The sequence below is a fragment of the Neomonachus schauinslandi genome, chromosome 11 (genome assembly GCF_002201575.2).
Source record: "Neomonachus schauinslandi chromosome 11, ASM220157v2, whole genome shotgun sequence".
NCBI classification, from domain to species: domain Eukaryota; kingdom Metazoa; phylum Chordata; class Mammalia; order Carnivora; family Phocidae; genus Neomonachus; species Neomonachus schauinslandi.
In genome coordinates this window covers 12,780,340-12,909,278 of record NC_058413.1, presented here as the reverse complement: position 1 = coordinate 12,909,278, position 128,939 = coordinate 12,780,340, and the positions used below count along the sequence as shown (strand labels likewise).

The window sequence follows — 128,939 nt, the reverse complement described above, 5'->3', positions numbered from 1 at the left end:
CAGACTCAGATTAGTGAGATCTTTGTACAGCCCTGCCCACCCAGATGGGAGTTTCTGGAAAGCAGGAAGGTTCACTACTAGATGTGATGCTGGGACCCACCCAGCTGGGCGGGGCTCCCACAGGGCATGGCAGACAGGCCCCTGCTGGCCCCTCCTCGGGGCACGCCCCATGACCAGCCCTGAGGGCAGTAGGCCTGAGCAAATCTCACCACTCCCAGAATTTCCAGTGCTTTGGGACAGGAAGATGAGATGCTTTCGCTTTCCAGCGGGCCGAGGCTGGAGCAGGCGCCAGCATCTTTAAGTACTGATACAAAAGGCTCAACCGGGACAGTCAAGGCCTTTCCTGATCTGACTCAGCCCATCCCCAGCCCACCCTCCCACCCAGGCCCATTTCTGCATGTTCCGCAGTCCACTCCTGTTACCAGCTGAATTGTGTTCCCTGCCCAAATTCATATGTTGATGTCCTCACCTCTATACCTCAAATACAAATACCTATATTTGAAGATAGGGTCTTTAAAGAGGTAATTAAGTTAAAATGAGGTCCTATGGATGGGCCCTAACCCAATAAGACTGCTGTCTTTATAAAGAAGAGTTTAGGACACAGACTCTCACAGAGAGAAGACCACGTGAAGACACAGGGAGATGGCAGGACTGTCTGCAAGCCAAGGACAGAGGCCTCGGAGGAAAACCACCTGCCAGCGCCTTGATCTCAGTGTTCCAGCCCCCAGAACAGCGAGACGCAGTTTAAGCCACCCGGTCTGTCCTATTTTGCAAGGGCACCTGAGCAGACCAAGACAACGCTCATCATCGAGAGTATCCCGTGCTGACGCCGGCCTTTGCCCAGGCTGACTCCCCCGCCCCACCCGGGGTGCAGTTCCTTCCCTCTTCTTTCCACGCTCTGACAAACCCCACCTTCCAGGCCTAGCTAACTGCTCAGTGCGTCTCCCTTCAAGATCCCCCGAGTCAGCAAACTGCTCTGCACGGTCCAGCTCTGTCCACATGTCACTACTGTAATCTCTATGACACCATACTTGGGGTTACTGCCAGACTCTTACCCCGAGACAGGGGCTGTACCTGCCTTATCTCCATGTGCCCAGCGTGAATAACAGATGGCCCGATAAAACGTCTGTTGGATGGAGCTGAATCGAGGAGTTTGCTGAGGGCCTTAGCACAGCTCTGGCAGGGTCTCCAACCCTCAGACCTCATGGCTTCCCCTTCTGTGCCTCTGCCCTGCTCCCCGAACAAACTCTAAGAAAGGCTTTAAGGTCAGAAGAAATTAGCACTCCCTTAGAGATTGTTCATTCTAAAACAAAAGCTCCGGGGCGGGGGCGGGGGAGCAATGCTTAACCCCCAGATACGGGTTGTTAGTGATGAAGATATGGGCTACCAGGGGCTGCAAATTGCAGACTTTAGGGGAGAGAAGTCCTTTCCCACCTTCCAAGCACCCCAAAGCTTGAGTCTATGGTTCCTTCTCATGCTGGGTAAGACCAGCCCTAACCTGTATATGAATCTGAAGGAGAGTGAGTGAGTGAGTGAGTGTGTGTGTGTGTGTGTGTGTGTGTGTGTGTGTGTGAGAGAGAGAGAGAGAGAGAGATGGGGGTGGGGATGGTTATGTGTGGATCCTGGGGTGGAAAAGACCCCAAAGTCCCATGCGTGGTAAAGCAGGGATAGAGGTTTCTGGTAATCTGGAGAGAACAGTGTCTGAAGCTCAGCTGGGCCTGGGGCTTGACATCTTTGCTGATTCAGTGAGCCAAACATTTCGATGAGAGAACCCAGCAGAGCCGTTGACCCTTGCTGGGTGCCCGTCATCCACGGGGTGCTGCCCTTCTGATGTGTGTCTGGACCTAGTGCTGAGCCCGGAACACAGAAGGAATCCTGTTTGGGGCCAGACTGGCAGGGGTTAACAAAGAAAGGCAGGTTGCTTCTCGAGAACAAAGGGCTGGGTCAACAGATCTGCAGTGCAGCTGCAGCCTTGATCGATGAGGGCAAAGGCTCCAGGGCAGGTGCTGCCAGCCAGTGTCTCTGAAACCTCTGGAAAAGAGCAATTCAGGAAAGCCAAGCTGAGCCTTGAAAGGCCCTGTGTTATGTCTGTCCTGGGGCCAACATCCTCAGAGCCCAGGGCTCCCTCTCCCCACCCAGAGGACTCCTGGGGATCAGACTCACACTTGGCAGAGCTGGAAGGAACCCCAGGCATCCTGCACCTCAGTTCTTAATCTGGGGTCCATGGTTAACAATTCAGCCATCTGTGAACTTGGACTGAGGGGGAAAATGTTCACACGCCTGTAACTGAAACTTAGCATTTTTTTCCTATTGTGAACACAAGCATCAAACCACAGTAGAATACGGAGTACCTAAGGCTTTGTCACGAAGAATAATGACAGGTTTTTTCATAGCTCATTCGTCATTGCAGTATTCTCAAAACATTGTTAATATTACCACCTTAAAATTGTAGCAGTGATCGGACCTACCACCGGATCTTGTTTTATGTTACTAAATAAACACATATACCACAGATTTGTTTTTTAATATTTTGATAGCTTTATTTCAGTATAATTAGTTTCCTTTGTGATTCTGTGTATTTTATTTTACCGGCCTACTGGAAGGGTCCATGACACAAAAAGGGCTAAGAACTCCTACTCTGGTTCGACACCCACTATAGATGGGAAACGGGGGCCCAGAGCAGACAGTGCTTTTCCTGGATGGATGGATGGATGGATGGATGGATGGATGGATGGACGGATGGACAAATGAAAAAAATACCATAGTGATAACAATAATGATAACCCTCCCTGACTGCTTACCCTGAGCCAAGCATGTTTTTAGAGTAATTTAAGCTTCAGGGCACCTGGGTGGCTCAGTCAGTTGGGCGTCTGACTCTTGATTTCACTTCAGGTCATGATCTCAAGGGTCATGAGATCAAGCACCACGTTGGGCTCCACACTGGGCGGGGAGCCTGCTTAAGATTCTCTCTTTTCCTCTGCCCCTGCCACTTCCCACTGTTCATGCACTCACTCACACTCTCTCTCTCTCAAAAATAAATAAATCTTAAAAAAAAAAAAAATTAAGCCTCACAACAGCCCCATCTGGAAGATGTCATGTCCCCACTGCACAGATAGGAGAACTGAGGCATAAAGATGTGAAGTGACTTACCCAAGGCCACACTGCTAGTGAATGGAAGAGCCACAGTTGAAACCCGTGAGCCCACACTCTGAACCTCCCTGCTCTGTGGCTAACCAGGCCAGGTAAGCATGGTTTGGTGCTGAGCTCTGGAGTCACAGACCAAGGTCTCAATCCCAGCTCTACCACTTGCAAAGCTGCGTGACTCTGGGCAACTTCTGCAAATCAAAGTTTTCTCATCCGTAACATGAAGACGGTAACATCACCTCCATCACTGGGTCATCCGTGGATTCACAAGGCATGGAATGCACTTCACACAGGGACTGGCACATAGTAAGTACTCAACAGTTTGGTTTTCATGGACGAAACTAAGGCACAGACACATTTAAAAGGGTAATTGGTGCCTCCATGCTAAGAGCTCCAGAAATTATGAAAATAAAAGGGTCAAGGCTAGAACCCAGATCCCAGCTTCTGGCAAGATTCTTAACGGTCAGGAGTTAATAAGCGTCCGTTGGGACTTTGCTTTTGCTTTGGGGGTGAGGGGAAACGTTGAGACTGCAAGCATATCTGTGAATATTCCAGAGCTAGGGTCTTCCTTGCAAAGAGTACAATACAGAAGGGGGACAGAATAACTTGACAGCAGAGAATCCTGACAGACACTGCCTCGGCCAGTGCAGCATGGTTAAAATGAACAAATGATAGGGGAAAATGAACAAATGATAGGGGTGCCTGGGTGGCTCAGTTGGTGGAGCATCCGACCCTTGTTTTCTGCTCGGGTGGTGGGATCGGGCCCGCACGGGGCCAGGCTCCGCGCTCAGCAGGGAGTCTGCTTCTCTCTCTCTCCCCCTCTCTCTGCTCCTCCCCCTTCTCACTCTCTAATATAAATGGATAAATCTTTTTTAAAAAATGAACAAATGATAGGTCATACTGAGAGCATGTACCTTTGATAGAATGAAAATGGCACTTTACTTCTACCTCCCAGAAACCTATAATCCCTTTCTAATCACAGGAAAAACATCAGACTCTCTCACACTGAAGGACATGCTACAAATTACCAGACCAGGACTCCTCTACACCGTCAAGGTCACCAAATACAAAGAAGGTCTGAGAAACGGTCCCAGGCTAGGGGAGCCTAAGGAGACGTGACTACTAAATGTAATGGGGCGTCCGGGATGGGATCCTGGAACAGAAAAGGGGAGGCTAGGCAAAACCTAAGGACTGTGAATAAAGTGTGGACTTGAATAAATAATAATGCATCAATATTGCTCCATTAGTTGTAACAAATGTACCTTACGAATGTAAACTATTAGGGCAAATTGGGTGTGGGTTTAGAGGAACTCTGTACTATTTTCGCAACATGTCTATAAATCGAAATCTATCCTAAAATAAAAAGTATTCTTTTAAAAAAAATGGTGGTGGCATATCTGGGCGACGATGTTACAGGCAGATTTCTGAATCTTACTTCTCCATGTTTTCTAGGTGGTCCACCATGAATGTTCTGCTTTTGCCATCAGAAGAAAATTCAATAAACTTTGTTTCAAAAAAAATGAATGAATGGGTGTTTGGCCCTTTGGAGACAGAGCGCTATATAAATAAAAGTATAATTAGAGTCGTTTCTCCGGCAGCGATTAAAACCCACTTTATCACTCTGCGCCCAGGAGGCTCGAGCCACAAGGGCCTGGCTCGCTCCCCAGGGCAGGGTGGTGTGCCTCCGAGCCCTGCCAGCCTTTTTCCTGTCTGTGATCAATCAGCACTTGCTGGCAGAGGAAGGGAGGGAGGCAGGCAGCTGCTACAGAGGCCAAAGGGCTTGTCCCAGGTGAGCCGAGGCTTCTGGCTCAGTGAGAAGCTAGAGGCAGAGGGATACTGTCCACCAGCTTCAGCCTGCTCTGGGCCATCGGCCGAGGAATGACTGCTCCATCAGAACTGGCCTGCCTCCAACCCTCTCAGGACAGGCAGTGACCATGACAGATGGCTGGACCACATTTGGGGACAGGACACTGGAAGGAGGAAGAGCTAAGTGGGCAGCAACCCTTCAGAAGAGTCCCCCCCACCCAACACCCACCACTACCACCCAGATCCCTAGGGCACCATGGGCAAAGGCCAGCTTGTTCTCAGGCTCCGCCCGACCCCGAACACCAATTCCAGCTCCTAGATCGCAGGGAATGTGGGATCACTCCCTGAGCCCCACTCCTGCTCAGTTCCCAAAGTTCCCGTCATCTGGTATCTGATTCATATGTGGCCGGACTCATGGTGAGGGCCTCAGACGCAAGGAATAGGAGAGAGATGGTGTTGAGACATTCCTACTGGTAATTGGATTGGGACAAGGTTCTCCGAGAAGGGACAGCTCAGCTTTCTAACATCCAGGAAAAGGGTTGAAAAAGGCTTGATTCCTTTATAAGCACACTGACCCGTTGCCTTCAGCCCAAAAGGCTGCACATTTATTCTAGTGACTCTTCCAGAGCTCATTCAACTCTTTAGAAAATGCCTTCAGAGCCACCTTGGACCAAAATTGATCAGCTTCCTTGATTGCCCGGAGTATTCCCCAACGCAAGCCTCCAAGTGACTTTCGGCTGTTTCCAAAAATCCAAATCCAGGCAAAAGACCAACAATACCTGCCCCTCCAAGGCCACTTCCGAGAACCCCAGGCACAGCCCCGAGAAATGGCGGCACCACGAGAATGTTACTATCCCAGTTGTGGTATTTGTCACACACCTGCCTTTATGGTCAAAGCTTGAGTGGGTTGCCCTCTATCCTGGGCTCCCCTCTATCCTGGGCTCCCAACAAAGGCCCTGAACCAATCCCCAGGCGGCGGGTGAGTGTGGGACACCCCCACCCACACCCCAGATCTGGCTCTGCCTTCCCTGGGAGCGGGCCCATCTCTTCTCCCTCCCAGCAGAGCCCGGGCACCAGGACAGCCCAGGCTCCATTTGTCCCACTAATGAGTCTTAAGTGTTTGGCTTGGGCTCCTGCCAGTCCTACTCCTACAAGGAAAAGAGAATGGGAGAGAACAGGACAAAGCTCACGTCAGCTCCGTTCTGCTGGGCCCCGGGAGGGTTGGCACAGGACTTGCCCGGCACCGACCCACCAGGGGTGCAGCCACGAGGTGACTTGGGGCCCCCCACCTTTCTTTCCCCTCTACTTCAGGGGGCTTCTCAAAATGCAGATTCCTGGGCACAACTACAGGAGCGGAAGCCTGGAGGTGGGCCCAGCAATGTGCATTTCAGTAAGCACCCTGGGAGACTGTGATGACTGGTGAAGGTTAAGAACCACTAGCCTAGGAGGTCCGTGATGGGAATTCCAGGCTGCCGTGGTATGCACAGTTTTCTAGGGAGTCCACAGCTTTGGTCAAATTCTCAAATTAGGTCAACAGCCCCCATACCCCCTACAATAAAATAACAGAACATAACGTAACAACGTAACAAGCTAAGAAGCTCTGGCAAAGGGGATGATTTCCAAATTCAGGTGTAGCTCTGACCTCAGTGACTCAGCTCAGGCTCCACAAGGCGAGGCCCACGGGGGCCTCTCTTCTCAACAAGCCTCCGAGAAAGCGGTTGGCAGGTCTGGGGAACCGGCCGAGGAGGATGCCAGGGCCCGGTGGACATTCCAGAATGCATGGGCTAAAAGGGCCCTTAGGGTTCACAGAAGCCAAACTCCCTGGCAAGAAGGGCTGACTCTTCACCAACACCCAGTGCTCTCTGGCCACACAGCTAAACTATACTTCCCAATACAGTAGCCCCTGCAGTTGGCGGGGACCGGGAGTTGAATTCTGGCCAATGGAAGAGTCTCCCGTCCTGTGGTCCCTGTGGGAAGGGTCTCCCACTAGTCCTCAGGGGACTCCAAGGCCCCTGCAGATAGCCAAGCCACCACAGCGAAGAAGCTGGGTTCTAAATGACTGCGAGGCGCAGAGCGTCCCCACCATCAACCCACCCTAGACTGTGCCATGAATGGAAAATGACCCGTTGTGTGTTTAGTTACTGAGATTCGGGGGTTGTCCGAATCAGAACACAGCCTACTATCACCAATACGCCCTCCTCAGGGACACTGAGCCCACGGGTGCAGGGAAGGTGAGTGTTCAGGGTCACCGTGAGCTGCTGGCGGGCCAGGATGGCCCAGCGATGGCCTTGCACGGGGGTTGGGGCACCTCAACCACACACCACAACCTGGGCAGCACCAATTCCCAAAAAACTTTATTGTTGCAAGTGGCAAAATGTTCTTGGTCTCTGTGGGGCACCTGGCAGGATGGAGGGAGGCCTGGGCTGGGGCTGGGGCAGGGCTCCGCCCATTACAAAAATCAAAGGCTTTTATAAAAATGCTATAAACTGGTATCAAAAGAAAACCCAAGGGAGGCTGGAGGAGGAAGCAGAGAGGGAGGTGTAAAGAGAGCGAGGGAGGAGGGACCAAAACCTTCAACCACTAATGCCTGAATCTGGTCAGGAGGGAAGGAGGGGGGGATACAAAGTGCATAAATGTGCCTCCCCAGACGCTCCTCACGTGGAGGGGGACAGAGGCTGCAGCCTGGGACCTGGTGGGGCTCCAGCCATCTCCCCGCCGGGACCCCACAGGAATGGGCACTGCCTGAGACTGCCCGATGGGAAGGACCTGCAAGGGGGAGGGGAGGGAAGAGGTCAGGAGGGGACACGATGGGGGACACCGTGGCGGCCAGAGGAGCCCCTTCAGCTTCGGCTTCCACTCCCTGTGCCCAGCCCGGTTCCCCCAGCTGAGCCTAGTAGTGAGGAGCCCTTGAGCCTGGTAAGTGCCTCCAGCGGTCCCAGACCAGAAAGGCTGGCTGACCCCACTTGGGCCAGCCACAGGGCGGGGGGTCGCATGGGGACCGTCCTTGAGCCCAGGGAGGAAGGCAGGATGGAAGCCCTCCTCCTCGTCCATCCCAGGCAACACCCTGTTCTGTGGGCAAAACCTAAGGGAGCCAAGGGGCCCACCAGGTCCTAGAGCTGGGCTCCACTGGTCTTCCTCAGAGAGAAACGGGAAGAGAACGGCCCAAAAGAAGGTACAGGGCCTCCTGAACCCTCCAGGGCAGGCCCTGCTCACCCCTGAGCCCCAGACAGAGCCCAGCCCGGGAACCCACTCTCACCTCGAGGACTTCTCAGACCTTCTTCTTCTTCAGCTTCAGGGCTTGTAGCCAGTTGGGCGATGATCCTTCTGACCTAGAATGGCACAGGGAAAAGGTCATAAGGCAAACCTTAGGAAAGGTGAACAAAGTGAGGAAATGGTAGGGAGGGAAACCCGCCCTCCAACCGGAGGAGGGAGGCTGAGGCTTCACCGCGGCGCCAGGAACTGGAGCGCCAACTTCACAGAGTTAATTCGGGCCAACCCAGTGAGGCCAATTGAGGTCACCTACCCTGAGGATTTCTCTGGCTTGGGAGGTAATGCAAGGGGCTTCCCCAGCCCCGGGACCTTGCAGGATTTGGAACGCTGCACGGCGGACTCCTTCTGGCTCAGCTTGTTCTCCGCAGGCTCCCCCTCCTCAGCTGAGCGGTTCCGGGGGCGCAGCTTGGCCTAGGAGATGAGCCCAAGTGCAGGGACACATCAGATGAATAAGCGGGAGGATTCCCAGAGGGCAAGGCCTTCTCCCAAGGGTATGCTGTCCCCAGAATCAGGCACAGACCCCTCTGCAGTCCTTTTGCCCAGATGGATGGGAAGTCGCTTAAAGATAACCCTCCAAGAGCTGAGCCGTGCCCTGCACAGAGTAGGTGCTCAAGAAGATCCTGCTACACTGAATTCAGACTAACTGGGCTGGACAAAGCCAGTGGTGACTTCCCAGCCCTGTGTCTTTGTTCATTCTGTTCCCTCTGCCTGGAACAACTCCCCGTCATCACCCCACCCTCCAGAGCCAACTCCTACATATGCCTCAAAGCCAAGATCAAATACTTACGTGAGACCTTCCTCAATATACCCTCCCATCCCGTACCGTATGACCATTAGGAAATAATCCCCCCACACACTCTGAACAGGCCTAGCCCTTATCTGTACCTCCCCAGTGACACCTAAACACCTCCCCCCCTTCACCAGAGCTAATCAGAGACATGGCTTGTGTCCCCAACCCACCCCCATGAAGTACTGGGACATGAACGCCTTGTTCTTCCTTCCATCCTACTTAGCACACAGCATGGGCCAGCAGGGCCCTCAGTGGAGAGCAAAATGACAGGAGAGATGGGAAGAAGGGCCCAGGGGATGGAGGGAGGGAGGGAGAGATGGACGGACAGAAGAAACGCTGCACGCAAGGTGGCTAGAGGCTGGATGTGTGGTTGAAGGATCAGACGGTACCTTCAGGGCTGATGGACTCAGGCCAGGAAAGAGGTTGACTTTCAGCCCCTTGGTGCCCAAGGACATCCGTGTCCGGCGGTTCTGAGGCTCCTCCACCACCTCGTCGTCTGAAGACGGCACCCGAGAAGCTCGTGGCTCTGCAAGGGCCCAGAGCGGGGGCTCAGCACAGACAGCAAGCGCAGACCAGCCCTCCCCTGCACAGCCCCCAGGCAGCAACACAGACGTCACCCAACAATACAGGGGCCCTACCCGTAGAGTCCTGGAACAGGCGTGCGTCCGAGTCCGCTGCCTCTGATAGGCCCAGGGTGCCCCCGGGCCGAATGGCCGGGGCCCGGTGCCCTCGCCTGCGCCCCAGGTTGGCACGGTTCCGATACATGGCACTGTCAAGGATCTCGGTGTCCTGCTCGGGACAACGGCAACACCACTGCCATTGCTGTCCCGTGGCCCTGCCCCATCCCCCAGGAGCCCTCAATAGCTCCAGCAGCCTAGAGCACCCTGTTCATAGGACTCACCCACTGCCCACTTCCTGCCCCCCGCCCCGGCCTGACGCAGCTCAAGGAGGCCCGAGGGCTGAGGCTCCGGCTGCATCACCCACATGCCCCCCAACACCCCAACCACTGCCCTGGGCTCACCCTGCACTGACCTCAATGAAGGAGAAGTCCTGACTGGGAGAGCGGGGAGGAGGGCCTTGGGAGGGCCGCCGAGGGGGCCGTGTGGGGCCCTCCTCGCCCTGCCCAACCCCTGAAGGGCTCCAGGTGCCGTCCACCTCTTCTGTCTGGCTGGCTTCACCATCTGGCTGTGGCCTCCAGGAAGGCAGAGGGTCCCTGCTAGGCTCCAGGGGCTCCCCCTGGTCAGTACCCGCTGTGGCTCCTTCCTCCTCCAACAGGCCCCTGAGGCCCGAGGCTGCGGACCCCCCATGGACTGCTGCCCTGGAGTTGTTGGTGGCCAGCATCCCCTCCAGCAGGCCCTGGGAGCCAGAGGGCGGGGGGCGGGCCGGGCACCCGCCAGGACTGCAAAGGAGACAGACCAGAGGACAGGGTCACCCATGAAGCCCCATCTCCCTCCCCCAAAGCCCACTCCACAATATCTGTGCCCCTCACTTCCCCCACCCTTTCCCTCTCCCGCCTTTGCAGGCTTTCCCAGACTCCTTCCGGAAGGATGCGATCAAGGCCTTGTATAGCACAGCACAGAGGGGACAAGGTGGGCAGCCTGGCAGGTTCAAATCCCAGGTCCACCACTTACTGAGGCTTTGGATGAGTCCCTCCACTACCAAAGCCTTAGGGTCCTCTAACTCCAGGGTCGCTGGGGAATGAAATGGGAACCAAAGTGCAAAGCCCAGTGCCTGGCCCCCAGCGTGTACCCCATCACTGACAGCAACGGGCCCCTCCTAGGGGCACCTGCGTGGGATGAGCCAGGCACTGACCCATCAGGCTGTACAACCTCTTCAGCCCTCAGCCCCCACATCATCCCTCCCCATGCCCCAGTCTCACGGAACAGCTAGGGACTCCCAGAACATGCTGGGCCTGGGCCCCTGGGTGGCTCAGTTGGTTAAGCGACTGCCTTTGGCTCAGGTCATGATCCTGGAGACCCAGGATCGAGTCCCACATCGGGCTCCCTGCTCAGCAGGGAGTCTGCTTCTCCCTCTGACCCTCCCCCCTCTCGTGCTCTCTCACTCTCTCTCTCTCTCAAAAAATAAATAAAATCTTTAAAAAAAAAAAAAAAGAACATGCAGGACCTTCGCAGACTGCAGTGTGTGTGGACGAGCTGTTCCCTCGCCTGGGAGGCTCCCCCCCCCCCCCCCCCCCGCCCTCTGCTCACTCTCCCTGCAGTTCAGTCCCTCTTCTGAAGCTGCCCTGCTCCCCTCCCTCAGCCTCCACCCCCCTCCGCAGCCCTGCACGCCCTGGGCTCCCACCTGGACCAGCCCCTGCCTCAGAGCCCGTCTGGGAGCAACTCAAGGGCAAAGATGGGTCCCTTTTGCCTCTGTGCCCCCAGCCCCTGAGCCCAGGGCCTGGCCAGGAGGGGCAGGACTAAGCAAATGTTTGCCCATTGACTGAGAGGCTGGGTCACCTTGCACCTCAATACAACCTCCGCATCTCCTGCCTGCCACTCCCTCAAAACACGACACAAACACATACGCTTGCTAACTCACATACCTTGCACCGCTAACTCACACACCTTGCACCTCGAGCCGGCGCACTGGCCACCTCCCCCTGAAATAGGGACACGCCCTGCACACACTCACCACACACCTCCCTCAAGGCACATCTAGGACCCTGCCTCCATACGCACAGCCGAGCCACAGCCCAACACACACACACACACACACACACACGCACACACACACAGGGCAGGGCCGTGCTGGAAGCCAAGCCTCAGAGAGTTGCCAAAGGGACTAGAAGGGGAGGGGAGTAGGGCAGGTGAGTCAGTAGCAGGCCGGAAGGAGGGAGGGCAAGAGAGAACATGTGTCAGTCTGTCCTTCCACAAGCTGCTGACAGATGGAAATTAAAGCGGTCTGGGGAGGGAGGGAGGGAGGAGGCGGCAGCAGAAGTGCAGCAGCCCTGGATGGGGGCCAAAGCCAGCTCACCCTGCAGCTTAAAATCAGAGAGGCCGGGAGAGAGGGGGCAGGGGTGGCACCCCCATCCAGCCTGAGGCCCTGCCCAAAGCCTCTCCCTGGGGTGGGGCAGACACAAGGCTGAGGGCAGGCCCGCGGAGTTTAAGGGGATGTGAAACAGCGGATGGGTGGATGGAAAGATCCACATCCAGAGCAAGACCTGGCTCCAAGCCACGTGGGCAGAGGGCAGCAGATGAGCTCTGTGGGCTCCGGGGGCGGCCACGAGGAGGGGACGGTGGGAAGAGCACCGGGGAATGCGGTGTGCATCATCCCTGCTGGCTTGGCTCCACCCCAGCTCGGGAGAAGCTTGCCTGCCTCTGAGCACCCAGATCACCTATCACCTGAGCTCCTCCCTGGCAGGGAATCAGGAGAGAAGCATGGTCGGGAACCTGCGCCAGGTGCCGCCACTGGCAGAGATGGGCCCCATCCCCTACTACACTTGCGGTACTTGTCCACTCTGAGTCTCAGCTTCTTCATCTGCAAAATGGGGACCATAAAAGACTGATACTTTGCTGGGTCTGTTGGCAACACACTGGAAACATGTGCCCAGCAAACCGTTAGCACCGTGCGCTAAACTTTGATAAATTTTTAGGATGATCGGGGCATCTGGGTGGCTCAGTCAGTTGAGCATCCGACTCTTGATTTCAGCTCAGGCCAGGATCTCGGGGGTCCTGGGATCAAGCCCCATGTCTGAGCCCCAGGTCCGTTTCCATGCTCAGTGGGGAGTCTGCTTGAGGATTTTCTCTCTCCCTCTGCCCCTCCCCCACTCATGCCTGCACATTCTTTCTCTAAATAAATAAATAAATCTTTTTTTTAAAAAATTGGGGGCGCCTGGGTTGCTCAGTCATTGGGTGCCTGCCTTCGGCTCAGGTCATGATCCCAGGGTCCTGGGATCGAGCCCCGCATTGGGCTCCCTGCTCCGTGGGAACCCTGCTTCTCTCTCTCTCCCACTCCCCCTGCTTGTGTTCCTTCTCTCACTGCGTCTTCCTCTGTCAAATAATAAAATCTTTAAAAAAATTGTTTCAGGATAATCACCATCCCTAACATAGGTTCCTGGCCTGAGAACTTGTCCCATCTTGCACCATCTATACCCTCGACCCCATCTGGACTTAGCGTCTCCTGAGGGTCAGAACTCAATCCAACCCCACCCCACCCCCCACAACCATTCCAGGCACAGAACTGGGGAAGGGTATGAAGCAGATGTGCACAAAATCAGCTTCCCAGTACTCAAGGCTCCAAGACCCAAAATGAGGGAGGCTCAGGCGTCCAGCTGGAATGATGTGCCTAAACGGGCAGCAGATGGCCTGGACCCAAGAGAGACAGGAAACGTGCCCGGAGAGATGATGACAAGGCTGGGGCCCGAGGGAACATGAAGGAGCCCATAATCACCAGCTGTGGACCTTGTGCGAGTCACACTGCTTCCCTGGGCCTCAGTTTCCCCACCCATGAAATGAGGGAGCTGGCCTCAATGATCTCTGAGGAGATTTCATGAAGACCCCAAAATGACTGAGAGGTGTCCACACCACTGGGCCCGGGGGAGGGGCAGGAGATGACCAGGAGGCCACAGAGAGGAGAGGGCAGTTCATGAGCTCTCGGGGGACCCAAGAGAGCCACTCCCACCAGGAAAAGGTGGCCCTAGACACAAAGAAGGAGCCTGAGCTCTCCCCGTGACCCACCCACCCCCATGCTGGCCTTGTCACAACTGTGCTGGACAGCACTCCAGCCAATGACCACCTGCCATCAGGGGTCATTGTCCCACACAGAGGCAATGACAAAAATGTCCCCGCAGGCCTCACTTTATGGACAGGTCAGATCCATCCAAATTGGCAAAACAGATACAAGTAGCAAGCATTTTTTTTCAGTCATCACCACGTGCCAGGCAGGTTTCTATCACTCTGTGTGTGTCCGCACCTCTTAACCCTGTGAGTAGGGAGAGTAAGTGCAAGAAATAGGAGGCCCTGAGAAAGAGAAGGAACTTGCCCAAAGTCACAGAGGTGGTGGCTGAATCAGGACCCAAACCTGGCAGATGGACCCAAACCCAGACTACTCTGGGCTATCCTCAAGGACTTCCCAGGGGAACCTCCAAAACTTCCCGCAAAGAGCAATTTTCCAGGGTGTAGAATTTCCCTAAGTCAGATGCCCAGAACACCAGCTCCTTGGATATTAGTCAAATAAGTCTGGGAAACCTTGCACTAGAGAGAGGTAAACAGGTTTCCTTATCCCTGTGCTTTCACCTGCTAGCACGTGCTCATGCACAAACACTCGAGGTCTCCTTCTGTGGCCACAGAGTACACAGTCTTCCCCAAACTTAGAACACAGACAGAAAACCAGAGCATCTTAAAGGCAGGCTAGAGACCGAAGCTCAGCCGGCTGAGTGCTGAGTCCTCCTTCTCCGCGCCTACCTTCCTCTTCCCCAACCCAGTCCTGCAGCCTCCTGGTGGCCCCCACCCCGGTCCTAAACAAAGGGAAAGATACTCCCACTTTCCCCTTCTCAAGAGCCACCCAAGCAGAGGGGAAAGGTGGAGGGCGTCACTCCTGCTCCCTAGTAGTCTGAGACTCTCAAGCACTGTGACCACACCTGACAGCATTTACGATGTCGAAGCCAGAAAGCGGTTCTGCTGACTGTGTGACCATAAGCAGGTCACACCCCTTGTCTACATGCAAACTGGAGATGGTAAAAATCCCTTTCCACGGCACAGGGCAGCTGTGAAGGTCAACGAGGTAAGGTAGGCAGCAGAGCACTGGGCCCTGCAGAGCAGGATCCTGGGCACTAGGAATGGGAAAGTTTCCTGAGGCTAACGTTACAGATGTCCCGGAACTCATCCAAGACCCCAGGAGCCTCTGGATTCCACGTCCTGTGAACCCATCCCTGCCCTGCAGCCTTCGGCACCTCCCCGCGCTCTGCCCACCTTCCTCTCTCTCCTCCTCCTTGGTTCCAGTGCCTCTCCCAACCCATTGGCTGACATCCCCACCATTCCCTCTAGACCATTCCCCGTCCCTCCCGCCCCCCTGCCACTACCCTCAGCCCCTTCCACTCACAACACGGCCCCCACCCAACGCCTCCCTTTCCCTTCTTCCCCAACTGCCCAGTGAGAAGCTTCAGCTTCTTCAGAAAGGTATAACCTTCTACCCAGTCAAGAGAATGAAACCAAATCTCAATGAACGGGAAATGTTAACAAAACAGAACCAACCCCTTTTTAGCCCCCTTTCCAGCTGTGAGATCACCTCAGCTGGTTCAGAACATAAAAATCCCTGGGACAGGCTCTGGTTGGCTCGTAAAACCACTAGTCTGTTCCTCTGGAAAGCTCCCTTTCAGTCACTCTGTGTGTGGAGGTCAAGATCAGGGGGTCAGGAGCCAGGTCCCTATGACCTTCAGGTTTTTAAACTGTTGCTCTTCTGGGCCTAAAAACAGGGCAGGCAAGAAGCACTAAGTTCCCAATCTCTGCAAGAAACAACAAGCACCACTATCTACTCCACTCCTAACCTGAAGTGTCCCAGGCCGAGTGGACACAGAGTCCAGTCCTCCTGCTGACACCCGTGAAAGCATCCGTGTTCCCTGGCCCGGGAAGCCCCGCGGCTTTGGGCCAAGAGACCTGGGGGACCCCAAAGATGGGACACACACCATTCCAGCACAGTCATGATACAGTCACCAAGGAGCCTAAAGCATGGGCAGCAAACACCTCAAACATCACCATCAAAACAAGAGTCCACCTGTATGTGTATCACGTGCCAATAAAAAAAAAAAAAGTAAAATTAGTAATTCACAGTCCAAACTATCTCAATTTTCCAAACCCTACAAGTTCTTGGGGGAAAGTGGTTTCTTCCCTCCTGAAAAGGGCTGCAATGTTTCAGAGAGCTGCCAAACCTTCCCTCCCACACAGGGATGGGGCTCCCTTACCTGGTTCCAAAGCCGGGGGCTTCTCCTGTCTCCATCCCAGGGTCTTCAGGGCAGGTCTCCAGGGAAGGTGTGGAGTGGTCTTCACTGTGGCTGAGAGGCCCCAGCTCTCTGGCCTCCAGGCCCGGGGACAAGGTGCTGTGGTCCCTGAGCCCTAGCTCCGGGCACTGGCTGACCTCTCCCACCCCATGCTCCCTGGCTTCACTCGGGGCCCCCGAGAGCTCCATGTCCCGGAGTCCCAAGTCCTGGGTCCAGTCCATCTGGCCCACTCCACATCCCCGTGGGTCCCGAGAACCTCCAGACTCTAGGTCACATGGCACTTCCAAATTCCTTAGGCCCAGACTGCTGCCCCAGTCCACCTGGCCCGCCCCAAGCTCTCTGGGGCTACAACCTGCCCCCGCCATGCTCCTCAACCCGAGGTCTGGTGTCCAGTCTGCCTGTCCCACCCCACGCTCCCTTGATTTAAGGAACTCTCCAGCCTCCACACCCGACCAGTCAGTCTGTCCCACGCCACTCTCTCTAGCCTGGCTGGGGCTCCCTACCTCCCCGACACCAGCCAGATCTCTGCTCCTCCCCCCGATGTTGGAGGTCCAGTCCTTCTTCTCCCCGACCCCAATTCCCCTGGGCTTCTCGGACCCTCCAGCCTCCAAACGGCCGGCCAGGTCCACATCTCTCAGGCCCAGCTTGTCTGACCAGCTCATGTGTCCCATAGCTTCCTCCCTGGTGCCCCTCGAGCCCCCAGAAGCCACACAGCTGGACACCTCCAAGTTCCTCAGGCCCAGCTGGTCAGTCCAGTCCACAGGTCCGGCCGGGGTCTTCTCTGGAGGCACGAAGGGGCCACCCGCCATCTGGCCAGAAGGGCTCAGAACAGCACTGCCCGCCCGGTCGTCACCGATGATGCCGAACTGATGGCCTCTCTCGGAGGCTTCTGCGCAGAAGTCGCCACTCCAATCTCGCTGCCCCGGGCTGAAGGTGGCCTCCGGCTGGGGGACAACACCGTGGCCGAAGTCGCCTGCCCAGCCTCGCCGGCCCACCTCCCTGTCTTCCTGGCCGGCATGGCCCGGGCTCTGGGCCCCTGCCTCCTGGCCGGCACCGCCACCATGCGAGCTGCTCTGGTCTCTCTGTCCCGGTGCCCCATCCTGGCCCTGGGGGGTGCTGGGGCCGAACAGGCCCCCCGATTCTCTCTCCTCAGGCTGGCTGGCCTCCCTGCTGCTCTCGCCTGGGCCATCTCCGCCACTCGGGACCTTCTTCTCAAACTCCTCGTCCTGCTGCTGGGCTTCCTCAGGGCTGAAGCCGGCGCGCAGGGCTCTCATCCCGAAGCCTCGGTCCTCAGGGCCCCCGGCTGTGGAACTGCCTCTGCTGCTGTAGTCCCTCATCCAGGCGCTCTTCCCAAAATCCTGATCCGGCGGCTCTGCACCCCGGCTGCTGAAGGTGCTGAGCGAAGACACGCTCTTGCCAAACTCCGGGTCCTGCCCATCTGCATCCTGGCTGCTGTACCTGCCACGGTGGTCCTTCTTCCCCAATTTCTGGCGCTGCTCGTCTATGTCCTGGCTGGCATAAGCACCCAGAGAGTCTCTCTTCCCAAATTCCCAGTCCTGAAGGCTTACATCCCGACTGCTGTAAGTACCCAGCGAGTCTCTCTTCCCAAATTCCTGGTCTTGGAGTTCTGCATCCCGGCTGAAGTAAGTGCCCTGGGAATCCCGCTTTCTGAACTCCCAGTCCGGAACATCTGCCTCCTGGCTCTGCTGAGCACCAAGCTGGGCTGGCTTTCCAATCATCCAGTCCTGGGCGGCAAGGCCCCCTGGGGCAGACACTCCACTCCCATCCCGGCTGGCGAGCTGGATGTCCTCCTGGCCAATGCCACACCTGCTGGCCCACTCCCTGGCACTCCCTTCCCCTGCTGCTTGCCCACACTTGCTGGTCCAGTCTCCCTCTCCAAGACCTGGGTCCCCTCCAGGGCTTGCACTCCCAAGGCCATAGTTCTGAGCAGTGTCCTGGGACCAGCTGGAAGGACTGAAACTGCTGGCAGGTGGGTCTGCTGCAATCCCAAATTCACTCTGCAGGTCTTTCTGGGCCCAGCCAAGGAGTCCCTAGGAATCAGAAAATAAAGACACAAAAAAACAATGCTTAGAGTCCATCAGAGTGGGAGTCCAGAATGAGACTCAGCACTGCCTAGTGTCTGAGAGCCCCACTTTGGCAACAGAAAGCCTGGGTTTAGATCCCAGCTGTGTGACCTTGAGCAAATCACTTAACCACTCTGGGCCTCAGGGTCCTCACCCTTAAATGGGAAGAATTCCTACTGCATGGGGTGGTTTCGGAGAATGAAACAAGATCATTTAAACCAAACCTCAGCATAGTGCCTGGCATGCAAGGGGCACTTGTTATGGACACTCAATCAATGATCCCATGGTCATGTTTACAGCCCTTGGGCAACACTTGGCTAACTGCCAAAATGAAAGGCAGCCTGGCAGAGTGGTCTTCACAGGGCTGTGAAAGGGGTCCACTTTCTATTAGGAGTGATCAAGACTCAAAGGCCCTCCACAACCTCCTTTCCAAGGGAATAGTCCGACCCTGCCCCTGGCCCTACTCACCCCTTCCTGAAGTTCCCAGCCCCTTCCTCTCTATGGAAAGCACCCTTCTGCCTAGCCCTTTGCAGGAAGACCTCATAGCCCTCGCCTCATCCCTGGAGAAGACAGGAGGGACAACCTCTGCCATGGAAAAAGAGCCAGCCCAGGGCTCCCTGCAGCCCCCCTACCCCCCCACCCCGACTCACTCCTTCAGGCGGGGGAGCCCTGGGTTCGGGGCTGCGGAGCCGGCCAGCCTCATCCCTCAGCGCCGCATTGGCTAACAGCCTCTCCAAGACAGACATTCTGGGTTCCCGGTCCCCAAGCCCGGCCATGGCCCCTGCCCCCAGCCCGCCCTGGGCTCCTGGGTGCGGCTGGGTGCAGGGACAGGGCTGGGCTGCTCCCCTCGCCCGGACCTGTCCAACGACTCTGGCTCGCGCTCGCCCTGGCCCCGCTCCCTCCACGGCAGCTGCAGCTCTGGTAGCCCCGCCCAGAAGCTAGTTGAGTCACCCAGAGCCCGGTACAGACACACCTACCGGGAGCCAGCCTGGTCTTAACTCCTTCCTGCTCCTCCTCCTCCGCCTCCACCTCTCCGCCCCCTACCCCTAGAGGCCGACTGGCTCCGCCTTCCTTCCAGCCCCACCCCTACCAGCCCAGGCTGGCCTTGAAAAAGACATTTCAAAAGCCACCTGGACCCCAGCCCTTAAATTCAGAGCAGCCTAGTAGGAGAAAGCGCACTGGCCAGGGAACTGGCACTCTGACCGTGGCCCAGCTGCCGACTTGCTGGGTAACCCTGCACAAGGTTCCGCCTCCTCTGGGCCTCAGCTTCCTGTCTACAAGGCAAGTCTTGAGCTCAAGGGTAAGGGCGTTCATGGGGCGCCTGGGTGGCTCAGTCGTTAAACGTCTGCCTTCGGCTCAGGTCATGATCCCAGGGTCCTGGGATGCTCCCTGCTCCGCAGGAAGCCTGCTTCTCCCTCTCCCACTCCCCCTGCTTGCGTTCCCTCTCTTCGCTGTGTCTGTCAAATAAACAAATAATCTTTAAAAAAAAAAAAAAAGGGTAAGAGCGTTCATAAAGCCAGCACTTCCTAAACACTCACGATGAACTACGTGCTATTCTTAGTGCTTTACGGCCTCTTTAGTCTCCGCCATGTGAGGGAGAGTTTATCGTCAGCCCCATTTTACAGACGCAGAAACCGAGGCACAGAACAGTAACTCATTCAAGCTCACATCTGGGCAAGGAGCAGAGAAGCCAGGCAGTCTGGTTCCAGAGCCCGCATGCTAAATGGCTGCGCTATGTTGCCTTCCACAACCCCGTCTGTAAAGCTGGACTAACACTCAGTATAGGTCAAGCACTGAGCACCTGGACATCTCGGTCTACCCGCAGTCCGACCCTAAGAAGCAAATGGCTCTTATCGTGAAAGGTCTCAGAAGCTAAGAGGTTAGCCAGACGGCTCGGCTGGCGGGAGCTGGAGCTGGATATGAGCTCACACCGGTCCCGTACCCTCAGCTCCATCAGCTCTGCCACACCGTATAGCTGCGAGGGACACAGCTCTAGGTGCCTGGCCCGGGGCCGTATCCCAAGCTCTTGACACATGAAATCCACACTGAGAAGGCCCACCCAAGCCCTGGCTTCCATCCGGAGGCCCACTACCCTCCCTGTGCCCCGGTCCTCACCTCGGAGCAGGCACCTGGGGTCTGCGCGTCTTTGAGCTCAGATCCAGCTCCCCGCCTAGCACTGCCCGCACTAGGTGGTGGTGAGGCCAGGAGCTCATCCAGCCAGCGGGAGCTGCCGTCAGGGCCTGCAGGCTCGGGCGACACACTACAGGGCTCTCGACCTTCCGTCCTGGATTGGGTGGCCTCAGCGTGGGCCAGGGTCATGGCCTCCTCCTCAGCAGGCAAGGCCTGCTGGGGGTCCGGGGTATCAGCAAAGAGGACACAGGGCTGGTCGGGGGGTGCTGACTGCTGCTGCCCTAGGACCGGCTCCAGGACGGGCAGAGTGGCCTCCCTGGTGGCCAGAGGGAGCAGGGACTCCTGTCCAGCCAGGAGCTCCCGCTCCTCACACCTCTCCTCTGCCTGCAGCAAGGCCACTCCAGGTGGGCCCCCTGGTGTTGAGAAGGGCTTGAGGGGAATTGGGGACTGGGGCTGACTCTCCCCATCCCCCTTCTGGGTTGGGGAGATGCCCGGGTCATCCGCCTGCACCCAGGACCCAGGCCTTCCTGGCCCCTCTGGAGCTGACTGGGCCCCTCGCCCCTGCTCAGACACTCCTTCCTCTCTGCTGGATGCAGCCCAATCACTAGCCTCGGCGGCCTCGGCGGCCTCAGTGGCTTCAGTGATGGGGGAGGGAGGTGGGGAGTCCAGCCGCCACACCCCCAGACCCGAAGGCCGAGTAGGGAAGGTCCATTCAAAGGACTGTGACAAGCTCCAGTTGGACTCTGTCCCACTCCCAAAGGGACGATCCAGGGCAGACTGGCTCCCCTGGGTTTGGGGCAGGGCAGCCAGAGAGCCCCCCAGCTCCTCCTGGTCCCGGCTAGGTGGCCGGAGCACACCTTCAGAAAATCGGCGCTGAGCCAGGCTGATGGGACGGTCTATGTCACCCTTGGCCACCACATCCCCAGATGGAAACGTCCGAGGAAGGTCCAGCAACTCACCCCCCTCCATCAGGGGCTGGGCAGAGGTAGCTAGGGGCTGCTCCAGGCTGCGGTGCCCCGAGACCTTCTCAAGGGCTGGGCTGCCAGGTGTGGGGGCCTCTGGGGCTTCCACAACAGGGAGCCCTGAGCTTGGGGGGCAGCAGGAGCTCTGACCCTCATCGGGCAGGGCTACAGTTGGAGATGCTGGGGTCATAGGGAGGCAGGGAGAAGGCCCAGAAACTGTAGGACTCTGGGTTTCTGGAAGCTGAGAATGGCGGGGAGAGCTCTCATCAGGTGAGTGAAGTCGGGGAGACCCCTCATCAAGTGAGTGAAGTTGGGAAGACCCGTCATCAGGTGAGTGAAGTCGGGGAGACCCATGGGCTAGGCCTGAGACTTCAGTGGGGAGGCCTGGGCTGGCGGAGCCTCCATTCTCTGAGGCGGGGCCTGGACTCGAGGGGTCCCAGCGCTTGGCGATCTGCAAGAGAAAGGTCAAGAGCCATCACACACCGCCCAGCTGGGGAGAAGGGCCCTGCCAACCCCACATAGACCCCAGATCAGCTGCTTCCTCACACTCTCACTCCACAGACAAGAGAAGGAGACAGGAGCTCAGAAGGGGGGCCTCTCAGGACAGCTAGGAGAGGTGCCAAAAGTGATTTACGGTATCTCATGCTTCTTAGGGTTCGCACAGACCCCACCCCAGGCCCTCTCCCGAGGATTCTGCGTATCCACAGGTCCCAGCACCATCCACTCCCCGAGGAAGCAGGCAGGCCTTGACTCGGGATTCAGGCAAAAGGCACCGAGAGACACGAAAGCACAGGGCTTGGAGTGACGGGCACTGCCCCTCCGAAGCCATACGCCCTCCCCATGACCATGGTGGTCGTTGGGATCTCAGAGTCTCAGCTCTCCCCTCCGTAAGCTAGGGCTACAACATCCATCTCAGAGAATTAGGTCAAAATTAAATAAGATCTGTGCACATGGCCTCTTGGGATAGGACTTACAGAAACAACGGATGCTACGGGACAGGGGCCCGGGGGGGAAGAGGAAGGGGCAGAGGGGGCACCAAGCACCCGGCTTCCTGGCATTCCACCACTCCACTTGGCCTGTCCCTAGACAGTGAAGGAAGCCCTGCTCCCTCTGACCTTTGCCCTCCCCACGGGTCACACTTCCCCTGCCACCCTCTCCAATGGGGTGCTTTCTCCCACCTCATCCCCTGCTCGGTCTGGGCAGGGGGAAATCCTGCTTGCTTCTCAAGGCCCCTTCCACTCCCTCCATCCTCCCTCCACTCTACAAAACTCCAGTTTTCGGGGCATCTGAGTGGCTCAGTAGGTTGAGTGCCTGACTCTTGATTTCGACTCAGGTCATGAGCTCAGGGTCCTGGGACTGAGCCCCCCATGGGGCTCTGCGCTCAGCGGGGAGTTTGCCTGCGGTTCTCTCTCCCTCTTCTTCTGCCCTGCCCTGCCATGCTCTCTCTCTCCTCTCTCTAAAATAAATAAATCTTAAAGGAAAAAAAGAAAAACACCTCCAGTGACCCCTCCTGCTAGTGCCCCCTGCAGAGCCCTCACTCCAGGATCACGGCACCCCTCCCCCCACCAGCCACCTGGCATAATCCCTAGTGATTTCAATGGCCACACAGGCGACACTTCTCGCATCCTGGCTCTCTGTTCCTTGACCTCTTCTCGACTCTGTGACCCACCTGTCCCAGGTCTCCACCTCCCTGCAGCCACACCTGGGGCTGGACGTGGCTGGAGAAAAGCAAGCAAACAGAATGCATGGTCTCACGACAGCCTGACCTGCACTCGGACCTCCAGGACCTCAGATGGGCCTCGAGTGCCCAGCGGTCCCCCTACACTTCCCCTCCCCTGCCCACACTCCCAGGCAACGCTTCTGCCATCCCCCGTCAGCTGCCAGCCCTCATACCCCGCCGCCGGCACGTGAACCCAAGCACTGTGCTCCTCCCTTCTATGCCTGTGAGCGTCCTCGCTCAGAGCTCTCCCTCCTGCATCGTGGACCTTTCCTTCTCTACCAGCTCATTTCCATCAGCACACAAACTGCTCTCATTTCTTCTGTCTTCAAAAACAAACACATCCTCTTAACCTCACCTCTCTCTGAGGCTACCACCCAGTTTCTTGAACACCTTGCCTACGTTCACTATCTATTGGGAGAGTTCCTCTCGCCCCATTCTCTCCCAAACCCACTCCCAACAGCCTTTTCCCTTCACCATGCCGGCTAATACTCTTGTCAAGGTCACCAGTGACCTCCCTGTAGCTAAATCCCATTCCCAGGGCTCACCTGCCTTGACCTGGCAGCAGCATCTGACCGTGGATATGCCCTCGTCCAGCCCCGAAGCTGGCTGCTGGCTCCATGTGGCCTCTAGGACTCCACCATCCCCGATCCCCCTCAGGGTGTCCCCTGCTAAGCCTGGGGCCAGGGCCTTCTGCCCTCCACCACCTCCCCTGTGCCTCTGGTGACCTTAACCCTCCTGGGGACCTCAGCCATCTTAACCGCCGCCTCTATGCCTACAACTCGCCAGCTGCCCCCCCATTTCCATTTGGGTATCTAAGAGGGATCGCAAACGCAACAAATCCAGAAGCAAACTCATTTCCCCTGATCCTGCTTCGGCCTTCCCAGTCCCCATCTCAGTGAATGGTAACCTCACCCCTCCGCTGCATAGGCCAAACGCCCTGCCGTCATCCGTGCCTCTGCACTGGCCCCCCTCTCCTAGCGGTCTACCTGCAAACCCTGCCCACTTCACGCCTCCCAACCGCACACAGAGTCGGCTGCCAGGGTCCAACCACCATCATCTCCTACCTGGATGATGCCCCAACTGGTCCGTGCTACCGCTCTTAGCTCCCTGCCACCAAGACGACCCTTTACAACTAAGCCAGCAACACGTCACTGCCCTCCCCCACACCCCTCAACGGCTTCTTCCTCTCTGGGAGCCCAAGTCCTTCTGGCGTCCTGTGAGGCTCCAAGCACCCTGACCCACCACCTGTCATACCTCCCCAGCATGCGACAACCCCCCTCGCTGCAATCCAGGCATCCTGGCTTCCTAGCCAGCAAGGTACCAAGTCCCTTGTACTTGCAGTTCCCTCTGCCCAACACGCTGCTCCCCAAACACCCATGCAGCTCACTCCCTTACCTTCACAGCAAGGCCTCCCCAATTACCCTCAGCCCAGAGCTCTCTGCCTCTCCAGGTCTCCCACACTTGTCTGACTCGCTACCGTCTGCAGGTTCACAGGGCGGCATGTGCTCATGTCTGCCTCCCCACACTAGAAGGTGAGCTCCCTGAGAGCAGGACAGTGTGAGCTTTGTTCTTTGCTGTGTCCCCAGCACCCAGCTCATGGTAGGTGCTCAGTAAACATTTGTTGGATGGACAAGGAAATGTGGTCAGGTCTCCACTGTCGGGGAGATGGGACAGCCTTCGGCTAGCAAGGGTTCTGTGAGCAAGAAGGAATATCAGTTACTTAGGAAAGCAAGCTGGGGGGCGCCTGGGTGGCTCAGTCAGTTAAGCGTCTGCCTTCGGCTCGGGTTGTGATCCCAAAGTCCTGGGATCAAGCCCCACATCTGGCTCCCTGCTCAGCAGAGAGTCTGTTTCTCCCTCTCCCTCTGCCCCTCCCCCACTCCTGTCCGATCTCTTCCTGCCCTGCACTCAAATAAATAAAATCTTTTAAAGAAAAGAAAAAAAAAAAGAAAAGCAGGCTGAGCCTGGCCACCCTCTGAGCACGCTGTGTGGAACAGTGGGAATGAAACAGGAAACCCTCCTCTTCTAAAGCCCAAGAAGGCAGCTCGGCCAGGGAGAACAGTGGAACCAGGCTTCAGCCCTTGCATACCTAACCTCTGTGAGCTGTGGCATTCACACGCCTCACATGGGACCAGGAGCATCCACTAGCCAGAGTTACCACAAGGACTAAGTTAGTCCCTGTTCCTGGGACATGCCCAGGTAGGTACCTGATCAGTGCTAGTTGTTATAGACACTGTAATTATTCTTCATAATGACCCGTCTCATGGCCTGAACCACACTTAACCGCCTCAGTGGTCGAGAACGCTGGCCTGGGAGTCCAGAAATCTGAGTCCTGGGGCCAGACCTGGGGCAAGCCACCTCCTCCACAGGCCTCAGTGTCCCCATCTGAACTACAAGGAGGTAACACAGATGATCTCAGGTGACCCTTCCAGCTCTAAAATACTAGGATTCTGATTCGTAATAGGAAGCTAACTCACATCAGCAGGTGGGTCCGAGCCGGCTGGCAGAGCCAGGTCCCCGTTGAAGGCCAGGTCCAAAGGGGCGGTGTTCCTGTGAAAGAACAAGACAGGAAATGGAGGCAAAGAATGGAGCAGCCCCTCACTGATGGAGAAAGGGAGAGTGGATCGAGCGTCTGCGTAAGGAACTTCACTAGCACCCAAAGTTAACCCCCCTCCACCCCAGGCCATCTATTCCTGAACCCCCCCCTGGAATCACTGAGGACAGAGATGCTGTACAGTTTCCATAAAGAAAGTGCCCAGGGAGAAGGTCCCCATTCCCTTCCTGCACATCAAGGGTTAAATGCCCCCCCCAACCCGCTCCTTCAGGAGAAGCACCCTGCGTGCCCAGACCCCTCAGTGGTTCCCCAAAAGATAAGTCTTCCTTCCCCTAGCCCCTAAGGGGTTAATGTTCTCCTCCAGCCAGGGAGAGTGCAGCTGGTCCCAGCTGCCCTGCCAATACTTCTTGAAGGACTGCAGGGGGAGGATGAGGGGAAAGAGTGATTTTCCAAAGTTGAAGTTGTTCTCTTAAGCTCTGCTTAGAGCAAGGAAGGGGAGGAAGCCAGAGAGCAGACCGGGGCAGGGTGTGACCTCCCAGAGGCTGGGAACAAAGACGGGTGAATTGGGGCCCCTACCCTCCAGGCAGGTTCAGGTGTGAGAACGGCAAGGCTGGAGGGCAGGGTAGGGTGGGGGGGGGGCCTTCAGTTTGGGGCTCAGCCCACACCACAGCAGCCCTGCAGAGCAGCAGGAGGGGGAGGGGAGCCTCTCCCTCCGACGCCCGTGCCCACCACCCCAAGGGGCACCTCCTGGCCAGCCTTCCATCTACACTGGCACCAACTCCAGGGAAGTGAAGCCTACGCGACAGTCCCAAACCTGGCCATAAGCCCCGTGCACTGACGCAAGCTGCCCGGACATCAAGGTGTGCTCATGTCTTACCTGTTCTATCGGACTCCTCCTCATGGGCACCCTACTCATCCTGCCCCCTGCTCCCCTCCACACACACACCAGCACCTGCACACTGTTCCACCCACAGTGCGAGCTACACTTAAGAGAACGTGCTTTGGCCTCAAAGAGACCTGAATTCAAATCCCAGTTCTGTCTCTTACGTGCTGAGGAGCCACAAAAAGTCACTTACGAGACTCAGTTTCCAGATCTCGAGAACAGGTCTAATATTCTCTTCACTAAACAGCATGGCTGTCAATTAAATGAGGCAAAATTCAACCCTCGATATAAAAAAACCTAAAAATAAACTTCCCTGTGGTACATTTGAACTCCACTGTGAACATCCATCCACTCTGTAAACAGCATTACAATTATAAAAAGAACACCGTTACGATGACGCTGTCTACAGGAAAAATGTTTTGTGACTTAGACAAGAGTCTGCCTGCGCTCACAGCACACTAAACTAAACTAACCTAAACGTGAAGGTCACGGTCCCAGATAAGGCCACCCATGTGTCCTCCAAGTTGCCTCCCACCCCTCACCTCTCCTTAGGGGTCTTGCTGTGCTCTTCCTGGCACTCGCTGGGAGACTTTGCTGGCCCCTCCTGGGACCATCCCCTGGAGAGGGTCCCACCGTCCTCATCCCTGGGACCTGTGGCCACACCATAGGTCCTGGGGCCATATCTCGAACTGCCATCATGGTTAAAGGTGAGGCGGGAGCCCCACAGGCGATCAGGGCTGGCAGGGACCTCCTTCCGAGGCTGCTCCATCTTGGCCAGGATCTCTTCCACCGTGGTGGCTGCAAAGCGCTCTGAGGCTGGACGGAAGGGGGCAGGGGCCTTCCGCACACCTCCTGGGGCAGCACATCGGGCTGGGGGTGTCAAAGGGGGTATCTCTTCTTTCCCAGCCTCCTCTTTCCCAGTTTCTCGAGGGGCTTCTCCTCCAGTAGAGGCCTCGGTCGTAGGCCTTGGTGCAAAGGGAAGGGGACGCTTGCTACCACCATAGGGCTGGGGGCCTGCCAGCATGTTCATCTTCCGGGCAGAAGGCAGCTCAGCCAGGGGACCCCGAGGGGGCCGAGGCCCAACAGGCACCAGCAGACTTGGCTTGGCAGGCAGGGCTGGCTTTGCAGGCATGGCCCGGGGTTTGGGCTTGACGGGAGGTTTGGCCCGAGGGTCACCTACCAAAAGGAAAGGATTGATTGGGGAACTGTCAGAAGAACCAGAAAACAGAACTTCATCGCCCACCCTAAAAACTCAGAATGTTCACATCCTTCTAGATCCAAGTCAAATGTCACCGCTTCCAGGAAGCCTTCCTTGATTTTCCATACACATCCCAGAAGCAGCTTCTCCCAACTCCAAATTTCAAAAATGTTAATCAACTCCCTCACAAGCTAAAGCCACTTAAGGGCCCAGCTGGCATCTTATTTCTCCTTGTACCCCATTTTGCACCCTAGCACACGTTCTTCTCAAATGAACAAACAAATGAATGAACAAGAGCCAATAAACAGATGCCGGCCTGCCCACATCAAGCAGCCAGGCCACCATGTCCCCAATCCAGTCCTTTCCTCCAACATGACACTATACTATGCCACCACCCACAGTAAACGTAGCTCAGCTTCCCCACTCTGTCTCCCCACTGCCCCCCCCACCCCACCCCCCCGAGTGCACACCCAAGCCACCTGGGTCATCTGGTGTGTGATCAGGAATGCAAACTTACTATTGACCTAAGCCAAACAGAAGTAAATCTGCTACAGGAAAAAAAACAAGACCAGAAACCTACCTTCTACATAAGGCATTCCAATGCCAAATAAAAGACTTGGAATTACTCATGGCCATGGCCCTTCCCATAGAATCCTGTATCACCCACTCATTGGGCTCAGCCCAAGAAAGGAGTCTAGACAGAGCCAGGAGGCCTGGATTCAAACCCTCCCCTAGGTGCATGCCGTTTCTCCCCTAGACCTCAGTGTCCTCCCCTGCAAAACACGCAGTTTAATCCGCTTGCCCTCGAGGGTCAGTTTGCTCTCATCTGCTGGGGATCTAGGGTCTCAAACGCTTCTGAAAGGTCTCAACAGGAGCGGACAGCCTTTAGAACTCACCCTGCATATCCCCATTATGCCTCCTGCCCTCACTGCCCCACCCCCTCCCAGGCAGAGCTGGGGTTCAGCTGCTGCCCCTCCCCCCTCCTCCCAGCCACCCTCCTCCACCCTGCACCCATAGGTACCTGGCTCAGAGCCAGCAGATACCAGCTCCTCCTCCATCTCCCGGGGCGGTGGGGAAGCCATGGGTGTGCCTTCCCTGAGAGCCGACACTTTCATCACATGCGGCAGAACCTGCGTGAGAATTGGGGGGCAGAGGGGCTGTGAGCTGGGTGGCTGGAGACCCAGGAAAAGAGAGAGAGAGAGACTGAGAAGGCAAAGGGGCTGGGCACTAGCAGTAGACTTAGCTGAGAGAAGTCTCCTACAACTAGCAGAGACAGAGTGTGGGACAGGAAGCAGGAACTTCAGAGGAGCTTGGAAGAGGTCAAGGGACGTCCCCAGCGGCTGTATCCTCCACTCTTCCCAGACTAGTCTCTAAACTCCAGGCTCCTAACCCCAAAGTCCTGGAGCTTCAGGGACCCGCCCGCTGCTCCCTCTGGCAAGCTCTCCAAAACACCCCACTTACCGTTCCCAAGGCACCCCTTGGGGCCAGCAGCCCTGCCCGAGATACCTACTCAGGGGCAGAGCAAGAGGGCCATGAAGTCTGAGGTCTCTCCGTGAATCACCTCATGGGAGACGGGAAAAACCCGCTCCTCCCCAACCTGGGGCTCCGCCCCAGCGCCTGCCTCCCCCTTCCCGCTCACCCTCCTTCCCCCCCTCCTGCAGCTGGGAGTGGTTCCCTCTCCCCCCCTTCCCCCTCCTCCTTCCACATCCCTGCCCCACTCCCGCCTCCCTCTGAGCTGTCTCATCCAAACACGGAAAAATAAGGAATAAAAAGTAAACATCTGGAATACATTTTTTTTTCTTTAATTTCTCAATTGCTTTGGCTTCAGCTTGGAATTTGATGAGGTAAAGCCAGGGCCTAGTCCTGTTGCCATAGCAATGGCCTCCCACTGGATTTCCAGAGCCTCGCCAAGAGGAAGGAGGAGCCGGCCCAGGCCTGGGCTGGGAGACTGGGACAGGACTTGAGAACATCCGGGGGGTGGGGTGGCTTGGGGGAAAAACTCCCTGGGGTTCCCCCTTCTAGGCAGTCAGGGTGGGATAGCCACAGCCTATGAAATGGGGATACTGGGCATCACTTGCCCCCAGGGTTGGCCTGAGGGATTTTGAGGGGGACAGAAGAAATTTTAAACCAAGCAACACAGCCCTATGGCAGGGACCAAGTGGTGCCCCTCCTCTAAACCTGTATGTAGCAGGAGTTTTGGGGTCTGAAATACCAGGATTCAAATGCTGAGTGGCTCTACCACTTTCCAGCTGTGTGACCTTAGGCACATTGCTTACTTCTCTAAGCCTATTTTCCTATGTGAAAAACGGTGTACCTGAGGCTGGTGGGAGACCTATGTGAGATGGTGCATGCAAACTTAGCACAACGCCCAACCCGTAAAAAGTAGCCAGTAAATGTCGGCCAGTATTCGTATGATTCCATTCAGTGTCACCAATGAGCTAAGACCTTGCTAACTAACTACCTCCTCCTCTCCACAGGCTGCTGGCATTCCAGACCATTCCTTCACTCCTGCGGGCCCCAGTCTTGTCACCTGCTCCTCAGATACTCCACCACCTCCTCAGTTCCCATTCTGGCTCCATCCCACCCACAAGACCCCCACCCCCCAGGCTCCAGAGCCCTGCCCCTCTCATTCGAAAGGCAGGAGGAGGTTTCCCAACACCTGGTATGCACACAGCCCTGACGACAACCCAACCCTCTCCCACCTGCAAGGGGCACTGTCTTCCTCAGCACCCACTCCAGCTGGCCTGGGGAGACAGCGCCAAATCCTGAGAAGGGACCCCTGGGGCCCAGCCTTTGGAAAACCCACACACCCCTCACATTTGACCCTGCCCCAGCTTGCTTCTAAAATGAGAGAAAACACCAAGAGGATAAAGAGAAACCCAGGACCGTCAATCCCTTGGTCAGCCAACTACAAGGGAGGACTGCATGCTGTGGGTGGGTGATAACTGTGCAGAGCCAGTCCGAGCGTGCATGGGGGAGGGGCACACGCCATGAAAAAAAATTTAAAAACACAGGATTACTTCCTTGTCCTTGAACATTTATTTCAAGGGACATGGTGTGGGTGGTTAGAAATGGGGACAAATTGGCCCAGGACCGTAAAACCCTTTCACCTGGGGGCCTGATGGGCATTGCAGTATGAGGGGCTGCAGCAATGAAGTGGGGGGCTCGGCTTCCCCAGTTGAGAGGGGCCACAGAAGCTCAGAGGCCCCAGCCGGGAAACCCAGGTGACCAAGGCCGTAGCCAAAAAGCGGTAGAATCGCAGCAGCATGGAGCACCCCTGACCCCCCAACAGTCAGGGAGAGACTAGCTGACCCCCGGGAGCAAAGGCCGCCAGAGGGGCTGGGGAGAGGCCGGGCAGCTGCAGCCCAGGGGGGCAGGGGCCCAAGCGCCATCGGCGCAAGCGGGGTCGCCCCTATGGACCCTGGGATCTCGGGCCGGATCCGGGGCCAGAGAGGTCGGCAGGGACAGCACGTAAACTGCTGGAGGAGGGAGGGCCAACGGGAAGACGGAACAGCCCGGGGCGAGGGACCGTCTGGAGGGGCCCAGTGGGGAGCTCTGGACACAAGAGGGGACGCCGGCAGCCGAAGAGGAGGAGAAGAGGGTGGAGGAGGAGGAGGAGGGGGCGGCGGCGGCAGAAGCGGAGGACCTGTGCGCTGGCTGTGAAGCAGCCGGCGAACAGACGAGGGACTGGGGACGCGGACCGGGTGGGGGCGGACTGGGGTGGCTGGGGGCGTGCCGAGGGAGCCGGGGGTGGGGGCGAGCGCGGGCCCGGGGAGGGGGAGGCGGGGGTCCCTCCAGCAGCTCCGCCCGCCCCCGGCCCCGCCCCAAGCCCTCGCCCCCTCCCCCCTTTCTTCTAGCTCGGCCAGCACGAGCTCCAGACCGTGCACCCTCCGCCCCCGCGCACAGGCGCCAGCTCCCCCGCGACCCCCGCTTCCTCCGCGCCCTGCAAACTTTCCTGGTGACCCCCTCTCCACCTCAACCCGAGGTCCCGGCAGGAAAGCGCCCACTCCTTCCATGCCTCTCCCCCGCCCCCATCCCGGACCCCGCCCCCTCCTTCGCCCGCCTGACCGCCCCCGCGCACTCACGCGCTCCCCCCGGGATCCGGCTCCGCTCGGCTCGGGCTCTGCGACCCGACGCCAGTCCCTGCCGCTGCCGCCGCCGTCACCGCGGGACCAAGCCAGTGCGAGCCCTGGCGGGGCCCCGCCCCTAACCCCGCCCAGGACCACGCCCCCAGAGCGCCTCATGAATATCCATGAGCCGGTGGAAACCGGGAGTGGGAAGCCCGGGCAGAACACGCCGAGTCGTATGCAAATAGGCGCAGCCCCGGTACTCAATTATTTATAAGTCTTGCAAATAAGGGGCCTGTCCCAGGCTCGGACCCCCGCGAAACTGACGCAACTCGGAGGCTAGGAACGTTCAGGCAAGATGGCCACCGAGACGACTGCCTAGAGAGGCTGCCTGAGGACGGCCCACTCGGGCCCGGCGGCCGGCACTGATTGCAGCACCATAGAATCACGGCGAGAAAGAAGGTCACCGTTGGCGGACTGGAGAGGCTTCCTGTGGGAAACACCTGAGAACGCACGCAACGTGGCCGCTCCACGTGTATCAATTCAGATGTGGATCCACCGTGAGGACGACTGGAAGCTCTGGTTTCCTAGCTGGTCCTCACTTATCTGCTCTTATGTCTCCTTCCCAGACGTAAATTCCTCCCAATCCCCCAAAACAAAAGCTTCATCCATACTCCACACCTTTCCTGCGCCCCTACCCACCCCCCACACCACTCGTCGTCCACATCTCTCCAGGCTCGGGTTTCCGTTGCCCCGCGCCGCGAGGAGGCTGGTCAATCCTGATTCCATTATCTAAACGCGTGGAAGACCCTTGACTCATAGGTGATTAAGGACTGAGCCAGAAGATGCCTCCCCTCAGCTTGGCTAATGGAGTGGAATTGTGAGAGTGACTTCCTAATCAGATCAGCTCTCATTTCTAGACTCTCAGGTGGCCCATCCCGGCAGAAGACTGTGAAAACCAATGCTTGTCCAACCGGGAACAGAACAGGATGTACCTGGAGGCTTGCTTCCCGGCTGGCCGGCAGGGCCCTGACCAGTCACAACAGTATGGTAAACACCACCCCCCAAAAATGGGTACAATACAACAGGGCTAGAGAGAAGGCATTAGGACATGGTTTTCAAAGTCAGTTCCCTTTATTAAATGTTGATTTTTCACAGACCAGAAATACAAAATAAAAGTAGAACTAGGCCCCCGTTAGGAGCTATAGGCCTCGACCTCACATGACCCCTGCTGCGGCAACCGTGAACAGAAGCCACAGCCCTAAGGTCGGGAGAGCAGGCCCAGGATTCCACCCTGCACTGCCCCGCCCCACCCAACCTCTCCCCAAACGATAAAGAGCCATCCTTGGGAAGCAGAGGGAGACGCCTCCCCTGCTGCCTCAGTGCAGTGCATTCCACCAGGAGAGCTTGTCAAGATGGCACAAAACCCAGGGACTACATTTCATATGAGAAAGTGGTACCAAAACATGGGTGGGGAGACCGCAGGTGTGACAGGGCAAGCCCAAGGAGAGAGAATTTTCCTCCTCTCTACTCATCAGATCCTGATGCCGAGTCTTCTGAGCTGCGGGGAGTACTGGCCAGCTCCTCTTCTTCAGAGTCCTGAAAATCAAAGGTCTCTTGAGAGGAAAGGTTTAGAGTCCTGGCTGCCCTCCCACAAGCTACTTTTCAGTGGTGAAGGACCCCTAATTCCATACCCACCCCCCCTCCAAATGTAGCACTGGCCTTCAGAACCTCTGATCTGCACCCTTCCATTCCACCTCATTACTCTTACAGACCTACCTACCACAACCGGACCCTAGACATTCACCCCTCCGCCTCAGGTGCCCCTCACCCCCAAACCCTTGCCGCACCTCACTCCGCCTTCTCTTCTTTTTGCTCTTGTTCTCTCCGGAAGAGCTCTCATCACTGGACACAAACTCTTTGCTCTTGAAGCTTTCACTTAGCTGCCTTGATGAGGACTTGGATGATGAGCCCCTCGAGGGTGTTGATTTCTTTTCCATCTTCACCTTTACTTTCTTCTTCTTCTTTGACTTGTCCCTACAGCAGCAAGAGGGAACAGGGCCTGGGCCTTCAGGTTCACCCATCAAAACCAATCCACCCCTAACTTTAACAGGGCTTTTCTCACTCCCGCCCACACTGCCCATCTCACTATAAATGCAAACAGCCAGCCAGGTGAGCCCCAGGTGCCCCAAGGGAAAGCCTCCTAAGTAAATAACCAGAAGAATCAGGGGCCATAGCTTGAAGCAGTCTCACATACAGAACTTGTTTGACATCTCTTGCTTTATTTATCTCTAAAAATTCGTGTGAATTATGTTCTGTCATAATTTTTTGTTAATTCCTTCACACCTTCAAATAAAACTAAATCTCTAGGAAAGGGCCCCATTTATCCAGTGACCCCAGGAATTCCCTAGCACATTACCCATACTTGGGCAATTGCCTACCCAGACTTAAAAAGCATTGCTCTACTGCAGTCAGAGCATATCTTTTATCTTTAACACCCCAATTCTCAATCTAGACCCACAAAAATAGATGCCGAAAAAGCACTTACTGGGCCATTTTTTTCCCAACACTCACCTCTTAGAAGACTCACCCCGGCCCCCTTCATATTCTTTCATGGCTTTTTCATATTCCCTCCTGGCATCCTCAGCCTTCCGATCCCACTCCTGTCTCACACACACACACACACACACACAAAAAAAAAAAGAGAGAGAAGAATGAGGCCTCTTCCCTGATGCAGGCAAAATCTGTACAGAAAAGGTGCACTGATGACCCATCCCTGCCCCCGCTATCAGTGACTAAGTCGCCACCCCTCATCTCTGCTGCCATTCACCTCTTTCTTCTCTTTGGACATTCCCTTCCAGATCTCGCCTGCCTTCTTGGAAAGATCCGTGATACTGATGCCGGGATGGTCTGACTTGATCTTCTCTCGGCTGGCATTGAGCCACAGCATGTAGGCAGACATCGGCCTCTTGGGGGCATTGGGGTCTTTGCCCTTCTTCACCTACATAAAAACCCAAATGCCTTCCAGCCATCTAGTTCTCATAGACCCCCAACTTCTCCAAAACAAATTATTTAGATCACGTGCTCGGGGGGAAAAAAATGAGAGGACTAAATAGGCATAGAGCTAGACTGAGAGCTCCCAAGGCCAGGAACCCTGTCTTCCTCCCCCTGCACCCACCACCTCACTCATTAGGGACCCCTTGCCTCAGGCTCCTGGGATAGAAGCTGGTCTCCTAATTCAGATCTCCCAGAAGCTAATTAGCCCAAAGGCCAGAGAGAAAAAATTTCCAAGAAGATACTCCTCAAGGCCATATTCACTGGCTACAAAAAGCAGCCCCTGAAGGACCACCTGACAGGCCCTACTGGTGGTGGACAGGAGAAGGTTAAGGGAATGGCTCCCCAACATTCTCCCATTCTGAGTGTGCACCTCCACAGGCTTCTTGCGGCTTTTGCGGTCCTTAGCCACCTTGGCCTTTTTAAGCTGCTTCCGTTTCTTTTCATCCCGGTCACTGTCACCCTCATTACTAGAGGAGCTGGCTGAGGCGTTGCTGTCAAACCTGCCAAGGAGAGGGGGGCTTAGACCCGGGAAGGAGAGCACCCCACGGCCTCAGGACAGGAGGGAAACAAGTCTAAAGCTACCTGCCCAAAAAGGGGGGAGGTGGGGCCACAGGACAGTCTCCTGCCCACCAGTCCCCACCCTGCTTCCTCCTCGCAGCTGAAGTGGCTTCAGCGGTCCCCTCCCCACACCCGGCCCTTTCTGAACACCCAGCCGTGGCATCAGTCAACCAATGAAACACAAAATAACGAGTGGGCTTCAGCTGCTGTCTTTGCTCATGGCCTGACCCACGTCCTACTCCATCCCCATACTCTTGGGGACAGACACTTGGTCTTATCTTGCCCAGAATACTCCATCCCCATACTCTTGGGGACAGACACTTCCCGGAACACGCCCCAAGCACTCTTCACCACTTCCTTTGAGTTAGTTGTCTTAATCCACCCTAGAATCTTTTATGATAAAGAGACAATTACTACAGAAAAGGGAACATTTTTTAAAGATAAATAAATATAACAAAATAAAATCTAGGGGCACCTGACCGGCAGTTGGAAGAGCATGCGGCTCTTGACCTCAGGGTTGAGTTCAAGCCTCACGTTGGGTAGAGAGATTACTTTAAAAATACATATATAAAAGGGGAAACTGACGTCTGTCCAAGTACGTCCATAACCATATAATTAAGTTCTATCCGATACACATGGAACTCCTCAGAAGACAGACACTACACCCGTGTGGTGCCGATTTTCAAGGGATTTCTGCAATCATCTGCTCACTGACCTTCATAAGTACGTGGCCAGCAGAACTAGCAGACTCTTATATACATATGCTATGTGTATACACACATACGTACATCTACGTATCTCTCTCTATATAATCTATTTGGGGTTGGGGGGGAGGTTGGGTTTTTTGGCTGCCCAACATTCATTTCCAATTTTTCTGGATAAAGAAATAAATTCTTCCTAATTTTCTGTGGGAACCACCTTGCCCCCATTCAGGAAGGGCTCGCTCCACCCCCAGGCTTTAAGGGTGGGTACATGCCTGCTTCTAGCACATCAGCACACATCCTGGTACCTCAGGAAGGGGCAGTGACCATGCTGTTCACTACTGCCCTGAGAGAAGAGGCACTTCTGGGTGTTAAACCAATTGGATTAAGCCTGCCCAGAGCTTCTGAGGGTCATGTGACACTGCATGGGCCAAACCTATCTAAAAATAAGAAAATCAGAAAAAATAAAACAGATTCCCCACAAATTTTTGAGCATCTGGATCCAGGTACCTGAAGCCAGTTATATCCCTGGACTCTCCATTACGTGAACTTATGAAACTCCCTTTTATGCTAAAATCAGTTTGAGTCACAGTACAGCACGGGGGGACCACCATGAGGTTCTAGGTGAGGATACAGAGATTCAACAACTCACCCCAAAAATCCCAGCAAGGAAGTGGGCAGGCGTTGGTTCTTATTCCTATTATCTCCTCACTGGTTTTTTTGGCTTTACCCTGTGCCTTGCCCTTGCAGAGCCCTCGACAATTTCCAAAGCACTTCCGTGCAATACCTCGGTGGAGGTCACTTTGCCACCCTGGGTCAGTAGCTAATGTGAAGACATGAGAAATGTCCAGGTACGTTCTGGTCCCTTAAGTTTATAGGCCTCCACCTCCCCCCTGGGAGTGGAACCAAAACTCACTCCTCTGCCACGTCTTCCTCCTCTTCACCTGGGTTGAATGACTCATCTGAAAAAGAGCACGATGCATCAGCTTTGCCCCAAATGGAGATCCTGCCCTCTTCCCCAGACGCCCGGCTCTGGCCCCAGGCAAGAGCCTAAGAGCCTGAGTGCCCTCATGCCCCGGCGCTGCTGAGGCTAGCCCACCGGTTTCTTCTCCTGAGTCATCGCTGCTGTCATTGGCATTCTCTTCCCGGATCTTGCCCTCCTCCTTCATCCGCTCCAAGTAAGCATCGTGCTGGTCCTCATCAGAGTCGGCGTATTCATCGTAGCTTGGGTTCATGCCCTAGCCAGGGAAGAGAGGTGAGTGAGGGCCAACTCACTCTGGTGCCAGAACCCTGCACACTCAAAAGCACGCCCCCCATGCCTGTGAGTAAGATCAGCTCCCAGAAGACCCTGGGGCTGGACTGTCCACACACAGCGACGTGCAGGGCCTGTGCCCGAGGACCTCCTGCCAACCGGGTTAGTCCAAGCCCCTCCCTCTCCCAGCCCCACTGGGGGCTCCTGAGGCAGCCGAGACTGATCTAAGGTCATGCTGAGGAAACCTGCACCGGGAAGGGGGGAGGGTCACACGCACCTCTTTTTTCTACAAGGGTAAGAAAAAAAGAGAGAGTGAAAAAGAAGGCAGAAGAATCCCTGCTCCCTCCACACCCCCAACAGATCAGAAGAGGGTCATCCTTCCCTCCCACACAGGTACCTCTTTTAGTCCTCGGTTTTTGATGTTGAGTTTTTTGGCATTGACAAAATCAAACAGCTTCCCATACTCCTCCCTGTGAGGTGAGATGCACCAGGTTACTAGACAGGTGAGGCCCATGCCCAGAGTGGGCTGCACGCTGTTCTGACACCCACAGGCCGGGACAGGCTGTGGGGTCTAGAGCTACTGACCACATTACCCAAGCTAACAGCTCGGAGAGCCCCAAAGGACGGTGGTAAGGAAGAGTCAGACACTAGTCGCGAAAGGAACCTGCAGAGTCTCAAGCGTCTGGGAAAGAAAAGGTGGGGATGGTGTGTACCTATTCACCAGACATGCCCAAAACAGGAGGAAAACGTCAGAGAAAGGGACATTTTCACCTTTGTGCTAGTCTGAAATTCGTACTTCACAGGACTGCCATGAGGATGAAGCGGGAAGATGTTTGGAAGACGTTTAGCCCACAGTGAGCACTCTAAATAAACATTAGCTGCTGTTTTCTCAGGCACAGAGCTCATTCCAGGAAAGGGAGAGATAGTATTTCCATCATGGGGGGAGTGGAGAAGGGCTAGTACTGAACACATAATATGGGAAACAATTTAAGTACAAAAAGAAAGCCAGGGAGAGGCTTTCAAAGGCTGAGCACTCCAAGAAGGACCAAATCCCAGGGAAGCAAAAGAAAAATTCTGCTCAAGGCTTGAAAAGTTGGGGAAGAGTCACAGGCCCAGAGAGGGCCCCATGCCATGCCAGGCTTCCCGGTAGAGGCTCGGTCCAGACCAGGATGCCCAGGAAGTGACTGGCAGAAGCTCTCACCTCTCAATGCTACTGAAGGTGTACTGGGTGCCCTGCTTGGTCTCAATTTCAAAGTCAAAGGAACGAGTGGTGGTGGTACCACGAGCAAAGTTGACAAAGGAGATCTCATCAAAGCGGATGTGCACAGGTGGCTTGTGGACATAGATGAAGCCCCGCTCCAGGGGGTAGAGCAGTCCTGAGCTCGCCTTGTAGGAGCAGGTGATGCACTGGGCCCCTGAGTGCCTGTGGAGGAGGCCGGGAGCCTAGTCAGTGCCTCCCTCAGGGGCAGGTGGCACAGAGCCGAAGGCACATCTCTCAGCAGCGACACACATGTGCTCAGGCCCTCGAGTGAGTAAACCCCACTACGCTGCTCTAATGGAGACAACTGACACCCATCATGCTCTGACCCAACCAGACCTCTAGGAGACTGCGTTCCCAGCCCAGGAGGGATTTACCAAGAAGACACAGCACAGTGCCCCCCCAGTCAGGCCAGGACCCCAGGCCAGCACTCTCACCCTTGGAAGTTGCCTGGCACTGTGATCTTGCGGTTGACCAGCGCTTTCATGACCCGGCTGACCATCTCGTACAGGGATCCCGACATGTTCTTAGTGAGTCGCCCCTCAAAGCGCTTCTCCACCTCTTCCCTACAGAGAGAGGAAGGCGAGGTCACAAGCATTGCTGCCTTCTAATGGCACAGTGAAAGGACAGGAGTTCAGGGACACACTCACTCATTCATGTTGAGAGTCAAGGAGATATCCTCATCCTTGGAGAAGAGGAGGATCAGGAAGTGGTAACGCGTTTGGCCCTGCTTGATGGGGGGATCTAGACTGATCTGGTAAGGAAGAGCCGACAAGGTTTCACACCAATCAGTGTTCCACAAGAACTGCTCATTAACTAAACACCAGCAAGACCGATCTACTGGGCAAAAACCAGGACAAGATCCAGCCCCCATGGTTTCTGCTTACCACAAAGAACATCTGGCGCTGGTCTTTGTGGGGCAGCAAAAAGAGACGCAGCACCGTGGTATAGGGGATCTTGTAGTCGAAGGTCTTGCCGTGAAGGTGCAGAAAGGTGGGGTAGATCCGAATGTCGTAACGGCCTCGGGGAGTCAGACACTGCAGCTCCCGGAAGATGCAGATGGCGTCTCCGGTGGCCTGGATCACATCCGCCTTAGACAGCACATTCTGGGCAAAGGCCTGCAAAGTACACACTGGTAGTCAGGCAGCGGGGATCAGGCTCCCAGGCCGGCCAGGGCCTGCTCAGCACCATCTGCTCTCCAGGCGACCAGGGGAGGCCTCACCTCAACTGGGTCCACGCCATCCTCCTGAGTGGGAGGCACATAGAAGCGCACCTCCATGAGGGACACCTCTGCGTCATCGTTCTGGTGGAATTCCAGTGTCACCTCATTCTTGCCGGTGGTACACTGGGACACATTGCTGAGGGGTATCTCAAAGACCGGCTGGTCGCCAATGTCGAAGGAAAGCAGCTGCCCTGCGGGGAAAGGGCTTATCAACCACAAGCTCCTCCCCTCAAGTCTGCATAAACGACGTTCCCACCAGACTGTCAATCCCAAGGACAGGGCACTGGGCTATTTGGTCACACTGTACCCGCAAGACCAGGCACAGTGCCTCATACACTACTGGTCCTCAATAAATTTATGATGAATTACAAACTGACAGGAAATCAGAAACTGTAGCAGAAAAAGAGCAAAACAAGGTAAAGGCTGAAACCCTTCATCCTACCTTCTCCTCCAAACCTCAGTCTTCCCTAGGACTCACCACCAAACTTCACTGTTCCCCAGTTCCAACCCTTCACACAGAGGTCCTTCTCCATGAGCTCAAGGCGATAGTGAGTTTTGAAGAAATCCGAGAGTTTCTCAAACTCCTGTGGGCAGAGCGGAGAGAGCGGTCCCTGTAAACCCTGGTGGCCTTAACACAAACATTCTGGGATTCTGAGAAACTGCCCCCATCTACCTTCTATCAGAAACCCAGAAGCTGTTGCCGGGGACTGGGTCTCAGAGTAGGAGAGGAGTAAAGTATGGAAATGACATTCCTGATCATGGGCCTCACAATGCTCTCTGACTTCGGATAGCAGTGCTTTGATGAAAGTGAAATTAAAATGCAATAAAGTCTTTAACTCAGTTCAAAACAGAAAAACAAACCTCAAACTAAAGCACTAAGACTCTGAATCTGGATAAAGGCAATGAGCAGAAACCACCAAAAAAATCACTATGGTAGGGGCGCCTGGGTGGCTCAGTTGGCTAAGCGACTGTCTTCGGCTCAGGTCATGATCTTGGAGTCCCAGGATCAAGTCCCACATCGGGCTCCCTGCTCAGCAGGGAGTCTGCTTCTCCCTCTGACCCTCCCCTCCTCATGCTCTCTCTCTATCTTATTCTCTCTCAAATAAATAAATAAAATCTTAAAAAAAAAAAAATCACTATGGTAGAAAATCTGGAGTCAAAGCACAAGACACCCAAAGCTGAACACTGCTTAATGGCCGCAATGGCCCTGCTCTGAGAAGCCAAAACTAGCAATTACATGGTTATCAAAGGAGCCCCAACTCTTTCTAGAAGATTAAAAATAAACAAGGTGGCCACAAGACACCTCACCGATTCTCGGAAGCCGTCATACTTGTAGACATGGCCATTCTTTGTAAGCAATTTAAGTCCATGGCCCAGGGCAACACGGCGCCAGATGCCTTCCGTCAACTCCCCAGCCTGGATGTTGTCCACTTTGCCCGTCTTACTATTCTTGAAGATGATACCCTGGCGGCTCAACCTCAGCCGACCATCATTCTGTTGGGAAAACAGGCCCAAACGCAAGGGTACAATACACACTGTGTACGGGGAACAGACAATCCCACCCAAAACCTGGGCTGGCCAGACACAGATGCTGGACCAACAGCTGCAGGGGTGAGGGTCAGAAAAAAGAGACAAGTAACCAGGAAATCTGGATCCTAAAACCAAACCCTGGCATCCAAATCCCCTGCAGGGCCTTAGTCTGCACTGGGATGGAGCAGCATGAACGGTCCCTTTCAAACTGTGACCCTAGAACTCCTATACAGACGCTTTTTGAATTACAATGGCTCAACTTAGAATTTTTCAACTTTATGATGGTGTGAAAATGATACGCATTGAACAGAAACCACAATTTGAATTTTGAATATGTTTTCCCAAGCTAGCAACAGGTGGTACAATCATCTCATGATGCTGGGCAGTGGCAGCTCCCAGCCAGCCACACTATCACCAGAGTTGATCACCAGGGTCAACAACCAATATGCATACAACCATTCTCTACCCGTTCTGTTTCACTTTCAGGACACAATTTAATAAATTACACGAGGTGTTCAAACTTTATTATAGAGTAGACTTTGTGTTTGATGGTTTTGCCCAACTGTACACCAATGAAAACATTCTGAACCTGTTTAAGGCTAAGCTAACCTACGATGCTCATCAGGTTAGATGTATTAAATGCATTTTCAACTTAAACAATATTTTCAATTCACAATGAGTTTCTGGCGATGTAACCCCATTGGAAGGGGAGGAAGATCTGTATGCATTGCCTTTTGTTGGGGAAACACCAACTACACATTATCCTCGGGCTCCTTTTCTAAAACAGCAACGTCATCAAAGTAAGCTCTTACTGATGGACAAAAAGTCTACTCCTCCTTCCCTCTCTCGGCCTATACTAAAAGCCCAGGTCCTTCTTACCATGGAGCCTTTCACCTCCTGATAGACGTCGTTGAACTCCAGTGTTTCCGCCATACTGATCTGCCCCTGTTGGCCTCAACTGGGAGCTGGGCCCCAACTCCTGGGTGGGTGTGCAGACACTCAGCAGGTTAGGAATCTGAATTCAAGAGGGAGCTAGACAAACATCAAAGGCAACACCTCACTCGGCCCATGGATGGAGCCAGGTGGCAACCCCTGGCTGAGCCTGGGAAGTCTCAGAATCTCCTCTGCCTGGGAACCTACAGCAGGCCCTGCAGACCTCAAGGAGTCAGGCCCAGCCGGGGCTGGACGACCCGGCCTGGAGTAGCGCTTACAGCCGCTACCCCGCTCGGGGCGCTCCACCGGGCGCCATGGCAACGAGCAGCAGAACCCCGGGACCTGCCCGGGGCCTGCACCTCAGCCGCGCCCCGACCTAGCTCCCAGTGCAAGGTTTCCCTCCCAGCGCTCCCACCGCGCCACGGCCCTGGACCCGTGGCTCCCCCGCCCCCTAAAATGGATTCGCCCGCTGCCCGTGGATTCGAACGCGGAACGGTCCATCTTGAGCGTCCCGCGGGGGGAAGCAGGGCCCGCACCCTCCCAGGGCACGGGGCCGGCGACCACCCACCTCCTCAAGCTGCAGCCTCGCGACGGCCCAGGTGCGGGCGGTGGGCGCGCTGGGGGACGCGGGAGGGGGGGGCGGGGACAAGGGGGAAGGGGGGGGACGCTGGGGAAGCTTTTCCCGCGTGCGCGGCCCCGCGTCCCGCCACCGGAAGCCGTGCATGGACCATAGAGAGTGTGCGCTGGCTAGAGAGACGCGAGCCCGGCCCGCCTACGAGGCGGCCTCCTAGAGCGTCAACCACTCTGGAGGACCTGCGGGAAGGGGAGCTGCGATTCAAGTCGCACCGCAGAAGGGAGGGTGTAGGGCTCCTTTAAAAATTACACCTCTTCAGTGGAGGACTAGGTTCTGGAGAGAAATTCTGTAGTTTTCTCTTGTCAGACTTCCCGCAGACGCGTGTGTGTGTCTTTCCGTCCGTCCTGCACAGGAGTGGCTTCTGTGAGGAGTAGAAAGGAGCCTGTGAGGCAAGAGACAAACATTTCGAGCTGCGGAGGGAAATGACCCGCCCGCACCCGGGGTGTCGGCGTCACGGTGACTGTCCTGCTCTCCCCGGTCACGTGATTTGAAAAGAGTTCTCAGTCCGCACCCAAAAACCTCACTTCTGAAACCGCGGTGTCGGGGAGGCCTGCAAGAGGCTCGCGAAGGGCGGCATCAAGTTCGAGCGCGCGGGTCGGTCACCTCAGAGCCGGGCCTGACTCGAAACCGCGTCAGCGCGGGATGGCAGAAGCCGTGCGCCGCTCCTGCCGCCGCGGGGAGGCCAGGCCTAGGAGAGATGTTCGAGTTTGTCCGCCCCAGCCTTCCTTTGCAGATGGGAAGGCCGAGGCCCAACGAGGATTTGCCCAGGGCCCCAAATCTCCTTACCCCCCTCTAGTTCCCCGCTACATCCAGAACGATTGATGGTACCTGTCCTGCATGAAGGCGCTAGGACAGAATTTTTTTTTTTAAGATTTTATTTATTTATTTATTTGACAGCGAGACCACAAGCAGGGGGAGCCTCCTGCAAGCGGAGGCAGAGGGGGAAGCAGGCTTCCCACAGAGCGGGGAGCCCTATGCAGGGCTCCATCCCAGGACCCTGGGATCATGACCCCAGCCAAAGGCAAATGCTTAACTGATACAGCCACCCAGGCGCCCCTAGGACAGAATATTTAAATTGAAGACTTCCCTGACAATCTTAGTTACGCCAGCTTGCTAACGCAGTCCTGGGATAAGAGACAGCAGGAATGCTCTGTGGCTCCCTGAACTCCTGACTTTAACTCTGGGAAATGGCTATTTCAGCACTGTCTAGCAACATACATTCAGCTGGATTCAGTAAATAGGGATTGAGCTCCCACTGAGTTCTAGGATTTGAGAAAACTAGTAAACAAGATGGAAACAGCCCCAGCCTTCCAGGAGCATGTTATCAAACAAAAGATTCAGATCAGTAAACTCAACAGTACAACAAAGCAAAATAAAACAGATCACCCCAATGGGATAATGCTGTGCTGCAGGTTGAGCTTCAGCCACTGCTGACTTGAGTTAGGGACGTGAACTATATGACCCGTTATGCACCCCCGCCCCCCGCCCCAGGAGATCAAGAGAAATATTCAAGAGACCCTTCCCCGTGACCCATATGCTATTGGAGGCAACTCAGGAAGGGAGCGGTCGGTAGCCGAATTGAGTGGCTTTGGGAAGGCATTCACGAATGAAGGGGGCACCCAGCCCTGGGAAGGCTATTAGGTGGCTGGGGCTGGGGCGTTGCAAGGGACTTTAAGGAGAGCATGAAGCAGCTGGTGAGCAGGGAAGAAGATGCAGTACGAGAGAACGGAACAGAAAGGGTAGACAGAGTGCAGATAAAACATTAGTCCCAGAGGGCCCTAGCCAGCTGCATCCCAAGCAATCAGGAGCCGGGGATTGGAGACCCCACCCCTGCCGTGACATCACAGGGGAGTGGGGTGGAGACGAACAAAAAGGGGGTCCCCCGCCCTGGCCTTGGACTCTTAGCAGCCCAGAGTGTTAAGGGCAGAGGGAGCCTGGGCACTGAGCTAGGGTTGCCTGACTCAAAGGAACAGGCTCCCCATTCCTCAAGCCCCTCCAAGCTGTCCCCTCCAGGCTTTGATCTCTTTCTCCCTGTCCCGAGGACCTCTCCCCCCTGAGGCCACCACTGGGTCCCTTCTGAGTGGCCCCTGAATGCTCTCTCAGCATGAACTGCGTGTCAGATTTCTTCACCTACGAGACCACCAAGTCGGTGGTTGTGAAGAGCTGGACCATTGGGGTCATCAACCGGGCAGTCCAGCTTTTGATCATCTCCTACTTCGTGGGGTGAGTCCTGTGGCCCTTCGGGTCATAGCAGGGGAGGGCTGCCTGGTGTCCCCTCAGTGTTGCTGTCCAGCTGCCTGACCTGCTCCTCTCTTGGAGGAAACAGTCTCTACTCTGGAGTCCAAGGACTGGACTCTGCCACCCCCATCAGGGATCTGGTCCCCAGATTAGTTCTTTTCCCCAGTGAATGCTCTGGAGTCAGAGAGTGCTTTCTAGGCACACACCCCAAGGAGTGGGGTTCTTGCCCTGGTGCCACCCTCCACCAGGAGAGGTCCCAAGTGACCATCTCCCCTCTCCCTTCTTTCCTGCTCCCACCAGAGAACACACCACCCTCACATCTTCCCATTCTCCTCAGCCAGTGCTTTGGGGTCTCACAAAGATGAGGGAGCACAGGAAAGGGGAAGGGACGGCACTGACATGAGGGAGACAGTGATGGGTTGATCAGGTCGATGGTGGGGTGGGAAGGAGAGAACTGGACCGCTTTGGAAGGAGGGATTCCCCTCCTGGCTTGAGGAGACGGTGAGAGAACAGGGTAAGGGGAGAAGCCCTTGTTCTTGGAGGGTAGGACAAAGCAGGGTGTCTGCGCCTTGGGGAGGGGGAGAGACACGGGCACAAATAACTCAATGGAAGAGTTGCTCAGGGGAAAGGTGGCTTTTCTGCACACGATCCAGGGGCCCTCCTCGTGAATCCGGAAACACACTGCTTTGCCAGAAAGCATAAATTCTCTAGTGCTACTGACTTTGTACCATATAACCCATCCCAGGAGTTGATTAAGAGCCAGTGATCCGAACACCCCCTCTCAGCTCCCACCTTTAGAAGCATCCACCACCACCCCCAACACACACACACATATGCACCAAGGGCCATGGAGCAGACAATGGTTCCGTCCTTCTTGTGGTCATTTGCACCCACTGGTGGGCACCAGAAATGACAGGCAGAAACCTCTAGAGTTTTCTTTCCTGGTGTGCGGGTCTCTGGTCTCATGCTGTTGCCTGAGACAATAGCTCTGTGTATGAGAAACGACAAGCCACGGACAACTGTCATGAGTTAATTCAAGTCAAAGAGACATCCAGTGTGCGTGTGGGCTGGAGCTGCATGTGCGTGGGCCTCCTTGCCTGAAAGGTCGGAATAGTGTGTGAGCGTGTGCGTGGAAAATTGGGCAGGCGTGGATTAAGGGATTTTTTTTTCCTTTGCATGCTTTGTGGGAGCCAGTAGGACTCATTTCTGTGGCTGCTGTAGGCAAGGCTGTACTTCCAGTACTCCTCTCAGGGATATCAGAGAAGGGATTCAAGCTTTGGGGTAGGAAAATGGCCTCGAAGCTTACTTCCAACTTCGAGGTTTTGTGAGGTATGGTGTTTGCAAATGTTCCGTGTCTGCACGTCCAGAGGCTGGCTCAAAGTTGGTTCTTTTTTTTTTTTTTTTTAAGATTTTATTTATTTGCGAGAGAGAGAATGAGAGACAGAGAGCGTGAGAGGGAGGAGGGTCAGAGGGAGAAGCAGACTCCCTGCTGAGCAGGGACCCCGATGCGGGACTCGATCCCGGGACTCCAGGATCATGACCTGAGCCGAAGGCAGTCGCTTAACCAACTGAGCCACCCAGGCGCCCTCAAAGTTGGTTCTTAAATGTTCCATGTTCACATGTCCATGCGATGCTCTCACTGTTTATACCCACGAAACGGTATGGCGGTCCAGGTGAGTCCAAAAGCTGCCTCAGCACATCCCTGGCTCTGTTGGCTCCAGGCGGGAGGTTGATGGAGGGCAGACAGTGGCTCCTGGACCAGCCTGCTCTGCTCTCCCGCTGCCCCTGTCTCTCCTTCATTGTGATATGATCTGATGCTCTGATCCTCAGTGCTGGAGCCCGGCCTGCAGAAACAAGCATGAGAGGCTCTTTGGCGTCTTGATATCCAACCCCATCCATCTCCCAGCCTGACAGCTCCCCACGGAGCTGCTCCTTCCATTTACATCTGTCTAGTCTGTAGCCCAGCCCCCTGGCCTGAGCCCCATCTCTGTGCACATGAGCCCAGGCACCATCAGGACTTCATGAATCCATTGTCTTTAATTTAGCAGGAATTTATCAAGCATTTCTTCATGCCAGGCATTGTGCACCAAGCATAGAACATGGGCAAAAGCAGACAGGGCCCTCACCCTCATGGAGGTTACGATGCAAGAGATGCACATTAATCAAACAATCTCCACAAACAAATGTAAAATTGCAACTGCGGCTCAAGATTTGAATAAGAGGTGTACAGTGCTAGGAGAGCTGCTAGTATGGAGGCATTTGACCTGGTCGGGGAGCTAAGAGAAGGTTTTCTGGAGATATGATGCCCAAGCCAAGATCTGAAGGATGAGTAAGAACAATCCAGGAGAAAAAAGGGAAGAAAGAGGGTTCGGGCAGAGAAACCCAGCTCTGCGAAGGGAAAGAGCCAGGCAAATGAGGAGAAGAAAAGAAGGTCTCTATGGCTAGAGCAGAGGGAGCAAAGGTGAGGGTGGTTGTAAGATGGGGGTGGGATCACACCCAGCCAGACCTCAGACACCCTCAGAGCTTTCGTTTTTTACACAGGGGCAATGGATGGGAATTCTATGTATGTGTGTGTGTGTGTCTGGGGGCAGGGGCGGGGGGAGACAGACAATGAGATCTGAGCTGGGAAGATCACTCTGGCTAATTCACCAAGGGATTGGAGTGGGTGGGAGTGGATGCAGTGATTGGAGAGGGCAGTGCAGTATATTGAGAGAGATGATGGTGGCCTAGACTCAGTAGAATTTGAAAGGATTTTTAACACTGTAATATTAACATCTAACTAGCACTTGAATCTCTTCCATAGTATCCCTGCGAGGTAGACCAGATGCAGGATCTTACTAGGACACATGTAACATGAGCCAACCGTTTCTCTTATGCATTTACTGCAGCATGCCAGCTAATTGTCTCCACATGTGCTCTCACCCCTGCTCCAGCCTCAGCTGCTTGTCTGGAGTTGACACCACTTCATCCCTGGTGTCCGTTACCCACCCAGGTGCATAAAGACACCAGTGGTGTTTCTCACATGGCTTTCCCAGGGCCCAGGTGGCAATCCCCAGTCTCCTCTGTGGGGTGGGACTTCCTAAGAGCCAATCTCTTTTGGGGATCCTATGGCTGCGGAAGACACAGGAGATCCCTGGGGACTGAGTTTCCAGAAGTGCTGGCTGTTCCACAGCCTGAGCTAATTTGCAGAGCCTCCTGGAAGGAAGCTACCTCCCTGCAAACCAGAAGAGGGGCACTCCCAGCCATCTGATGCTCCATCATCAGAAGGACCTGTGGTAGCTGGTGGTGCCTTGGACCCCTCACAGCCCTGCTCTCCCCATCCCTTCCTCCCCCTGCAAAGCCTGATCCACAGACTCACGATTTGCACAGGTGTCCCATTTGGTTCATAATATTCAGCCTCATTTTGAATCTTTTTTTAAAAGATCTTATTTATTTATTTACTTATTTATTTGAGAGTGAGAGGGAGAGAGAGAGCAGGGGGAGCAGCAGAGGGAGAGGGACAAGCAGACTCTACACTGAGCATGGAGCCTGATGTGGGGCTCAATCCCACGACCCTGAGATCATGACTTGAGCCAAAATCTAGAGTCGGGTGCCCAACCAAATGAGCCACCCAGGTGCCCCAAGCCTCACTTTGAATCTCATGAAGAAGCTCAATACATAAAGTGGTTAAACAGGGGAGCTGTTTTAGTTTAAAGAGAAGGGCCTGGAATTCCACCTTCTTGACCCACCACCCCATCATTTCAGCCTAGGATAGCACCCTGAGGCATCCCCCCTGAGTCTTCCTGTGGGACACTAGGTGACAAGTATGGTGGAAGACCTGTTGGAACCCACCTTACAGATGCAGAGAAGAGTGTCACTCTTGTCTCCCCCACCCCTCTCTGCAGCTCCATGATGGGGAGACCGTGGAACAAGAACCCCCTTGTTAGAAGCCTCACTGTGACACCAACTAGGAGTGGGGCTTGGACAGGTCACCTTACGTCTCTAAGTCTCAGTCCTAGTATCTGGGAAATGAGTTTAGGAATGCCTACCCCAGGGAATTACAGCAAGGAGAACTATCACGTCAAGTGCCTTGCCTGAAACGGGAGACCCACTAATAGAGGGCAACAATTGTCATTTCCTAGATCCCCCAACACACCTCCCCCTTCCCCGCCATCCAGCTCACACCTTCCTCAGAGACCCCTCTCCTCCTGGCGCACAGAGCACACACTCCCCACGCCCACTCCCCGGCCTCCTCCCTGACTCCTTGGGGGTGGACAGAAGGGTGCCGGGATCCTGCTCTAGCCTCCTTCCTGTACATCCCACCTGCCAAGGAGCTGCCACCCGCCTTCCACTCTATAAATAATAAACCAGGAACACGAGAAAAAAAAATAAGTCAGAGCAGCAGAGTAAATGCCAAGAATTGAAGGCTTAGTCCTGCCCCATCTCCTCAGCCCTGGCCTCTAGAGACAGACTCAGCCCCTCTGTTCTGGAAATGAAGCATCCCCTTATTTTGAGCTGCCCTGATGACGTCCTTGGGCCCCAAGGGGCCACTGAAATTCTTCCGCTTATTATTTAACTCAGAGAATTCTGATGTGGCCTCTCCAACCCACTGGGCACAAGAAGGAGCCTTGAAGGAGGAGAAAGGTGAGGAGAGAGATAGGTTAATTGTTCTTCCAAGCCCTAGGGCCCTTCCCCCTGAGACTTTCCCAAGGCTGCAGATGTTCCCCTAGTGACCGGCAGGACCAGCAGCACCGGGACCAGGATCCCGTTCAGGGTGTAAGTTGGTTCTGAGCAGTCTGCCCGGGTTGGAACCCACCTACCGGCTTGGCGAGTTAGCACAGCACTCTGTGCCTCTGTTTCCTTATCTGTAACATAAGGAGAGCAATAAAGGGTTCTCACAGGGTCATGGTAAGGACTCCATGCACCCTTACCACATAGAGCACTCAGCGGGCTGTGTTGGTTAGATAATAATAATCTGAACCCCGCTTCTCATCTGCAAATGTTCCTGGACTTTAAGAATAGGGTAGGGGGCCTTAGGAAACCATGTCATTAGATCACCACTCAGAGATGTGTCCATTCTGTGGCCGGGCACACTGAGGCTCTAGAGGGCGTATTGCAACTGTGGCTTCTACTCGGGACAGAGGTGCGCTCAGTTGGGAGCAGGGAGATCTGGGCCCTCGGCCTCACTCCCTCCACTGCGCGGGGCCCCCACCCATGAGCTGATAATACTCATTTGGACATAAGGTGGTGGATGACATTTCTGTGAGACCCATACTTCCTTATGAGACTTGATGAAACCCCTCCCCTTCCAAAAAAAAAAAAAAAGAGAGAGGTGCTAGGAAAGGAAAGCACATAGCACCACAAACGTCCACACAGGCCAGGTGTTCGTAAGAGCCTTCTACAAACCTGTGACCCCTCCTAACGGTGCCTTCCTCAGGACACCGCCTGCTATCCAGCAGCAACAATAAAACCAGGGACAGATTAGGAGCCGTCCACCAGCGCTCCACCCTTCCCGTCCCACTCGAGAGAGCATTCACATTTGGAATTCAAGTGCGTGAGGGAAGCCCCACGATGGGGATAACTCCCAGCCCCCTCCCTGAAAACTGAGCAAAGAGTCTCTTGCAAATGTCAGCCTGTGTGAGCACAAACCTGACGGGCAGGTGCCCATCCCACAGGTGACTATGACCCCCCAGCATGCCCCGGGAGCTGTTCCCCTCCATGGGGACCCCAGAGGTCATCCAATCCAACCACCCCCACCTGAACGCATCTCCTTAAGTCTTCCCAGGCATGTGGAACTCACCACCTCCCACAGCAGTCCACTCTTGGACAACTTTCTGGGGTTGGAAAGCTCCCAGGCTTGAAGTCCCAACTCCCGCCTTATAAAGTCGTCAGATCAGCTTCCCAGCCTAGCGCGCCCCCAGCTTTGTGTTCTCTGCACTACACCGTCTCCAGTCCCTTCCTCCCGCTCATCCTGTGTTAGCCTCCCTGGTTAGCCGGCAGAAAATGACCCTAATCCAGCATTTCCAAAAGCGCACTCCCCGATCTACAAGATGTCACCAGCGTTTCTCCAAAAATAAGAGTGTGTGCGGCATTTTCCAAATGCATTTGATGACCTTTTTTCATCCGTGCAATGGGGACAGTGATAGCATCTGCCTGCCAGTGTGCGGTGGGGCACAGATAGGGCGGGCCGCAGGCTGGAAGCCTGCTATTGAGGCGGAGAGTGGGTCGAGCCTTGAGGGCTGTGATGAGAAAGGCGGGCACCTCACAGAACTGCAGAGAGAAGAGTTGCCTGCAGCCTCTTCTTGCTGCTGGGGAAAGCTGCCAGAGTCCGGGGAGGGACGTCGGGGTGGAAGGAGAAGGGGGCCCTCCCTCATCCTGGCCGCGGGAAGAAGGCAGTACAGGTAAATGTCCACTGGGTGGCAGCACAATCCAAGGAATAAGATTTGCGGCCTCTCCCTGCTTAATCCAGCTCCTACCTGCCAGGGAAAGGCTCAGCTGCTGCCCCAACCTTCCTCCTCTGCCCTTCTCATCTGGCGCCTGCACAGATGGAGACTCCTCCAAGCACCCAGCTCCCAAATGTCTTCACTGACTTGTTTACTGAACACCTACTATGTGCCGGCACTTAGGATACACCCATGAGCAAAGCCTGGGATGCTCAGGGTCAGAGGCTTAGGATGCTTTGTCCCTCCTTTTTCCAGTTGCCTGTCAAAGAGGTGGTCTCCTGGTCAGCGGGAATGACTTCGCACTGGCAAAGGGGCGATGTCACCCTCAAGGGGGTGAAAATTTGTTCTTGAGGGATTAAAAAAAAATCTCACTCTTATGTGTAAAACACAAATATACATACAGCACATAAGTTAATATCTATACTTTTAAAATTTCATGATGGGGGGGCGGTTAGGGGGAAAAGTCTACAAATGGTCCTGAAGCGGGAAATGGGAAAGATGGGGAAAAAACCACTCTAAGCCAACCCAGGACGAGGTCCCTCCCCTCCAGCACAGGACTTCCCCTGACCGGACACTCCATGCGGTCTAGTGTTGGGGAAGGAAACTTCTCCCGGCCTCTCTCTGATGGGCCTAGACCCTCCTCTCTTGCTCTCCATCCCTGCTCTCCTGCCCAGGTGGGTTTTCTTGCACGAGAAGGCTTACCAGGTGCGGGACACAGCCATTGAGTCCTCGGTCGTCACCAAGGTGAAGGGCTTTGGACGCTATGCCAACAGAGTCATGGACGTGTCTGATTATGTGACCCCACCCCAGGTATGGTTCCCCTACCCCAGGGCCACGTATAGATGCCCAGATGCTGGGGCAAGGCAAGGAGGGTGCCAATGAGATCTGATCCCCAAACCAGGGTGTGTGGCATTAGTGATCAGAGAAACCCCTCCCCAGCGGTTGGGAGGTGCCAGGGAGGGGGTGGGGGTGCCCTCCAGAGTGCAGCACTAGGCATCAGGACAGTAGGGTAGGCTCTGCCACACTCATCCTGTGATCAACACAACACACGGAGGGAGCAAGAGAAGCTAGGTGGGTGGTTGGACTTGACTTGGACCCACCTCTGCCCTTTATTAGCCCTGTGACCTTGGCCAGATCTCTTAGCCCACATCTTAGTTTCCCCACCTGTAGAATGGGGATTGGTACTGGTGCATTTTTTTTTTCTCTCCCTTCTCCTGCCAAGGGCACCTCTGTCTTTGTCATCATCACCAAGATGATAGTCACTGAAAACCAGATGCAAGGATTCTGCCCAGAGGTGAGGGGAGGGAGGGAGGTTGTATGAAGCAGGTCAAGGAAGAAAACGTTGGGGGGTGGGGAGCGGTGGCAGGGAGGGGCGTGGGTATATGCAGAGGTTGAGCTCCAGCCTTGGAGCTATGTCTCAAGACCTCCGCCTTCCCAAGGCCCCTGGTTAGGGGGAAGCATTGGGAGCGCATTGGGAGCCAAAGGGCTCATCCAGGCCCAGCGCAGGGTCCTACACCCACCTGCAGACGTGTCTCCCCACAGAGCGAGGAGAAGTACCGCTGTGTATCAGACAGCCAGTGCGGGCCTCAGCGCTTCCCGGGTGGGGGTGAGTGCAGCCCTTCCCCACCCCCTTACAACCCCAGGGTGTTCTTGGGACCCTGGAAGACAGCACAGCCCCCATGGCGGAGAGAGTGGGCATTGGCCTGTTCCTCGCCATTCTGCCAGCACTTAAGATGCTGGCTGGTGTCAGACCTGGTGGGGGCCGCCCCCGGAGGAGCTTGAAGCCCAGGGAACAGGCCTGCATGAGGCAGCAAGTGCTGTCAAGGGGGGGCAGTGGGCGCTGTGGAAGGGAGAGGGATCCGTTCCAGGTAGGGGGCCCCCCATGGCTTCCTAGAGGCAGGGACATTTTATTTTTTATTTTTTATTTTTTTAAGATTTTATTTATTTATTTGAGAGAGAATGAGAGACAGAGAGCATGAGAGGGAGGAGGGTCAGAGGGAGAAGCAGACTCCCCGCTGAGCAGGGAGCCCGATGCGGGACTCGATCCCGGGACTCCAGGATCATGACCTGAGCCAAAGGCAGTCGCTTAACCAACTGAGCCACCCAGGCGCCCCGAGGCAGGGACATTTTAGATGGGCCCTGAAAGATGGGAAGGAGTTGGCAGGATAGAAGGGGTTTAAAAGAACATTCTAGGCAGAAGGAACAGCTACAGCAAAGACTGAGAGGCAAGGAAGAGCACGGTGTGCCCTGGGAACAAAGAGAACAGGGCCCTCAGGGTGGCTGGGCCCAGAACGTGTCAGAGGAAGGCTGTCACCTCCCCTTAGCTTGATCTAGGGCTCAGGAGGAGCCGAGGGCGAGAGCTCGGCAGGACTCCTGTACCCCGGCTCCACCTCCCCTGCCCTGCCTGTTCGTCCCCTCCCCTGTGGGGTCCCTGAATGGGGGGGTGGTCCCTGATGAGAGGTGGGGTGGGGGTGCCAGGCAGGCACCCAGCATGTGTGGCTCCCCCTGGCAGGGATCCTCACCGGCCGCTGTGTGAACTACAGCTCTGTGCTCCGGACCTGTGAGATCCAGGGCTGGTGCCCCACCGAGGTGGACACAGTGGAAATGTGAGGACCCTGCCCCAGCTCTCCTTTGCCAATAGGGGGAGCTCTGCATCTCCGAGCCTGCCCTTAGTGGGCATCAGGGGGAGCTCTGCATCTCCGAGCCTGCATCTCCTGGGTTCCCCTAGTAGTATCCACTTCTGGGGGGGAAGTGGCCTCAGGATGGCACCTTTCCCCCGCCTCACCTGCCACCCCCCTCCCTCTGTCCCTAGAGCCCCAGAGAGGCCATGACCAGGTGCCCCGTGGGAAACGTCCCCCGAGAAAAGTGGTCCCTGGGGCAAAAGCCCCGTGTTTCCTCTTCCTCTTCCCAAGAAGCTAAGGCCCCCTTGTTCTCACCCACAGGCCTGTCATGATGGAAGCCGAGAACTTTACTATTTTCATCAAGAACAGCATCCGTTTCCCCCTCTTCAACTTTGAGAAGTGAGTCCCAGCTCCCTCCCTAAAGCAGAAAGCAGGGCACCCACCCCACCCTGCCAGCTCATTTTCAGGGGGGTGGAGAATCCTGTCCACATGGTTCTCCACACTTTCTCACCCTCTGCCCATCTCCCTGGGACTCCTAGCCCCAATCTCCCAGCTGGCCTTGACCAGCAAGCATTAGGTGGGCTCTGGAGCCAATCTCTTTGCCAGCCTCCCGCCTTAGGGCTCGGAACCCAGATGGGAGTTCTGCTTGAGGCAGATGAGGGACAAGTTCAGCCTGAGCCTGGAATCCAGATACCTTCAAAGGTCAGGGCCCAAGGGGCCCATCCCACTTCTTTCCTCCCACGTCAAGCCCAAGTCAACTACTTTTTGACTAGTTAGTTAGGAGTTCATTGACTCCTTCACTCGGCAGGTCCTCAGTGGGCATCAGGCATGTACAAAGCACAATGCCAGGCACCACGGAGGTGCTGAGAGAACTCAGGCCTGACTCCTGCCCCCTGGGACCCCCAGCCTGGGAGCTGGGAGATATTGGACACGAACACACTCAACCCTGATAGAGAGAGAGGGGGATAGGAGTTGCAGGGAAGATGCAGGAACGGAGGAGACGGAGCCCGCGAGTATCCAAGACATCAGGTCCCGGATCCTCCTGCCTGGGCTGGAGAAGGCCGGAGACGTTTGTGCATGCCTGTCTTCACACCAGCCCTGGGCCTTGTTCTCTCCTCTCCCCCTCCGCAGGGGAAACCTCCTTCCCAACCTGACAGCCGCCGACATGAAGACGTGCCGCTTCCACCCTGACAAGGCCCCCTTCTGCCCCATCTTGCGGGTGGGGGATGTGGTCAAGTTTGCAGGGCAGGATTTTGCCAAGCTGGCCAGCACGGTGAGGACCTAACGAAACACCCGGGGCCCCTTGGCAGGCGGAGGGTGGAAATACCGGGAAGGCGGAGCAGGGGCGAGGCAGCAGCGCCACCTAGTGGAAGCACGCCAGGCCTGCAACGGGCTCTGTGCTCACCGCGGGCTCCCTCCCCTGTCCTGAGGGGCCGTGCCTCCCTCACCCTTCCCGCCAAGCCTCGGTCTCCCATTCCCGCCTTCACACTTGACCTTAGAGCTCTGAAAAAGCCCACACAACGGGAAAGTGGATCCTGGATTGCTGCTAAGAGACGCAAGACAAAAGCAGGATCTAGAGACCCAAAGGTCCACGCCCCTGACTGCAGTACTTTGTTTACTAAGCTACGAGTGCCAATAGGAAGAATCACGTGTCTGTGTGTCACGACCCCCAGCCCCCACCCTGGCAGGCGGCGGAGACAGCCCTTCCTCCTCATATGTGGCCCCTTTGCACAGGGCGGAGTCCTAGGCATTAAGATCGGCTGGGTGTGTGACCTGGACAGGGCCTGGGACCAGTGCATCCCCAAATACTCCTTCACCCGGCTCGACAGCGTCTCGGAGAAGAGCAGCGTCTCCCCAGGCTACAACTTCAGGTAATCCCCGGTCTCCTGGGACCTCGGGAGGAGGAAGCAGGGGCTGTTCTAAAGAGTCACACCTCCAGCAGCCACGCATGTCGGGAAGAAAAGACCCCATGCACCCCCATCAGGTGTTGGCTCAAAGCCAGGAAGGGCTAACTGTCGCCGTCCCCAGGAGATGGACAGGCCATGTCAGCGGTGCGAGCACGAGACCAAGGTCTCCCAGAATGCGTGTGCTGTGATTCTGAGCCCTTCTTAGCTCTGGCTCTGGAGCTGTCCTGAGCCTAAGGGACGCCCAGGCAGCCCTTCTCCGGGGCCTGCATTTTCTAAGGTTTCTCAATCCACAAAGCCAGTTTACAAGATGGGAAGTTTGTCTTTCTGTTCATAACCAGGAAGTTTCATCTGAGTCACAAATAACAACCACAGTGATCATCAGTGATCCCTTGCTATTCCAACCAAGAGCTCAAACCAGTCTCTAAATATCATCTAGTTTATATCCCCAATGGCCTTGAGCCATAAGGAATCTCTCCCTGATGCCCCCTCCCATCAGCCCCATCTTGAAGAAAAGGAAAAAGAACCTGGGGTTAACTATCTGGAACCAGCTGAAACTGAGCAAGCCCTTGGTCTTCTCCCATCCTAATTTCCCCGTCTATGAAATGGCCATAGTACCATTATCTTGAGGATCCTATTGGCCAAGGTGTGAAAAGCTTCAGCTCTCTGTTTTGTTTTGCCCCTAATTTTTGAAGACCCGGAAGTTTCTGGTGGGGCCCTGGTTACATACAACAGTGCTATACACTAAACAGGAAACATTGGCTAAATAGGCAGTGATCAGGAAAAAAAAAGTACACATAAGAATATACTTCAGTTATCTATCCAAAGAATTGTTACTCGAACTTTCTTTGTGGTGGTGGTGTTTTCCAATATAATGGCAGACATAAGCAAAACAATAATCATTTCACCTTTTTCTTACCTTTATTTGTAATTTTAAAACTACATCTGAAACTACGTCCCATTACACTTTATATTTAATAGTTTAAAATATATATGTATATTCTCTGGAGAGAAGAATTTTTTAAAATCGAAAGTGCTTTCATAATCAACTCCAAACTTTAAAAAACCATAGGAAACAACACATATTTTAAAGTAGGTTAAAAATACTGTTCGGCTCCCTGGCAGAAATTGGCATATTTATTCAGTGGGTACATCACACAGAAATCAATACAAAGGATATTTGTATGGTGGCTTAAAATAGCAACATATTAATAAAGTTCTCAGGATCTAAAATGCAAAGTTTTCATCTTCATAACTTCCCTGTGGCCAGTGGGAATTCTTCAATTTCCCAAATAACTTACCTGGCAGGAGAGCTTATGAAGAATGTGAAGTCTGATGAAGACCCCTACCGTGGGTGCCACAGTTTTAGAACAAGCTCTTTGATCTAAAGAAGCAATGGTGTGGAGTTCTCGATCTCCAGTGCATTGTGCTTCAGCTGCCCCTCCACCCCGACTCCCCTTCCTGGGCCCCCCTCACCCCCACCCCACACGGCAGAATGTGAGGTGGACCTGGTCCCAAATCAGCTTAGGTTGTATTTGGGCAGACAGATCCGAGGATCCCTGAGCCTAACCCCCAGGGACCTATGAGAGGTGTGGGCCCAGATAACTAACCCCCTCACCAAAGACCCCCAGGCCAGAGTAGGAAGGGACAAAGCTGCTCATTTTGACCCCCCTGTAGTTTATTTATTTATTTATTTATTTATTTATTTATTTATTTATTTGAGACAGAGAGAATGAGAGACAGAGAGCATGAGAGGGAGGAGGGAGGGTCAGAGGGAGAAGCAGACTCCCCGCTGAGCAGGGAGCCCGATGCGGGACTCGATCCCGGGACTCCAGGATCATGACCTGAGCCGAAGGCAGTCGCTTAACCGACTGAGCCACCCAGGCGCCCAACCCCCCCGTAGTTTAAAAGAATTTCCAGAGCGATGGCATGGGGGGGCATCTGGCAGCCATGACGAGCAGAGGGCTCCGCCCAAGCCCCCTCAGTTCCCTCCCCTGGGTGCCCACCCACCACCTCGTATTGCCTTCAAGCTACTGGCACCACATGGACCCCCGAGGCTGAGCTAAGCGCCCACGTTGGAGAGGCCACAGAGAATAAAGATCACAGCCAGGTTCGGCACTGCTGTTTCTAATAATGGTAGTCCTTCGGATCCCACAAACCTCCTCATCTGTGGGCACCATACTCACCACTGTGGGTGCCGAGTGTTTCACGTGCTTTGGCCCGTTGTTCCTTACCCGCTCTGTGAAGTAGATGCCACAGTCCCCCACTTCACAGATGAGAAAACAAAGACTTGGCGGAATGAAGCAAGTTTCCCCAGGTCACCCAGCCCGTAGGCGTGGGGGCCTGGACGCAAACACATTTTCTTGGATGATTTCCACGCAGCCAGGAAGGCTGGGGACATTCATATTTGTGAATCCTCAAAAAAACATGCCCATGTGGCTGATGCTTCCGTCACTTAAAAACGAAGAACCTGAGGTCCACGGAGGCTAAAGGACTAGCGGCTGCTGGAGGCACAATTCAGGGTCTGGCCTTTTGTGTCCCAAACAGATTTGTCTGCTACTTCTTCTCTAACAGAGGCCAGAGTTTTTTTAAATGTCCTGCTGTTGCCATTTGCTCTGGAGGAAATGCAAACATTCAGCCAAGAGTCAGCCTTGTTTTAATCTGCACACTCAGGGAAGAGGCAGCTAGAGATTCTCATTTCCATCACTAATTACTTGTACAGCTCCTTTCCAAAGGCCCCCCCACACGCCGCTTCTTGCAGCTCTTTGCCTGTAAGATCAGAGATTTAGAGAATTTGTAGCCACCGAGGATCCCTGGGATACCCCTAGGCTGAGGTGGCCATTTCACCGATGAGGAAGCAGAAATTTCAGAGGGGAAGTGACTTGCCCAAGGTTACAGAGACATCCTAAGGAGCCTTCGAGGTCATTTGTCCTGGCTCTAGCTACATCAGTCTTGCTGTGACATGGCCCCAAACATGGGTCTGCTTCACAAAATGGCCTGTCCCTCACTGACAGCTCCAATTATTGGAAAGGTGACCTTGCATTGAGCCAGAATGTGTCTCCCTTCAACTTCCATCCAAATTACCTGGTGCCGTCCACCTAAATTAATCTTTATTTGTGTGATCTCCTGAAGTTGCCATCTGTCCCTACCTGAAACTTGGTGGAAAGATTTTGTTTTCACTCCTATATCTATTCTGTATGGCTGACCTCTCCAGAAGCCACTTTAATTTGGTACTTTTATGAAGCCTCTCTCCAAGTACATTGAGATGTGGCATTGGTGGGTCCATCCGGATTAGTAGTGGGCAAAGGACAGCATTTCTAAAAAGTAAGAACTGGCAAGAGTCACCAGGGACCCCAGCAGCAGGGGGGTGTAGACAAGGGCCGAGTTCTCGCATCGCGGGGGGACCCTCAGTTCACCGGCGCAGGATTTTAACCAGGGAGCTACAACCCCCAAGGTGCTGGGGGATGTGAGTACTGTGTCTTTGAGTGAGCGGGTGTGTTTGTTAGGGGATGAGCATGAATCTGTGGGTGAGTGTGCCTGAGCGGGGCCTGTGTGTGTGTGTGTGCGTGTGTGTGTGAGCATGTGTGTGAATGTATGCGAGTGCATGTGAGTATGTGGGCAGAGATGGTACAAAGACCGATTGAAAATACCGTAGCAGTCAGGGTCCCAGCAGGAAACAGCACGCGCAGACTGGGTGATGTGAGGAGAGTTTAATAAACGGACTGTTTCAAAGGTGTGGGCAGGGTGTAGGGAAACCACGAAGGATAGCGCAGGGCCTGGGACCAGCAACAGGACATTGGTCTGAAGGGGCGAGGGCAGGAAGCAGTTGGTGGGACCCAGAGATACCGCTGTGGGGACAGGAGCCGCCAGGGGAGGCAGCCCAGGGCAGGGTGGGGAAGGCAGGAGCGCGGACCAGGGGTTTCCTTTATGCACTCTTGGAGGTCTCTAACCCTTATATCCCCCGGATGAACTCATGGACCAAATGCCCAGTAAGTGCACATATTCATACACATGAGCAGTTCTGCATGCATTTTCTTTGTAAAAAATATATGTATATATATATATATATATCTTATTTCTACAAAAAACGATATAAATACATCCTCAGAGTAATAAATCCAAGCGATCCTGATACATAGGCGTGATGATGTGGAGAATCCCTTTCCTTCCTCCAGCCTTTCTCCCCTTATAGGAAGTTAACATCTTGGATAGTTGGGCGGGCTTCCCTCTAGCGCTTTTTCTCTGCGTTTATGAGGCATAAAATTCCGGGACTCTGAAGATCTTTAAAAGCCCATCCCCAGACCTCAGATTGAGAGCCCCTAAGGTTAAGTTTGCAAAGCCTTTTCGCGCCTATTTTGACAGGATTCACAGCTCACGCCCACACCCCCATAGTAGGCTCAAAAAGACTGAGACTTGCCCAAGATTATACAGCTTAAGTAAGAGGGACGTCGGGACTCAAACCCGGGGACCGGGTCCATCTGTAGGCTGCTGCTTCTAGCACACCTTCCACCGTCACATCGTCAGAGCGTTTGCAACAAAGAAGCGAGCGGGAGAGACAGGCCCAGCAGTGAAGGCGGTAACGATGGACAGAAGCAAAAACGGTGCGTCTTGCGACGTCGGATTCGTATTTCTCCTCGGAGCGCTCCCGAGGCAGCTTTGCTATGAAAAGGCAAGGCAGTTTTGGATTTCCTGTCTTGGTGTCTGGGACAGAAAACACTTGTTCAGCTGCTAGATGTTCCTCATGCCAGAGGTGTTTCTAGTGATGGTTTCGTGTTGGAAATGTACCCACAACAGCTTTCCTGGAGCTCGGAAATTTGGCGCCTGCTCTGCTTCCCATGCAGAAACGTGCAGATCAGCAAGATCTTAGGCCAATTGACAGAGACGGAATCGAAAGTGCGCCCTTGGCTTTGATCGTTCTTTCTGCAATCTGGATTTTTCTCCTTCCAAAAGCCATAGAATATGTGTTTAAAAAGCAGCCATTTTCCATCATCTCCACAGAGACGCCTGAAGGCCCGGCTGACGGGAGTGTATTTTGCTTGCCTTCGCCATGATCCATTTTCCCCTTTGTTTAGGTTCAAGTGGAAGGAGAGACCATTAGAGAGATCCTGAATTTATACAGCCTTCTATAATTTTAATGTCTAGCCTGTCCTCACAGCAACCAACTTTATTGGCAGAAAACAGCGGCTAACCCTCATCGAGCGCTTACCAGTGAGCCAGGGACTTAGCAGGTGCTCTTTGTGGATTATCTTGTCAACTCTGAAGAGAGAATTTTATAGCTGGAAACCTAACACTCAGAGGTTTCGTTATCTGCCCAGGGCCGCACAGCACTATTTGGATTTCAAATTCCAGCAGCCTCTGGAACCTCTGCTGGTGACCACAAGTATCCTATAGGACCGGTATAGTTACCCCCCACTTTACAGACAAGGAAGCTGAGGCCAAAAAGGCTACTCCCAGGAACAAACAGCTAGCCACCTGGCTGTCAGGTACATCTTCCAGCTCCATGTCCATTGATCTTTTCCTGCCTCATTCAAGATGAACTAACAGAAATCTGTTTAAAAAGGTCAACAACCAACCACTGCTTAAATCGGCCCCTGAAGCTGATTAGGTTCCCAGAATATTCGTAAGTAAACATGGCTCGGGGTCTTCTCTAAGGGAAGGAGTCCCAGCCTGCTCCAAGGACGTTGCCCCGCCCCCATGCAATGAGTCTGCCAGGAGATATTTTCCTGTCAGTATAAAATCAACTGTAAAAGTGTATTTCAGCTGGCAAAATCACTTCTCACCAGGCAAAAGCTTCGCAGAGAACACCACTTCCTTCACTCAGACACTCAAATCCCAGGCCCAAGTTTTCCCTCACAAGTCCAACCTGGATCCCGCGAGTTTGTTGCTATTTTTCCTGTAACAGTTACGTGTCCCTGCTTTAGGAAAGAATTTCCATCACTCTATGGGATCGTTGCTAAACAGATGTCTGAGAGCTTCCAAGGGATTCGTACATTGTGATCAAACCCTTCTCCATTCAACAGATGTTTATGGACTGCCGACTACGGCAAATGTCAGCCCGGCGTGGAGAAGCGTTCCTGCACGCCGGAGCCTCCCAAGGCTGCAATTGGGCTGCTCCGAGTTTCCTCTCTCTGTGGGGGGTCCAGGCAGCGGCAGCACACCTCCTGCGGCTAACAAGGGGAGGGCTCTGGAGATCTCCTCCAATGCCAGATTCTGGCAGGCACAAACACGAACGAGACCAGTTCCTATGATCACGTGGAAATGATAAACCTGCACCCAAGTAACAAAATATTTATACGAAAAATATTTTGTGCTGGAGCAAGCCGAGAATAATTAATTATTCATCTTAAGATGAAGCAAAGGTGAAGCAGAGAGAGCCCAGGCTGCACGTCAGGAGGCCCACAGGCTGTGGTTGAGGCCTCGCCACGAATGCTCAGTGTGATTTTCAGCAAGTCTCGGCCCCTCCGTGGGCCTCAGTTTCCTCCTCTGTGAAATGGGCTGTTTCAAGGTGCTCAGGTCCCTTCAAGCTCTGAAAGTCTGAAGGAGTGCAGGTGGGTGTCTGGGGGAGGCTTTGGAAACAGGCCGCTGAAGCGTGCACTATTATTTATAGACCTGTCACACTGGAACGTAGCTTCCACGCTGCCCTGCTGAAGCACATCTGACAAATGATTTATTATGGTAACTGATGTTTGTACTTACTCATTCTTTATCTGCTGCTGCCCGTGGCACGAGGGATCACGTGTACACACACACACACACACACAAGTGTCTCAGCCCTGTCAGGCCTCCGCTTGTTGGATTCGGTGCCGCGTTGGGCTTGTCCTGTCCAGTCACAGCACAGGTATCCCCGGCAGGGTCCTCGTGGGAAAGCCCTCTCAGCCGGCGTTTGTGAAGAAACTCACTCAGCGTGGGAGTGGAGACACTCAGAGCCTAACAGCGTGGGAAGCCATTCCCACCGCCAGCCCCAGCCCCAGGGAGGAACGGGAGCCTGGCCGAGAGCTGGGGTCCCTGACACGAGCGACAGTCATATAGAGCAGCACAACCACGGAGAGAGCCCCAGCCACGCAGGGAAGCAGTGGGCCATATACCGGCCGTCTGCCTGCCCTCTGGCCTCTCCAGTGTCCCCGTTCCCCAAAGCCCCACGTTAACCAGAGAGGAAGGGAGGCAGGCAGGCAGCCCGTGGAGGTCAGCAGTGGAGAGTGGTGGGCACGCCAGGGGCTCTCCGCCCTCCTTCCACCGCTGCCCACAGCTGGCCCTATCAGAGAAGCTCCGGGCCTGCCCTGTGACCCTCCACCCCGGGGGGTCCCTGCCCCTCCTCGGCTCAGCGGCTGCAGGCGGCAGGCGCCCTTCTCTCCTCCTCGGTGCATCCCCACCGTCCGGGCCATGCGGCCTCTCCTCAGGAGGCACCAGCTTCATACGTCCCTGCTCACCGAGGCCACCCTGAAGTCCCCTTTCTGGCTCGTCTCTCAGGGGAGCAGCGGGCGTGGGCATTGGAGTTCAGATCCCAGCTGTGCCCCTGGCAGGCCCAGGAACTTTTATAGCCACCCGCCAGGCTTCTCTCCAGCCCGATGAGCACCAGGCGGCATGCACCGAAAGCTCAGAGCCTCACAGCCAGCAGCTCATGGAATCCTCCGGCGCAAGCCTGCTGCTCTTGCTAGTACCCCCATTTCACATCTGGGGAGACGGAGGCTCCGGGAAGCGAAGGACTTTCCCTCGGCTTATGTAAGCTAATCTGGAGCCACGGTTCAAGCCCAGGACTGTCTCATTCCAAAGCTCCTCCTCCAGCAGCCGCCGCCAGGGGGATTTGACAGCTTCCCCGCACACTGATAAACGGGCTCTGGAGAAAAAGGAAACAGACAAAGGAAACACCTGATTCATGGTGGTCACCAATTTCCCTGGTGTAAATATACCTCTCTTGTCAATTTCAAGCTGTGTGTGAAGTCCCTGAACGTGGAACTGGGAAGAGATGTGGGCAGTGGCAGGACCACGTGGACCCAGCCGTTTCCGCCTGTCCCAGTCTCCAGCCCACCAAGCTCCTGCAGCTTCTTCAGAGACACTATGTCCTTTCTCAGGAGAGGGCTCGTCGCTTCCGCAGCCGGGAAAGCGGCCCCCACCTCTGGCCTTCGCACCTGTCAACCTTCCATCCCTCAGGCCTCAGCTCTAACGTCACTTTACACGAAGCCTTCCTTGACTCGCAGCCTAGGTCAGATTGTCTTCACTAAATGTGCTCTTCGAATGGTGCTCTCTCTTCTCCAGCCCTTACGTCAGATTTTAGCTATTTATGGGAGTGTGTGGTTATTCATATTTCTCTCCCTCTGATGAGAGCAGAGCTTGTTGCCAAGGTGTCAGCGGGGCCTAGCACAGTGCCTGGCATAGGGTAGGTGTGCTCTAAATACCTGCTGGGCCCTGATGGCTGAATAGGAGTTTGCAAGGTGGGAAGGAGGGGAGAGAGGAACAGCATGGGCACAGGCAAGAAGTCTGCGTCTGTGGGATGTGTTCAGGAAACAAGAAAGTGGGCGGAGTGGTGTGGCTGGCACTTGAACTGCATGGCCCGGAGGGGCTTCTTCCAACAGGTCAGGAAGGTGCTGGGCCGGGAGGGTATTGGTGGTGTTGTTCTCGCCGACTGCATTTCCCAGCCAAGAAAACCAAAGCTGGAGAGGTAGGAATCAGGGGATTTGGGAGAAATCAGGGATGGCCGTCCATCTCCTTTTCAGTGGAGGAGGCTAGGGAATCCTTCTTCCCACACTCCATGGCTCTTCTGTTCTACTCCCAGCCGATGACGCTGGGTGTCGAGACCTGCCTTGCCAATGCAGGAGGGCCCCCAGCTGGAGAACTGAAAGAAATCAGCCGCGACCTAATAGAAATCAGGCAACAAAAAAGAACAGTCTAGAAAGAATACTGGCTCAGAGTGTGAACTCTGGCACGGGAACTGCCTGAGTCTGAATCCCAGGTTCGGTTACTGACTGCTGGGTTTGGGGACCTTAGACAAATTGCTTAATCTGTGTGATCCTGGTTCCTCACCTGTAGAATGGGAAGGACAATAGAACTCAATTCCATGGGGCTGGGTCTTAAAAGAAAGTGTAAAGCACGTGGCGCAGTGCTGGGCACATAGTAAGCCCTCGGTGTGTGCTGGCTCTTCTTACCGCTGATGGGATTCTCTCTAGGATGCAGGAGACTGTAGTGGCCCAGGGGAACGTAGATATTCTTTCATTTATCGTGATCCTAGGAAAAGAAAGAAAAGGGACAAGCTTTAGGGACTTCTTGTATGTTAACATTATCTCATCCATCCTCCCCATGGCTCTTTCTATTCTCACTGCTCAGTTGAGGCAGAAAGCTCAGAGAGGCTTCACTGGTGCAGGGTGGAAAAGCTAATTAAAGATAACAGAACCACACCCAGACCTCCAAGACTCTTAGATGGAATAAGCCTAGGAATGTGTCATCATTGGGAATTGCCCTCTTGCGGGCTAATCTTGAAAAACTCCCCAATTTTAACTCACTCGTCATCCTTTGGTAGAGAACTTCTCCCTGAACCCCAGGTTCCCTCAGCTAGAAAATCAGGGGTGTTTGTAACAGGGTAAATATCGCTAGCTGCTGTAACAAACAACCCCCTGGGCTCAGGGGCTCCTGTCACCTATTGAATCAGGCTCCCCCAGGGCCTGAGTTCACCCCTAGCTCCTGAGCAAGTGGCCATGAGGACGGGGGTGGGGGCTGAACAAGGCACATGGCTCTGACACACCTCAGCCCACAGGTGCCAGACCTCACTTCCATTCACATTACTAGTCAAGGGCCCCACCTAGCTCACTGCAAGGGGGTGGGCAGCATAGTCCAGCCGTGTGCCAAGAGAAAAGATAACCCAAACCCCAGTGCCACGGGCCACCCTTGAACGCAGTAGTCAGGACTCCCAGGACCTTCCCTCCTGCAGCCAGGGCCCTCCCTCCCCGGGCGCCGTTCTGCCTCCTCCCTCCCTCCCAGGAAGAGAACCAGTCCCTGCCAACCCTCCTCCGAGGGTGGGTGGTTGGTGAGATAATGATCTTATCATACTTATTGCCTCTTGGAAGGCAGGTGCTGGAGAAAAACCAAGTCCGCTTTGGTTTTTCTCCCTGTTCCTTCACATTCCTTCCCGAGATAAATTTAGCCAGCTTTCGCTTTGAACGCAGTGCCCAGGATGCTGACTTTTTGTTCTCCGAGGCGAGGTGAGAACGTTTTTTGTGGCTGCAGCCTCGGGCCGGAATGCAGACTTCAGGAGCACAGTCCTGGCCTCTGCCCTGCCCCAAACATCTGTGACCCCCCTCCCCGCCCCTGCCCGGTCCCCGAGGACATCAGGTACCACATCTCCCAGACAGGGAACCTGAGTTCTCCAATGATGCGAACAGAACACAGAATACAGAAGGGCTTTGAGATCTGGCTCCTTACTGGCCACCTGGAGCCCAGAGACAGCAGGTTCACGGTTAAGAGCAGAGACTGGAATCCCGGCTCGGGCAAGTTACCTTCTTCTCCGTCTCCCCATCTGTAAAATGGGTCCCCCTGCTGGTGCAGCCCGGCCCACTCCATTCTGCCTTGGTCTGTGAAACCCTCTGCCGCCGCCACCCAGACCATAACTTACCACATCTTTAAAGCTAGGCCAGCCTCTCCCCTCTCTCCTTGTCCTCCAGGTCTTTGCTTCTTTGGCATAGGTAGTTGGGTTTCTTTCAGTCTTCTTCCTGGGGCCACTCCCATTTTTGCTCTGGGTCTCAGTCTCAAGATCATCCTGCCTCCCCTGCCTCCCCCTTTGGCTGCAAAGGCCACGGGACACACCTTCCCAGGTCGGACTCCCCGGGGAACCTTTCCCTCACTGACTAGCTTTTGGCCTTAGCTTTTCAGCCTGGGGCCGCAGGTGCACCACGTGAGCACACAGGCTCCAGCCATGCCCAGGGACGGGCAGGCATGAAAACGTGCAGCCCGGACTCTTTCCTGACCCAGTTAAACTCTTCTTCCATTCCCACCCTCTGATGGCCCCTGGATGCCTCCCACTGCTGAGCCCACCGGGAGCCAGAGGGCAGGGAGCTTGGTGGAGGCAGGGTCTGCAGACCAGGCTCCCAGGCCTTGCGGAGAAGGGCGGGCAGAGAACCGGTGCGGAGGGACAGGCAGAAGGCCCAACCCCGGGATCTCGACAGGGCCCATCTCAAAGGGTGGGTCTCAGTGTTTACCCCTCTCACCAACAGACCTGTGGCGGCGGGGGGGGGGGGTGCGGGGGGGAGGGCATGAGCACCCCCAGGTCAGAGACGTGAGCCGTGAGGCTGTTCTGAGTCACATAGAAGGCCCCACTGCCAGCAAGGGGTGGAGCCAGGATTTAGACTCGTTTCTGCCTGCCTCCAGCATTCACACAGCCAGAGCAGACAATGGCTGACCCTATGAGTTTCGATGACTCTTCCCTTCTGCTATCTGTGCCCTTGGGCTGAGCATTGCCCTCTCCCTGCCATGCGGGCTCAAATGCAAATAGCCCTGGGAGGGGCGTCACAGTCACAGAACACTTGGACACCTTCCGGGAAGGAGTTCCCCAGACTCCCATCTCTGTGGGAGAAGCCTGGGGATCTGGGGATCATCGGAAACACTGAAGGGGAGACAGCTGGCACCAAATAAGATCCATGGCAACCCCACAGAGTTACGGAGCTTTCTGAGCCCCTTTTCCGCATCATCTCACTTAACCCTCGCATGCTCCTGGGATCCTGTCACCCCTGCGGGTCCATGGTAGCCCCAAGAAATTACACTTTGCTGATACTAGAGTTTTGCCTACGATGGGCAGGGCCGTAGGGGTGATGCACTGGCTTTAGACACAGTCTTGGGCAACTCTAGTATTGAGTCTCAGCCAGCTGGGTGACCCTGGACAAGTCTCTTAACCTCCTCAGAGCCTCACTTGAAAAACAGAGCAGTCACATCCCTATCCCGCGGGGCTTTTTAAAACTGCTCTATAAATGTGAATGTATTTCTTCAGCAATAATAACAGCCAATACCAGCACGCATTCCCTGGGTGCTTACTGTGTTCCAGGCACTGCTCTAGATCACTGGTGTGTGCGCTTTCACTCAATGCTCACAACACCGCTGTGAAGCAGGACTTCGATATTATTCCCAGTAATAAAAGCGGCAATTGGATCTCAGAGAGGTTACGTAACTGGCCCAAGGTTGCACAGCTAGTAAGTGACAGAGCCAGGCTTTGAACCCAAGCAGGCTGAGAAGCCAAGGGGAGGGGAGCTTCTGCAGTGAGCCAGGCCCAGGGATACCCAGACAAATAAAACCGAAGAAGCTTGGAGTCCAGCAAGACTCAGACTTTTGCACACATCAGAATCATCTAGGGAAATTACTTAAAAGGCAGAGTCCTGGGCCCTACCCACAGAGATGCGGGTTCCACAGGTTCAGGGTGGGGCTGGGAATCTGCCTTGGTAACAAGCCCCCAGGATGATGTCTGCACAGAGGGTCAGCTAACCGCACAGGGAGGACTGTGGCAGGTGTCCAGCAAACCATCAGTAAGAGTTGCTCCGTAAGTGAGGGTTGTAGGCTCTAGAGGACCTTGAAGCTTCAGGTAGGAGCCCACGGTGGGACCCACCTTCCACGTCTGGCTTCCAGGTTTGCCAAGTACTACAAGATGGAGAATGGCAGTGAGTACCGCACACTCCTGAAGGCTTTTGGCATCCGCTTTGACGTGCTGGTGTACGGGAACGTGAGTCCTTGGGCCGGGCAGATCAGGGGGAGGACAGGGGAGGAAACCCAGACCAGTCTTGGGCCCTCAAGAGCCTCCTCCCGGGGGGCAAGTTCCTGCCACTGACCAGCTCTGAGAGCCTTAGTGAGTCACATCTCTAGTCTCTTCACCGCTGCAGTCAAGGGCTGGGGCCTCCTGGTCTACCAAGAACCCTCCACTCCACGGTCTCTCGGGCTGGGAGTCCACATTCAGCCTCAAGCCTCAGGACCTCGTGCTGGACCCTCTGCCCACCTGCCTTGGTCTTTCTGCTTGCAGGCTGGCAAGTTCAACATCATCCCCACCATCATCAGCTCTGTGGCAGCCTTCACGTCTGTGGGAGTGGTGAGTTCAGCCCCTCCAGGCTCAGACAGGAGACCAATCAAGGTGGGGCCCCAGCTGGGGGCCGGGGCTTGGGGGGGGGGGGGAACGGGGAGTGGCCCAGGTAAGCCCTGCCTCTGCCTAGAATGGAAAGCCTGACCTCTGGCCAGGTGCCTCAGTCTCCCTCGCTGCCTCCCTGCTGGGTCAGTCCTTGAGTGAACGTCTCTAGTCACGGAGAGCTCATTGGAGAGGTGGGTGATGAAGACATTCTGCAAAGCCCTCCCACAGCAGCCTCCCCATTTGCAAGAGGCTCCACCTGGTATAAAGTTCCTGCTCCCCACCATGAAAGTGAGGGAGGAGACTCCAGGGTTCCACAGGCCAAAGGAACAGAGCCCTGCTCCCAGGGACTTTTCCCCCTCACCCTCTGCTAATCCCACTAAGTCCTCTCTCTGCATTTTGGTCTGCGGTCACTGCCAAGAGCTGGAGAGGTGGGTGATGAAGACATTCTGCAAAGCCCCTGGATGTTTTTCCAAGTGGAAACATCAGTCAGGTGTCTTTGGAGGACTCACCCCAACCCCTGGCCTGCTGTCTGCCTGAGGGCGGTCCTGCCCACTGCCAGGGCCACTCCACAGCCACCTGAGCCTGCTGCTTCCTGCCACACTGAGCCCGCTCTGCCTCTTCTCCTCCAGGGGACTGTCCTCTGTGACATCATCCTGCTCAACTTCCTCAAGGGGGCCGACCAGTACAAAGCCAAAAAGTTTGAGGAGGTGAGCTGGAGGGGAGGGTTGGGGTGGGGCACGAGAGGTAAAGGGATAGGGCAGGGAGGGACACTAGACCCCAGGGGGCTCTCAGTGGCTCCCCCTTTTCGGGGCTTCTTAAGGGGAGTTCATGGGACCTCAGTGCAATTGGGGGTCCAGAAGAGAGGGATTCGGCCAAGAATGGGCTCTGTGGGGGCTCTGAGGCTCATCACTGCCAACACCCCCATCCACTCACTGTCCCCTCTCCATTTCTGGGGCGGGACAGCTATGGGTTAGCTCAGGTTTCTGTTGGCCCATGAGGTTCATGGAAAGACTGCTGGGGTCACACAGACTTGCTGGAGCTCCCTGATAATGAGCACGATGACGCTCAGAGGATGATAATGCCTGCCCTTCTGCTTGCAGGTGGACGAGACAATGCTGAAGGTCACTGCCTCGGCCCACCCAGTGTGCCCCAGCGACCAGACCACCGAGGAGAAGCAGTCCACGGATTCGGGGGCCTACTCCATCGGCCACTAAGGCCTCTTCCAGGGCCCCAGGCTCACCCTTGGGCTCCAGGCCTCCCGATAGGGCATCCCACCCGGGTGAGGGAGGATGGAAAGGGGCGGGGCTTTCATTTCCGCTGCTCACCCCACGAAGCCACGCGGGACCCAGGTGTCTGGGCCTCCCAGTGCCCTGGCAGACAGGTAGTTCCCCCTGCTAAGACCTCCATCTCCCCTTCACCCCTTGCCTTGCCCCTGTCAGCTTCCCAGGAGCCCCAGGGCAGCAGCACCTGAGTTTTCCCCCTTCTGAAGAGTAGAGAGCGTAATAGTAGTAACAAGTGGTCACAAGGCACTACCGAGTGCCAGGCAGCATCACACACATTATCTCATTTAACCCTTAGAATAGTCCGATGAGGTAGGTAATAGTTTCCCTGTTTTGAAGATAAACTGCGGCTCAGAGAGACTGAGTCGTTTGCCCAAGGCCACACAGCCAAGAAGCAAGAGGGCTGCGATTTGAACCCAGATCTAACTCCATCACCCACGCCCACAAGAGAAGAGTGAACTCCCAGGGGGCATCCGCCCCTGCAGCTTCAGCCTTCGCCACAGGGACCAGGATTAGGTTCCGCTGAATAAAGAGTAAGCACTGGGCTTTCAACAGGAACTCAGGCCCCATTTTAGGGGAGACCAGTTAGATAGTGATGCAGGTCTCTCTCTCTCTGACTTGGGTGGATCCCCAGTTCAGAAGTAAAGAGGAGGCATGACTTAGCTCTGTCCCCAACCAGGGAAGGGCCATTCTGTTCTCTCTCTGGGCCCCCCACTCCAGCAGTGGAATTAGGCCACCCCTAGGGTGGGCGTGATTCCCAGACCCAGGCCCTTTTCTCAGCGGGCCATGCCCTTTTATGACGCTGGTGAACAGGCTGCAGTGAACCCCGATGCCCTGCGAGCAGGTGGTCAGCCAGGCCACCCCCCACGGGGTCCTAATCGGTGGTCAGTGTTCAAGTGCTAGAATCCCTCTTGTCCCACTCTGCTGTTTACAGAGGAGCAGACTGAGGCCAGAGAGGGGAAATGACTTGGGTCACACAGTTAGTGGCCAAACGGGAACCCAGGTGTCCTGCAAAAGCAAGGAGCCAGAAAGCCTGCTGTGGGAGCATCTAGGCCCCCCACCCCTCTGTCAGCCTGGCGTCCCCTCCCCTTTCTGGACTCTCCTCCGGTGAGAGGCCCGGGAGTCTCCCAGGGCAGAGCTCAGGAGCAGACCCAGGTCTTCGGAAGACTGAAGCATATACAATTTAGGGCATCTTTTCAAAATAATACGAAATTAGGTATTAGAAGGGGCTCGTGCATGAGGGTGGCCCTGAAGGACGAGTTTCATTAGCCCCACTGTCTGGAGGTGTCTGGAAAAGTTGGAGTGTAGGCATGACCATGTGGTCTGAGCTGCAAGGAGCTTGCCTGCAGATGGAGGGCTGGCCCCTCTACAGAAGGTGCAGGGAGATGGTGGGGTGTAGAGGGGGCAGCTTTGGGAGTCATTTGGAAGGGACTAGTTTAGGAGCAGTGGGCACTTGCAAAGGCCTGACCCCAGTGATGCGCCCCTCTGGGGGAAAATGGGTCAGATTCCGTCGCAGGAGGCACATCACCCCTTCCCCTGCTCGGCCTTCACCCCCACCTCATCCTCAGGCTGGTGGGATCACACCGCCCCAGGGGTGGCCTCGGGCATCAGGCCGTGTCCAGCGATCTGACGAGCAGAGACATCAGCGGAGGCCGCGTTCTGCACCCGGGAGACCCACAGGCAGCCCTGGCAGGGGTCACAGGGATGTTCCCTGCAGAGGAGACTGCAGCAACCATGTCCTCCCTTTCCTCCGGACTGGGGTGGTCGTCCCGCGGGTACAGCAGCCACTCCTGGGCCTGCCAGCAAGTGTGTGAACTCGGGACGGCGAGCCTGCCGTGTGGGCCACACGGAGCTGAGCCACGGTTTCTGGGCGCTAGATGGACAGCTGTTGTCTGTAGTAACGACAGCAGCTGGCTGGGCCCTGCCGCATCGTGGCGGACTCGGCACAGTCCCCAACGCGCCAACCCTGCTGGGGTTGCCGTGGCTTGTCACTAATCCTACCGGATGGAAAAAGAAATCTGGAATCCGTGGAAGTTTGAACTGGAGCCCATACTCACTCCTAGCAGTCTGTTGTGTCTGTAGTTACCCCGCATAAAAGCTAACATTTAGAGATCACTCACCCCTGCTGAGCAATGGGCGGGGTGCGCGACACGGGTCGTTTACTGTGACCCTCCTTTTACAGAAGGGGGACTGAGGCTTAGTAAGGGGAAGAGACTGAGCCGGCAGAGCTGGGCCTCCAGCCCCGAGCTTTATGGCTCCGGAGTCTGGGATCTTGACTTCTGTGCCACAGCTGTCTGAGAAAAACCAGGACATCCGTGCGCCCCTTCCTTTCGGTATGTGCTGGGCTAAACGAGGTGTCTAGGTTGCAGGACCAAGGAAATAGCAGAACCTCAAATTTCCATATCACACAGTGGGTCAGACAGCCCCCTCCCCCGCCTGGTGGCTGTGCCATCCGAGACACACGGAGGCCGAGTCACGGGGGCAGGAAGGGGGGACGGGAGGCTCCCGGACCCCGGAAAGGCCAGGCCCCAAAGACGCTTACAGCACCTCCAAACCCATCGCACAGGCCAGGCTCAGCGGCAGGCCGCAGAGCCCAACTCCACCACAAGGAAGACTGGGAAACAGTCCTCCTGGGTCCTCAGGAGGAGGAAACAGTGCACACAGCACCCTCCGCCGCATTATCCCCCTCTTCTCCACAACCCCCCAGCCCACGGCCACTGACGGTTACACACACCCTTCCCTCCTCTGTTCCTTCTCGCAAAACCTTGTTCTCCACAAGTTACCCATCAACCTCCCAGAGGTTTTAATAGATAACACCCTCAGGAGTTTCTTCTCCCAAGAGTATTCGCCTTTTAATCCAGGGCTATCCAAGACTGAAAGGCCTTAAACAGCCAAAGATATAAATGCATAATGGTTGAAGTTGAAGCCCAGTAACTGACAGTGCTGGACATTTGAGAGATATCTTATCTCCCCTGTCCTGCCTCAAGCGAGCCTCAGTCTGGAGGGGTCTGAGCCCCGCTCCCTTCCCCTCCCTGCCTCTATCTCTTGTGTTGGCTGGCAAGATACTGGGCCACTGGTGTTGGCTACAGCTCATTCCCCAACCAGGAGATAAGTGGAGGCTGATAAAAGCGAAAATACCAGTCCCGGAGCGCCCCATGCAGATCTTCCCTTACCGAGCATCCTCCCACCACCCCCAGCGGGATTCCACTCTCCTTTTAGAAGCAGAGCGTCAAGAATCAGCTTGTCAAAGTATGCAAGGGAGGGACCTGGGGGAGGAGGGTCTGACCCCCAGGGAGCCCCCTTTCTCTGCCCCTGGGAAGACCAACATGCTGTGATTAGAAGCTTCCCGGCTCAGTGTCCATCCAGGGCAGATGGACAGACCCCTCTCCTGAGGAGAGGCCTCTACTAGAGGCAGTCCCTGGGCCCAGCATTGGTGATGTTCATTGCAATGCCCAGGCCCGTTGTCCTGCTGCCAGGGGCCTGTTCACGTTCAAGGGACTCGTCCCCTGCTTTTTCACCACCTCCTTCCCCTGGGGGTCTCCATTCCTGACCTGTTCCATTAACTCCCGCCCCTTTAGCAGCAAGGCCCATCTGAGAATACTGTTCTTGTTCCTAAAACTCTGCATCCCATCGCGTGCCTGGACAGATAGATGTACACACAGATGTGGGCCCGTATATAAGTACGCCACACACGCACATACACGCGCACTCACAAACCTGCTGGTACACACATATACAAGCACACCCAGATCCAGGCATGTGAGGGGGCGGAGCTATACAGACGTACACAACATCCAGATGTATCCATAAATATACAGAGGGGTTGAAGATGTGCACACACTCAACACACAGATACACACTGGCTCATACAGATTTGTGCATATTTATAAATATAGATTCACATGGACACAGATGGACACAGGTATACAAGGATTGACTCTTGTACACACCAAGATACATATACACACGTGTGTGCGCACTCACAACTCTCCCTGCACCCCATGTACTCTCTCCCTGCACCCCATGTAGAACTACGCGCTCAAGAAGTAAGTATATCATCTAGCTAGCTAGCTAGCTCTGTGCCTTAAAGTCTCTCTCTCTGCATCGCCCCCACACCCCAACAACCCAGGGCTCTCTGCCCTCTTAATACCCAGTCTCAGGTCCGAGCTTCCTGCCTATCAACCCCAGCATCCTGCCTGGAACAAAGAACTGCAGCAGTGTTCTCCCTCCGTCTGTCTGTCCGGGTCCCCGGGGTCTGAGACAGTGAGGTGAGGGAAAGCGGCGGGGGGCCTGGGGCTCTAGAATAGGGACGGGAGCCACACTGCTACCTGGTGCTGTAACTTTTGCCCCAAGGCCCTCCGGGTGGGAGGCAGCTCCCGTCTGAGAATGTCTTCTCTCTAGGGAGGTCAGCTGGGGATGGGGGAGAGGGAGAAGGGATTGGGGTGGGGGACACACCTGGGAAAGGAGTGGAGGACACATCTCAGGAGCCGGGGACTTGGAACTCAGCCACAGGTGGCTGGGAGAATAGAAAACAGGGGCCAGTGTCTGAGAGGCCAGGAAGACCCAGGGCTAGAGGAGCCGGCTGCCCTAGAGGAGACTTCCTCCCTCCCACGTGGTTCCCCCAGGTGGGATCTCACTACACCCCATGTGCACCCCAATTCTTGAATGAGTGACATTCCCTCCACATTGGAAAGCTGTCCCACTCCCCACCCCTTCCCGCACCCCTTATGGGGGCCAAAAAAGCAAGAGGGCCAGTCTCGCCTGGTGCACAACTGAGGCGGTCCCCCGGTGCCTGGGGGAGCAGCGGGCAGAGAAGAGCCATGGGGAGCCCACCAGCCCCCCGGGGCCCCAGGTGCTCCAGCTGTGCTTCCCGGCCTGCCCCGCGGCAGGGAGCCGTCCACAGCTCCACCGGCAGTCCTCCAGTGTGCGCGATAATGAGACAGAGTCGGGAAAGTCTGGGTTTATGGCCAGGAGGGTCTGGGGGACAGCCTGGGGGTTCTGGGGGCTGCCGGGGGTGGTGAAGGGAGGGGGTTCCGAGGCAGGGGCTCCGCGCCTCGAGCCTTGGGCTTAGAAGGAGCAGACGAAGGGCAGACTCCTTTCGCATGAAGTCCGCTGTCAGTGCCCCCCCAGCAGTGGAGAGCACGGTGATGTCAGCTGCCGCCTGTGTGGCGTGTGGCCCTCCTTGCCTCCTCCGGCTGGCCGTGGTCAGGACTGCCAGTTGTGTTCCCCACGTGTGCCTTCCAGCTAAGGTGCATCCGGCTCTTCCCGAGGGAGGAGGGAGGCAGTGTGCTAAGTGCTGCCCGTGGGCTGTTGCACTTGATCCTCACAGTGACCCCAACAGGTAGATGTTATCATCATCCCCATTTCACAAATGGGGAAGGTGAGGCTTAGTGGGGGTAATAACTTGCCTGGGTCTCAGCCTGCAAGAGGCAGAGCCGGATGTGGATGGCGGCAGGCTTCCTCCAGCACGTACGGTCCTAGCCACGGTGCTAGCTCCCTCACATCTGGCTTCCATGCTGTTCAAACTGGTGAATTATCCGTCAACCAGCCCTGATTCCCACATCTTGCCTTCGTCCCTTGTCCATACCTTGCATTCACATCTGCTCCTCTCATCTGTCGCGCCAGTCACTCCTCGTGGCCCTCATATCAGAGGAAGGCAAGCAGCCCCCAGGCCCCGAGCCTAGCACTGCTGGTGAGGATGGAGAGTCCCCACCTAGCTCCCATACAGGGCACCCCATCGCCTGGTTTTGCTTTGAGGAATCCCTACATTTCAGCCCTCCTCACAGAGGACGTGGCTTCTCCAGTTGGGGGAAGGTGTGAGTTTAGGGAGGTGTGTTCAGGGACCTCAAAGGTACAGTGTGTAAGAGTCTACCTTGCCCCCCCCTTGCCCTGGTCCCAGTCCCCCTCACCTCTGGTGCATAGGGCCACACAGTTGCCTTCCCCATTTCGCAGGCTGCCCTGGGGCCCAGGATCCAAAATTCCCACAGCTCCTATCAGTCTATTGAAATCTCCGGCACAGGAACTAAAGAAGTGATAGGCTGGGTCAGAGGGCTGAGGTCCAGGGAGACAGATCCAGGAGCCCCAGAGAAGGCTCACTGAGTGTTCCTTTCCCCTCTCACTGCCCACCCAGCCAGGAGCCAGAGTCGCTAGAGACCCATGCCTGAGGGCTTGCAGGCAATTCCAGTACCCCCAGCCATCGCACAGAGCAGGCTTCTCCATCTACCGTGCACACAGATCTCCTGAGGACCTTGTTAAAATGCAGGTTCTGATTCAGGAGCTCGAGGGTGGGGCCCAAGATGGGGCATTCCTAACAAGCTACCCGGTTTGCCAATACTGCTGGCCCAGGGACCACGTTTGAGAGGCAAATATAATGGCACCTATTCATCCACAATCCCTGAGCTGCCTTGAGAGAAGTGGTCCATTTTAGAGATGAAGAAACTGAGACTCCAAGGAAGTCATCCAGCTCATAGGTCACTAAGCTGGCCATGGAGCCTATCTCCTGACTCCAGTGATGCTCCGGGAAATGTTCGACAGCCAGCTCTGGGGGACGGTGAGAACACAGAGGGCAGGAGGAACCCCAATTTACAACAATTGCCCATTTCCTTGGTGTGCGTATGTCCACGGGGGGCAGATTTCAAGCTACAGGCATGAAGTCCATGAGCATGGAGCTGTGACGAGATGCCCGGAATCATCGGTCCTCCTGACCCAGTCCAAGCCAGCTCCAGCACAGCCCTGCCTGCTGCTTGAGACTGGCCTCCTCTGCTGCTGAGATGCGGCTAGACGGCCAGCAGGGGCTCCCTGGAGGCAGTCAGAGAGAACTTCCTGTCCCTGCGGAGGTTGGTGCCTCACTTAGCCAGCCCTTGAGCAAGCCTCCGATCCAGACCTGGCCTTCGTCGACCCCTCTGACCATGCACAGGATGCGATAATCTAAGTTGTAGTTGTATATGGAGACAAGGTGGCCCCTGCAGCACCTTCTGCAGACATTCGGCAGAAGGAAGAAAATGTAGGGTAGAGAACTCGCTGGTTTTTCTCAAGTCTCTGAGCCTCCAGGAGAGAGCTTCTCATCCCTTTGCAGGTCAGAAATCAGTGACCTACTTGCCCCTCTCAATCCCATCTTGTGTCCCTTATCTGTGCTCAGAATTTTTTGCAAAAACTAATAATACTCGGAATAATCATACCATTTGCTGAGAGTTTTAGTGACCCAGGGACTGTTCCAAATACTTCCATGTGTTGTCTCATTTAATCCTCAACCACAGCCCTAACAGGTTGGTACTGTATATCTCCATTTGACAAACGAAGACTCTGAAATCCAAAAGGTGAGCTGACTTGCCCAGTAACACAGCCAATGACAGGCAGAGCCAGATTGAACACGGGCATATCTAATACCAAAGCCTTTCGTCCAGACAGTGTTTCCCAAAGTGCAGTCCCCAGACCAACAACACCATCATTACCTGGGAATTGTTATAAATGCAAACTCTCAAGCCCCGCCCCAGATTTGCAAAGCCAGAAATGTATTTTAACAAGACCTCTAGGAGATCCTGACACACACTAGGCTTGGAGATAAAAGGGAAGAGAAGGTTGAGTCCAGTCTCTTCTCCTCCCCGCCTCCAGTCCTCGACAGTAGCCTCCCTGCCACTTACCTGAGCGTTTACAAATTTCTCGAGGTTCCGCACCAACAGGAAGCGGCAAGTCTTGCACCCAGGACTGCCCGGAATTTAAACTGTGTCCTCTTCTTTGGGGCACTGCAAGTCCTTGTCTAGGGCAGCTGGGTCGGAATCCATGGCCTCCTCATCCTCAAATGTGTCCTGATATCCGGAAGGCTTGGTCTCCTCTCCCTCAAACTGAAATCACCTCCTGGGTCAGGGCCGAGTCTCCCTCCTGCCCCCCTGAACATTCCAGATTCTGACTTAGGTCTGCCCATGTCTCTCGGCTGTCCAGACTGGGGCCATTATTCTCTGGGAAGAAGGGGTAACCTGCTATCAGGTCAGGGTGGGGGGGGGGACCACGGACAGCTCTGAAGGCCCCTGCAGGCCTTCTTAGAGACACCATCTGGAGCCAATATGGATCTCCTTAGCATTGGGTGAGGTGAGAACGCTTGGGTCATAAGCACAAATGGATGAGATCCTGACTTCTGGCTGACACCGCAGGTGTGTATTGTGGAGGTGGGAGGAAGCACCTGTGAGAAGCCCTTCATCTTCACAGGTGGGTGGGTTTTCCTGTGAAGTAGCCCTGACAGAAAGTTTGGGTCACAGTTCCGAGTCCAGGAGAAATCGAAACAGAGATGGGCTGGGTCAACTGAAGGGGGGCAGCTGGGGCCCTGGCCCCATGAGGCAAAAAAGCTGCAGGAAAGAGGAGAAAAGAGAAAGGTTGGTGAGACAGGAAGGGGAGGCTTACCCAGATGGAGAGCAGCGACTGTCCCCAGCAGAAGGGACAGGAGCAGGGGGCCTTTCATGTCCACTCAGGCTTGGGACAGGGACACAGCTCCCACTTCCCTCCATGTGGGTGTCCTGTGTGTCTGCACAACCCCTGGCACATAGGGGACGAAATGCTTGTTTAACCAGTTGATTAAGGGGCAAAGTGTTGGTTAGAGCACTCCTTCATCCCCAGTGAACAGACCCTGAACTGGAGAATTAGGAAAAGGCTGTGGGATGTCAGCTCAGGTACAGAAGTCCCTTTTTCCTGAAAGCCCCATCCCTGCTCCCTGGGATGGCCCTGAGCTCAGACCCTTGCCCCTGCAGGAACAGGCCTGCTCTGAGTCAGGGCCACGTTCATTCACCCTGGGGAATGAGGGGAAGGGATGGTGGCCATAATAGTCCTGAGGACGGGCTTCAGAGGTGCATGCCATGTTGGGTCAAGCACTCGCCTCCGGGAGTCTGAGGCTGCCACTCTCAGTGCTTCTGGCTGTTGGGCCCCAGCAGCTCTCATACTGGGCTTCTGGGGAACTGGGAGGAGGTCAGGATGATTGCCCCCAGCTGGGGTGGAGAGCAGAGGAGCTGATAAGAAGAGTTTTGCTCAGTCCTCTCACCCTTGAGCCCTGCTGTCTGCTGGGACTGCAGAGGCCTACCTCGCGGGGCCCCCTTCACATGTGGGTACCCAGACGCCCTGGTGTGCTCAAGAAGACCCCAGCTGACTATTGTCCAGGCATTATTACTGCCCCTAAAGTGCCCCAGTCTGAACAACACTCCTTAACCCCAGGAGAAGCCTTCCTCTGGCCAGTGTCCCAGCTAATGAAGTAGGGAATCCCAGGGAGCTGGGAGACCATGTTGGGGGGAGGTAGGAGGCCCCGGGAGCCTCAGCCTTCCTGAGCGCTTATCTAGACCAGGTCCTTTACATGCTTCACATCCCTGAATCCTCACCTTCACCTCATTCCATGAGAAGGTATGCTTATCCTTACTTCGCAGTTGTGAAAAATGAGATTCAGAGAGGGAAGGCAACTTGCCAAGGTTGCACAGGAAGTAGGAGAACTGTGATTTCTAAGTCTTTTTGGCTTGAAACACTTCTGTCTCTCTCTGACTCTCTGTGTCTGACTCTGTCCCTCTCTCTCCTTCACTTTCTTCCTTTCTCTCCCTCTCCTCTCCTTCTCCCTCTCTTTCTCATCTTTAATACGTGAAAACTTTTATGCTCCTTCTTTTATGATGTGGCTCCAGATCAATGTTCTCAACCTTCGTGCTATTGCTCCTTGGGGTGAAATCATTCCTTGTTGGGGGGTGGGGACTGTCCTGTGCATTGTAGGAAGTTTAGCAGCATCCCTGGCCTCTACCCATCAGATGTCAGTAGCACCTCCCCCAGTCATGATGATCAAAAATGCTTCCCCACAGTCCCAAATGTCCTCAGGAGCCCCAAGGAGCTAAATTGCCCTGGCTGGGGATCACTGATCTAGAACATGTAGAACGTGCCATTTTGTCCAATCTCAAGCCACATCTTCTGGCCAGGAGGCAGCAGCTGCAATGGAAAACTTCATGCAGAGTCATTCAGACACTCTGGGCCACCCTTCTCCGCACCCCCACTCCCCATCTCCCACCAGCTCTCTATCACCACCAAGGTCGGGACTAGAGGGACATGAGCAAGGCACTTGCCTCCGTTGCAAAATTTAAGAGGGCACTAAAGAATTCAGTAGTCAAGAGAAACAATATTTTAATGTGATCTTTCTTAAAAATCAAGATACATGCAAAAAATCCACGATGAACAAAATAGCAAACTTTTCATCAATCAAGCTCCGGCCAAATTCACTGCAATCCAAAAGAGGCTGGCAAGTTCTGAGCCCTGAGTTTGCTGGATATCCCCGCCAAGAGCTAGAGGACTTGTTGGGGTGGGTGTCTCAACTCTGTGCCTTCCTAGCTGGGCAATGCATATTTGGTTATTGGATTCCAGTCCAGACCTCCAGTACCCAGAGCACCAGACAGGTAGCCCAGAAGGTGAAAAGGCCTGTGTCCTCCCCTCCTCTGCTCTCTCAGGGGACCTACAAATGGAGAAGTATCTGAGAGCTCATTTCTGTGCCCGATTGCAGAGTAACGGTCTTGCCCCTTATCTCCCCAGCCCAACGGACTTGACTCTCAGCTTCTCTTCTTGATTCAGGGACTGGGGGCTGGGCCAATTCCAGGCCCCTAAAACCCAGTCTCCAGATTTTGAACTTGAGATCTCCCTAGTGGGAAGGCTAGACCCCTTCCCCATTTTTCTAACCCATCCTGGGGCCCAGCCAGGGGTATCATTTCATCAGTGTTTGGGGTGACCAGTAAAGTCAGCTAGCACCAAGATAAGTTTTACATGTGTCTTTTCATTGGAAAGTCCATTTCATAGGTGAGGGAATGGCATCTCAGAGAGTTTAAGACACAGCAAGTCAGAGACAGGCCTAAACCCAGGCCTTCCAGCCTCTTAGCCACCCCACACCTCCCTTCCCTCTGCCTCCTCTCACAGACCTCCCTTCTCTACAACTTGCCCCTCTCTGCATTCACCCCACTTTCTTTACACACAAACCCTGGGCAAAGACAGTGCATTGAGTTTAGTGACCTCCTCACTGACCACAGTGAACCTTGTCTGATTCCAAAATAATATTTTTGAAGGTCCACCACAGACCAAACACTATGTCTCATTAAGGCTTTTATCTCCATGATCCTATGTACTTAATTTTTACAATCATCCTGCAAATTAGGTATTGTCATCTCTAGCCTCCATATCTACTGCTCGAGCTCAGAGAGGTTAAATGACTTGCCCAAGTAGACACAACTATTAAGAAGCGGCACCCGCGTGACCCTCGTCTGTCGGACTCCCACATCCTTGCTTTCTTTGATAGGCCCAACTGTGTTAGCCCCAGACATTCTGGCCAACATGTCCAGCATCCATGAGACTCCAATCCTCTGGCTTACTGTTAGCATTTGTATTCATAGGGGTTTCAAACACTGCCTCTTATCTCAAGATTCAGCCCTGCCCCACACTGTGCAGAGGGTGGGTCTCTCTGTCTTGAGGGGCAGTGTAGTGTGATGTGTCCTGGAATCAAGAGTCCAAAAGCAGCCCATCTGTCACTCTGTTTTCTCATCCAAAAGCAGAGGCTCATAGCGGGACCTCCATATAATGCGCCAAACTCCCAGAACAGTGCCTGACTCATGGGGTTGGGAGGTGGCCCTTGTCAGGAAGCCAGGCCTGGAACTGTGGCCCCAATCAACAAATGAGCACTGTGTGTTGATTGAGCTCCTGCTCTGTGCTTTGCAGAGTGTAACGAACTCCAGGGATTCCGTCCCAAAAATGCAAGTTAGCTTCACAGAGCTTAGTTAGCATTTTGTTGGAGATGAAAAAATGACACACAAACCCACACACTTGGGGATGCAAGGCCAGTCCTCTTATTTCATTTTTTACTTTTGTATGACTTTTCTTGTGGACATATAACATGCATCCTATAAAGTGTACTGGAGGGTGGGCTGCTCAGGGAATTTTCAGAGTGAATGCACCCTTGGAGCCATGCCCAGATTAAGACCCAGAATGTTTCCAGGCACCCAAATGCCTCTTTCATGGCTCCTTGACATGAATCCCCCACAGGGGATCTCCATGGACTGGAAGGCCCACTTCTGTCACAACACACAGCCCCAACAGAAGAGATCGATGAGGACCAAGACCAAGTCCACTTACCACTTAGCATAAAGCCTGGCACCTAGTAAATGCTTAATCAATGGGTAATAGTGTTACTCTTTATTATGTATATTGGAATAAAGGGAAGCCATGCCTTCCCACAGCAGAATATAGTCTATGAGGACAAGGAGTGAAAGTTCTACTTAAGCGGCATCCTCCCCAGCACGCAGCCCAAGGCTGAACCTGGAAGAACGTTCCAGAATTCCACTGTCTTTGAAGTCAGCAGATTGTCATAGAACAGCAGTTATAATGGGCTTCAGTCTGAACTGTGCAGCCTTGAGTAAGCGGCTTCCCCAGTCCGGGCAACGCTCAAAAAATTCAGGTTCTTAATTTTCCTCTGGGATTCTAGAGCCCTATGTATTTGAGGAGTCCAGGAGGAAAAGACGCTTTAGGGCATTGACACCTTATTTTCTGCTCACCTCCTTGGTGGAGTGAGGATTTGGAATGCCTTCCTTTCCCACCTCTGACTGGGACTCCCTCCTGTCCCACTGGGTTGGAGTCCTACGTCCCAAGATGAACCCAAGGGTCAGGGAATGTGTCCTGCCTCTCCACAGTGCTCCATCCCTAGGTGACCCTGTCCTGGAAGCAGTCAGTGCTACCAGCCACAGGACCCTAATGGTTGAAAGAAGACACTTTGGAACAGATGGCCGAGTCACAACATTGGCCGCATTTAGAGGTTCTGCCTTGGGCCAGTCTTTGCAAGGGCCATAACTTCTCTGAGCCTGGTTTTGTACAATGAAGTCATAATTATCGACCACACAAGGTCACCTTTGCAAGGTGCCTGCCTCAGCTGGGGGTACTTTGTGGGTGTGCAATAAGCAGTAACAATTAGTAGATGTTGTTGTGCTTCTATTTTAAACAACAGTATGTTCCTGAATGGCCAGAAGCTGGGTCTTGTATTCCCAGGTCTTACAGAGAGTTGAACATGCTGTCTTCTATTGGGTTTCCCCAGAAACAGGCCCTGAGACAAGGATTTGAGGGCAAATAGCTTATTTGAGAGGTGCAGGACACTTGTAAGGAAGAAGAGAATTCAGATGGATGACGGAAGACAGCCAATAACATGTGTGGTGCAAAGCCAGCTGCCTCAGGGGATACCTGGAAGTTGATCCCCCTGGGAAGCCCTGGGAAACAGTACCCAATACGTGCCTTAGAATTAGTCCACTTGCAGGGCAAGGGACCGGGGCACTCAGACTCCTGGTCCGCGTTGTGGACTGTTCCCAGGGACATGTTAATTTCCTGGCAGTTAAGGCGGCCACACTCTGTGGGAAGGAGAAAAGACCCTTGGGTGTGGAGATGCAAGCCCGGGACTTCGAGAGCCCTCCCGGAATGAAGAAACAGGTGGGGTCCTGAGAGCTCCTGCTAATCAGGTGCCAGGAACTGGGTGTCGTGTGAAAAGAGCTACCTGAGCCCATTCTTCCATCTTCAGGAAGGCCCCACGGACCCCACCCAGTCTCCTTGTTATGAGAGACCCCGGCGTGGGGAGGGGGCAGTCATTGCTGGGCAGAAAGTTCATGGGTGGGGCTAAGCAGAGAGAATCAATGACCAGAGGAAAAAGAAGTCAGTTTCAGGAAAGCAGTTTTATTACTGGGGGCTGGAAGCAGGGGCAGCAGGCAGGGGAGGGGAGGCAGCTACCCCGGAGGGGGCGGCTCTGGACTCCTGGCTGGGTCCAGCTCAGTAGGAACAGATGAAGGGGAGGCGCCTGCAGCAGCGAGTTCGACGCCAGTAACCTCCTGTGAAAGCAGAACAGGAAGGGACCTTCAGCCTCTGGTTTCCCCGGACTCAACCCCAACAGGGCCTCCCCCACCACCCCACCCCACCCCTGCCTCCATGGAGAGGGAGTCTCAAGACTCAGCAGGCCCCTCCCCGGGAGGCACAGGCCCCTCCCCTGGAGGCACCGGCCCCTCTCAGCACCTCTTCTGTGAGCCCCTCCTACCCCCCCCCACCACCCCCCACCCCGCCCTCGGTCTTCCCATCCCTCGTCCCCACTCCCACCTCACCTCGGGTACACAGGGCCACACATCTGCCACCCCTGGCCCGGGGCTGGCCAGGAGCCCAGTATCCAAAGTTCCAGGAACTGCCGTCAACCCACTGAAAGCGTTTGCAGGGTCCCTAGAGGAGGCAGGAGGAGAAGAGGTGGGCGGGGGCGAAGGGAGAGCAGAAAGGCAGAGCTGGAACTGTCCCACCCGGCATTTGCCCTTGACCACTGGGTCGTGATGGACACTGTCCTGGTCAACTGCAGTGCTGATCCACAGTGATCATCACCATCACATTCTATGCATGGCCGTGACACGCTCATCCTTCTGGCCCAAACAAGAGGTAAGCAGGAGTTGCAACCCCGTCCTAGAGATGGAGAAACAGGCTCATGGTCTCACCCAAGTCATACAGACAGTCAGAAGCTGAGTAAAACTTGGCCCCAAACCTCCTCACTCTGAATCCTTGGCTCCTCCCAGTGCCTAGGCAGCCTCCTGGGTATCCCGCCCCAGTTGTCCGTCTGTCCCCAGTTCTTCAGAGGATCAGAGGGGAAGCACAGACAGAGCTGCAGCAAGGTGAGCCCTGCCTGGGGTCCAGGAGAGCTTCCCACTTAGAGCTGGGACCCCTCTTACCCAGCCTCTGATCCTGCCTCCGATCCAGACTTGGCCCTGGTTGAGCCCGCTGACTGAGCACTGGATCCGGCGATTGAAGTAGAAGTTGTGGATGGAGACGAGGTTGCCCCGGTAGCACCTCCGGCAAATAAACTGCAGGGCAGGGTAAGAGAGGAAGAATGGAGTGCCCCCTTCAAAGGAATTCATGTGACCTTAGTCTTGGGTCTCTAAATCTCCAAACTTCATCTTCTCCACCCCATGCCCACCTCCACAGCCATTTGAAGGCTGGAGATCCGTTTCCACATGCCACTCCCTTCTGACCCTGACACCTGGGTGCGCCCCAGCCCCTGCTGACACCCCCAGGCTCTCCAGTGAGGCAAATAGTGATGCAGAGGCTGGAGACATCTGTCCCCGCCCCCACCCCAGGCCTCAGCCTCAGCCCCAGACCACTGACCTGAGCTTGAAAAAAACTCCTGGCCGTCCTCACTATGAGGAAGTGGTGACAGTTCTTGCACCCAGGGCTGTTCTCCAGTTTCACTGTGTCCTCTTCTTTAGGGCACTGAAAGTCCTCATCCGCCTCATCCAGGGCTGAGGCAGAGTCTACAGCCCTCTCCTCCTCAGGGGCATCTTCACTTCCCGAGTACCCCTCCTCCTCTTCCTCCAGCAGCGTCAGCTCCCCCGTAGGGGCCTCCTTTGCCTCATTTTCTGGCATCTCCCCATTCTGAGGCACAGGCTCATCTCCTAAGAATCAGAGTTAGACGTTACAGTCCCTGGCAGGGAGAAAGGCCAAGCGTCCCTTCTTTGCATCTACCCCTGTTTCTCCCCAGCACCGTGGACAGCGTCCGCCTTGACCTGGGCAACCGAGAGGTTCCTCAAAAAATTAAAAATAGAGGGCGCCTGGGTGGCTCAGATGGTTAAGCTTCTGCCTTCGGCTCAGGTCACGATCCCAGGGTTCTGGGATCGAGTCCCGCATCGGACTCCCTGCTCAGCGGGGAGCCTGCTTCTCCCTCTGCCTCTCTCTCTCTCTCTCTGTCTCTCATGAATAAATAAATAAAATCTTTAAAAAAAAAAAAAAAAAAAAAAAAAAAAAAAAAAAAAAAAAAAAAATTAAAAATAGAGCTACTATTGCACTACTCGGTATTTACCCCAAAGACACAGATGTAGTGAAAAGAAGGGCCAAATGCACCCCAATGTTCATGTCAGTAATAATAGAGGTCCGCAATAGCCAAACTGTGGAAAGAGCCGAGATGTCCTTCAGCAGATGAATGGATAAAGAAGATGTGGTCCATATATACAATGGAATATTATTCAGCCATCAGAAAGGATGAATACCCAACTTTCACATCAACATGGATGGGACTGGAGGAGATTATGCTAAGTGAAATAAGTCAAGCAGAGAAAGTCAATTATCATATGGTTTCACTTACTTGTGGAACATAAGGAATTGCGTGGAGGACATTAGGAGAAGGAAGGGAAAAATGAAGGAGGGGAAATCAGAGGGGGAGGTGAACCATGAGAGACTTTGGACTCGGGGAAACAAACTGAGGGTTTCAGAGGGGAGGGGGGTGGGGAAGATGGGTTAGCCCGGTGATGGGTATTAAGGAGGGCACGTACTGCATGGAGCACTGGGTGCTATACCAAACAATGAATCGTGGAACACTACCTCAAAAACTAGTGATGTACTGTATGGTGACTAACATAACATAATAAAAAAAATGTGGGCTCTCTTTAAGCAACTATATAAGCAAAAAGATATTGTTTAGACACTGGGTAAATAGATTGTTAATGACAAAACAAAAGAGAGGAACCTGGAACGGAGCCAACAGGAGGAGACACCCCCCCCCCAACCTCCCGTAAGAGCCCATGTTGCTAAGAGCAAGGACTTAGATTCAGGCAGCTGTGGGTTTGGGTACTAGTTCCATCACCTATTAGCTTTATTTTTTCGTTTGTGATATGGGTACACGATAGTACATACCTCATGGGGATGCTATGATGTTTAGAAGGGATAATGCATAGGAAATGCTTAGCATGACACACTCAGTGAGCTCAAAGTAGAAGGAACCTATTATTATATTCATCATTGGTATTATGCAGAAAGGACAAAATCGAGAATGTCACGGTGGAACCGAGAGTGCAGACACAGTTGCCCTGGGGAGTCCCTTCAACTCCTGGTTCTAGAGCCTCTCTGCTCCTCTGGGTGTGCAAAGATCCTGATGTAGGGGAGCTCTGTAGCTCCGACCCCATCTACTCTAGAAAGGAGCAAAGTGGAGAAAGAGAGACTGAAGGCCAAGGAGACTTACTCAGATGGAGAGTTGAAACTGCCCCAAATAGAAGAGCCAGAAGTAGGGGGACTTTCATCTTGGCTTTTGTTCTGCAATGAAGAACGCAGTTAGTCACACACACACTCACACGTGCACACACACACGCACAACCCTTGGGAGTGGAGTGGAAAAAGAGAATGCATGACTAGAAGTCCCTGAAACTCCAGGATGCTGGGAACCTGTCTGAATGGAGTGAGGCCAGACCACGACAGGCAGCCGAGGCTGGCCTTCCTGTGGGTCTGCATATGAAGAAGGGAATATTACCTTTATTGGTTTGTACTGAACGGACCCCTCAGAGTCTATGAAATAAGAGAGAACCGAGAACCAGTGATGGTCGGCCTTCCCAGCAACGCTTAGATGGTGCTTCCCCGCCTCAAAGCTCTGAAAGCCACACACACTCCCATGTCCTCCACACTCTTCCCTCCCCGGACAAGGAGAGCTGTCACGTGCCTCAGAAGGAGTATGAAAGGCAAGGATGAGAAGAGAAGTCTTGCCCCTGCCGACCCCTGAAAGCCGCTACACACAGTCCCAGCTAGCCCTGCAGAACTTCTCAGCCTGGGCTGGGCGCCTCCCCGGAGGGTGAACACATACCCGAAATCAGCTCCACCACGACAAGGAGAGCGCTTACTTGCCCAGAGGTCTTCCTGGCTCCTGAGGAGTTCACAAAGCTCAGACTCTCCTTCTCTCCATCCCGCAGTGACATTTTATAGAGGGGTCTTGGAGGAAGTTCCCCAGAGAAAGGAGAGTTTCCCCAACCTGAAGGAAATGGGAGGGCTGATAAGAAGTGTTTCCTCACTTCCCTGGAGAGCCAACTCATCTGCTTCCAGATTCTCTCCTGCCACCCCTTTTAGGAGCCTGGGGGCCATTCTGGGCCTGCCTTGAACCGGTGGTTCTTATCCTGGGCTGCACTTCAGAATCTCCCAGGGAGCTTTTCCAGAATACACGGCTCCTCTGCTTCACTAATGGGAACGTGAACTGCCACAGGGATTGGGGAAATAAATCTGTCAATATCTATTAAGATTAAAGGTGTGCATGTCACTTGCTCAATTTCACTCTTCAGAGACTGTCCTTTGGAAATAAAAGCACCTATAAGTAAGAACACTTTTACAAAGTTGCGTATTGCTTTCCCATTTGTAAAAACAAAAGTCTCCATGAAAACAAGGAGCTGACTCACCCCTGGATGGATAGGTGGTAAACAAAGGGGAGGGAAACAGGGCATTCCGGGCATGAGCAAAGGTGTAGTGAGGATGGAATGACCTTGGCATTAGCAAAGGACAGTGTCCTTTCTTGTGTAACTAAAGTTAACAGAGTACACATTGGAAAGAGGTGGGGAAAACAGAGTACATTCCATCTTTTTTTTTTTTTAAGATTTATTTATTTTAGAGAGAGAGAGAGTGAGCAGAGCAGGGCCAGGAGGAGAGGAAAAGAGAGGGAGGAAGCAGACTCCCCGCTGAGCTTGGAGCCCGCCATGGGGCTCAATCCCATGACCCACAGATCACGACTGGAGCCGAACTCAAGAGCTGGTCGCTCAAACAACTGAGCCACCCAGGCGCCCCGAGGACATCCCATCTTGAGCCAAAGAATGGAGATATCCTTCCCCCCGTGTCCACTGACTTAAGGAGACAGAATGCAGGAACCAAGGACATGACTCAAAAACAGCGAAGACAAGGAGCTTTGAGCTGCATTCAGCCTCACCCCCGTCCCCAGGCCCCCCTGCAGGGCCACTTTGCCTGTTGGACAAAGCTATTACAGTCAGACAATGACCAGGTAGGGCCAATTCTCGGGGGCCAGTTGCTGCTCAGCCTCCCCAACCCTGAGGGAAGTCCCTCCTTTAAGCCACACAGTCCAGGGTCTGAAATCCACAGCTTAGTGGCCCTAGAAATTCCATTTCGTCAACATCCACTGGGGGGTGAAAACAGCGGCTGAGAGTGTGGGTTCGGGACACTCTCCCGACAGACAGTCCAAGTCTGAATCTAGGGTCTACCACTTCATAGCTGCGTGACCCTGGCCACGTTCCTTAACCTCTCTGTACCTCATTATCATTGTTGATAAAGTGGGGACAACTATCCCTACCTCACTGGGTCGTCAGAAGGAACAAACGAGACAGTGTGTGGGTAGCGGACATGAGCCACCCAGCCCCCTCACTGCCTTCTGGTTTCTGGAATCCCACTTCCCGCGAATCTTGGTCGGGGGTAGGCCTCTTGTTCTTGAAAAGAACGTGCCAAACAGATTCCCAGCCTCCCTTGCAGTGCTGGCATATGACTAGGGCTCTATCGAATAGGAGCATCCAGTCAAGACTTGGCATCTGGAGCTTGTGACCAAGAAGTGGGGGCCAAGAAGACCTCTCCCTTCTGGTGCAAGGGTGTAGACCCAGTTCCTGGATGGCAGTGACCGCAGTGCTAGAGGGGGGTCCGGGGTCCAGGCCCTACGCTGCCAGCCACAGGGCCTGAATCACAGCAGCAGCTGGGGCCTCCCCACACCCATCCTACAGCCTGGTTTTGGCCCCTGGTTCTCTTCCTGCAATTTTACTGAACTATCTCGTTTCCATTTAATAAATTTCATTTTTCTGCTCAGATCGCTGGAGGAGAGGTTCGTCCGCCTGCCACAGGGCCCTGACTGAAGCAGCATTTAACACTAGAACTAGCATGTAGTCACTGCTCAGTAAATGACAGCTACTCGTGTTCATAGGTCTAGAAGTGATCCAGGTCTTTGGGACTGACCCACATTAATCAAACTCTCAAGAGACTGATGTCTACATCTGGTGCCAGTGACATAAATTTAGGTTGACTTGAACCCCCATGGGACCCACTTAGGGCCTTCCGACCCGCACATTCCCTCCCTGCCTCGCAAGCTACAAATGTTGCTAAATTTGTGTCAATTTGTCATACAGCATAGAAGAGTAATAAGATGGTGTGGCATGTCAAGACCAGGGCCTTCCCAGGATGAAAGTTATAGTTAGTGCAGTTGGCGGAGGGGGTTGGCACGGGGCTTCCCAAAGGAATGGGCTTGAGGGGTTCCTGGAAAAGAATCCAGGGTCAGCAGGTCAGGAAATACGGGCAGAGAAAGAGAGGTTCGATCCAGGCCAGAGGTTTCCCCCACCCCCTCCCCCTTAGACCATAACAGGCTGGAAAGTCCCTTCTAGTTCCAAGCTCTGCCCCCACAGCGGTGATGTCCTCCGGGAGTTGGACCTCTGGGGCTGACCAACCGCCCGGTAACTGGGCTTGGCCAACATCCCCGTGGCGCAGATAAGAGGTGGTAAAAGGCCTAACATCATCCCAGGGCTGAGCCACAGGGAGATAAAGACCCAGGCCATTGCTCTGTGAAATCAGCTTCAACAGCAGCTGCTTTGACACTTACTTCCCTGTTTGGACGCCCCAGGGATGGACACTGACCAAGACTGCTGGAGCCCAAAGGGCCCCAGTCCAGTCTCCACGTCTCAGCCACGGAGAGTGCCCCAGACTGGACTCAGATGTCCCCATTCCCAGATTCACCGCTCGGACTACCCTCTATCACCTCCTGGCACCTCCTCTCGCAGACTGAGTCCTCGCCACGGGGCAGGCGACATTAAGTCTTTGCAGTCCGTGGCTCCCCCACCCCACTCGCCACCCTGCAGTATCTCCCCAGTCCACCCACTTTTCTCCATGTCTGCTGCCGCCTCCCTAGCCCAGGCCGCCATGCTTGATGACATACATCAGAGCCCGTCGTCCCCATGCTCCCCGTTCAGTGTCTTCCTTCTGCACTAACAACTGATCCAAACTCATGCCCGCTGCCTGCAAGTGGTAGTCTGGCTCTTGTCTACTTGCCCCACCTCAGTGGTGTAAGGATCCTTCTCATGCTGGTTTCCACTTCATGGGCCAAGCTGAGCCTTCATACTGGCTCCTTCTGTCTATCAGGTCTCAGCTCAAAGCTCACCTCGTCAGAGAAGCTTTCTCGAGAACTCTTTCTAAAGAAACCATCCCCCATCCCACTCTCACATCAAGTTACTTCGTTCCATATCATTCCATGTATTTCCATCAGAGAATTTACCAAAATCACACGATCTTGCTTATATATTGGTTTCTTGACAATGGTCTGTCTCCCCCAGGAAGAAGTAAGTTCCACGAGAATAGGGACTTTGTCTTTCTCATTTACTGCCTAGAACTCTACCCAGATCATAGAAGGAGTTTTCCAATTATATGTTGCATTAATTCATCAACTTGAACTTCACACTTGGAGAAACTCCAGCTGAGTTTTGCTCCAAGTATAAACCCATTAATGTTCTGACCTCTACCTGCCATGGGCACAACCCCGAGCCAGCCTCTGTGTTCTGCGGCATTCGTGTATTTATTGGTTCATTCACTCACTTGCTCATTCATTCATTCATCCATTCACCAAATACTCAGAGGTAGTCTCTAGCTTAATGTAGCTAAGACAGCTAGACAAACAGAATGAACCTATTCATCAGCAAAACAAGGCACTGTGTTGAGTGGACACAGAAGGACAGACCTTATATAAACTGGAAGATACAAATTTTCAGTGCTACCAGAGGGCAGGCAGAGAGGGCTTCCTGGAAGAGGTGTTGCTTCAACTGGGCTCTGATGGACTAATAGACAGGATAGGAGAGGCTGAGGAGGAGTGGGAGGTCCTTCTGGAGGCCAAACCATGGCCTGGAACTGCTGGAGTTTGAGCCAGGATATGAATGATTTGGTGTTTCCTAGAGGTTAAGCCAAACCATTAGGGGCTTCTCTGCTTTGCCCCAAAGCCAAGCTCCTCCAACAAGCAGTGTAGACTTGGTGGCCAGTTCCTCAACCCCCTCTTACTCCTCTACACCACTGGTTTCTGGTAATCTGGTTTCTGCCCACTCATTGCTCCACAGAAACTGCTTTTGCCACGGTCCCCACTGACCACCCAACTGCCAAACTCAAAGACCTTCTTCAGTTCTTACCCTACTTGACCTCTGTACTACATGGCACCTCTTCACTTCCTCCTTCTTAAAAACTGCCTTAGCAACATTCCTTCCCAGTTTCTGCTGGTGGCCTCCTCTTCCTCTTCTAAAAAGTTAAATATTGGCAATCACCTGGTTTCCTGGTGCCTTCTTTTCTAATTTTACACACTTTCTATGGGTTATCTCGTCTACGCCCCCATTTCAAGCTACCAAATATGTACCGATCACTCCAACCCCAGCCCTGCTCCTCGCCAGGTCTGGCCATCACCACAGACTCACATATATGGCCACCCAATAAGTTCCCAACTTGAATGTCTCACAAGCATTGCAAATTCAACACATGCCAGACTGAATTCACCCCTACACAAACACACACCCACATACGCACGCACACACCCAAACCTGCTCCTCTCCTGTGGTCACTTTCTCAGGAGAAACCATCCCCTTGTACCCAGACGCCCACGCCAGGACCCTGGGGCCATCTCTTTCTTCGCGGCATCTCGTCAACCCCCAGCGCCACCCCTCTGCTGCTCTCCCAATCCACTGCTGACCATCTTTCACCTGGATTGTTTCAATGGCTCCAAATTACTTTCCTGCCCCAGCCTTACCATCTCTCCCCGCCCCTGATACTTTGTCCAGAGGCTGCCAAAGTGAGCTGTCTAAAGCCCTGCTCTTTCCCTGTCATGCGTGATCTCTCTGGCCTCATGCTTTTGCATCCAAGAATGCCCTTTTCCTCCCTAACCTGTGTTCCACCCTTCCTCTTTGTCTACCTTTCAACCAAGGATTGCCTCCTCTATGAAACCTGCTGTGATTCTCCCAGGCAGAGGTAGAAGGGAGCCTAAGCGGGGCTCATTTCTCTATTCCAGCCCCATCCTAGCTCACTGTGGCTCTCATCTTGCTCTGTTTTCCCAGCAGACCAAGGCACGCCCACCTGCATATCTCTGCTACCTGCACAGTCGTGGACATGCGCTGGGGGCTCTATTCATGTTTGCCGGTGAAGTGAATGAGTGACCGAAAGCAATTCTTGTTTAAGATCTCCACGGACTGAGCAGGGCGCATGCTCCCTGAAATGGGATCACGGGCAGGGATTCTAGTACAGAGTACAGAGGGGAAGAGTGCAGGCCCTCCGCTCAAATCCTGGTTTTGATGCTTCCCTGACAAGTACCCATTCGGAGCCTCAGCCATAAGAAGACAGCGTTCTGACTCCACCTGTCCCCTCTCCTTCCCTGCCCCCATAGGACAGCCCCAGAAATACCCCGCACTTCTCCAAGGCCTCCTGGTTCAAGTTACCCGGCAGCTTCTGCAAGCAAGTCCCTGTGAGTGGGAACAGAGTCTCAGAGCGGTGGGAGGTCAATGCTCCTTCCATCGTCCTTCCTCCTTTCCCTCCTTCCTCTCTTCTGGCTCTCCCTCCGTGTGTGTGTGTGTGTGTCTTTCTCTGTCTCCATCTCTCTGTGTGTATGTCTCTCCCTGTCTGTCTCTCTCTCTCTCTCTTTCTCTCTCTGTCTCTCCCTGTCTCTCCCCCTCACTCTCTCATATATACTCGGTATTTCTGGAGTCCCCATCCTATGGCAGGTAGGGTGCAAAGCCCCGGGGATACAGCAGGTAATACAAGATATACTTACTGTCCACATGGAGCTCCCAGCCAATGGAAGACACATGTTAAACTTCTTCTTCATCCCTATGTTACGCTGCAGCTGTGAGGAGCTGGGCAGGCCAGGCGCCTGGTCCCACGGAGGCCCAGTCACGGGCTGGAGAGCAAGGCCGGCGGAGCTGAGAGCTGACAGAGCTGCAGCCGACTATGGAGGTTAACTATGGCCGGGTGGGGCGTGTCCCAAGCAAGGCGAATTAAACCATTTTGGTTTCAAATAGTGCACTTGGGGGTGCCTGGGTGGCTCAGTCAGTTAAGCGTCCCACTCTTGATTTTAGCTCAGATCATGATCTCAGGGTCGTGAGATTGAGCCCCGCATCAGGCTCTGTGCTGGGCGTGGAGCCTGCTTAAGGTTCTCTCTCTCCTTCTGCCTCTGCCCCTCCCCCCACCCCGCTATCTCCCTCTCTAATAGATGAATAAATAGTGCGCTTGACTTTTACTGCGACTCTGCATTTCTAAGAAAAATTAATAGCAGCTGTTAATGAAGACCTACTGTGTGCCAGGGCCAAGGAGTTTTCATGTGGAGCCTCACTGGTCCTCGCCACTCTCTGGGCTAGGCACTAGAGCCCCCGGTTCAGGTGAGGAAACAGGCAAGGCGAGTCTGCGCCCAGTTCAGGGGCGCCCAGTCTGAGAATGCAGGAAGGAGGTGCACAGCTGTCTGTCTGGTGGTCTGTCGTCCCGTGCTCTCCCCAGCCCCAGCCATCTCTGGGCTCCAGAAAGAATACACAGCCCCGCCCTCCGGCTGGTTGACATTTCTGCCCTGACTGCTGGAGAAACAAAGGGTAGCGCAAAAAATTGAACATAAAGATTGATATTTCTCATTGACTTTGCCTTAAGATGTTGGGTAATTAGACAGTCACTTTTCTGTCTCTGAAGCTTCCCATTCTACACAGTACAAGGGAATCTGTACTGTTTTGTTAGGCAGAAACAAGCCCGGGCAAATGCTTGCAGGGCGCTTTCTGTCCTGAACCAAGACGGTGACATGTTGGCCCCACCAGGAATGAACCGTGGACGCTCCTCACTCTGCCCTCCCCACCCCTCACCGGCACTCACAAGGGTTACTAGCGGTGCGAGAAGCCAGCACAGCAGCCCGCTGAACTCATTAACCCACATAAGCCTCACAACTCCATGAGGTAGTCCTATTGCTACCCCATTTTACAGATGAAGAAACTGAGACATCATGAATCGACGTCCCAGAGCTCATGTGGGGAAGAGCTGGAGGCTGGTCTTGAACAGTCCAAACAACAGAAGCCAAGCCTGTCCCTTTCATTGTACCCCACGTTCCCTCCCGTCCTCCCACAAGCCCCCTGGTGCTTCCCGTCTCTGCTACAGGTGAGGAACTGAGGGTCTGCAGGGTTTGGGGTCTTCAAGGTCCCACGGCTGGCCTGTGCCTGGAAGGCCCAGAGCCCTTCCCATGCGCCCACTACACGAGTCCACCTGGGGCCTGGGACCCAGGAAACAGAACGCTGAGGGACCCATGAGCATATATTTGAGGTTAGGAAAGAAAAAAAATCAAAACCCGTGGAAAGCAGCCAGTGTGACCAAAAGCTGTGGTCCTGGGTTTAACCACCCTGCGGCAGCCCGCCCTGGGGTGACTCATGGTGGCCAGTGTGACTTAGCCTGCAGCGTGTCCGGGAGCCATCAGACGCGTCCCACCTCGGGACTCCTCATCGTCGAACAAGGACTGGAGTGTGTGCCTTGAAACCCGGGTGGAAGTGTCCTCCCAGAGATGTTAGAGGAAGACTCTGTCTGCCCAACGCCATTTGGGAATCATCTTCCCCCCCGGGGGCTGGCAGGAGAAGGCGCTCCAGGAACAATCGCTGGGGTCATTGCTCCAAGCTTCAAATTCAGAGAAGAGGGTCCACGGGCAGCCAACGCCTCTAGCTAAAGAACAGTTGGCACCAGGTTGATGGGCAATGATTAACGGATGCAATGTCACTCCTTAGAAACTCCCAAGGTGGCTCTGTCAATGACATCTGGCCCCGACTTCTATTATTACTGACACCCCATCAGCTGACCAAGGTTGTTCTCATGGTTCACTGCCATCTGGGACCCCCAGCTCAGGCAGCAGAGGGGGACAGAGTGGGGGCACAACACTCCAAGATGTGTTCAAGGGCACACCCCAGGGCTGGGCGGCTGGAGATAACTAGGGTGGGACACAGCCAGAAGATGGGGTTCTAAGTAGCCGTGTACAAGGGCGTTTTGGACCACTATCTGATGACATAAAGAAGAGCTTATTTCAATGACGGCGCATACGCAGTCGGAAACATGCCAACGTGTCCACTGTGGCCATTTCTGAGCGGCGCAATTGACAATATTCTCAGGCACTTTTTATTCTGATCTGTTTTACAACCACCATGCGTCTCCTACACAACAATGAATGTAAAGAAAAGGCAACGTCTAAAATGAACAGGACCAGGCGCCTGGATGGCTCAGTCGTTATGTGTCTGCCTTTGGCTCAGGTCGTGATCCCAGAGTCCTGGGATCAAGCCCCGCATGGGGCTCCCTTCTCCGCGGGGAGTCTGCTTCTCCCTCTCCCACTCCCCCTGCCTGTGCTCTCTCTCTCGCTGTATCTCTCTCTGTCAAATAAACAAAATCTTTTAAAAAATTTAAAATAAAATAAAATAAAATGAACAGAACCTTAGGAATCAGATCCAGATTTAAATACCCGCTCCACAACGTGCTCGTTGGAATTACCGTGGACGTGACTGACCACTCGGAGCCTGACGTTCCTCGTTCGTAAAATGGGGCTGATGAAGGGAGACTGTCACACAACCTCCTAATGCATGCCTCCCGCTGTTCTTTACATGGCAGGTGTTCTCCTAACAGAAGAGTCCTCTGCCCCAGGCTCAGCACCGAGGCGGGGGGCAGATTTGCCTTAGCCCCTCTCCTCTGAAGCTGAGAGCCAGCGAGAGAGGTTGCACTGGGAGCCTGCTGCTGAGCAAAATCAAAACTTACAAAACCCCTGGGTTGCCCATTTTTTCATTTGAAAGGGCGGTTGGTCCCACTTGAGGAAGCAGTTGCAGGAGGGGGGCTCCCGTGACAGAAATATGAGGCTGTGCCCTTGGGCTGCTTCTCTAGTTTACTCATTTTCCCCAGAAATCATCTCTGACTCTCTCTGGATAGAAGTGTTCTCTGCACTTCCTGGGAATCCAGACACCTTTTTTTTTTTTTTTTAATAACAGCTTGTGATATAATGCACCTACCATATAAATCACCTATTTAAAGTGTACCATTCAATGGCTTTCAGTATATACAGAGCTGTATCACCACGAGCAGGTTTAGAAAACTGTCATCTCCCTGAGAAGAACCCCTTCAGCCATCGGCAGTCACTCCTCCTCCCCCAGCCCTAATCCTAACCCCCAGTCCACTTTCTGCCTCTACAGATTTGCCTCTTCTGGACATTTCACATATGAAAGGAGTCATGCTGTCGGTCCCCTGTGACTGGCTCTTTCACCGAGCATAACGTTCTCATGGTTGAAGCGTGTATCTGCCTCATTCTTTTTTAATGACGAGCAGTATTCCATTGTATGCATACACCACATCTTTTTATCCATTCACCAGTGATGGACACCAGGCATCCTTCTTGAATTTAATATATTCCCTGTAATGATAGTGATCGCTGAGCACCTGCCATGTGCTAGGCACTTGACCTAATTTCTAATGCTTACAACAGCCCAGGGAGGCAGGGCTGGTTCTCCCGTCACACTGATAAAAGAAACCAAGATGTAGAGGTGAAGTGGCCCATCCAAGGTCCCACTGGTGACAGAGAAGGAATCAAAGATGGGTTGGCCTAGGCACCCCTCCCCTGGTCCACGTTCTTCCCATTGCACAACCGTCATCCCTCTACCCCCGTGTGCTCCACTCTCTCCTTCCAGTTGGCTCTGAGACCAGAAAAAGAAAGAATCCTCCCATTAAGTGACGGCTCATTGAACAAGCCCTAGCTGACACCACGTGGGAGGCCAGCACGCATTAGTCACCGAGCCGGGTGGCCACCTCATGGGGCTCATTGCCCAGGTGATGAGAGGTCGTCATGCAAGGGGACAGGCGCTGGTCACTGAGAAGGGTACGACCCACGGCTGGGAACACAGGGCTGCTAGAGAGCCCAAGGAAAGATTTTTAGAGGAGATGATATTTTGAGCAGGATCCCAGGGGACCAGGCAGACGGCTCTGGCAGAGGCAAGCCTATGCAGAAGAACGGATGTGCTCACAGACCTGGAGACCAGGAACCTGGGTCCATGGGGATGAGTTCTGTCCTCCTGAACATGGGAGGGGAAAAGCAGGGAGAGAGGTTGGAATCACACTGCGGGAGCCTGCCCGCCAGCCTGCCGTCTGAGCTGTGTCCTGTGGGCAGGAAGCCACCGAAAGCTTTGAGCAAGATAACAAGATAAAAGCCATCATCCGTTAACACTCCGGTGTCTGTCTTCAGACCCAGGTTCCCTGGCCCCTGGAAATGATCCTTCTGCGGTTCACAGCAGAGCTGGCTTCAGACTCCCGTACATCTTTGTACCCCCAGCACCTAGGACAGGGCCTGATGCAGGGCAGCAGCTCAATAAACATTTGTTGAATGAATGAATGAATGAATGAATGAATGAACCAACCAACCAATCAATCTGCTGGCCAGCCCCTCCCCGTCACCGGCCTCTCCCGGCTAGGTGGAATAATACAGCTAATGTGTTCCAAATTCTCCCACCTCGCCCACCTACCCTCTCTCCCTCACAGCCTGTCACCTTCTCCCTCCTTGCTACCCCTCTCCTTTCCAGTCACAAGTAGTAAAGGAACAAACGCTCATGTACTCCCACCAGGTGCTAAGCAGCAATTACTTCATTTTTTTATTTTTATTTATTTTTAGCAGCAATTACTTTAGATTCTCACAACCGCTCTCAGGGCCAGAAATGATGGACTACACCTTGCAGGTGAGGAAACTGTGATTCACAGGGGTTACAGGACCAGCCCAGCTGCTGAGCGGCAGCGCTGAGACGCCCAGGGGCCTTCTGCTCCCACGCAGGGCTCTCAGCTGGGGTTGGGGAGTGGGGGCGGGGGGAGGAAGAGGAGGCACAGGAAGGAATGGAGGGAGGGGCGTGGTCTCGAGCCCCTGGCCCCGGGACCAGGGGAGTGGATCGGGGTCTGAGGGCTCTAGCTCCACCTCTGAATCCAGAGAGCTGCAGCCAGATTCCCCCACTCCACTCCTGCGGCCATCCCCCAGGCTGCAGCACCCTCCGGGACGCACGCGCACGTGCACGCGCACATAGCAGCCCAAAGCCTAGAAAGCCGCACGAGGAGTTGCCTTCGGCAGAGAGGTTTTATTTTTCTCTAAGATTATTCCCCAGAGAAATGTTTTATATGATGCCCACGGTAAAGCGCGGAGGGAGCCACCTCTAAGTGCCGAGCGCGACGGCCAAGGTCATGACCAGCTCATTCTTCACCTGGAGGCTTGCCTGGCGCGAAGGGCTCGGCACACACAGGCTTAACGGCCAAAGAGGTCCGAAGAAGTAGGGGACACACTTCCTCCCTCATCACATCACCTCCCCTGAGACGAGGTGTCTACCAAAGTCATATGCTTCCTGCTCCGAAACCAAGAACTTCCGTGCGCCTTTGCTCAGGGCCTACAGGGCAGCAATCAGCGTGGTGCCGGATAGTCTTCTCTTGCGAATCCAAGCGTGTGCTAGCAGCTAAATGTCTTTTTTTAAAAACAAAAAAAGAAAGAAAAAGTAATGGCTACTTATCAGTAGCCTGCACAGGCCAAGTGCTCCTGGACGCGGGGTCCTCAAAGGTGGGGAAAGATTAGCAAAACATCGTTGGGGCTGGAAAGCGAGAGCTTCTGAGCTAGGCGGTAGCAGGAGAGCCCCATTCCTGCCGGCACTCCCAGTACACCATGATGGGGTGGACGAACGTCAACACAGTGGCAAGGATCAGCATCACGTTCACCTGGGGGAGAGAGATGGGGCAGGTGAGGTCCAGAACTCTGAGCGGCCCCACGAACAAAGGGGCCAGAATTGGGCCAGGTGCGGCCTCTACGTTCTCCTCAGACCCTACGGTGCCCCGGGGAAAGCCTTCAGTTATTCAGTTATAGGGGAGGAACAGTGTGCCCATTTCAGAGATGAAGAAACAGGTCTCGAGAGCACTCGATGACTTGCTCAAGGTCACAGGGGAAGTTGGGGACAGTGGCTAGAACACGCGTCTTCTGAATACAGTTGGAGTCGTCTGACACCACAAGCAAGAAATTCTCCCCGGTTTTTAGTTCAGTCCTGTTTTTTTCTCCCAATGACTGACTTAAACTGCTCTACACGTTGCTTATCTTTTTTTAAATGAGGCTAAGGGAGCTGTGCAATGGTCAGAATACTGAATTCAAAGTCAAAAGACTTCTGCTCCTTAGCTATGTGCTTCTGAAATGTAAGTCACAGAACCCAAATCCCCGAACCTATGTCTTCAATCTGCAAAGAGGTGGAGAGCCATGCCCACCTCCCACCTCTCAGAGCTGGGCCCACGAGCATCCCTCTGGTGTGGGGACGCCGGGGTGAGACCACAGAGCTCCTGCCCCTCGAACCAACGTTGGGAACCCGTGCGTATTGTTGCCCCAGAGCCGGGGCCGGGCTCAGCCTGCACCCACCACAAGCAGGAAATGTCTTTAAAGTTTTGGCTTTTTACTTGGAATCTGTGAGAATTTTACATTCTCCTCCAGGATATGTCTATGTGTTTCCCCACACATAAAAAATATTTTCTCGGGCGCCTGGGTGGCTCAGTTGGTTAAGCGACTGCCTTCAGCTCAGGTCATGATCCCGGAGTCCTGGGATGGAGTCCCGCATCAGGCTCCCTGCTCAGCAGGGAGTCTGCTTCTCCCTCTGACCCTCCTCCCTCTCATGCTCTCTGTCTCTCATTGTCTCTCTCGCAAATAAATAAAATCTTAAAAAAAAAAAAAAATTTTCTCCCCAAATCTCTAATAATATAGACTTTCTTGGAAGCCATGCCATGTTAGTTTTGCGGTTTCAGGTACCCCAGCCATAGGGCAGGGTACTCTGCTACCCCAGTTTGAGAAATAAGACCAAGGATGTACCCATGTGCAGAAACAGTCCTGCAGGAACCATCTCAGGCAGATTTGGGGCACCCCCTGCTGGGGCCCCACTGAGGTGTCCCAATCTGGATGTCCTTGCTGGTCTAAGGACAGGACCACGCCCCCCTCCCCCCAGTACTCACGTAGAGCGGGTCATTCTGGAGCGGGCCTCTGATGAAGGTGAAGATAGGGAACTGGAGCAGAGATACAATGGCTGATAAGGCCATCACCAGCCCAAAGAGCTTTCCAAAGTGCTCCGAAGGGAAACTGGGGAAAGAGACAAACAGGGTTCCAGTGAGCTCCCAGGACCCTCCCTCCAAGGAGGAACCTGGCCGTGGTGGGCCTGCATCAGCCACTTGTTCCCAAGTCCCCCGTCCTAGGCCTGGCTTCACCCTCCCACGCCCACACAGACCTTCCCCCCTTCACCTTGACTCAAGCCACAGGACACAGAGAAGGCACTGTGCGGGGACCCAGACACAGGCTGTGCTTGGAGAGGTCTCAAGGAAAAGACAGACGCATTAACAGACCACTCCATGCTGGATGATGCATACACTAGCAAAGGAAGCAAGAACAGAGTGCCGAGGGCACAAAGAAGGAAGACTGTCTCTTCCTCACTCTTCCCTGAGAGAGTTGAACCAGAAGTGGACCTTGGAGGGTGAATAGGAGTTCACCGGGTAGATAAGAGAGGCAGAGAGAAGAGCTGACATGAAGGCTCAAGTTCGTGAATGCTCTATCCCTTCCACCAGCCTCTAGCTCTACTTCACCCTCTACACCTGCTCCCAGACCCTGCCTCCCTCAGTGGACCACCCCCAGGTCCATCCTCACCTCCTGACTTCTTTACCTCCAGCACACTTCCCTTTGCGCTGGCACGTCCCCGTGGGGTAACGCAGCCCAAGCCCACTTACGCGAGGGTGAGGAAGGCAGCATTGCCCCCGTACAGGAAGGAGCGGCTGATCACTTGCAGGATGAAAGTGACATACTGGAGGGGCAGGATGGGCACCGAGGCACAGAGGGCGAAGCCCAGGCACAGCAGAGACGTCAGGGCCAGAGAAGGCACGGCCGAGCGGAGGGCCACCGTCGTGGCCGAGGACCCTGGTCCAAAGGGAAGAAGAGGCTGTGTGGAGGCGAGCACGGTGGAGGGCGGGGACAGGGCACGAAGATGGGAGAAAGGGCGGAGCCACCGTCCACCCACCGTCCAGGCAGAAACCGCTCCCTCCCAGTGCTCATCTCCAATCCATCAATCGGCGCTGATCATTCACCCCCTGAATGCCATTCAAATGCATCCACTGCTCTCTACCCCCACCTGCTGTAGGTCTCCATCAACGCACGCCTGGATTGTGACAGTGGCCTCCTAGCAGGGACCACGTGCTCTGGCCCCTCCACCCCACAGCCAGGTAAGCCTCGCTGCACTCGGGTGATGGCAACAGACCAAACAGCCGCCACCCAGCTGCCGCCCGGGCCAGGCTGCATCCACGTCGATGGATGGAAGGAAGGAAGGGCGTGGGAAGGAAGGACGGACGGAGGAAGGGGGGGAAGGAGGGGCAGCGGCATTCATCAGTCGTATTGTTTCTGATAGCACTGATATTGTGAAGCCAAGCGTTATGCACAAACTACATTTTTAAAATGCTGTATATGCGTATGTGTACATAGAGGGCCGCACGCGGCAGACGGATATACACTGTAAGTATACAGCATTGTTAGGAACGACGATCTTCAGAGGAAAAGAGACACAGATATAATATCAAGAGTAAAATCAAAATAAACTATGAATTAAAATATCAGTACATCTTACCTCTACCCAAGACCTAAAAGCACAGACGACCCAGGAGAACTGGAAGGCCGAGCATCCAGACTGCAGTCTTTAAATACCATTTCCCACTTAGCGGGACCCAGGGCTACTTGGAGAAACGGCTGTTTCAGGCCCGGGGCAGGAAATGCACCCCCTGAAACAGCCCCGAACATCTCACTGTGCTAGAGAATAAGACACTCTCTAAATCTGATGGCAGCGTGTTAAAGGATGCTGATTCTGCATTGGTAAAGTGCCTGATGGCCAGAGATGGACTGATTGGAGCATACAGAAGAATCATGACTGTCTCTTCCTCACTCTTCCCTGAGAGAGTTGAACCAGAAGTGGACCTTGGAGGGTGAATAGGAGTTCACCGGGTAGATAAGAGAGGCAGAGAGAAGAGCTGACATGAAGGCTCAAGTTCGTGAATGCTCTATCCCTTCCAGACTGAAACCCATCAAATATATTTAAAATGAGGCTTTAAAACAGAAGCTACGGGGGCGCCTGGGTGGCTCAGATGGTTAAGCGTCTGCCTTCGGCTCAGGTCATGATCCGTGGGTTCTGGGATCGAGCCCCGCATCGGGCTCCTTGTGCAGCGGGGAGCCTGCTTCTCCCTCTGCCTCTGCTGTTCCCCCTGCTTGTGTTCCCTCTCTCTCTCTGACAAATAAATAAAATCTTTAAAAAAAAAAAAAAAAAAACAACAGAAGCTACGTTAGGGGCGCCTGGGTGGCTCAGTCAATTAAGCATCCAACTTTTGGTTTCAGCTCAGGTCATGATCTCAGGGTCAAGCTTGAGATTCTCTACCTCTCCCTTTCTCTCCACCCCGCCCCACGCTCCCGCACTCTCCCCCTCTCTAAAATAAATAAATAAATCTTTAAAAACAATAATAATAAAAGAGAAATGACATTAAAAAGTAAATCAATTACTTAAATAACAGAGAAACGACAAGTCATCCCCCCCTAGAGGTTGCTGAGGCACCCAATTCGTTATTCTGAAACTGGTACACATAGGAAAAACCAAGCACTTACTTCAGGGTACAAAGCAGTCAATGAGAGAAAGCTTTTCTTTCTAGAGGAACTCTAGCAATTAAAAGCAGAAGGAAAGACAGAAATAGAAAATCTCCATTTTGCAATCCTAATAAAATAATGGATCCCGGCAGTGATCACCCATAGCTACTAAAATCATTACCCATGCAGCTGATGGGAAACTCTGTCCTGGGCGGATCAGACTGACAATGTCTGGACCCACCGATCAATCCTAACATCGTAAGAACAGGGACAGTCCGGGCCGGCGGGGGGCTGCCGCCAGGAGCCAGAGGAAGCCCGCAGCTCCACCTCCCAAGCCTGCTCGCCAAAAAATACTCAACGGCATCTCCTCAAGCCTCCAATCTGCCTGTTTACAGGAAATACCCAATCAGCGAAACATTTCCAAGTGATACCAAAAGATGCCAAATCCAATCTGGAGGAAATCTGATAGAACAAATGACCCAGTTTCTTCAACAAATAAACAACCAGAAAAACAAAACGTGGGGGGAGGGGAGGGGACGCACAGATTGAAAAAGATAGAGTAAGGCCATCAACGAAATAATGGCGTAGACCCTGTGTGCGTCCTAATGTGAACAAACCAACTAGGAAAAGGCATATTTGAGACACTTTGGGAAATCTGGACAGGACTGCGTGTTAGAGGGTGTTAAGGAATTACTGTTTTGTTTAATGATAACGATATTAGGGTGATGTTTCAATAAAAATGGTCTTATTTGTGAGAGACACGGACTGAAGTATTTACAGATGAAATGATCTGATGCCTGCAATTTGTCCTAAAATACCCCAGCAGGGGTAGGAGGGGCAGCACCGGGGAAGGGGGGTAACTCAGCGCCCCTCTGTTCCTCCAGGCACGTCCAAGGGTCGTGTCCATGCTCCTAAGCACAGCCACCTGCCTCTCCCCCATTCAGCCCCTTCTCCTCGGCGCCCCAGCCAGCTCAAGTTCCTTTTGGGGAGTCTTCAAGGTTTTGCTTGCTTGCTCTTCATCACCTTGACCCCACTGTATTCCTGGGCTGTTCTCCCAGGGCCCTCCTCTTCATCTCCTCTCTTCTTGCTCATCCTTCAGGCCTCGGCTTAGAAGCCACTTCCTCCAGGCAGCCTTCCGGGACATCAAGCCCATCCTCACCCAGAATAGGCTAAGTGCCCTTCTTTGTGTCCCCATCACCCCTTGTGAGCTGACTTCATGGATGGTGACGCCTGATTACTTGCCCGTCATTCTCTAGACTGAGGATGGCCTGAGAATGAGGGCCTATTGGCCCAGTCCATGGTGGAATCTGGAACTATGGCTGGCATATAACAAACGCTCATCGACTAGTGGATGGATGGATGGATGGATGGATGGATAGATGCAAGGAGAAAAGGATTAAGAACAAAAGAGAAGGTGGCTCTGGCCATGCATGAAGATGCCTCCCCTCCTGGTTCCCCGACCCTCTGCAGCCCAGGCCTCACCTGTGTTTTTGGCTTCCTTCTGGTACTTCTGCTTGAGCCGGTCCATGAGCAGACCGTTCCAGGGGGCACACAGCACCCCGAAGAACTGAGTAATGGCGAAGGCATTTGTGTAGGTGCTGACTGAGGAGGGCAGAGAGGGGGTGGGTGGTACAGCATTTCCAGCACTGCCTTGCAGGAAAGGACTCTCCCAGCCTGCCCTTGCCTGCCTGTCCCTCCTCCCCACACCCCTGCTCAGACTTCCTCCCGAGGATCCGCGCTGCCAGGTGGGGCCGCGCTGCCAGGTGGGGCTGCGCCCAGCCCCCACCACGCACCCAGCGCTCTGTCCCCGCCGGCCAGGTTGGTGAGCAGCGAGTTGAGGGTGCCGATGAAGAGGTAATGCCACAGCTGTATGACGGACAGCCACACCAGGTGGCAGGCAAAGCGCTGGGAGAGGGCATAACGCCAGAAAGAGCGGTGCTCCTGCTTCCTCCCTGGTTCCAGGGTCTCTACAGGGAAGGAAGGAAGCACCTGGGCATGAATTACAAGAAAGGAGGGGAGCGGGTGGGCAGGACCGTCTAAGGAGTGAACTCACCTCCTCTTCCTCCCGGACTGCAGATGCCTGCAACCAGCTCGTCCCGCCTCTATAGCTTTGTTATCCCGGCCCCACGACCCTCAGTGACCCGCCCACGTCCTCCTCTGTCCTGCTGAAACCCGGTCTGTCTTTCACAGCTTGGACTCAGTGACACTTTCCGTACCAGCACTTTCGTGGCCAGGACGGTGAAGAGAAAGACAAGGAGAAGAGAACGCAGACATTCGAGGAGAGGGGAGTATGAGGGGCGGCCGGCTACTGTCCCAGCGGCCCCACGTCCCTTCCCCTGCTTTCGGTACCGGGATCCCGAGTCTGTTCTGGAAGCCGGGCCCTGCCTCCGTTCTCATGGTCCAGGTGGGACCGTGAATTAGCTGTCCTGTTCCTCACCCAGGGCTGACCGGTTCTATCGCAGACCGGCTGTGATGTTAGTCTGGGGGTCCCCAGAGGCATCCGGGTTCTCCTCTTCCCGGAGCCTGACAAGTTCATGTTTCCCTTGGTTCTCTGAGCTTCCCAGAATCCTGTTCTCGCTTCTACCTTGCCAGCAGTGGTTTGTGATGTTTATAACCGAAGACCCAAAACAGACGCTGCAGGGAAAGGAGGCAGGGAGCGGGGAGGAGGTATGAGGAGCCGAGGAGAGAGAAAAGAAGGACAGAAAGAGAAGACGCAGAAGCCGTGCCCCTCTGTGGACCCTCCATAAGAGGCGGGCAGGGGCAGGGGTTGAGAAGCCCCTACAGGTCCTCTGACGGACCTTTCCTGATGCTGCGTCCCCGGGGCAGCTCCAGAAGCAGAGAACCAGGCCAGCCGCAGGGAGAAGTCAGGGTCCGAGGGGCAGATGGGTTAGCCGGGGGGCTCACCTTCCTTTGCTGGAGGGAACTCTTTGGTCTGCATCTCCACCTTATCAGACTCCGCTGTGTTCTTCTCTCCCTCAGTGGTGTCAGTCCTGGAGTGCAGGCTACAGACAGAGAAGCCCCTAGCCCAACCCAAGGACTGTGAGCTGAGCCTGAGATTCAGGCCGCAGGGAACAGTGCGGGGGCTCCTGAAGTTCACCGCACTTTGGAGACACCTGTCAACGGCCATCCCACCCAGGCCACAGCCCAGACCAGTTAAATGAGAATGCCTGGGCACGGGATCCAGTCTTCCAAATTTTTTTTAAAGATTTATTTATTTATTCTAAAGAGAGAGAGAGAGCAAGAGCGGGGGGCGGGGGCAGAGGGAGAGGGAGAGAGAAGCAGACTCCCCGCTGAGTGGGGAGCCCGACACGGAGCTTGATCTCACGACCCCGAGACCACGACCTGAGCCCAAATCAAGAGTCGGATGCTCAACCGACCGAGCCACCCAGGCACCCCCCAGGCTTCCATATTTTTTCAAAGATCTCTAGTGATTCTAATATGCAGCAAAGTTTGGGAACCACTGGAAGCGTGAGAAGAACAGGCAAGGCCTGGGTTCGAATCCCAGTGCTGCCTCCTCCTAATCATAGAAGTATGGCTCAGACTTAGCCTTTCTGAGCCTCTTTTTTCTCATTTGGAAAAAAGAGATAAGGATATTTATCTGAGAGGATTATTGTGCAATGCAATCAGAGGGCGCATGGGCAAATAGTAAGTGAGCAACAAATCAATGCCCCCACCACCACCACCCGAGGTGCTGACTGCAAAACCAGTTACACTTCTTCACCTCCCCTGTTCTCCAACCTCTGCAATGGGTCTTGGCAGCCCTGACGGGGTCCCCAGCCCCTGTATTTGGGCTGGCCCCAGGAGCTGCTTCCACCAAGACAATGCAGCAGAAGTGACGCTGGGCCAATTCTGAGAAACTCTGTGCACGTCTGCACGGTTTCTTGGAACCCTGGAACTAGCCTGATGGAGGAGGAGAGCCACGTGACTCAGACATCTTTGTCACCCCAAAGGACTGCCAGACAAACCCCATGTGAGGCCATCCAGCCCAGCCAGCCCCAGCTAGCCTAGCAGATGACCAGAGGCCTGAGCGAGCCCTGCCAACACCATCCAGGCCCATCTCTGATCAGCAGAACTGGCCAGCTACCCACAGACTCATGAAAAACAATAAATGCTGAATGGTTTAGACCACTGAGTTTGGGAATAGTTTGTTACACAGCAACAGCTAACTGTTGCTGCTGTCCTGCTGTCCTGGGACAGGTCTCCTCTGCCTTGCTAGCACATCTGTCCCACCCCTGGCTTCCCACCACAGGTCAGGCGGAGGGCTCAGGCCCACGGTCGCCAGATCACAGTGCTTACCCGTAGCTGTAGTTGGGGGGCAGTGGATAGGGGATGTGGCCTCGGGGCATCAGGAGGAAAGTGCGCCCTACATGCCAGGCACTGCACACTGAGAGGAAGATGAAGGAGGCCCTGAGGCTGACGCCCTGTTCATAAAGCAGCTGCAGAAGCAAGAGGAAAAGAGTCAGCATGACACCCATATTCATGGCAACATTATTCACAACATCCAAACGGTAGAAGCAAACCAAACGTCCACTGGCAGATAAATGGGCCAACGAACTGTGTGGCATACACATACGACAGGATAGCATTCACCCCAAAAAAGCCCTGACACAGGCTACAGTGTGAACTTGAGGACATCACGCTGAGGGAAATCAGCCAGTCACAAAGGGATCAATACCGCATGCTGCCACGCACATGAGGGGCCCAGAGCCATCCGAGTCGCAGACACAGAAAAGAGAATGGTGCTCGCCAGGGGCTGGGCCTGGGGGGCTGGGGGGGTGGGGGATAGGAAGTCACTGTTTAATGGGCACGGAGTTTCAGTTTTGCAAGGTTGCGAAGAGTTCTGGAGATGGATGGTGGTCATGGTTGCACAATATGAGTGACCCTAATGTCACTGAACTGTAGACTTCAGAATGGATAAGAGAGTAAATTTTATGTTCTGTGTGTTTTACACAACAGAAGAGTCAGTGTAAGCAGCAGGGGCTGGGACCCCAGCCCGTCAGAGGCTCTTGCCCTCCATCCTGAAGGCTGATCAAGGACACCTGACGCACACATAGGCTCACCCTCACCCCACGTTTCGACAGCTGGGGTGGGGTGGGGGGGAGGGGCACGGTCACCCATCCCCACAGCCTTGGAGACTCTCCTAAAGTGGCTTCTCAGAGATCTGCTAGCCCACTGCTTTTTTGTTTTATTTTTTTTTTTAATAGCAGCAAAGTCCTTTTACTTAAACAAAACTTCACACAAAAATTCAACTTATGAAACACATCAGCGGGAAGCGGCTCAGCCATCTTCCCCCTCATTCTCCTTGGTGACCGACCTAACACCGCAGAGAACCCCTCAGGGTTCCTCAACACCCAGTTTGGAAACCATTGATCTAGCCCACCTCCTCCTTTTACAGAGGGTCAAAGTGAGGTCCACAGAGGTGCAATGAACTGCTCAAGGTCAGAGTCAGAAGCAGCAAGGTCAGATTAAACTAAGAGCTCAGATCCTACTCGGACACTCTCTCTCCTTCCAATTCTAAGGAGACAAAAGAGAAAGGAAGGCACACCTAGGGGAAGGAGGGAGAACCAGGAAACTGGCTCTTGTACCAGTGGTAGAGAGGCTTGAGTAAGTGCCCCTGGCGCTCAGCCTCTGGGTGGCCCTCCAAGCCAAGGTGCTCATGGGACTAAGCTAGCTAGTCTCATGTCTTGTAGTGACTCCCAGAGATCCTCTTCTCTTCCCCCATAGCCCATGGGCTGTACCCACTGCCTCTGGCCTAACACAAAGCCTGGAGGGAAGTCCCAAGTTGGGCAGGACCTGCATTCTCTGATTCCTTCCACTCACTCATCCTTCGTGTCCTCCAGCTGGTGGCCTCATAATCACAGCATGGCTGCCACAACTCCAGCTATCACATCCTCCTACCACAACATTTGGAAAGAAAAATTGGGCAGGGGGACCAAGGAGAAAGGCTTCCTTTCAGCTCTGCTCTCACCTTCCATCAGGGAGGGAGAATGTCCCCTAAACTCTTCCAGGATACACACCCTTCATCTCATTAACAAGGACTGGAAAATATGACCACCTCTCCCCATCACTAACAAGGGGGAGAGGGATTGCCCCCGTTGGCTTAGGTCAATCAGGATTCATCCTCTGGGCTGGGCACCTCCCTGCCCAGGTAGAATTATTAGCAACGAAGAAGGTGGAAAGACTGTCAGGTCAGGTGGGGGCCGCTAACAGCACTGGAACAGCCCAGCCCCCGGATCCCCAACACCAGCCTTTGGGAGAGCTGGAGAGGCCTCTGTGTCTGCCCCTGTTGCTCCCACTGGCCTCCTCTCACCTTCTAGTCCAAACCAGAAGCTCACAGGCGCAAACACCCCCCTCCACGGGGCTCCCAGCCTCTGCCCAACACCGACCCAAGTGCATCACAGCCTCTCCCCAGAAATCCTAGGTAGGTGTAAAGAGCTTAATCACTACCAGGGGATGCTCCAGAACCAGACAGGTCTGGGCTCCAAGTTCAAGCGCCATGTTTACTGGCTGCAGGAGGCTTGAAGGAAAGAAATCAGGCAAAGTTCACAAGACAAGCATCTGGCACATGGAAGCGTGCAATACAGGTTGCTCATTGGTATTTTTTACCTTGATGACAAGGAAGACTGCCGAGGAGGAGTCAAACGCCCCGTTGTAGAGGGTGATGATGGTTGAGCGGTGTTTGCCAAAGAGGTTCCCAACCTAGAGAACAGAGGCGTCACTTCTTCCTGAGCTGGTTCTTGCCATCCACGGGGCACGTGCCAGGCCCTCATTATACCCACACCCGCCTTCATCCCGGGAGCTACCGCCCTGGCTCGAGCCGGCCGCACTGGAGGTAGCCCGCACAGAATGGCGCTTCTCCCTCCCTCCACCCTCCCCGACCTCCAGCCAGGTGCCCGGGGGTCAGGGCGGGCTCACACCTGCAGGTTGGTGATCAGAAACAGGATTCCTCCCACGGTGAGCATGGGCATGGCCAGGAAGAGCAGCAGGGCTGAGTCTGGAACAAAGACAGAGGTGGGGTGGTGTCACAGTGTAACCCAAACACAGAGCCCCAAACTCTGGCTCCCACCTTCTCCAAATTCCCAACAATCCTGGTGGCAGGGCCCCAATTCTAGCCAGCCTGCTAGCATCCTTTGAGGACCTTAAGATAGTGGTCCTGACCACTATCCTGCCGAGGGACCCTGCGGAGGTCTCCTGGGCCCAAAGGTGGTCCTCGGTCTGTGGCAGGCCTGGCTGTCCACAGGCAGAGGCAAGACTCTAAGTGAAGCCACTGCTCCCTTCGTTCATTAAACCCCAAGCAGCCCCTCCATTCATGCTTGACACTGTTGGGGAGAGAAGCCTGGATTCGGCCCCCAAGCACAGCTTCTAATTCACTGCAGGACTTGGAGCTGGATTCTGATCTGTGACTCGGTCACCTCATCCGTTAAATGGGAATCACAGTCCTGGCTCTTTCCATCTCATGGGGTGCTGTGAGAGCGGAACAAGAACGGCCGTGAACTGTGGTTCCCTGGTCCATTAAACCCGGAGCGCTTCCTGGGTGCCAGGCATCATGCTCGGCCAGCAGGACCGAGACACCGGGAAAGAGCGTGTCCCACTACAAGTCTTGGCAAGGCGTCTCTCGGCCGCCCGTCTTCTCCTCCCCACGATGCGAGAAGAGGAGAATGAATCAGACTGAAATTCTCAGACTTTAGGAGTTTTCTCTGTCCATCAATCAGTAAAATGTGAAGCAAAAACTGCTGACTACAATAGGGCTGTCAACTTTTGCCCTACTAAATAAGGATATTTTTTAAAATGTAGGTATTAAAAAAATAAAAAAAGGTTAAAAAATAATTTTTTTTTAAATTATAGGGTTTTTTTTAAATAAAGGTTATTTTTTGGGGCGCCTGGGTGGCTCAGTCGTTGGGCGTCTGCCTTCGGCTCAGGTCATGGTCCCGGGGTCCTGGGATCGAGCCCCGTATCGGGCTCCCTGCTCCGCGGGAAGCCTGCTTCTCCCTCTCCCACTCCCCCTGCTTGTGTTCCCTCTCTCGCTGTGTCTCTCTCTGTCAAATAAATAAATAAAATCTTTTAAAAAAATTTAAAAATAAAATCAAGGTTATTTTTTAAAATAACCCTCCTTCATACTATCGTTTTTAAGAAGAGAACACGTTAACACACACCAGAGGAAGGACGTAATCTTTCGAATAAATTCTCTCTGAAGCAGTCCCTCCATTGTCCTTATTTTTTGCATTTCTCAGTTGACTAGACTGGTTTCATAGACCAACAATAACCCCCGCAAAGATCCCCTCGAGCTCAAAGCCTGCGGACCTCATCACTCTCTGCACCTGCCCCACCCAGCAGGTGCCCCTGAGCTTCATCCCTCCCACCCACCTGACAGCACTCACCTGCAGAGGTGAAGGCTATGGTGAGTGTGGCGCTGGTGTAGAGAAATCTGAAACGTACAACGGGAGATGGAAAGTGTTGTCCAGAGGGCAGAGTAGAGAGAGCCAAGGTCCTCCCACGTGGGGTCCCAACAGCCCAATCCCTTGGAGAAAGGGATTAGTGCCCGGTCTACAAAGCAAAACTTCTGGGTTCTAATTCCTCCTCACTGTGTGACCTTGGGTAAGGCACTGTCCTTCTCTGTGCCTCAGCAGCCTTTGCTATAAAAGGAAATGACTGGACTGATTTAGAAGTTCTAGGGCACTGTGATTTCAGGACCACATTCCCAAGCTTATGGGGATCTCTTAGCAGTTTGGGGATCTTGCAAGGCATGGGATAATAGAAGCAGTGCCTAAGTGTGATGTTCTGATTTATAATAGGAAATATACATTTGGTCCCTGTCCCCAGTGCCTGACACAGGGCTCCTAAAACACCTGTAAATTCTTCAGTGGTAAGAGCACTAAGAGCATCTTTGTTCCGATCAGGTGACTCTGGGTGGGCTCCTGGATGGCTCCTGGTGGGAGCTGGTCGCCAGAAAGACCAAGCCATAATTAGACACTTGGAATCTTCAGCCGGGCCCGCCCACTTCTGCAAAAAGGGGAAAGGGGCTGGAAAAGGTTAATAAGTGATCAAGCTGGGGCGCCTGGGTGGCTCAGTCGTTAAGCGTCTGCCTTCAGCTCGGGTCATGATCCCAGGGTCCTGGGATCGAGCCCCGCATCGGGCTCCCTGCTCAGCAGGAAGGCTGCCTCTCCCTCTCCCACTCTCCCTGCTTGTGTTCCCTCTCTCGCTGTGTCTCTCTCTGTCAAATAAATAAAATCTTTAAAAAAAAAAAATAAGTGATCAAGCTTACATAAGGAGAACTTCTGGGCTGGTGTATACAACCACATGCCAGGAGGATGACACACCCCAGACGCCACCAGACCAAAGTTCTTGTGCTTGGGAACTTCCCAGACCTCACCCTACATATCTCCCCACCTGGCTATTTATCTGCATCCTTTATCATATCTTTTAATAAACTGGTAAACATACGTAAATGTTGCCTTGAGTTCTGTGAGCTGTTCTAGAAATAATCCAATCCAAGGGAAAGGAGGTCATGGGAACCTCTGGTTTGTAGCCACATCAGACAGAAGTTGTGGGTAAACTGGGGACCTATCCCCTATGATTGGCATCTGAAGTAGAGGGCAGTCTCATGGGACCCAGCCCTTAACCTGTAGGATCTGAGGCACTCTCCAGGGAGACAGTATCAGAACTGAGTTACATTGTAGGACACTCAGCTGGTGTCACAGAATTGCGTGGTTTGGGGAGACTCCCCACACACGTCATGACGGAATGTGTCAGAAGTGAATTGTTCTGTTGAAAGTCAAGGAGAAATGCAGAAGGAGGTATGTAGGATTTTCCAATAGAGTTGGTGTTGAAGTGGGATTTGCTAGAACGGCCCAGGTTCAAAGAAACTTGTGCTTCGAGGAGAGAGAGGGGATGAAGAGCCCCTGGCTCCTGGGTGACCACGGGGTGACCCATGGCGTGGAACAGCAGGTGCCCTGCTATCAGTCACTAAAGGGAGAAGTTACCAATTTGGCATTCAGAAACGGACCCAGCTCCCAAGGAGTGGGTTCACGGGATGCACGGGAAGGGCAAAGTAATAAGCAAAAGCTGAAAGATACAAGCGCTCGGTTATTGTGATCCATAATAGCTAACACGAAATTGAAAGAGAGTGCCGGGTCAGCCCTGCATGCTAGACCAGGGTCAGATGTGGGTAAGTCAGAGCTTTGGCCATTAGCCTCGAAATCACCTCCAAGGGAAAAATGATGCAGGAACAACCAAAAGTCCCTCTAAGACCTCTGGTTCCCAAGAAGGTCGTCAGTGTGGGAGGAGGAAAGAACTCAACCGGGGGGGGGGGGGATGGTGCCATGCGAAGGAGCTGGTACATTTTGTGGAAGAGTATCCTCAGCTTCCCAGAGAATCTTCCCTGAGATGGAGTGGGAGCGTGCCTAATTTGAGGGCTGTAGTATCTTTGGTTTTGAATGCTGCAGAGTGGAAGGGCATGTCCGGGTTGCTGCAGGACCTAGAGCTCACGCGTGATCCACACACACAGGAGGCTGTCCCTGGGGGCATAGATAGGGGCCACTGTAAGGTCCCATGCCCCGTACAAAGGGAACATCCCAGATGGAACAGCCCATAGGCTTTGTATGCTAGCCACGTGGGTGTGGCTTTACGGTGACCTGTGTCCAGGTCGTGGTAAATGCTGTGGTGAAGGGGACCCCTTTCATGTGGGCACCCCATAAAACCCATTGCTGCAAAAGGGAAAAACCAGTTTGGGAAGGCTTACTGAGTTTGCTGGCTCAGTTTCCCCTCCTGGGTCTTATAGGTGCTAATAAATGTATTAGGTTAATTAACAAAAGAATGGGGACAGGCAGAGGGGAGAATCAAGAGACTGGTCTTAGGGTAGACATTTTTAAATGGTTATTAAAGAATAAGGGAAGGGGCACCTGGGTGGCTCAGTCATTAAGCATCTGCCTTCGGCTCAGGTCATGATCCCACGGTCCTGGGATCGAGCCCCGCATCGGGCTCCCTGCTCGGCGGGAAGCCTGCTTCTCCCTCTCCCACTCCCCCTGCTTGTGTTCCTGATCTCGCTATGTCTCTCTCTGTCAAATAAATAAATAAAATCTTTTTTAAAAATAAAGAAAGAAAGAATAAGGGGAATAAAGCAAATATTGATGGGAGTGGAACAAAGAGGAAACAGAGGAGAGTCGTGGGTTCACCCTTTTGGGGGGAAATCTCCAGAGGGTTATAGAGATGTAAGATAAATGAAACAGACAGTTATTGGGGTTAAAAAAAAAAAAGATGTTAATACAGCACTGCCGAAGGCTGAGTGGGCCAAAGGGACCCCTGCCAGCCCCCAGCATTAAAGTGCCTGCAAACAAGTCCAATCTGTTTGTCCCCAGTTTGAAAAACGTTGAAAGCCAGAAGACAGAGAGATCATAATGAGAAACCCAACCAGCAAGTGCTGGGGGCAACGGTTAAGCAGATTGATCAGGTTCCAGACGGACAGAAGGACCAGGCTCCCTTGACTCTACCCCTCATCTTGGCCCCGAAGCCTTTTGCACAGGAGTGGCCAAAATGGGAAGGGAGTAGAGAAGTTTCCAGGGCTCCTTGGTAAGGGAAGCGTCAGCCGGGCCACAGGCTTCAGTTAGACTGAGAGCACATGATAACGTAAGAGTCGGTAAGTTTATGAAAGCTGGAATGTTGAAACATGCTCTCCATAAAGAAGTTGCTGTCTCCTTTCCCTGATGTTTCACAACTAGATACTACGTCTGGCTGGGAACACCTCACCCACCTGACGGCAGAAACCACCTGCTGACCAAGTCCTAAGGAGGTTGCGGGGAGGAAGGTCAGGGTTACTGGAAGAAAGGTAAATGTTTATAGGAGAACCGGTATGTCTGAACAGGCTTCCAAGAAGAGGCTGTGAGTCCTTTAGGTGACTGGATCATGGGGCTGGACCCTGCGCGTGACTGGCTTCCCCAGCTAGCGCTCTGGGACAGGAGGTGTCTAAATCCAACCTTCCTGTCAACTGGACATGTGCACTGGGAGCCAGTAAGACTGCCCGAGCCCAGACGGTGTGGGAGAGAAGGCAGAGTGCTGGTCAGGCACGAATTCCCTGTGCCGTGACCCTCTGGGGAGCCCTCACTGGGGCTTATGGCAAAAGTCTGTGGTCACCTCCCAGCAACAACTACTGGGACCTTGGACAAGAGAATTTCCATTTCCGGGGCATTTATCATCTTCCTATCAGACACTAATTGAATCCACACAGATAACTGAAGTACAAAAAATGATCTTCAAACATGAAAGACCCACAATGTCTAGGATCGTATCGGAGAAATGCACTAATGGGGATGGCAATGCACAGAAGAATTCCATACTAAAAATAGCAGTGGTAAGACAGGATCATGTCGCCTGGGGAATTGCAAGGATGAGATACCACGACCAGGGAGCCTCTTCCACCCCCCCCCCCCCCCCCCCCCCGCAAGGACTGACTCTGGAATGTGTGGGGAATGGCTGGATTCTACTGTCACTTGGATGGTGCCCTATAAAGAGCCCCCAGTTGACCAACACAGAGCTACTTGGCTGTGTTCCAAGGTGAAGGGACAATGACATCCTGTTCGGAAGGCCATCACTCTGATCCAAAAAGGTAGAAACAGATCAGCTCAGTGGGCTGAAGGAACCTCATGCTGCTGTCCTAGTAGAGAGGAAAGAAACCTACCGAGGAAAAGGCCCCTACGTTCAGGTCTTTCGGACCCGCAGGCAGTGGCCAATGGCCTGGCCATTCGGTCCTACAGGACGGCAATGGAAACTTGGCCATACGGGGCACAGACCTATGGAAATCACTATGGCATTTGAGGGGTGCATGAAAATGGGAGGACTAGTATGTTCGAACAGGCTGTATGTGAAGTGGCTGCCTCTCTCTCTCTCTCTCACCCAACCGTGTACGAGGGATGGACACGGTGTCTGAGTGGGGAATGGTTCCCCCATCAGTGTTGTGGTTAGAGGAACTTCCCCTCATGCTACGGTCACAGGACCAGGGCTACCACTACCAGGGCTGGAAGCAGAGATGATTCCTAAGCAAGGAAACTAACTGTGTTCTTAACCATTATGTTACGATTCCTAAGTGCCTGGTGGGGCAGGCTGTGAGCCTTCCCTCTATCTGCCAAAATTGGGACAAACAGGGAAGGCAGCCATCTTGCCTGGTGGGAAAGAGAGCCCGCTTAGCTCTGCGTCAGGGGTAACCTCGCCCTACCGGAAAGGGAAGACACTTGCTGGACGAGTATTCCAGACCAGCACAGTGGCCAAACCCAACATCCCTTCCAAAGGCGGAAGAGTTACGGTATCAATGGAGAGAAGGAAAATCAGAGAGCAAGGGAATGAATAAGCAGGTTCTACAAGGAGGGAAATCCAGTACTAGGTGAACACTCCAAAAGAGGCTCAGTGCAAGAGAGGATCTTGTCTCTTCGCTCAATTATACCGGATGCCTGAAGGGTAAAGGGATATATTGCTGAGACCCCTCCCGCTTTTGGACCCTGACAAGATCAAATGGAAGCCTGTGAGCATAAGCGTCCCAGGGAGACATTTTCAGATGGTATGATGATGGACTGGATAGTTACTAATGACTGAATGTGTTTCTGTTAATCTGCCATTGCCTTTCGACCTTTATGATCGTTTCTGCTACAAGGGATCCATGTCCGGAGACCAGGGGCTGCACTGCAATATTGTGGTTTACACAAAGAAAAACATATTTGGTCTTTGTCCTAAGTCCCTGACACAGGGCTCCTAAAACCCTTGTAAACTCCATGATAAGAGCAAAAGGAGCATTTTTTGTTCCAGTGGGGTGACTCTGGTAGGTTCCCGGATAGCTCCCAGATGGGGATTGGTCACCAGAAAGACCACGGATTGGTTAGGATTAGAAGTTTGGGATTTTTTTGGCAGCCCCTCTCCCCTGCCCCACTTCTCTAGAGAGGGGAGAGGGGCTAGAAATGGTTAGTAATTGATCAAGCCTACATGAAGAAGCCTCCATAAAATCCCACTAGGATGGGGCTCAGAGAGCTTCCAAACCTGTATGCTTTCATCTGTATCCTTTATCGTATCCTTTAATAAACTGGTAAACACGAGTCTTTCCCTGAGTTCTGTGAGCTGTTCTAGCAACTAATCCAGTCCAAGAGGGAGGAGGTCATGGGAACCGTGATTGGCAGCCAAAGCAGACAGAAGTTGTGGGTAACCTGTGGGGGGGACCCACCAACTTGCAATTGGCATCTGAAGTGGGGGCAGTCTTGTGGGGCCCAGCCCTCAACACACAGGATGTGACACTCTCCCCAACGAGATGGTGTCAGAACTGAGTTAAATTGTAGGACAATCAAAGAATTGCTTGGTGTGGGGGAGAAACCCACACATTTGGTGACCAGATGTATCAGAAGTGAGGTGTTGTATGTGAAAGTAAAAGAGAAACACAAGGAAGACCGAGTTTTTCTTAACATACGAAGGCTGGAGAGGAGGCAGGGGCCAAAGGAAGGGGTGGGAAGAAGAGGAGACCAGGAGCCAAGCCAAAGACAGACTGAGATAAAGTCATTATACACCCAATGGCTTACAGAGCAGGAACTTGCTTTATCAGCCAGCCCTCCGGTCCCTCTGTCTGATAACTCATTTTCCATATATCTGCCAGGAGCCTCCTGCCCTTGGTCCTATTAAGGCCTTGGCAGGCCACTGCTCATCACTGAAGCTGGCTGGCTACCGTGGCATCCTGTCTGAGCAAGAGGAGGTCCCTTCCCCTCCATGAAACCCCCACTGTCTCCGCTCCAGTGAGGGGGTCAGGAAATCCCACCATCGGGGATACCCAGGAGACCTTACTAAATCTCTAGGGAATGACGGGGTGGGGGGGGGGGGAATGAGATGACAATTAAGCCTGAGGGACCTGGATGAGAAGCCTGGTAGGATCCCTGAGTGACAATTTTCAGTTCCCCTATTCAGTTCCCCAGGCATCAAGCCAGCCCTCAAAGGAAATTGGCCTGTGCTCCAGCTCAATTTGAATACACAATCACATTGAACAAAGGAAGAACAGGGCAAAGGTAAGGGGAGTAGGGGTGCAGAGAGGAGGGTGGATCTAGACAGAGTCCACATCCTGTGCTGTTTCTGACAGTTGCTGGGCCAGGGCGGGGCAGGGCTGCCCTGTTGCCCAGCTGGGTCTCCTCCAAGCATGGCTACTGCTAGAGGAATCCGTCTTGCCTATCTCTGCCCAGGCCGGGCCTTTGGGACTTACATGGCTATGAGACGAGCCACGGTGGTCTTGAACCTGTCAAAGATGAAGCCGGCAGGGAATGTCATGAAGTTGTTCATGAAGGACCCCAGGGTAAAGATGAGTGAGAACCTCTCATCCTGGGCTTTGCAGTCTGGAGGAGAGAAAGGGAGATCTCAGGGAGTTGAAACGTGACAGCCTCAGGGGCTGGTACTTCCCTCCCCAGGCACCTCCTAGACCAAGGTTGGGGAGTTGGTGGGGAGGATGACACTCCTCACCTCTGACCCCAGAAAAGCTGGCACTGTGGGGGGGAGGGGGTGGGGGTAGAATCCTCCCACCCCTTCCTACTGCCTGGGAACCACACTCTGCTTCCCTAGAGGAGTCCCTTACCAGCCTCCCCTGTGACATTGCCCATCGGCCCCACAACCGGTTCACATAGCTCCTCAAAGTAATGCTCTGTTTTGAAGACAAACACCAGTGATGCCCAGCCGAAGAGGACTCCTGCAAAGCCAAGGCATTCCAGCAGCCCCGTCAGCAGGGTGGCCACTCGAAGGGGCAGACCCTGGCCTGGCATGGCCTGAGGTGGAGCCGATCCCCAAATCTCAGCGAGGGCCTCCCGGGCTGACCACAGGCACTTCAAGGGCTGGCCTTTGGGCACTTGGAAAATTCCTCTGGCAAGCCCTTCTGTTCAAATAGGCTCTGGTTCTGGCTTTTTTCGGGCCTGGGCAAGAAACAGCGGTGGGCAATTCTCTGGATCCTGTAAAAGAAAGCAGAGGCTGCTTGATACAGGGGACTTGTAAGAAAAGTAGAGGTGGACAAAGCGTGCTGGGAAGGGTGCAGAAAGGGCCAACTGTTAGAACAGCTGCAAAAAGCCTCGCTACCCCACAATGGCAGCACCTGGGGATGCAGAAACCGAGCCCAGTTCTGAAGACTGTCCCCCAAAATAGAAACAGCAGCGACTGGGGTGGGGGGCGGTGGTGACACTTCACGGAGCTCCTCGCAGGCTCAAAACAACCTGGCAAAGTTAGCTGTCTTGTCTTCTTCAGTTTACCGACAAGAGAATAAAAGCTCCATGGGATGTTATCAACTTGCCCAAGGTCACATGGGCTAGTCAGTCACAACATAGGCCAGTCTAAAGCCCAAAATATCCACCTCCAACAGGACCTTCCGTGACCCTCTGCCGAAAGGGCGCCGCGGGGCCCGCGCCCCGCCCCCCCCCCCCCGCAGGCCCGCGCGCACCTGCTCCTGCACGCGCACCCCGTCCGGCCCGCGGGCGCCGCCCCCACCCCCACCCCCACCCCCGCCCCGGGCCCATGCTCTGCGGGGGTCACCGGCCTCCCGCCCCGCGCCTCGAGGCTCCGGAGCCCTACCCGGCAGGCTTCCTCACTGGCACTCCCGCGCCACCCACGCCCCGCGCCTTTTGGATTCGCGCTTCTCACCGCCCCTCCCAGCCCCGCCCTCACCCCCCCGCCCCGTCCGGAAGGGCCCTGACTGGCTGGGCGGTGTCGGGGGAGGTCCACCGGCCCCGGTTCTCTAGCACTTCCTTTCCGCCCCGCTCACCATTTCTCGAGCGTTTGTCCGCCCAGGCCTGGGATCTTCGCTCCGTTACCTCCCTCCGGCCCCAGCCGCGCCTGTTGGCATCTCTGCATCTTTCTTGATCCTCGTTCAGCCTCCTGGCCGCTTCGCTTCTCCTCCTTCCCCTAACCAAATTCGTTTCAAAACTGTGGCTCGCACGGGCAGACCCACGGAAAAGAGCACAAACACCCAGCACACACGGAGGACACAGATGGCTACCTGCGGACGCACACACGCACCCTATTCCAGGTGCTTTACCTTGCCCGCTTGCGTGGCCACAGAATACATGTTTGCCCATTGGCCCACCAGCTCAAACCTCGGTCCTGATCTCAGGCTCCCAGGGCTGCCAAGCAAATCCCTCGCACAGAATCAGAGAGCCGAGTACCAGGACTGAACAGCTTTCCAGAACCCAGCCCCACCCCCGCCCTGGTGGGGTGCCCCTGCCTTTTCACTCCCAAGGATCCCTATGATTACTCCCTGCCTCACCCCCAGCCCAGGTTCTGAAAGATTTTACCCACCAGACTGCGTTAATTAAGTATTCATTCATTGCTCCATTTTTTATTAATCAAAGACATATATAAATTGCCCATTGGAGCTTGTGATCAACGTGAGAAAGGCAGCTGAGCCAGCTGTGTTGCTATCATTCCAGCCCAGAGCAAGTGAGCTGACAGCTTCCTTGGCCTATGCGGCCGTTGCCCCCATTAAAAGCTGAATTTGGGGGAGAGCTTCTTGCATATTCCATGGAGTCTGCAGACCTCCACGCCCAGCCTTCTGGATTCCCCCTGGGGCCAGGGACTCAAGCCATTCCAAGCACGCACTTCTTTTGGATGAGAAAGAAATAAGAGGTTAGAACCACGAGTGGCCAGAACCAGAGAGTATTTTCCAGATCTCTACCAAAGCACCAAGGATAAAGAGAGTGTGACCACCAAAGGGACTGACTGCGTGGGGAAGGGGCACTCTGGGCCTGGACCCAGGTACTCACTGCTCACAAAGCCCCAGGCATGCTCTTTGGCTGCCCCACCTGCAAGATGAGGACTGCAGTACTTTAATTACAATACTTGTCAAGAAATGCGAGGTGAGTTTATGAAGTCCTTGCAGGTATGGTAGGTAGTCCCCTGACTGCAGACGGTACTGGATTCCCCCGTTTCCGGATATGAAAACAGCCAGAGAAGCAGCTTTGAGCGGGGACTTCAAAGGAATTTGACCAAGGTCACTCCACAAAGTCGCCAGTGTCTGCCCGACTCCCAAACCTGTGCTCTGAACCCTCCCAGTCTTAACATCTCGTACTCGGACATTAGAGGAAACGAATCTTGTCTTTAAAAAATGAATTGATGGGAACAAACCATAAGAAAACAGAGTAGCGGGCGCCTGGGTGGCTCAGTTGGTTAAGCGACTGCCTTCGGCTCAGGTCATGATCCTGCAGTCCCGGGGAGCCTGCTTCTCCCTCTGACCCTCCGCCATCTCGTGCTCTCTCTCTCTGTCTCATTCTCTCTCTCAAATAAATAAATAAAATCTTAAAAAAAAAAAAAGAAAAGAAAAGAAAATAGAGTAGCCTGGGACAAACAGGCCTTAAGATGTAAGATTTTTCCATCTTACTGCAAGACACAAAGACACTGAAATTAATTCAAGCCCTCTCTCCTGTTCTGGCTTACATTTTGGTCTCCCAAGGACCTGGGGGATCAGTCAGTGTGGAAGTAGCAAGGGAGGAACAGAAAAAGTCAAAGCAAAGAGAGAGAGAGAGATTTTAGAATGTAAATCAGCAAGAGCAGTCGGAAAGGCCCAGCTCACGGGCTGTCTGTACACCCAGGACTGGAGCTCGGGACTTGGCACAAGTTGCCAGGGCCTTTGTCCACCTGTATCTTGTTCTCTCTGTCGTGGTTCTCAGCGTCCCCACCCCCACCCCCAAAACCCACCTCAGTGTCTGCAGGAGGCACTGCGTCTCTCTAGCCATGCGGCAGACTTACTGAAACTGTTGGGACAGAATATTAGAATGTTCTCTGAACTGTTCCCGTTTGATTTGGTTCGAGTTCCAGCAGCCAGCAGAGGCAGATGCTACCCTCATCCCTCTCCTGCCTCGCTCCACTCCGGTGAGGATTAATGTGTAACATCAGAGAGAGGAGTGATTATAACAAGGTCTGACAGGGCGCCCAATGTCTTCATTCCTTTGCTCTTCGCTTCCTTCCTTCCCCTTCACCCTGCGTCGTTTTTTTTATTGATTGATTTTCCTCAACAAATAGACGTGGTGCAACTAGGCTTTGTGCCCGGGGTGAGGTTTGGAGAGAAGAGATTCAGCACCTTCCCTCAAGGATCTCATTCTTGAGTTGAGGAGACAGACAACAAAACCCCAGCAGTAGGCAGCCCGGCACATTCAGAGGCATGGAGCCTTGACACAGGGCGAACATTCAGGAACCAGCGAGAGCGGAGACCGGCCACGGGAGTGGCAGTGCTTGAGGCTGGAGCGGCCAAGCTAAGTGAAGGCATTTGGACTTGGGCCCGTATCAATCATGTCCTATCGATCCTACCCCATAATACACCTCCTATCTATCCTTGACCACTGCCCTGCTCAGACGCTCACCATCTCTCACCCGGACATTGCCTCCTTCCACACCCTCCCGGATCCGCTGCAGCAGTTGATTTCCGTGGCTCCCAGCTGGTGACACTACTTGACCCCCTCAGAGGCCAGAGTTCCAGTCAGCCAGCTGGTGAGGGCCAGTCGGGGTCCTGGGATCCTAACCATGGGACATTATTGCATTGGAGCACTGAACTAGATCTCTTGCCTCCCACCCAAGTACTGGTGCTGAGGGGCTTTTCCTTCCCAGGACCATGTCTGGATATCCAGGCTCCACCCTATGGGTGTTTTTATGGCAACGGGGCATATTTATTTAGGTCAGGGAAGAATGGTTTGCCAAACAAGGCCGGACGAAGGAGCTGCACCAAGCCATCCCCTGGGGCATAAGCAGTGGCTAGTCTTCAGCTGGGCCACCTTCCAGTGCAAGCCCCCCCCAACCCCTCACCCCCCAACCCCGGCACTGAGCTCTTTCCTCAAGCCCCATACTCTGTCTGGCTCCTCATCCCTTCCTAAGTTTTTATATGTGGATACACTGTGAGCCGTTCATACAAAGGGTTTTAATTGCTGATATGCCAAATGAACAAACAAAACAAAACATAAACTTCTTGTCCTTTCAAGATCTGGGTTCATGCATTTCAAAAATGTTTGGTTTTCCCAGCTTGGGTCTTGAATGAAGTTTCAAGAGCTTGTTTTGGAAGACAAAAGTAAGCAAACATCTTCTCTTTCATTTCAACTGAGGGGGAAAATACTAATCATTTTTTTAAGATTTATGTATTTATTTTAAAGAGAGTGAGCGCGCGGTGGGGAGGGCAGAGAGAGGAGGAGAGAGAATCTCAGGCAGACTCCCCTCGGTGCTCGCTGCTCGATCCCACGACCCCTGAGATCATGACCTGAGCTGAAACCAAGAGTCAGATGCTCAACCCACCGAGCCACCCAGGCGCCCTGAAAAATACTAAACATCTTGAGGCAGTGCCAAAACAAAACCAAACCCACACACCGATACTGGGCCACTTACTGGTCTTCCCGATTCCTCTGATTTCAGTTTCCTCATCTATGAAATTGGAATCAGGTTGTTGTATGGATTAAAGATCAGGTAAGGAAATCACCCAATCAGTACACTGGCTAATTAATAAATAGCAACTAGGGGCGCCTGGCTGGCTCGGTCGGAAGAGCCTGCAACTCTTGATCTCAGGGTCATGAGTTCAAGCCCCATGTTGATTGTAGAGATGACTGAAAAAAAATAAATAAAATTTAACAAATAGCAGCTATTGTTGTTACCAAAAATGATTTAAGTACTGAAAAGCAAAGAGGAAATCATAAAGTCAGATTTGAGGAGGATTACAAAGTACTCCTAACCTAAAAGAGAAATAAATGAGAAAAAAAAACCATCATATAATGGGTGAGCTTGGTCTTTTGTTCCAGAAGCGCTGCCCCAGAGAACTGATCCCTAGGTAGCACCCAAATGCAGATCAGTGTCATCCAGGTGCCCTCCCCCACTTGACCAGCCTTGTCCAAAGCGAGGGGGGGGGGGGGGGCCTGGTTGATTATACTCTGAGCTGCAGGAAGGAAGTCTATTCATGAACCAAAGTAAACAGGGACGGGAAGGAGTTCTTCCAGAGTATCTCCTAGTGCTTTCAAAACAGTTCTGACAAGGGTGGGGAGCCACTACATAATCCTGAATGAGGAGGAGGCCTCCTTGTTCTGGGAAGACTTTCTTTAACCAAGGGTGAATCCTAAAGGCCGCCCAAGAGGCGCCAGGGTGGGGGCTGCTCCAGCCCTGTCAGGTCAGCCAGCTCGACCCTGGTGGATGCTGGAGTCAGCAGATGTTGCCGCCATGCCAGATCAGCCCTCCCTTCCACCATGCAGAGAACAGGGAGCTTCGGGGCCAGTCCCTGTGATGGAAATGGGAGCCCCGGGGCCCCACCACACTCGGCCCCAAGAGCCTCGCATTGCCAGTCTGCACTCTGCTCAGCTCTAATCCCATGCTTATGAAGCAACCGTGGATTGCTAACTCGACTTCCTGCACAGACTTTGGTAGAACAGAGAACCCTGGGTGCACTGACCACCTCTGAATCTCCAGGGCTCAGGACCCGGCTGGGGGACGCTGTCCACACCGAGGGCTGCCTCACCCCCTGAGAAGAGTGAGTAGCGATAGGACCCAATGTTCACTGAGCACTGACCACCTGTGGGGCACTATTCTAAGTGCCTAGTACTTATTCTCTCACTGAATCTAACAATCCCATGGGAATAGGTGTTATTAGCATCCATTATCTGGGCAACTGAGGCCCAGAGGGATTAAGCAACTCCCCCAACCTCACACCAATAGTAAGTGGCAGGGCCGGAATATAAACCCAGATGCTCTGACTATGGCCCATGCCCTTAACCAGTACCCCACCCAGCCTCCCTGAGGGGGCTCCCCCAAGCGCTGATAGAGCATGAGCTCTGGAATTGGGTTGCTATGAGTAAGTATCAATTATTAGTCATAGGAATGAGGCAGGTACCTCATTCAGAAGGCATCACTGGTTAAAACAAGAGAGGAGCATTCGTTTCTCCTCTGCAATGGGTCTGTGTCTCCCAGCCCTCCTCACCTAACCACCTCCACACGCACACAGGCACACTCGGGGGAAAGAGGAAATGGACCCAGGAGGAGAGCACAGGAGTTCTGTGTGAAAGCAACAGGATTTTTCCGATGTCCAGCTCCCCCAGGATATAAAGAACAAGAAATAGCTGGGGCCAATGGAACACTCTAGTTATGGGGAAAGGCAAAGAGAAGCAGAGAGAAAACTGGAAATTTCCTTGGTGCTAAAGGGGTAGGGTGCAGGGACATAGACATCCACTGGGAGAAGGGGGGAGAACTGAAGACAAGTGGGATCTCCACATATATGATGGAAGCCCTGGTGCTCCTCCAGGGTGCCTCCCTGGGCCGCTCTCCCCCTCCTCCCTGCATCAGCTGGAATCCAACTTGTGGGGAGACTAGGAAGGCCCATCAGAATCTACAGACAGACCACTGGACAAAGAAGCAGGAGACCTGGGGTCTGGAGCACCTGAGCCAGGCAATCATGGAGCAAGAGCTGTTGTCTCTCATCCCTCACTGGCTGCCCCGCTGGGCCTCAGGCAGGGCCTGGAGGTGAGCCGGAATCTGCTGGGGGTGCAGCAGGCGGCCTCCTGACGCTGCCCTCCCTCCCCCCACAGAGCGGAGGGCAGAAAAGGCCTAGAAGGTGCGCATGCCCTGGAAGTTTCTGCTTGGAAGCTGAAATGGCCTGAGAGTGACTCAGAAACCACGGATGTTCTCGAGGCTGATGGGTTCATATAGATTGTACAAGAAGCTCTCTTCGCGGGCTGCGAAACCGCAGGATGGGCTGTGACCACTCTCAAGGAAAGAGCCATATACTGCAAAGGGCTTTCTGCCCTCTGAGTCTTAAAGCAAACACAGATTCAACTCCCTTTGATACAAAATTGCCTCTGGGGATACAAAGGTCTCCACTGTGACCCTTCTCCTAGAATTCTCCTCAATGAACACATCACTTTGGGTATTAATACTGGTAAACAGTAATGACAGCCATTTCCAGAGTGTTGCTTATGGGCCAGGCGTTGTGTTAAGAACTATGCGTGTTATATATAACCATTTCATCCTTGCAGCCACCCCATAAGGCGGCTGCTATCGTTTTGCCCACTTCGGAAATAAGGAATCTGAGGCCTAGGGAGATAAAGTGACTTGGCCACATCACACAGCCAGTAAGTGGGAGAGACAGACTTCCAACTTGGGTTAGCTGGCCCCAGAGCCTGTGTTTTAACTACACTTTGATGCTATAGTGTCCCTCTTCTTGTGCCAACGTCACCCTCCTCCAGGAAGCCCTCCTTGGTGCTCTCTTCCTCCACACAAAAGTCCTCTCTCTGTCCTCTGCAGTCTCACAGCATACCTTTTGGTACCATTCCTTGGACATCTGTCTTATACTATTTGGAAGTTATTCCTTTCCCAGCCTCTCCCTGAGAGTTTCGTTGTTGTGATTAGGTGTGGGGGAAGCGACCTACACTAAGCAGACTCACAAGAGACAGACTGATAAACCTGGAATGCAATTTATTAATTTACACTGAGAAACGAAACCACCCGGCAGACTGGAATCCTGAGGTTGACTCAATCTCTTGAGGTCAGCACAATCTCTTTCAGGAAGGATAGACTTTGGGGAAAGGAAATCAATACCAGAAGGTTCTTTGTTCAGTACAGTGTCAGAGTGAAGGGAGTTGATGGACTGATACTTAGGTAAAGCCTGACACACCCCTCCAAAGCTTCCTACCTGCCAAGGGGCCAAAACAGCCAAGGCAGGGAGCCCTACGGGTGTCCTCTTTTCTGGAGAGTGCTGGATTTTTCTGGATCCTAAGAAGAGCCTACCTTTCTGGCTGCATTTATCATGATTGTGCCTACTGTTTTTGTGAGCTCGTTTGTTTAGATTAGTTCTGCATACTTGGGGGAACTGAAAGGGAACTTCCCATTGAGACCCACTGAAGAAGAATCATACTGCACTGCCCTTTGCAGAGCCTTGACTTCCATGTCATGAGTTCATCTTCACGCAGCTTTGCAACAGCGGGATGGCCGATGGCAAAAAACATGGAAGCCACACAGGCCTGGGTCTGAATCCCAGCACATCAGTTTCCCCATCTCGAGGCTGGAAATAATAATAGCCTCCGCCTCATCATTTGTCGAGAGAGCACCACGAGTTAGTACATATAAAGTGCTTAGAAGAGTGTCTGGAATCTGGTAAGCACTCGATACTTGTTAGCAATGCTTAATAATTCATTTTATAGATGAAAACGCCAAAGTCCAGAGAGTGAAAAGGTCAACTGAGATCATACAGCCAGTAAGTGGTGAAGTGATCCTTCAAAAGCAAACTGGTTCCCTTTGAGTGCGAAGGTTTTGCCCCAAACCGGCTTCTTATCCCTCATCCTGCACAAGAATCCCAAGAGGAGCTTGGTTAAAAATGCAGATACCCACCCGCCAGAATGGGTAACATTTAGAAGGATGAAAATAATAAGGTCTGGCAAGGACTTGGAACAACTGGAGGGAGTAAGTAGGAACCATCACTTTGGAAATGGGTTCGGCAGTTTCTAATGGAGCGAGAACCCACCGATGGAATCCGCCAGGGTCAGCCAGGGAAGACAACCACTGTGTGTGTGGATTTGCCACAATATGCGTGAGCGACAGAACAGCTGCTGCTTCCCTTTCACCCTCTGAATCCTCTCAAGAAGCCCCCTCGCGCCCCCCCACCCACCCAGCAACACATAAGGAAGGGAATTCAGTGTAGCCACCACACCTACCCTAGGATCCGGCAATCCCACCCTCGATATTTACCCAAGAGAAATGAGTGCTTACGTTCCCCAAAACATATGTTCACAGCAGCTTTATTCACAATAGCCCCAAACTGGAAACAACTCAAATGCCCACTGATAGGAATATAGATAAATACATTGCCCTGTATTCGCACAATGGAATAGTGCTTTGCAATAAAGGAGCAAACTATTGGTTCACACAACATAGATTGATTTCACAGATGTGATGTGGAGCAGAAGAAACCGGACAGGAAAGGACATTATATGATGTACAATTCTATTTGTGTGAAGTCCAAGGACAGGCAAAACCAACTGGTAGTGACAAAAACTAGAGTGGTGGTTCATTTGTGCCAGGAGGGGAGAGGCGGGTTAATCACCATCAGCACCTGATGGAACCCTTGGGGTCCCTGGGAGTGTCCTGTGTCTGGATCTAGGCGATTCTCTTCCTATGTGAAAATTCACTGGGCAACGCACTTAAGGCATGTGCCCTTTACTGAATTATGATATACCTTTATTTCAAATACAATGCAGATTCCTGGCCCCGCCCCCAGAGATACCTGCTGGTTCTGATGCCCAGCAAGGACCCCTCCGGGGAAAACGGCTCT

At 54.1% G+C, this 128,939-nt stretch overlaps 6 protein-coding genes and 1 long non-coding RNA gene across 12 annotated transcripts; 1 reads left to right on the top strand and 6 right to left on the bottom strand.

Annotated features, from left to right (window-relative positions):
* Positions 1-7,287: 7,287 nt before the first annotated feature.
* TNKS1BP1 (tankyrase 1 binding protein 1) lies at positions 7,288-31,619 on the bottom strand. Of its 3 annotated transcripts, XM_044919454.1 has the most exons (13): positions 28,934-29,021; positions 28,494-28,602; positions 26,817-27,450; positions 25,315-25,387; positions 21,441-21,571; positions 20,144-21,380; positions 15,909-17,995; positions 10,043-10,409; positions 9,649-9,799; positions 9,400-9,536; positions 8,474-8,631; positions 8,207-8,279; positions 7,288-7,716 (listed from the first exon to the last, which is right to left on the bottom strand). In XM_044919454.1, exons 2-12 carry the CDS (start codon positions 28,585-28,587, stop codon positions 8,219-8,221), a joined length of 5,130 nt encoding a protein of 1,709 aa, XP_044775389.1. In that variant the 5' UTR covers positions 28,588-28,602; positions 28,934-29,021; the 3' UTR covers positions 7,288-7,716; positions 8,207-8,218. The 3 variants fall into 3 exon arrangements, with proteins under 3 accessions (XP_044775389.1, XP_021541113.1, XP_021541112.1); XM_021685438.1 differs by lacking the exon at positions 28,934-29,021 and adding an exon at positions 31,558-31,619 and having other exon boundaries at positions 20,144-21,571; XM_021685437.1 differs by having other exon boundaries at positions 20,144-21,571.
* A 1,032-nt stretch (positions 31,620-32,651) lies between these two features.
* On the bottom strand, positions 32,652-42,953 carry SSRP1 (structure specific recognition protein 1). 3 transcript variants are annotated; one of them, XM_021685440.1, is made up of 17 exons: positions 42,936-42,953; positions 41,997-42,132; positions 40,896-41,081; positions 40,066-40,171; positions 39,588-39,778; positions 39,253-39,483; positions 39,016-39,119; positions 38,803-38,931; positions 38,309-38,530; positions 37,505-37,577; positions 36,955-37,093; positions 36,772-36,817; positions 34,967-35,096; positions 34,370-34,540; positions 34,114-34,202; positions 33,390-33,576; positions 32,652-33,138 (listed from the first exon to the last, which is right to left on the bottom strand). In XM_021685440.1, the coding sequence occupies exons 2-17, from the start codon at positions 42,048-42,050 to the stop codon at positions 33,067-33,069; spliced, it is 2,130 nt and encodes a 709-aa protein (XP_021541115.1). In that variant the 5' UTR covers positions 42,051-42,132; positions 42,936-42,953; the 3' UTR covers positions 32,652-33,066. The 3 variants fall into 3 exon arrangements, with proteins under 3 accessions (XP_021541115.1, XP_021541114.1, XP_021541116.1); XM_021685439.1 differs by lacking the exon at positions 42,936-42,953 and adding an exon at positions 42,619-42,742; XM_021685441.2 differs by lacking the exon at positions 42,936-42,953 and adding an exon at positions 42,619-42,714 and having other exon boundaries at positions 41,997-42,096.
* A 1,835-nt stretch (positions 42,954-44,788) lies between these two features.
* P2RX3 (purinergic receptor P2X 3) lies at positions 44,789-70,258 on the top strand. Its single transcript, XM_021684842.1, has 12 exons — positions 44,789-44,907; positions 52,019-52,154; positions 52,567-52,638; positions 52,887-52,950; positions 53,857-53,950; positions 54,287-54,364; positions 55,097-55,238; positions 55,700-55,836; positions 68,467-68,560; positions 68,855-68,920; positions 69,586-69,663; positions 70,057-70,258. Exons 1-12 carry the CDS (start codon positions 44,789-44,791, stop codon positions 70,168-70,170), a joined length of 1,194 nt encoding a protein of 397 aa, XP_021540517.1. The 3' UTR covers positions 70,171-70,258.
* Positions 63,683-66,486, bottom strand: LOC110575813. Its single transcript, XR_002480040.1, has 3 exons — positions 66,470-66,486; positions 65,010-65,088; positions 63,683-63,703 (listed from the first exon to the last, which is right to left on the bottom strand). It is a non-coding gene; the product is annotated as an uncharacterized LOC110575813 (long non-coding RNA).
* A 5,045-nt stretch (positions 70,259-75,303) lies between the features above and the next one.
* PRG3 (proteoglycan 3, pro eosinophil major basic protein 2) lies at positions 75,304-78,688 on the bottom strand. The gene is given in 7 exon segments (XM_021684843.1): positions 75,304-75,364; positions 76,148-76,182; positions 76,184-76,258; positions 77,081-77,222; positions 77,878-78,080; positions 78,082-78,191; positions 78,631-78,688. Coding segments are annotated over 7 exon segments (684 nt in total).
* A 5,339-nt stretch (positions 78,689-84,027) lies between these two features.
* On the bottom strand, positions 84,028-88,072 carry PRG2 (proteoglycan 2, pro eosinophil major basic protein). The gene is made up of 6 exons (XM_021684844.1): positions 87,851-88,072; positions 87,239-87,309; positions 85,426-85,679; positions 84,960-85,091; positions 84,354-84,465; positions 84,028-84,086 (listed from the first exon to the last, which is right to left on the bottom strand). Exons 2-6 carry the CDS (start codon positions 87,294-87,296, stop codon positions 84,028-84,030), a joined length of 615 nt encoding a protein of 204 aa, XP_021540519.1. The 5' UTR covers positions 87,297-87,309; positions 87,851-88,072.
* Positions 88,073-99,528: 11,456 nt separating this feature from the next.
* Positions 99,529-120,250, bottom strand: SLC43A3 (solute carrier family 43 member 3). 2 transcript variants are annotated; one of them, XM_044919388.1, is made up of 14 exons: positions 120,236-120,250; positions 119,256-119,622; positions 118,890-119,019; positions 112,054-112,100; positions 110,593-110,669; positions 110,282-110,374; positions 107,972-108,111; positions 107,564-107,575; positions 106,580-106,665; positions 105,469-105,642; positions 105,158-105,277; positions 101,788-101,974; positions 101,026-101,149; positions 99,529-99,759 (listed from the first exon to the last, which is right to left on the bottom strand). In XM_044919388.1, the coding sequence occupies exons 2-14, from the start codon at positions 119,437-119,439 to the stop codon at positions 99,658-99,660; spliced, it is 1,476 nt and encodes a 491-aa protein (XP_044775323.1). In that variant the 5' UTR covers positions 119,440-119,622; positions 120,236-120,250; the 3' UTR covers positions 99,529-99,657. The 2 variants fall into 2 exon arrangements, with proteins under 2 accessions (XP_044775323.1, XP_021540520.1); XM_021684845.1 differs by lacking the exon at positions 107,564-107,575 and having other exon boundaries at positions 106,580-106,695.
* Between the last annotated feature and the right edge of the window lie 8,689 nt (positions 120,251-128,939).

Excerpts from the sequence above, each read along its gene's own strand:
- TNKS1BP1 (XM_021685438.1), bottom strand. The coding sequence starts at position 28,587 with ATGAAAGTGTCGGCTCTCAGGGAAGGCACACCCATGGCTTCCCCACCG. Across the intron at positions 17,996-20,143 it reads CCCCAGGTGCCTGCTCCGAG|GGACTCCTTGGCTGGGCCCA; the intron begins GTGAGGACCGGG and ends TCTGATTCCTAG. Across the intron at positions 9,800-10,042 it reads AGGACTTCTCCTTCATTGAG|GACACCGAGATCCTTGACAG; the intron begins GTCAGTGCAGGG and ends TGTCCCGAGCAG.
- SSRP1 (XM_021685440.1), bottom strand. The coding sequence starts at position 42,050 with ATGGCGGAAACACTGGAGTTCAACGACGTCTATCAGGAGGTGAAAGGC. Across the intron at positions 40,172-40,895 it reads ATGACGGCTTCCGAGAATCG|GAGTTTGAGAAACTCTCGGA; the intron begins GTGAGGTGTCTT and ends CTCTGCCCACAG. Across the intron at positions 38,531-38,802 it reads GTGCCAGGCAACTTCCAAGG|GCACTCAGGGGCCCAGTGCA; the intron begins GTGAGAGTGCTG and ends CCTCCTCCACAG.
- P2RX3 (XM_021684842.1), top strand. The coding sequence starts at position 44,789 with ATGAACTGCGTGTCAGATTTCTTCACCTACGAGACCACCAAGTCGGTG. Across the intron at positions 55,837-68,466 it reads TCCCCAGGCTACAACTTCAG|GTTTGCCAAGTACTACAAGA; the intron begins GTAATCCCCGGT and ends TCTGGCTTCCAG. Across the intron at positions 68,561-68,854 it reads ACGTGCTGGTGTACGGGAAC|GCTGGCAAGTTCAACATCAT; the intron begins GTGAGTCCTTGG and ends TTCTGCTTGCAG.
- PRG2 (XM_021684844.1), bottom strand. The coding sequence starts at position 87,296 with ATGAAAGTCCCCCTACTTCTGGCTCTTCTATTTGGGGCAGTTTCAACT. Across the intron at positions 85,680-87,238 it reads AGTTTCAACTCTCCATCTGA|GAGATGAGCCTGTGCCTCAG; the intron begins GTAAGTCTCCTT and ends TCTGATTCTTAG. Across the intron at positions 85,092-85,425 it reads ACTGTCACCACTTCCTCATA|TTTATTTGCCGGAGGTGCTA; the intron begins GTGAGGACGGCC and ends CCTGCCCTGCAG.
- SLC43A3 (XM_021684845.1), bottom strand. The coding sequence starts at position 119,439 with ATGCCAGGCCAGGGTCTGCCCCTTCGAGTGGCCACCCTGCTGACGGGG. Across the intron at positions 119,020-119,255 it reads CAATGTCACAGGGGAGGCTG|ACTGCAAAGCCCAGGATGAG; the intron begins GTAAGGGACTCC and ends TCTCTCCTCCAG. Across the intron at positions 99,760-101,025 it reads TCCAGAATGACCCGCTCTAC|GTGAACGTGATGCTGATCCT; the intron begins GTGAGTACTGGG and ends TCTCTCCCCCAG.